Genomic DNA, 140,685 nt, shown 5'->3' with positions numbered 1-140,685 from the left:
TTTAGTAGAGACGGGGTTTCACCGTGTTAGCCGGGATGGTCTCGATCTCCTGACCTCGTGATCCGCCCGTCTCGGCCTCCCAAAGTGCTGGGATTACAGGCTTGAGCCACCGCGCCCGGCCAGAATGACTTTAAAACGGAAATGACAACATGGAGCTCTCAGGAAGAATGAGACACCTGTAGGTCGGCCGTGTCTGTTCTCCGCCCGCTGTGAGAAGGCTGTGATTGGTCTGTCTGTGCTTTCCCTGAGAGTCCCTGTTTCCCTCTGAACTTTCTCTCCTGCCCTTCCTGGTTTCCGCACTAAAGAGGAACAGGAAATGAAAGCAATAAAAGTGGGAAAAGAAAAGCACCTTTTTCTTTAAATTAGGTTGTGCTCTGATGTTTAGCCCCTTTGTGAATTCTTTTTTCTTTTTGAGACAGAGTCTTACTCTGTGACCCAGGTTGGAATGATCATGGCTCACTGTAGCCTCAACCTCCCGGGCTCAAGTAATTCTTCCATCCAAGCCTCCTGAGTAGTTAGGGCTACAGGCAGTGCCACGATACCTGGCTAATTTTATTTTTGTAGAGACAGGGTCTCACTATGTTCCCCAGGCTGATCTCAAACTCCTGGGCTCAAGCAATCCTCCCACTTCAGCCTCCCAGTGCTGGGATTACAGGCGTGGGCCACCATGTCGGGCCTGTGAATTGGTCTTGATTTGGGTTCTTTGAGAGCAGCCAACAGGCTGTGCTGTGTGTGCTGTGTAGAATTCCTGTAGCAAGGCTTAAGAAGCAGGAGAACTAGCTCTTGTAAGTTCCTGGTTCTGGCCACTCCTCTTCATTCCAGAGCTGAGGGGTCCAACTGACCCTCTCTCCACTACCCTTGACTTCTCACTCCTGGAAATTCACCAGTCTACAGGTGCTCTGCAGAAGTGAGAGGACCTTTGGAAGAGCAGACGGTGGTTGTGGAAAGCTGGTGACCCTGAAGTCCACTTACACTGGAGATGGCTCTGTGTGTGTCATCCCCTTAGTGCTAGACTCAAGCTAATCCTTTGGGGGAATGTTTGAGGTGGACCAGGGGCCCTCATTTTTTTCTCTTTTATGCTAGGTTAGGACTCCTAGGACGTAGTGGTAACTCATCATTATCACCATCACACAGCAGCTGGAACCAGCAGCCTCACCAGGCCTTTCTCCTTTAGTAATGACAAACACAGCGCGCAGTTTGGACCACTTAATCCTGTTCTGCAGATGGGGACTCTGAGACATAAAGAGGTAAAGATCATGCAGGTGACAAAGCTAGCTGAAGATTAGTATTATGAGATATGAGAATAGTAACTGAAGGGTTGATTTGTAAATGTGAAAAACTGGAAATCAGCCTTGATTTCCAACAACAGGGTATTGATGTGTAATACAACCACACAGTGGGGTATTGTACAGCGATTAAGAATGGTGCAGCAGTATTTGTTGACATGGGAACATTTTTCACAGTATGCTTTAAAAAAGATAGATACATGCTTATTAATAATATAGGTACAGGGACTCAAGTCAAAGTGGGGATATATTCTAAACTCCAGCGACCAGTTTCCTAAACCATGTAGTTTTTGCTATAGAAAACATCTCGTTGTGGATCTGTTTGTAAAACTCAGTAAATTACCTTATTTCATATGCCATTTATTTCTTCTTTATGAAAATGGTGTCATTCATCTTTATTAACATAGTTGAAATTCGTAAACTTTCTGTGTGAATCATTTAATCAAGGAAAATATGTTGCAGGGGATAGATTTTATATAAATGAGAATGAAAGAAATATTTCATTAAAATATGTATACATTGCCCAGTATATCTTAAGGATAAATCATATATATAATATTATTGTATTTTTGTAAGACAAAACAAATGTAAGACCTCAAAAATATTCTTAGAAGAAAAAAATACATGTATGCATAGAAAAATGTCTAGAAGGATAAATGCTAAAATGTTAATCCTGGACCTCTGCAAGATGGGGCTATGGGTGATTTTTTACCCCTTCCTTTATTGTTCATATGTATTTTCTAATTTTTTCAATAACATTCATGTATTACTTATTTTAAAAAGACAGGGGATGAGTGTTTAAAGTGATGGATATGGTAATTACCCTGACTTGATCATGATACAATGTATATACGCACTGAAACATCACACTGTGCCCCAAAACATGTATGGTTATTATGTATTAGTTATAAATAAAATATTAATAAGAAATAAAAAGATAAGGGGGGTACTGGGCTGGGAGTAAGGAAATTCTGCATTCTGACAGCAGCTCTGCCTCTAACTGACTGTGTGATCCTGAGCAAGTCCTTTCCTTTCTGATTTTGGAGACTTCATCTGTAATATGAGGGGATGTTAGCAGACAGGAAGTTCCACGAGAGCTGGGACCATGTCTATTTTGTTCTGGCAGTGTCTGTAGCACAGGCTATGCTCTGTGTATACTACATTAATGAGTGTGTGCATGAGTGAATGGAGTTAGCAGCTGTGATGGGTGGGAGAGTTTTGGAGATATGGCCTGTTGCAGTGGTCCTCCAATGTGTTCCAGAGGCAGAAGCCTGGGAGGTTGTAAGGCTTTTTCTGGATGCTTTGGAAAAATCATGGGGTAGAGCTTCGCATTTGACTCATCTGCATGAGATGGGAGTAGGCTTAGTGTTGAACAGCGTTGAGTTCGGTACCTAGTGCTGCTCTTTGCCGGCGGTAAAATCTTGAGAAAATTTTGTATTTTTTTCTCTAAGCTTGTCTCCTCATCTGTAAAGTGAGAGTTATTACTAATACCTAACTCAGAGGGTTGCTCTGAGCACTCGAACAATCTCTTTAGAAATTAGCTAAAATGGCCGGGCGCGGTGGCTCAAGCCTGTAATCCCAGCACTTTGGGAGGCCGAGACGGGCGGATCACGAGGTCAGGAGATCGAGACCATCCTGGCTAACACGGTGAAACCCCGTCTCTACTAAAAATACAAAAACTAGCCGGGCGAGGTGGCGGGCGCCTGTAGTCCCAGCTACTCGGGAGGCTGAGGCAGGAGAACGGCGTAAACCCGGGAGGCGGAGCTTGCAGTGAGCTGAGATCCGGCCACTGCACTCCAGCCTGGGCGACAGAGCTAGACTCCGCCTCAAAAAAAATAAAAATAAAAATAAAAAAATAAAAAGAAATTAGCTAAAAATGGCAGACTGAATCCCAGCCACCTTTTCCTATCCCAAACCCTTAGAAATACCAGAAAAGATAAACACATATGATCCAAAAATGTTCTAGGAGATAAGAAGGGGCCTCGGTGGATTTAAAGGTGTGAGGAATTCTTGAAAGAAGAAAATTGGTGGGGTTGAAAGGAAGAAACCACTGCCCAAAATATGTATAGGGAGACCTGCTGTCATAGGCGGTTTTGAAGGGACTTCAAGCTTGAAGATGGTGAATGGGGTGGTGGGGACTGACAGGTCATGGGTCAGGATGTTGCAGTAAGAACCACAAGCTAGTCAGCTACCTCCTCCTCCCACCACACCTTTCCGGCTTAGTCAAACAGCAGGCAGCAGGGATCTCTGTCTCCCTCATGCCAGTTCAGGTGCCCAGCCTAGGGAGGCAAGGCAACACTCTGGACAAATAGACCTCCGACGCGGGCACGCCACGTCCACCAGCTTGTCTCCCACCCACGGTCATCTTTCCCACACTGTGGCTGGAGGCATCATCCATAGACTGGGTAACGAAGAACCTCAAACACAAGACGAGGACACGCCAGAGCCGCTGAACACTGAGGAGAGCACTGCCATGACCGGGTCGCAGAGCACAGGAAACGAACTGACACCCAGAGAAACAGCAGGCAGAGCACACGGACGAAGCACGGTTAATCTCAGGGAGCTGTGCGAGGAAACCATGTGAGGCCTTAGAAATAAAAAACGGGACGCTCAAAAGGATACTCAAAAAGCGGCTTTTGGCGCATGATCAGACTGGACATAGGTCAATAATAGCATATTAGGTGAACTGGAAAATCAAATTGAGGACTTCATCTAGAATGCTCTGCAGAAAGAAGAGATAGAAAACAGAAAATAAAAGTAAAGATATGTGAAGAATAGATTCAGAAATGTTAAGACCTTTTAAACAGAAGCTCCAGAAAGAGGGACTAGAGAGGTTGGATGTGGGGAACGCTAAGATTAATAGAGAAGGAAATTTCTCAAGTCTGCAAAAGGCAAAAGTCCTCCTCCTGAAGGGGCCCACTTCATGACAAGCAGAACAGAAAATGATAGACCGGCTGGGCTGAAACTTAGAACATGAAGGATGGAGAAAAGGAAAACAGATTACTCATAAGAGAAAGCAGACTAATATTAGATTTAGCTACAATACTGTGTGTTAGAAGATCTTCAGAGACCCAGGGAAAATATTTTTAGAGATCTAAGGGACACATGTTTGAATCAGCTAAAGCTATCATTCAGGTGTGAAGGTAAAATACGCAGATGCAATTTCAGACATCCACAGATGAGAAAATGAGTCACCTTCCATCTTACCTGTAGGAGGATGCACTTCAACACAATGAAAATAAATCCCACTTTGGGAGGCTGAGACGGGCGGATCACGAGGTCAGGAGATCGAGACCATCCTGGCGAACACGGTGAAACCCCGTCTCTACTAAAAAAAAAAAATACAAAAACTAGCCGGGCGAGGCGGCGGGCGCCTGTAGTCCCAACTACTCGGGAGGCTGAGGCAGGAGAATGGCGGGAACCCGGGAGGCGGAGCTTGCAGTGAGCTGAGATCCGGCCACTGCACTCCAGTCCGGGCGACAGAGCGAGACTCCGCCTCAAAAAAAAAAAAAAAAAAAAAAAAAAAAAAAAAAAAGAAAATAAATCCAAGAGAAAGCTACAGATTCAAGAAGCAGTGGTGAGTAAAGGAATTAGTAGAATTTGCTGCTAAGTCTAAATAAGTAATAATGGAACTGGAACTAAAAGTTCAAATGGTATTAACATTACAGGTGGGGAGGAGAAGGAGAGGATGGAAGTCCAAGTGGGCCAAGGTTTGTACTTTGCTGAGCATAATGACAAGGGGCACTATACTCACATAGGCTATGAAGGGAAAATGAAATAATGGTCAGATGTTGGAGTTAAAATTTAAAGGTAAGCACTTAATCAGAAATTAAATGAAGAAGAGCCAATTGATAAAAAAGGAAAACTGTGGGGAAAAATAGAAAGCATGGTACATATATTAATATAAAACAATATGGCAGAAACAAGCTTTGACATGTCAGTAATCACAATAAATGGGAATGGTTTGAATTATCCCATGAAAAACAACAAATCAGGAAGAAAAGAAATCCCTAAAATGCAGCTACATGTTATTTCTGAGATACAAAGAAAAAAATGACAGAAAAACTGAAAACGAAAGGATGGAAAAAACATACATCAAATATATGCTAACAAAAAAGGTAACAAGTCTAATAATGTCATAAAAATGGATTCAAGGCAAAACAAAATTAAAAGGAAAAAAGAAAGTATTTCATAATGATATAACAATTATGAACTTTTATTCAGCTAACAACCTTACATCAAAGTATTGGGAGAAAAGCGCACCATGCTGTTTTGTTTACTATAGCCTTATAGTATAGTTTGAAGTCAGGTAGCATACTGCCCCCAGCTTTGTTCTTTTTGCTTAGGATTGTCTTGGCTATATGGGCTCTTTTTTGGTTTCAGATGAACTCACAGGAAACTGGTCACAGTGCCTACTCCCAGAGAAAGAATCTGGGTGATTGGGGGATGAGAAGAAAAGACTGTTTTTCTACTCTATGCCCATTGGTACCTCTTAAAATAGATATTGCTTTGACTCAAAAAGGACACAAAATGCATAGGTACTGGAAAGGAAGAGAACTGTTTTGTTAGCAGATGGTACAACCTTCTCCCTGGATAACCCAAAAACATTATTTGGCAAATGATTAAAATTAATGAAGGAATTTAGCATGCTGGCCAGGTTACAATAGCAACAAGCTAACGTAGGCCTTTCCTATGTTCCAGCAACAATCAAGTTGAAAATGCCACCACCACCGCCACAGTACACTATTAGGGATTTATTTTCTTGAGTAGGCTGCTCTTTCAAAATGAAACTTTCCAGAAAAGCCGTCTTGAATCTCCTGATGCCTCAGCTTGAACGTCTGTCTCTGGAGTGGCCAGGGCAGATGGGAGAGCCCAGCCCAGGGTGGAACCAGGGAGGAGGGAAGGGGTCCAGAGCGGATACAGCCAGGGGCTGTGGAGACCTTGGTTCTGCCTTGAGTCTCCCTCGCCCCGGAAGAGTTGCTGTTTTAGGCAGGACTAAGACCCAGAGTGGGTGGTCTGGGAGGCCCCCGGAGGACAGTCAAGAGGGCATGCAGCCACAGTCATGGGACCCTGCTGTCGGGCAGTGGGAAAGGTGGCTGTGGCCAGCCGTCCCTCCAGACCTCGGCCTGCCCGAAGTGCATGACTGAGCGCAGGGCAGAGTCCGAGGAAGGGCGGGTGCATCCCAGCAGAAGGGCTAATGCCTAAGCCAGTGGCTGTCAATCTCTGGTGCCCCCAGGGCCACTATGGGGTGGGGGGTGGAGGTGGGGGTGGGATGTCTGCTTAAAAGGCCAGTGGGCAGCCCCAGAAGCTGACAGTGAGAAAGGCAGAGCAGAAAGATGTGCAAACCCCCGGGATTGTGCCCCCCACCCCGCCGCCCCCACCCCCACCCCCACCCCTGGCGTCCTGTTGCTGTGAGGCCGAATGCCCTAGTGCTTGAAGTCCATTTGGGCGAGGGTTCATGACAGGATGTTCTCAAAGGTGTTCCTCCTCACTGGCTGGTGCTGCAGCCTAACTGGGCTCAGCCTGCCTGCTGGGTGAGTGGTGGTGACCAGTGACCTGTGTCCCGCCCTGAACTTGGAAGAGAGCCATCTGTGAGTGCGACTGAGGAGATGTGCCCAGCACTGCCAGGTGGGCCTCTGTCCTGTGGCCGGCAGGGCAGGCCATGCCCACACCCCCACGCGTGCTGAGTGGCTCTCTGGGAGGTGGCCTCTAGGAATGGGTTGCCCCCAAGAAAGCTGATGTGACAGACACGCCATGAGTGGCAGGCTCAGTCCACAGACACGGTCCTTGTCACACCCTGCCATCTAGGTGGATGTGAGGAATGGAGCTGAAGGAAGTGTGTGAAGAAACCCTGAGAGGGAGTGTCAGGACCTGGACGTAGCTCCAGGACAAGGGCCGTGGAGTTTGGCCAGCCATTACCCTTTGCACTGAGTTGATGTCACTCAGAACTTCCGAGCGGTCCTCTGGCTTCCTGTGGCAATGCCCCTGCGGCGAGAGGACGCAGCAGCTGCAGAGAGTGGGACAGGCCCCCGGCAGCAACATTCTCTCTGTCAGTTCATGCGCTGGTGTCTGGCTGGTGCTTGCGTCTGTGAGGAGCCCCCGGGCCTGTCCGCTGGGGCTGATTGACATCAGGGGCCCTGTGAGCTTGCCAGGGTGAGCCCTCCACAGGGCAGGCTGCCCACTCTCAGGCCAGTCCATCCTCTTCTGCTCTCCCAGCACCCCTCTGTGGGCTCGGGCCACGGTGCTGCAGGGGCTCTGAAGGAGGAGGGTGCTTTGGCTCTTGACTACAGGGGCAGGTTCCTCCTCAAACTGCCTCCTGTCTTTCTGCAAGAAAAGCAGCTGCAGCCCAGTTCTGCAGGAGATTATTAGTATGTCAGGGACTTCAAAGGCCGAAGGGAAAATTGCCGCAAGCCCCATGACCAGCCTCCACTGCAAATTAGGCCTTGCTGGTGACCTCGGCACCAGGGACAGGCAGGTCTGAGGCTCTCAAAGGCTGCCCATGATGCTGCCCTGGCTTTCAGACCAGGACTGCTCCAGTGTCTCCCAGGTTCATCCTGGGAGTTAGTCAGGCCATGGGTGAGATCCCTCAGCTCCCCACACCTCATCTACACTGACCAAGCAATGTCCTTCCTGCCCTGTTTCTCTTCCCTCCCCATGGGGGCTAACACCCCTCCTGCACCCCTGGATCTCCTGTTACGTGGCTAAGATGAGATTCCAGCATTAATCTTTGGGCAGACTTCCAAACCTTCCTTCCCTTATGGCCGGAAATGGACACTAGACCTTCCTGTGAGTCCCTTGGTCACCCCAGCCCTGTCTGTTCCATCTTGGGTGTGGAGATGGGGTCAGCAGACTCCAGCTTCCTGCATGGCCCCTTTCAGGTCTTCGCTCTTCCTTCCTCATTCCTCCCCACCCCGTCCTCCTGTACGTGCGTCCCATCCCAGGATGCTTCCTCTCTCCATCTTTCCCCATCTCCCACCCCATGCCCTTCTCTGCTTCTGGATACCGGGGGCCCTCCCATCCCAGCATCAGGGCCCAGCATGGCAGCTGCTCACATGGCCTCTCTGATGTCCACAATTCCCTGACTTCCCACCTTGCACTGGGCACTGGCAGGCACTTGCCTGCCTTATCTCATTTCTTCTGCATTAGTGGTGGGCCTGCTGTGCCCTAGGCGGCGTCTGACAGGGATCGCTGCATGAAGGGTGAGGCCTTCATGATGCTTGGGACTCTCAGGGCGTGGGTTTCAGGGAAGAGGATGAGCAGGCCAACTTGTCAGGACATGGGTCCTGCAGTCCTGCAGCATAGTTAGGGGTTGGTGAGCTGGCTGTAGGATGCTAGGCATTGTCTATAGGTACTTCCTGAGCAGGCAGCTGAAATCTCCCCAGCCCTTCCCATCCTTCTGTCTCTCCCTCCCCTCATCCATCCATACATGAGGCCATATAGCTCAGTGCAGAGTCACAAACCCCTGTTCACAGGGCTACGTGGACACCGTGAGTGAGTGGAGTGGACCAGGAAGAGGGTGAAAGGACCAGGAAGAGGGTGAAAAGTGGCCTTTGATTCTTATCTTTGGTGCTGGAGGTACAATAGGGAGTGGTGAGGACTGGGGCAAACGAGGCAGAAGAGTCTGATGTAAAGGCGTCAGCTGCTACCCAGCTCAGCCAGTTATTCCCAGGAGGAAACATAGGCCCAGTGGGGCCTGATGTCCTAATTTTTCTAGAGAATTCAGAAATGTGAGATTTAATGTTAACTCTTCTGATTGCTAAATGTTGACAACAAATAAAATTTAAAACAGTGAGGAGGCCTTACGTGTGTGAATCAAGTGAAACCTGTGTACGGGCTGAATCGGCCTGGGGTCAGCTTGCAACCTCTGGCATGGGATCCAAACACAGGCATTGCAGTCAGATTTAAACTTGTCTGACAGCGAGTCACTCAACCACTCCAAACCCCAGTGTCCTCCTCTGTAAGATGGGGTGGGATTCACCTCCCCACAGGGCTGGTGTGAAGGTTAGGGCAGATTATGCTTGAAAAGCACTGAGCACACCTAGGGTGCCTGCTCAAGCGCGGGCAGCTGTCATTCTTATCGTCTGTCATGAGTGTCTGCTCTGGCCTGGCGCAGTGACAGGTGTGGCCTGTGAGGACTCTCCCAAGGCAGGGGCAGTCCCTGCAAGCTGGAGGCCTGAGGACGAGGGGGCCTTGCAGTCAGCATCGAGACTTCCCCTTTGCCTCTCCCTCCACCTTCCCGTTCCATCCTGTTTCTAGTCTTCTCTGGTTCCTTTTTCTGAAAGTAAAAAGGGGAAAAGGGTATTTTTAAGAAGCAGAACACAGATTTCTTTCCTTTTTAAAAAATCCTATTTAAAGTCCCAGTTTCCAGAAAAGTCGGCGTAAGTCACTGGCTATACGTAGGGAATAAAAGAAGTCCTCTTAGGAGGGCTCAGGGGCTGGGGGTGGGGGTCCCTTGCACTCAGAAGCCTCTGCCCCTCCAAGTGTGTCTGCTCGGAGGGTGCTTTGGGGGATGAGGCACTGCAGTTGGGGGGCAATTAGGTGAGTGCAGGGCCAGGAGGCCCCTCGATTCCATCTGCACCCATGGCAGACTGTTCCCTTGCTGCTGGAGTTGGCCTCAGTTTCTGTTGTTTGCAACCAGAGGGACTTGTTTGGTTTCAGGGAACAGTGAGTGGCCCACATCCTCACAGACCGAGGAGGGGGTCACTGTGGGTCCCCAGTGGCTCCACTCTGGGTCTGAGCACCTCTGGGTCTCTTCTTGCCTGTTATGGTTTCATGAGGGCTATCGGGCAGGGGTAGGGGCCCTGGGACCTGCTGCACTCCTGCCTGTGTGTGCTGCTCACTCCCACACTCTCTCATTTTCTCTCTCTCTCTGTCTGTCTCTCTGTCTCACAGTCTCTCTCTGTCCATCTCTGTGCCCCAGCACTGTGTTCTCTCACTCCAGGGGTGCCTCCGCTTCTCACCTTCCACTTCAGTGTCCCTTGCCAACCAGCTGTTTTTCTTTGAGCTTCTCATTTAAAGAAGAAAGGAACCTGAGGGAAGAGGTCTGCAGACACGTCTTATCATTTGGGCTGAGCGCCATCATAAATCACGTCTGGTTGCTGGTCTGCTCATGCATCGATTGCCCGAGACAAGAATATTTATTTTACAGAATTGTCTGACGAACACACATTTACTCCTAGCCCCAGTGCATTCACGTCTGTATCCTTAGAGCCAGGTTCACATCAGCGTTCAGTAATCACCTGTTAAGTGGATTTGTTTGTGAGTGGTAGGTGTAAGCATCCATGAAGAGTGTTTTTGCTACAAGAAACAGAAAATCCTTTTGCTAGAGGCCTAGTCATAGAACAGGAGCGCCCAGTCAGGGAACTGGCTACACTGGTCCGTCAAGCCCTGATGTCCATGTGGCCTTGTCTGCAGGCCTTTGCTCTTGCTGGTTGCCTCATGATTACAAAAGACCTGCTGCAGCTCCAGACATTGTATTTGTGTTCAAGGCAGCAGGGAGGGGGAAGAGAAGGTGCCAGCTGCATATTTCCCTTTAATCAAGCAAAGCAGGCCAGGTGTGATGGCTCATACTTGTAATCCCAGCACTTTGGGAGGCCAAGGTGGGAGAATCACTTGAGGCTAGGAGTTCAAGACCAGTCTGGACAGCTTAGTGAGCCCCTCCCCACCATCTCTACAAAAAATAAAAACATTAGCTGGGTGTGGTGGCATGCACCTGTGGTCTCAGCTACTTAGGAGGCTGAGGTAGGAGGATTGCTGGAGCCTGGGAGGTTGAGGCTGCAGTGAGCCATGATCGTGCCACTACGGTGCAGCCTGGGTCACAGGGTAAGACCCTGCCTCTAAAAAAAAAAAAGAAAGAAAGAAAGAAAAGAAAAAACAAACCTTTCCCAATCCTGGAAGGTTTTCACTCAAGTCTCATTTCCCAGAGCTGTGTCAAATGTTCACTCCGTTGCAGGAGAAGCTAGCAAAGCAAGTCTCTACCTTTCCCAGGCTCTTTAGGGGAGGTGGCAAGGGACAGGGACTGAAATCCTCACTTTTCTCCCTGCAGTCTGCCTTAGGTTCTCCTGCCCTCCTCTTTCTGATGGGACTGTGCGGCAGAGGCATTTCGGGGGCTTATCAGGAACGTGCCTAGAGTACAGGACACAAAAGAGGAGAGCCAAGTGCAGAATCTGGGCCTGGGGCAGGAGGTTGGTGTTATTGGAAGTGTGACCCTCAGCTAGTTCCCTCCCTGGACCTTGACTTTTGTCTCCGTACCGAGCTGTTGGATGCGGTGGTGTCTGAGAGCCCCTGCAGATCTTATGGTCTGGCTTCGCGAGGTCCTGTGTGGAGGCCAGAGGGAAAGAACAGAGTGAAGGACAAAGAGAAAAAAGACGCATGTATCTGAGGATATATGCGTCAATAGAGATATATTTGTAGGCAGCGGGAACCGAAATGTTAGATTGAAGCATCTCCCGTGCTGGGTCAACCAGATGGAAGTGAGCAGGCTATGGTTACGCGTGTGGCCCGAGCAGCAGCACGCAGCACCCTTGGTGTGGCTTTCAGGCTCAGAATGGCTGTAGCAGCCATGGCTGGACCAGGGTGTTAAGGGGCACAGGGCAGCATGGGCAAGCCCTTCACTCTGTCTTGGGAACGCGTCGGGACATCGGGGCTACTTCCTCTCTGTCTTTTCTTTCTAGGGAGGCACTGATTTATTATTAGCCCTGAATCAGAACATCTGTTCTTTACTGAGCTTGTCTGTGTTTTCTGCTCTTTCTCAATTTGGACATGTATTATTCAAAATTGAAAAAAAAAAAAAGACCCCACACTCAACAGAAGATATATATGTAAAATAAATCAAATCTTAACCTCATCCTACGTCTAAATACCACTCACCTTCAGGTCACTTGCAGTTGCTAGTTGACTCACAAAAGCCAAGTTTGGGCCTGTGGTAATATTTGTCATCTTTTAGAGGAAAAACTTACCACTTACTCCAAATGTGGAAGTGTGGGCTTAAATTATATTTTAAAAATAGCTTGTTAAAATATTATTATTTTTAATTTGTGAGAATGATACAGGCTCATTATAAAGCACTCATTTATAAAAATATTAAAAAACTAAATTTGTAAATTGTTAAAAACTAACTTTGTACATTTTCTTGCTATTCAGGAAAGAAGACTCTAGAACAGACTTCACTGTGACATGTTTACTTGAAACTATGGCCTAAATGGTTTTGATTATTATGTCTTTTAAATGTATACAAATGTAAAATTAAGCACAAACTTCTTATGCTGATAGCTCTTATAATACCATAAAACCAAAGCAAATTTAGAAATCATATGTAAACAATTATACAAAACCAATAAAATACAAAATAACAACATGAATTTAACATGAGGACTGATCATGTTTTAATGAAAATGAACAATTTATAATATCACTAGCAGGCATAAGGCTTTCTTTTATTTTATTGTTTTGTTTTTGTCTTTGTTCAGCAGGTTTAGTATTCTGACGTATTCGAAGGTCAAAAAAACGAAAAGCAAGTCTTAAACTTCACTCGATAGTTTTAGTCCTCCAAGTAATATCAGTGTTGTCATTTTGAAACTATTTGATGCATGTTGCAGGTGAAAGTAAATAAGTAAAAATACTAACCGAAACTAAGATTTTTCAGCTTGAGGGAAAAGAGATATGAGGATACAATTAAAAAAAAGTTAAAGGGGAAGAAACTCTATAATAGTAGAGCTGAATTGGAAATATTAACATGGTTTTTTAAATGTCAATTTTCTGCAAACTACCTGGACCGGGTGACTCATAAACAACAGATATTTACTTCTTACAGTTCTGGAGGCTGGGAAGTCCAAGATCGAGGCACCAGCAGGTTTGGTGTCTGGTGAGGGCCTGCTTTCTTGTTCCTAGATGGCCGTTTTCTCTCTGTGCCTTCACAGATGGCAGAAGGCAGAAGGAAGCCCTCTGGGGTCTCTTTTGTATGGGCAGTGATCCGATGACCTAATCACCTCCTAAAGACTCCATCTACAAATCCTGTCCATGGGGGAATAGAATTCCAACATATGAATTTTGTCAGGGGACACAAACATTTAATCTATATCAATGAACCCGAAGTATGTCAGGAAAAAAGGGAACGTTCTGTGCTGGAAAATTTCGTGTGTCACCTTAGACTAGGGTGCCCAGTCGTTTTGTCAAATAGGAGTCTAGATGTTGCCAGGAAGGTGTTTTGTAGATGTGAGTAACAGCTATAATCCATTGGCTTTAAGTCAAGGAGTGTACCCTCGATAGTGTGAGGGGCCTTATCCTATCAGTTGAAGGCCTCAAAGGCAAAAACTGGGGTTTCCTGGAGTAGAAGCCATTCTGCCTGATTGTAGCATAGAAACCCTGCCTGCATGTCCAACCTGCTGGCCTGCCCTACAGATTTCAGACTTGCCTCCCTCCACAAATGCATGAAGCAAGTCCTTAAAAAAACACATATGTGTGTATATATATGTGTATATGTACATGTACCTCACACACACACACCCCCTCACACACCCCTCCTTTGGGTTCTGTTTCTCTAGGGAACCCTCACTAAATCACTTTCAAAGACTAATAGGGACATACCAAAGGGACAAGGGGCCAGCTAGAAGGGATTCCCGCTGGGCAGATTTGAGATAATATGAGCATCAAAAAGAATAAGGACTGAATTGATTGGAAACATAGAATAAATAGAAACCCATGAGTCCATAGCAAGTTTAAAAAGGAAGAGAGAGAAAGAAAGAGGGGAAACCCACCTCGTTTGCCCCCATCGATGACTAGTCTGTCAATTCCTTATTCTGGAAATAAAGAGAAGGAATTAAGCATTTATACTATCTTTTTAGCAAGACTGCTTTTTAGAAAGATGGACAGAATTAGAAAATAACCACTTGGCAAACCCCAGTGAAATAACTGATTTGGAAATCGATCCTCCAGGGATGGGTAAGCCACTAGTTAGAACGTGCTGGGGGTCAGGATACTTGCATGGTGCCAAATGACCATCCCGCAGCTCATCTGCTAATTGCCAGATGAAAATAAACCTTGACGACGGAAGGAGCAGGTTGTCACCAACTCTGCCAAGTGATCAACCCGAGTCTCATTAACAACGGGACCAGCTGACATTAGGCAACTCCTGCTGTGATGCAGTGTGAAGTGTGTCTGCTGGAAAGGATCCAGAGCTGACTTCCAGTTTGCGATGAGTCCAGGGGAGCAAGTTAAACCAAAGGCCAAGGAAAGAACATTCAGAATATGGAACATTCTTTAAGAAAACTAACCTGGTTTCCACAAACAGGTAATATCATACCATCTCAAAAGCTGGTGGGGTCTGTTCAAAACAGCCTAAAATACCCTAGCAACAAATCCAATGTGTGAACCTTAATTGAATCCTGTTTTTAACACCTTTAAAGACACCAGTGTGACAACTGGTAAAGTTAAATTAAATTTAGTGTGGATTAGATATTAGATAATAGACATATTATTGTTAAATTTCTAAGGCATGATAATGGCAGTGTGTTTATGTAGAAATTCTTAGATGATGCACACTGAAATCTTTATTTATGTATTTATGTATTTATTTTGAAACGGAGTCTCCCTTTGTTGCCCAGGCTGGAGTGCAATGGTGCAATCTTGGCTCACTGCCACCTTCACCACCCAGGTTCAAGCGATTCTCCTGCCTCAGCCTCCTGTGTAGCTGGGATTACAGGCACACGCCACCCTATCTGGCTAATTTTTGTATTTTTTAGCAGAGGTGGGATTTTGCAATGTTGGCCAGGCAAGTTTTGATCTCCTGACCTCAGGTGATCCACTGGCCTGGGCCTCCCAAAGTGCTGGGATGACAGATGTGAGCTACTACGCCCAGCCCACACTGAAATCTTTAGGAGTGAAGTGTCACCTGCAATGAACTTTCAAATGGTTCGTATATCTATTGATAATAAATATATAATTTTTCAACACAGATATGTGTGACAACGTGGTCACAACTGTTGCATGGAGGTCATGGGTGTATGAGTGTTTGTTGTGTTATTTTTCCCATTTATTTAGTTTCAGATTTTCCATTAGGAAAAGTTGGAAAAAAACCGGTAAAACCCATAAAATAAAAATAACAACATAAATTGAATGTGATGAAGGATATTGCTTTATTATCCTCTTTGCAGAGGTACAGGCTGTTGTTCTGTTTTAGTTTACAGGTTTAGCTGGCATGCCCGTAGAACTTGGTGTCAGGAGAAGACTCAGTTCTCCAACTACTTTACCCAAACTATTGTGAAGCTTTTTTTATGGGGCATTATGAAGTTGTTCGGCCTTCTCCTGACTTGATGCCAACTTTGACATTATGAAATCTGTCCTGTTCTCTTATATTTACCTCGAGACACAGAATTCTAGTTGGTGCCAGTACGATCTCAAACAGAAACTGAAATTCCACGCAGATGTGGCCAACAAGACCTTGCTGTCACGTGGTCAGGCAGGTAATCCAGGGCGCCTGCACCAATCATCTACTTTGCCTCCACACCATCAGCAGGGTGGTCAGAGTGCTGTGTCTGCTTTAATACTCACTTTCCCAAATCTCGTTGTTGCTAAGCATGGTGCGTGACCCAGGTCTGGCCAACAGGATGAAAGCAAAAGTCACTCATTGGATGAGGCTTCTGGATATCTGTACAAGGGACACCCTTGGGGGGCTGTCGCTTTGGCTCTTTACTTTTTGCCCCTCCCCTTCTCCCTAATTAATGCAGGAGGCACAGCAGCTGTCCTGCAGCTGTGAGGACAAATCTCCCACAAACTGTTATCAGAGAGACTGAGTTGGAAAACGGAAGGAACCTCTGTCCTTGGTGGCACCCTTGCACAATCGCATCTGCCCAAGGCTACCTTTCTGCAGACTTATCATTATGTGGGAAAAATAAACTTGTGAGTGTGTAATCCAGTGTTCATTGACTTAACTTACAAAAAAGATATTCTCAAATGATTCACTCAGAAAATACTGATGTTAAATGTTTAGATGACTATATATGGCATGAATATGGATGCAAAAATTCTTAACAAAAATATTAGCAAATAGGATTCAGCAATATATACAACGGTTGTACATGATGACCAAGTGGGATTTATTCCAGCAAGGCTGGTTTAATATTCAATCATACGATCCTATCAACTGATCTAGAAAAAGCACTCGGCAAAATTCAACACTCGTTTATGATGATAACTCTCAGAAAACCAGAAATTTAGGAGAACTTCCTCAAGTTGATAAAGAACATCTGCAAGGAACCTACAGCTAATATACTTGGTGAAAGACTGGTGCTTTCTCCTTAACATTGGGAACCAGGCAAGGATGCCCACTCTTACCACTGCTATTCAACATAGTACTGGAGGCTCTAGCCGGGGCAGTAAGTCAAGAAAAGGAAATTAAAGGCATACAGAGAAGAAAGGTAGAAATAAAACTATTCCTATCTGTAAATGACTTGATTACCTAATAGACAGTTCTAATGAAAGTAGTCAAAGAAGATCTAAATAAATGGAAGATATGTAGGGTTCATGGGTTGAAAGCTTCAACACTGAAAAGACATCAGTTCTGCCCAGACTGATATACAATGCAATTCCTATCAAAATCCCAGCTGGAAATTTTGTAAATATGGACAGGATTATCCTAAAATTCATATGGAAAGGCAAAGGGCCTGGAACAGTTATTCCATTTAACCAACCCAAACTATTCTGACACCAGTGAGGTATACTGCAGGACAATTCTGGCAGAAGCTATCCAGAGTTAGCACAGACCTCACAAATTAAAGGGCATGGACCTCAACAAGACTGCTTTCTTCCAGACACCAGCCACGGTGGGGTTCCCAGAACACCTGCACTTCTGACCAACTGGCTACAAACCTGGGGATTTCCCATGACCCTCTCAGATTCAAGAATTCACTAAAATGGCACTCAGAACTCAGGAAAACACTGTATTTATGATTACCATTTTTTAAATAAGGGATACAAATCAGGAAAAGCCACATGAAGAGATACATGCGGAGAGGCCTGAGAGGTCCTGGGTGTGGAGCTTCTGTGTCCTCTCCGTGTGGAGTCAAGACGCATCATCCTCCTGGTACACCGATGTGTTAACCAATCTGGAGGCTCCACCAAGCTGCTGTGTCCAGACATTTTTTGGAAGTTTCATCACACAGACATGACTGATTGAACATGGATCATCTGACTGAATGCACTCTCCAGCCCCCTCCTTTCTGTGGAGATTGGGCTGGCTCAAAGCCTGGACCCTCTAACCACATGGTTGGCCTTTCTGGTGACTAGCCCTATCCTGAATCCTTTCATCTGTCTTCATAAACCCAGGTGGGATCCAAGGTGCTTGTGAATAACAGACATTCCCATTCCTTGGAAAATTCTGAGGAGTTAGTCTCCTTCCCAGGAACCAAGGACAAAAGCCAATCAAATTCTTTATTATACAATAGCTAGAGCAACTTCAGAAAGGAGGAATAAATTGGGGAAACCTCTTTACCTGCTTTCATATAGGTAGAGTAATTAGCTCTACATGGGATCAGCAAAGGAACAGACACATAGCTAAAGGAACAACATAGAGAACCACTCCCAAAAAAGAGAATCCAGAAAGAGCCCCTCAGAAGTGTTGCCATCTGATTTTTGACAAAGGTGCAAAGGTTATCAATGGAAGGATGATAGTCATTTCAATGAATGGTACTGGAGCAATTGGGTATTGAGAGGCAAAAAAGTAAACCTTGCTCTAAACTTCACATCTATTGCAAAAGCTGACTCAAAATGGATCATAGATTAAATGTAAGTCATAAAACTAGAAATCTTTTAGAAGGCAATATACAGAAAAATCTTTTGAACCTAAGGCTTGGTGAAGAGTTCTTAAATATGACACCAAAAGTGTAATCCTTGAAAGAAAAAAAATGGATCAATTGAATTTCATCAAAATTAAAAAATTTTGCTCTTCAAAAGACCCTCTTAGATGGATGAAAAGACAAGCTACGGACTATGAGAAAATATTTGCAAACCACATATCCTACAAAGGACTATTATCTAGAATACATAAAGAGCTCTCAAAACTCAACAGTGAAAAAAAGAAGCAGTCCAATTAGAAATTAGGCAGAAGCCATAAAGAGACATTTCACTGAAGAGGAGATACAGATGGCAAACAAGCACATGAAAATATGTTCAGCATCATTAGCCATTAGGAAAATGCAAATTAAGACCAGGATGAGATATCACTATATGCTTACTAGAACAGCTAAAATGGAAAACAGTGACAACACTAAATCACCAAATGCTGGTGAGGATACAGAGAAACTAGATCTCCCATACTTTGCTCGTGGAAATGGAGAATGGTGCAGCCAGTCTGGAAAAAGAGTTTAACAATTTCGTAGAAAACTAAACATATACTTGTGATATGATCTGGCAGTTGTACTCCAGAGAAATGAAAACATCTTTGTTTACACAAAGATGTGTACACCATTATTCAAAGTAGTTTTACTTGCAATAGTCAAAAACTGTAATCAATGTACATGTTTCCCAATAGGTGAATGGTTAAACTGTGATCCATTCACCTACACCATGGACTACTACTCAGCAGTGCTGAAGAATGAACTACTAGTAGATACAACAGCCTGGAGCTTGGATGGCTCTCAAAGGTGTGGTTTTCAGTGAAACCACATACTCTATGATTCCATTATACAACATTCCTTTTTTTTGAGACAGGGTCTTGCCCTGTTGCCCAGGCTGAAGTGCAGTGGCGTGATCATAGCTTACTATAACCTTGGGATCAAGGCATTCTCCAACCTCAGCTCCCCAAGTAACTGAGACTATCAGTGTATGCCACCATACTTGGCTAATTTTTAATTTTTTTTTTTTTGTAGAGGTGAGAGCCTCACTATGTTGCTCAGGCTGGTCTTGAACTCCTGGGCTCAAGTGATTCTCCTGCCTTGGCTTCCCAAAGTATTGGGATTACAGGCATGAGCCACTGCTCTTGGCCGTACAACATGCTTTTTTTTTGAGACGGAGTGTTGCCCTGTCACCCAGGCTGGAGTGCAGTGGTATAATCTTGGCTCACTGAAACCTCTGCCTCCCAGGTTCAAGCAATTCTCTTGCCTCAGTCTCCCGAGCAGCTGGGATTACAGGCATGTGCCACCATGCTCGGCTAATTTTTGTCTTTTTAGTAGAGATGGGGTTTCACCATGTTGGCCAGGCTGGTCTAGAACTCCTGACCTCAGGCGATCCGCCCAACTTAGCCTCCCAAAGTGCTGGGATTGCAGGTGTGAGCCACCATGCCCAGCCCATATAACATTCTTGAAATGACAAAATCTTAGAAATGGAAAACAGGTGAGTGGTTGCCAGGTGAAGGGTGGTAGGGGAGGATGACTGAGGGGTAGCACCAGTCACCTTGGGAGGTGGTATTTCCATGGTGGCAGTGGTTACCGTTGTGGCAGGCCAGGTCTCACTAATGCAAGCCTCCGTAACAACTGATTCAGTACTGAGTGGTTAAGTTAAACATTAAAAGCCAGTGCCCTTATGCAAAGGCTGGAATGTAACAAAGAGCCCACAAAGAGTTTTGCCTAGGCCTTTCCTGGGCCTTAACACATGACAAAATAATGAAGGAATTCTTAACATTTAGGATTAAATATGTTTTATTGTGGGTCTGAAGAAACTCCCCAGGCCTCCACAAACAAGCTTATTGACAGTCTGAGGGAACTCCCCAAACCTCTGTGATTTAGCACGAGACAAGATAAGGGTAATCACCCCAGCACCTGGACTCATTTAGAGGAAGTAAATTTACTGAGGCTCCAGAGGAAGGTCTTCAGGACTCAGACCTTAGTTATACATTAAAAGAAGTTAGTCACTTATACCTTTAGATGAATGCACACTTACACATAGACATACAGCTTAGAAGGTAGGCTGGGCACAGTGGCTCATGCCTGTAATCCCAGCATTTTCGGAGGCCGAGGTGGGTAGATCATCTGAGGTCAAGAGTTCAAGACTAGCCTGGCCAACATGGTGAAACCCTGTCTGTACTAAAAGTACAAAATTAGCCAGATGTGGTGGTGGGCGCCTGTAATCCCAGCTACTCAGGAGGCTGAGGCAGGAGAATCACTTGAACCTGGGAGGCAGAGGTTGCAGTAAGCTGAGATCGCGCCACTGCACTCCAGCCTGGATGACAAGAGAGAGACTCCCTCTCAAAAAAAAAAAAAAAAAAAAAAAAAAAAAAAAAAAAAAAGAAGAAGGTATATAAGTTCTGGAAAATTTTGTAATTTTGTGTTGGTCTAGCGATAATTTCCAGGCCTTCTCCCTGTACCCACTTGCAGAAATAAAAACTCTCTTTCTCCCGAGTTCATCTGCATCTCGTTATTGGGCCATGAGAAATAGCAGCCCAACCTTCAGTATGGTCCGGGAACTCTATGAGCTACACATTTGATAAAATGACCAAGACCTATACACATATATTGCAGCAATGCCAAATCCCTAGGTTTTATGTGTTACTGTAGCTATGCAAGGCATCACCGTTGGGGGACACGGGGTGAAGGGTACACAGGGTCTCTGTACACTATCTTGCAACTTTCTCTGAATTTGTCATTATTTCAAAATAAAAAGTAAAAAAAAAAAAAAAATGCAAAATAAAGACTTCTTGGCCGGGCACGGTGGCTCATGCCTGTTATCCCAGCACTTTGGGAAGCTGAGGTGGGTGGATCACCTGAGGTCAGGAGTTCGAGACCAATCTGGCCAACATGGTGAAACCCTGTCTCTACTAAACACACAAAAATTAGCCAGGCGTGGTGGCGCCGCACCTGTAGTCCCAACTACTCGGGAGGCTGAGGCAGAAGAATCACTTGAACCTGGGAGGCAGAGGTTGCAGTGAGTCTAGATCGTGCCACAGCACTCCAGCCTGGGCAACAGAGCAAGATTCTGTCTCAAAAAATAAATAAATGAAATAAAGACTTATTCAGAAAAAAAAAAAAAAAGATAATAGAGCATGTGGGCCTTCCTGTGCATCTCCATCTGCCTCCAGGGCCCGCTGTCTGGTTGCTGCTGAGGGTGCACTGGGGAAATGAGCAGCACCCTCCCCAGAGAAGGGCTTCATCCAGTCGGAGAAGGTGCAAGCAGCACAACCTTCCTTCCCCCCTCCCTCCAGCTCTCCTCCTCTGCTTCTCCCATGATGCACATTTGAGTGCACACGCACCAGATGGAGATCAGTGAAAAATAAGGCGGCACCTCCTTGTTGGGAGAGACAGGGGCTAATAGGGTGGAACAAGTGCTGTGAGACCTCATGACAGTAGTGCTGGCCCAGCTGGTGAACCTGAAAGGCTTCCAGGATGGCAAGGATCTTGAACTGGGTCAAGAAAGATGAGCGGGAACCAGTGAGGCAAAGTGCAGCTTGTGCCAACACCTGCAGGTGAGGGCTGGCAGGCAAGAATGTGCAGGGAGAGGGAGGGGCAGAGATAGGAGGGAGCTGGGCTGAGGATGGGGTTGGGGGTGGGCGTGTGGGAGGAAGGGCTGTGTACTAATCTAAGATGTTAGGAATTTATCTTAAAATCTCCTTGGGGAGGCAGTGAAGAGCCGGAGAGTTGCATGATCAGATGGACATTTTAGAAAACCCTCCTCTGGGCAGAGGAAAGGGTGGGTTGGAGGGGGAAGGCCAGGGTCCAAGCAAGAGAGCAATGCAGGCAGGAGGTGGGGAGGCCTGAAGGAGGGCAGGCTACAGGCATAAGCAGAGCTCAGGAAGGTTGTCTTGGAGGGCAGTGTAGACACATGCAGCTCTAATGGTGAGTGCATTACAGAGCACCGTGGGAGTTAAGTGCCCCAGCCAGGCCTCCTCCAAGAATCCTGGAACCCAGCTCCCTCCAGGTTGCCAAAATGACCCCACCTGGACCCTGGGGCAGGGTGGGCCTAGGCCTGGGCTGCCTCATAGCTCTCCAAGATGCTCCGCCAAGAGCAGGCTCACTGCTTGGGAATGCCTTAGTTCCTGCAGATGGCCTGCATGAGGGCCAGCCTTTTAGAATGGTAAGTCACAGTGTTGGCTGCAGGGACCTCCCCACCCTGAGGCAGATTCGGCTGCAGTGAGTGAGGCCCCGGAGAGGTCTCACACAAGGCAGTTGCTTTCCTCCGAAGATGCTAAGTTTATGTGCCAATTTTAGATGTCTACCCTTGCTCAGGGTGCTCTCCTACTTGTAGGAATTTTGGCAACAGGCAGCACTTTATTCTGTTAATGATGATCATCTGTCTCCTTCCAGACTGTGGGCTGTATGTGGGCAGGGACTTAATGGATTCTCTTTTGTGTATGTCCCCAGTGTCCAGGCTTGCTTAGGGCTCAGCGAATGCTGACTGGGGAGATTTTACTGCCTAGGAGGCAGAATTCACATCAAACAGCTGTTTCTGCATTTAGAGGCAGCCTGCACTAGGTCCTAACTAGACTGCAAAAAACACCTTCATCTTTGAGTTTACAGTGGGGTTGGCATAAATGATCATATGTAAATATAGCTATACACAGAATAGCATTTGGAATGCTAGCCAACAAGTGGTCTCCCCTCTGCGTTTCCTGTTACCTCTACCCTCCTTGTTCAAGCCAATGAGCTCTCTGACTTCATGACCTCGACGAATGGATCAAAATCTTGGCTTTTGACTTCTAAAAGACCGGCCCTCTTTATAAACCAGCAGACTGGGGGGCAATGCCTGATGAGTTATCCCAGAGGAAGATTTCCTCCTGCATGGCCAAAACAGCATCCTCAGGGCAAGATCTTGAAGAATCAGAGAGGAAGTGAGAAACTTGGATATTTCTAGGTTCCCAGGAGAGACCCTAGACCCAAGACCAATCCCCAGGGATGGGGAGAGGGTGACAGAAATCCCAGCCAGGATGAGGAGAATCTGAGTGCAGAGAAGACCTTGCCTGGAGCTGCCCCCAGCAGTCCTCCAGAAGGCAGGAGAAACATCTGGCCCAGTCTGGGCAGTAGGCTTCAGGAAGCCTCAGCGTGTTGTCCCCGACCCCCACCTGGAAGGAGAAGCAAAATGACTCCTTATGTCTGTCTGTCCACCTACCTGAGACATCTACCAGATTTGAGCATCCTAAGGCCTGAGGGATGTAGACTGTTTCCCCATGCCCCGAAACAGACCTGGGGTTCAGCTGTAGAGGTGACACTTGAGCTTCAGGCAGGGCCTAGGAGGGAAGGAGCAGCCCAACAGGCCATGCATGGAATATCGGCTGGGGGACAGACAGGAGGACCAGCGCTTTCTAAGAATGGAGGCAGGGGACAGAAGTGACCTAGGGTGAAAGAAGGACTTGAAAGAGAAGAGTCGAGGAAGTCAAGTGTTTCTTGCACAGCCAGGATTGTGGGTGGAGAGGCACATATTTTCAGGCATTTTTTTATTTAAGGCAGCATTGTTGTGTTGGGGGACAGAACCCATTGAATTGAGCATTGTCAGATGTTTACTTAGAATGAACAAAAACAGTGATTATGTTCTGTGTCCTCCTCTGTAAAATCTAAAATGCGAGAAACATGATTTCACTGCAAGAGTGACGTGGACCACCTGCACCCTGGTGAATGTTCATCTCTGTCTGTCCTGCCACGCTGCCACCCGAGGTCCCGCCAGTCAGGCTCACTGGGTCCTGCGCTTCCTCCCGTGCCCAGAACACGGTAATGAGGTGGTGGGTAGATAGAAGCCAGCTTTGGAAGCAATACAGGTCAGCAGGGAAAAAGTTAGTTGAATATGTCCAGTGACTTATAAAACCCCTGAGGTCATCCCCATGCCAAATGTCAGTAACAGAGAGAGACAAGGTGATAGGGCAGGACATAAACAAAAAGACAGATAAGTAGGTGACTTTGGACGATGAATCCCCAGCTCAGGGTGGGCTCCACCCTCCTGGTGTTGAGCCCCTTCCCTGAGGTTGGGTGGACCACGCCCATACATTTGTTGGGTGCCTGATCTGCGGCCAGTCTCAGGGAGGGCACCCGGGGTCAGAGCTAAGCAGACCCAGCCCTGCCCCCAGGAGCCACAGTTGGAGGCCGTGGTTCTGAGCATCACATCTACCCAAGGGCAGCCCACATTCTGTACAAGCTGTCACTTCTCAACACGGCCTCTGAGCAGGAAGAGGTTTCATAACCTCCTCCCCCAACTCTGATCCTCACCAGGCAAAGGGAATCCCAGTGGATATACCCTCGTTCACTGCCAGAGTTAAGAATTGGGTCCCAGGGCACCTTCCCCCACTACTGCAGATTGACTGTTTTGGAGGGGTGCTGGGTGTGTGAGAAAGGCAAGCACAGGACTCCGGGGGAGGATAGGCGAGGGCCACTTAGCCCCACTGAGATGAGTCAAAGAGCTCTCCCTGGAGGAGGTGACACCTGCATGTGTCTGTAAAGGTGAGGCGGGTTACCAAGTTGCCTGGGGAGGAGAGTTGGGGAAGTCAGATATGTATACCCATGTGTTTAGGAAGGACGCACGCAAAGCCTCATAGGTGTTGGGGGCTGTCTGGGCAAGACTGAGGTGGCCATGCCGGCTCTGGAGTTGGGGAGCCCCCTCCATCCAGGTATTTATTTGTGGTCACAGGGACTCTCATGGGGTAAAACAGCAGCTGGGCCCACAATCAGATTTCAGATATGCATGATTAACTGGGGTAGGAGATGGCACAGGAGGAAAAAAGAAAAGCAAAAATTCATCACGACCAAAGGAGGACCCTGGTTTAAGGAACAGTGGCTTTGGGTAGGACTCCAGTTGCTCCCACTCCCACCAGCGTTGGGTGTTGTCAGCCTTTTAAATTTAACCATTTTTGTGAGTGTATGGCATTAACTCATTGAGGTTTCAATTTGTACTTCCCTAAAGACTCCTAAGTCAAGCATGTTCTCCCATGCTTACTGCCGTTTGCATATCTGCTATGGTGAACGGTCTTTTTGAATCATTTGTCTTTTAAAAAAAAATAGATTGTTTTCCTTATTGAGTTATGACAATTCTTAATTTGTTCTTGGATACAAGTTCTTCGTTAGATATCTGTACCATGAAAAGTTTTATCTGAGTGGATTACCTCTTCATTTTCATAATGGTGTCTTTGGAAGAGCAGGCTTTAAAAATTTTTCAAGTTTTAATGGTAGCTTAATATTCAAAATACAATTGGCCCTTGGTCAGTGCGGCGGTTGGGGGCACTGACCCCTCATACAGCTGAAAATCTGTGCACGACTTTTGGCCCCCAGAAAACGTAACTACTAACAGCCTATTGTTCATCAGAAGCCTTACTGATAACATAAACAGTGGATTAATACACATTCTGTATATGTATTATACACTGTATTCTTACACTAGAGTCAGCTAGAGGAAAGAGAGTGTTATTAAGAAAATGGTAAGGAACAGAACATATATTTACTATTCATTAAGTGGGCATGGATCATCATAAAGGTCTTCATCATCTTCACGTAGAGTAGGCTGAGGTGGAGTGGTAGAGGCGGAGGGAAATTCACGTTATGTGGATCCATGCAGGTCAAACTCATGTTACTTAAGGATCAACTGTACAGATAAACCAAATTTTAAAATTAGCAAATTTAACAATCCATGCTTGGACATTTAGATTGTGTCCAACTTTTCACTATTTGACTCATTGTGAAGACATCACTGCACTAGTGACTATATTCTAAGGATAGAATCTCAGAGCCATATGTTTGTAAGGCTTTGGTTAAACACCTGAAATTGCCCTCCTAAAGGACACCTAGTAACTTGCAAATGAAGCCCAGTTTCAAGGAACCGGTCATTCATCTTAGTAGCCTCATAGCTTGTCGGTGTGTTGATAAAAAAACGAGACTTTAGAAATGCTTAAACACGTAGGTGTGCAATCTTATCTCAGCACCCTGTTTAGAAAGCCATTTTTAAATAGATAATTAGGATAAATTTCCAGTGAGTGTTTCCAAAGTCTGGAATCTTCTACAGGAACTAAGCAGTGATTTATTAAAGAAGAAGTGCTAGGCAAAGGGCTGTTTGCTTTTCTGCACCTTTATTTGACCACCTGAAGAACCAACAGAGGTCTGCCCACTGTGTCTCACCAGCAATGCGGGCACATACTAGATTAACTAAGGGACTGGGTGTCATAACAGCAACTATGCTTCACCAAGCTCAATCAGCCCTTACCAGGGACTGCCTGGTATCCCTAATCCTCATTGGCAGCCTTTCCTGGTGAGTATGATGGCCCCACTTAAAAGAAGCACGTAGTGACTGGCCCAGGGTCATAGGACTCATACCGATGGAGCCGGGGCCTCTGGCCTAAAGCCTGTGTTGTCATCGTCAGCATCTCAGTCTACTACCTTTTAGCCACTGCATAGACCACGCAGGGGTTAAGGTTTAAAGACATGCAGAACAAACACAAGCAAGCTGATTATTATTATTATCATTATTATTATTATTATTATTTTTGAGATGGAGTCTTGCTCCGTCTCCCAGGCTAGAATGTCATGGTGCAATCTCGGCTCACTACAACCTCTGCCTTCCAGGTTTAAGTGATTCTACTGCCTCAACCACCCAAATAGCTAGGATTACAGGTGCGCACCACCACACCCAGCTAATTTTTGTATTTTTAGTAGAGACCGGGTTTCACCATGTTGGCCAGGCTGGTCTTGAACTCCTGATCTCAGGTGATCCGCCGTCCTCGGCCTCCCAGAGTACTGGGGATTACAGGCTTGAGCAACCGCGCCCGGCTAAGCTGATCATCTTGAAAAAGGTTCTGCTCTTGGAGACTTCACTTGCTGGTGGCAAAAGGAAGTAACTCATTGCTGGAGGCCTTGCTAATATCCCGGAGTTAGTTGGGGGTCCACTCACTGGCTCACTCCACAGATCTCTCCTACACGGCCTGGTGACATTGGATCTAAATATCTGGGTCCCTTAGAAGCCCAGGGACAGCGCTTTCCAGATGGTTCTGTGGGGAGTTGTCTTTTTGTCTCTGCAATGATCGCCTCAAGGAAAGCTGGACGGGCCGGGGAGGCTGCATAGGCCTCAGTGTTCCGTGCCAACCTGAGCACAGTGTACCATGTCCTCAGCCTCTTTGCCAGCCTTCATTCTGAACTCCTACCTCTTAACCCAGCTACTCATACATCCATTTGCCCAGGACAGGTCTGGCTTACACCTGCTACCCAGGTGTAATTAATTTTTTTTCCCCTTTCACTCAAAATTGTCCCAGTTTGGACACTCCATATTAATACAGATGGGTCAGGTGCAGGCAGTCAGGAGAGACTAGCTTGATGATACCTATAGCATAACAAATGAGTTAGAGTTGGCTCTCTGAAGGTCTTTATTTTTTATTTTATTTTTAGTTTTTGAGATAGAGTCTCGCTCTGCCACTGGGGCTGGAGTGCAGTGGTGCGATCTCAGCTCACTGCAACCTCCACCTCCCAGGTTCAAGTGATTCTCCTGCCTCAGCCTCCCAAGTAGCTGGGACTACAGGTGTGCACCACTATGCCTGGCTAATTTTTTCGTATTTTTTTTTTTTAGTAGAGACGGAGTTTCACCATGATGTTTGGCCAGGATGGTCTCCATCTCTTGATCTTGTGACGCGCCCGCCTCAGCCTCCCAAAGTGCTGGGATTACAGGCATGAGCCACCATGCCTGGCAAAGGTCTTTATTAAGATAATGGTATATTGGCCGGGCGTGGCAGCTCACGCCTATAATTCCAGCACTCTGGGATGCCAAGGCGAGCAGATCACCTGTGGTTAGGAATTCAAGACAAACCTGGTCAACATGGTAAAACCCCATCTCCACTAAAAATATAAAAATTAGCCGGACATGGTGGTGGGAGCCTGTAATCCCAGCTGCTCGGGAGGCTGAGGTGGGAGAATCATTTGAACCTGGGAGGCAGAGGTTGTAGTGAACTGGGTTAGCGTTACTGCACTGCAGCCTGGGTGACAGAGTAAGACTCCATCTTGAACAAAACAAAACAACAACAACAAAAAGATAATAGTATATTAGTCACGATTCTTGATTGCAAGTGGCCTCAAATTGGCTTTAGCAAGAAAAAAATGTCTTGGTTCCTATGGCTGATAGTTGGTGTTCGGAGTGGACAGGATTAGGGCATCACTGGGACCAGGTTCTCAAGAAGTGTCATTAATTCTCTTTCTCTCTATCCCTGTCTCTCCATCTCTTCACTCGTCTTGACCTCAACTTCTAGGCAGGTCTTCCGTGTGGTTGGGCAAGCTGGCGTCTGGTAGCTCTAGACTCACATCCTTCCAACTCCACGAGTCCAGCAGAAAGGGGAACTTCTGGGTCCCACAAGTATAGAGCATCCCAGGAAAGCTCTTCTTGGGCTCTTCCCAAGACAGCCCAAACTTCACATGGTCATCCCCGAGCCTGGGCTCTGTGCATATCACAGTGTAAGAGACAAGGCTCATCAAATCACACCCATTGAGGAAGGAGTTCCAAAGGCAAGCAGGACAATGAGCAGGACACACCACAATTAGAGCATCTGCTACCCACTATAGATAGCCATCGTCTGCAGAGTCACTTCTGATACTCCAGGGGCTGTAAATATAGTGTTCGTTATTTCCACAATAACCTAAAGAGGATAATTTACCCCCACATTATAGATGAGGGTTGAACAGCTCAAGTAACAACATACCCAAGGATGGAAAAGTGGTAAATGGAGTAGCTGATTACTTTTCTTTTTTTTGAGAGACACGGCCTGGCTCTGACACTAATGCTGGAGTGCAGTGGTGCAATCTTGGCTCACTGCAGCTTCTTGGGCTCAAGCAATTCTCACACCTCAGCCTCTCAAATAGCTGGGACTACAGGTGCACACCACCACGCCCAGCTGATTTTTTAATGTTTTAGTAGAGACAGGGTTTCATCATGTTGCCCAGGCTGGTCTTGAACTCATGAGCTCAAGCAATCTGCCTGCCTCAGCCTCCCAAAATGCTGGGATTATAGACATGAGCCACTGCACCCAGCCGAGGAGCTGATTTCTGAACCCAGGTCTATCTGTGCTTTCCAAAATATCATGGAACTTGAGAGTGATAGCATTTTACATGTGAGAAAAGTGGAGGACAATTTTAGTCAGGGAGCCCTTCCCGAACACCACATCACACTTACGCTGCCCTGAAATAATTGGTGCTGCCTTAGAATCTTCTGCATCCTGAGCAAGACAGCCCCCTCCCTGTCTCTGTAGGAGGTGAAGTCTTCTGACCCAGGAGGGAGGTACAAAGCTGGTCTGTTCCAGACACCACAGATGATCAAGTGCTAACTGATCTCAGTATAGGACCTACCAGCTGAGTGCCTTCAGGTAAGCCCACTTTCTCCAAGTTTCTATCTATAAAAGGGCAGCAAAAGTTCTATCAAATGCAGGATTTTTATGATAGCCAAGATAGTGTAAACAAAAATTGCTTTGTAAAATAGAGTGATGATGAGGATAGTAATATTGCTAGCTCAGAGTCTCTTAATCAATTCTTGAGCTGGAGAAGAAAATGGGGCAGGTGATCTTTTCTCTCCAAGGGATAGGAGGACTGTCCTTTGCTTGCCTCTGTTCTTCATGGTTTAAAAAAAAATCATTCCCCAAACGAATGAGATATTACACACCTACTAGAATGGACAAAATCCGGAACACCAAATGCTGGCAAGGAGTTGGATGGAGCAACAGGAACCCTCATTCATTGCTGGTGAGAATACAAAATGGTCCAGCTACTTTGAAAGACAATTTGACAGTTCCTTACAGAACTAAACACACTCTCAACCATACGATTCAGCCATCATGCTTCTTGATATTTACCCAAAGGAGTCAAATACTTATGTCCACACAAAAACCTGCACATGGATGTTTATAGCAGCTTTATTCATAATGGCCCGAACTCAGAAGCAACCAAGATGTTCTGCAGTAGGTGAGTGGGTAAATAAAGTGTGGTGCATCCAGAAAATGGAACGTTACTCAGCGCCAAAGGAAATGATCAAGCCATGAAGAGACATGGAGGAAACTTAGATGCATATTGCTAAGTGAAAGAAGCCAGTCTGAAAAAGGCTACAAACTGTATGGTTCCAATGATATGGCATTCTAGAAAAGGCTAAACTATGGAGACAGGAAAAAGATCAGTGGTTGCCAGGGGTTGTGGGGTGGAGGGAGGGATGAACAGGCAAAGTACAGAGGATTCTTAGGGCAGTGAAACTATTCTACATGATACTATAATAGTAGACACGTACCATTGTACACTTGCCCAGACCCATAGAACATACAAGCCAAGAGTGAGTTGTCATATCAACTATGAACTGTGGAGGATGATGATGCATCAACAGAGGTGCCTCAGTTGCAACAAATGTCCCACTGTGCTGGGGATGTTGATGGTGAGGGGGACTGTGCATGTGTTGGGCAAAGGTTATGGAAAATCTCTGTACCTTCTGCTCACTTTTGCTGTGAACCTAAAAGTGTTCTAAAAGCCTGGCCAACATGGTGAAACCTCATCTCCACTAAAAATACAAAAATTAGCTGGGTGTGGTGGCGGGCGCCTGTAATCCCAGCTACTCAGGTGGCTGAGGCAGGAGAATGGCGTGAACCCAGGAGGCGGAGGTTGCAGTGAGCCGCGATCAAGCCATTGCACTCCAGCCTGGGGGACGAGAGCGAGACTTTGTCTCAAAAAAAAATAAAAAAATAAAAAAAAAAATAAATAATAAAGTCTATTTAAAACATACAAGCAAACAAACACAGAAACATGGCTTCTCCAGCTCTTACCATTTAGATGTGCAGCACACACCTTCTGCCTCTGTGCTTTATCTTTCTATTCTGCCACACTGAGGCTTCCCAACTATTGTCCCAGGGGACATTGCCCTCATTTCAATTTGTATTTTTAATAGCACTTCTTTCTGATGACAAAAAGAGTACATGTACAAAGTTTAGAAAAGAAAAAGAAGCAGGAGAAAAAAAACCTACCCGGAATTGCTCCATCCGGAGATACCAATCACGTTTTGGATAGTGGCTGGCACGATACTGTTTATATTATTTAATAAACTGTATTATCCTGTTAACATCACATTTCCTATGATGAAAAATTTCAAGAACATATTCTTTTGGTAAACATTTCATACATGGCCATACCATAGTTTAGTTAATCATTTGGCATTCGGGTGGTAATATTTAGATGTGTTCATTTTTGCATTGTTATAAACAATATGATGAACATCTGTGTGGTGAAAGCTTTGCCAAATTTTTGAATTATATCATAGACTTGGAATTATAGGGTGGAAGAATATAGATTTTTGGTTATTCTTATTCTATTACAAGACTGCTTTCTAGACATTCTGTTATCTGTTTACACTCTCAGAAGTAGAATGCGGGAGTTTCTGTTTCTATGGTTTTATTAAGTAACATAATTTTAAAAATAATTTGTTGAGGCCGGGCGCAGTGGCTCAAGCCTGTAATCCCAGCACTTTGGGAGGCCGAGACGGGCGGATCACGAGGTCAGGAGATCGAGACCATCCTGGCTGACACGGTGAAACCTCGTCTTTACTAAAAAAACACAGAAAACTAGCCGGGCGTGGCGGCGGGCGCCTGTAGTCCCAGCTACTCGGGAGGCTGAGGCAGAATGGCGTAAACCCGGGAGGCGGAGCTTGCAGTGAGCTGAGATCCGGCCACTGCACTCCAGCCTCGGCGACAGAGTGAGACTCCGTCTCAAAAAAAAAAAAAAATAATAATAATAATTTGTTGATTTGATGAAAGTGAAATCAGAAATGGTATTTCATTGATTTAATGAACCTTTCTTTTTTTCCTGGTAAGTCTGATCTTTGAAAACCTATTTATTAATTATTTGAATATCCAATTTTATAAATTGTCCATTATATATTGGGGTCTTAATGTTTTTCTTACAAGTTTGTAAGAGTTCTATTTTATTGTCAAAAATTTTTTCCCTAGTTTCTTACAGTTTAATTTTTATGGCAAACGTATTTTCATAATGGGAATAACCCTTTCCCTGGTAATTAAAATAACGGGCTCTCATGGTAAAAAAAAAAGAAAAAAACACACTATAGAAAATTATACAGAAAAAAGTAAAAAGCTTCTACATTCTACCCCTTGAACTTGTACTAACATTTTTAGATCATTTCTTCCCAAACTTTTATCCCATGTTTTTATGGTATTTTTTGAAGTTCAAGAATTTTAATTTTTATGTACCTCAAAGCAAGTATTTTAAAATTTCAATATATTCTCCACTGCTTTTGTGCTTAGAAATGTCTTTCTAATCTAGCGATCTCATAAAGAACCACTTCTAAAAAAACAGAGCTGTGATTTTTTTTTTTTTTTTCGGAGACAGAGTTTTGCTTTTGTTGCCCAGGCTGGAGTGTGACGGCACAATTTTGGCTCACTGCAACCTCTGCCTCCTGGGTTCAAGCGATTCTCCTGCCTCAGCCTTCCAAGTAGCTGGGATTACAGGCATGCGCCACAATGCCTGGCTAATTTTGTATTTTTAGTAGAGATGGGGTTTCTCCGTGTTGGTTAGGCTGGTCTCAAACTCCCAACCTCAAGTGATCCGCCTGCCTTGGCCTTCCAAAGTGCTGGGATTACCGGCAAGGCATTATGTCATATTATAGAATATTTAGGAAATTAAGGAGGAAAGAAGTCAGCCTTAATGCCTGGACCCTAACACATCTACTTCCTCTCTACATTGTTCTTTCAAGACATTGATCATGAGCTTTTAATTTATTTTAATGTGGTTGCAAGTACAATTTCCTATCTTTTCCTCTCCTTCATAATTATGCCCTAAGCATTATTTTCTTGTTGCTACATAGTCTCGGTAACGGTTGTTTTAAATGATTTCCTAATGGCCCCTCCTGTGGCTGTGCTGTCACAGGTGACCCCATCCCACTGATGAACACTTCTGTTGCTTCCAATTTTTCTGTCAAGCGATATTTTGAAACACCAGAGTCCAGTGAAGCAGAAGTTCCCACTGTTCCCTGGGGCTGACTGTAATACAATTTGACTGTGCTCATTTCCTCCTTTCCTCAGAGGAGTGTTGGAAGAAATCGCTTTTACAGAATGGTTAGAAAAACGACCAACAGAAAATGAGGAGGAAGGAGATCATGAGCTGAAAGCATGTTGAGCTTTTAGGAGGAAGCTGCTTTAGAAGCCCAGACTGTGTAGGTTTTGCTTTTGTGACTCACGAATCGGGCATGAGTTTATAATAATTTTGACAGATGCTTTTCACTCATGCAGCGCTTGGTGCTTTTGAGGGTTTTGGCTCAGGAAGTCTCGATGCAGAATCTCTGCTTATCATTTGCTGTCTGTGTGACCTACATCAGCGGCGCCTCAGTCTGTCTTCCTGCAGAATAGGAATACAGTCAGCCCTCTATATCTGCGGGTTGGGCATCCATGGATCCAACCCACTGTGGATTGAAAATATTTGGAAAAATACAATAAAAAGTAAGAATACAACAATAAAATAACATAAATAAAAAACAAGACCGGGTGCGGTGGCTCACACCTGTAATCACAACACTTTGGGAGGCCGAGGCCGGTGGATCACAAGATCAGGAGATGGGGACCATCTTGGCCAACATGGTGAAACCCCGTCTCTAATAAAAAGACAAAAATTAGCTGAGCGTGGTGGTGCGTGCCTGTAGTCCCAGCTACTTGGAAGACTGAGGCAGGAGAATCACTTGAACCCGGGAGGGGGAGGTTGCAGTGAGCCCAGATAGAACCACTGCACTCCAGCCAGGCCACAGAGAGGGACTCCATCTCAAAACAAACAAACAAACAAAAAAGCGTGAACAACTATTTACATAACATTTAAATTGTATTAGCCACTACAAGAATCTAGAGACAATTTAAGGTATTTTGGAGGATTTGTGTAGGCTATATGCAGATAGTGTGTCAAGTCATATGAGGGACTTGAGCATCCCTGGATTTGAGCATCCACGGATGTGCCAGAACCAGTCCCCTGGGGATACCGAGGTATATCATGATAATAGGCCCGGAGGAGGACAGATGAACATACTGGGCCATGGGGCAGCACTGAGCTGTGGTGGAAGAACCCCGAGTAGCCAGAGAAAGAGCAGGAGGGCCTTCCAGGGAAGAGGGAATGGCCTGTGTGAACCCAGGCTGAACTTCTCATTCGTGGGACTCGGTTTTCCATTTGTACAAAGTGCTTGGTTTTTCCTGTTTCTCCAGGAAGCCTCTCAGGGACCTCCGACCCTGGCCAGCTCTGCTCCTCTGACCGCTGGGGGTCCTGCAGGCCCTAGCCTTGGCTCCTGTATGTGCACCAGGCACGTCTAGGCCTCTTCAGCGTGACCAATCTCTCTGCTCAACACAACCAACAGTTCTTGAGAAATTTCCAGGGGCAGCAAAGTGCTGTAGCCCCTGACACGTTTTAGGGCTGAATGGGAGGTGGGTATCAGCAGACTCAACACGTATTTATTAACTTAAAAGAAGTGTCATTGGTCTACTGGCAAAGCTGGCTAGCAATAACCTTATCTTCTCCAGGAACAATGATCATTAATCATTCCTTCCTGCTGGGCGTAGGAGACGTATCGTGGTGGAGCAACTGGGTGGTAGAGGCAGAGATCTCGTTCCCTGATCCCGGCGCCTTAGTTGTAAAGTGGGAACAGTAATAGCACCTACCTCTAAGGCCACGGAGACCGAATGAAATAACGCCTGTCAAGTCCCTTAGTACACAGTAAGCGCTGGGTAATGCTAGGATGTTGTTATTATAATAAATTTTTAGCGAACGGGAAGACCGAGCACCGGTTGGTACTGGGCTAGGCGCCGGACGCAAAGATGTAGAGATGTCCCAGAGGCGCCTAGGGGATCCGGGCGAAAACCCGAGCAGCTAAGGCCGGGAGGAGGCGGAGCGTCGAGCACCGGGCGGGCGGTGAGCCCCTGGAAAGGGAGGGGGCTCCGGGCGCGCTCTCCTAGCAGCCGCGGCTCCTCTGTTCAGGGCCGCACCTCCTTGGCCGCACTTTCTCTTTGATTTCGAAAGCACTCCTCTCCTCCACCTAGTCTCCTTTCCTGGGTTGCGGGGAAGACCGAGACGCCAGGCCCGCGGATTAGTCCCCGCCCCGGGGCGGTGTCGCTGGAGCGTCAGGGGAGTCCCGCTCGCTGCAGCCCCAGCGCCGCGCGCGCCCCTCCCTCCTCGCGGACCTGGCGGTGCCGGCGCCCGGAGTGGCCCTTTAAAAAGGCAGCTTCTTGTCCGGAGGGGGCGGGCGGGGGGCGCCGACCGCGGCCCGAGGCCCGGCCCCTCCCCTCTCCCTCCTTCTGTCCCCGCGTCGCTCGCTGGCTCGCTGGCTCGCTCGCCTGCCCGGCGCACGCTCCGCCTCCGTCAGTTGGCTCCGCTGTCGGGTGCGCGGCGTGGAGCGGCAGCTGGTCTGGACGCGCGGCCGGGGCTGGGGGCTGGGAGCGCGGCGCGCAAGATCTCCCCGCGCAAGATCGGCCCCTGCCACCGGGCGAGGCCTGCGCCGCGATGGCAGAGATGGGCAGTAAAGGGGTGACGGCGGGAAAGATCGCCAGCAATGTGCAGAAGAAGCTCACCCGCGCGCAGGAGAAGGTGAGCGAGCCGGAGCCCCAGCCGCCGCGCAGTCCCGGTCACCTGTCCCTCTACCCTCCAACCCTGGGGCCTGGTCCTCCGCCGGGATCTGACGCTGTCACCAACAGAGGAGCGCTTTCGAGGGGCTTCGGGGTCCCCAGGTTGCGTCCCCCGGCGCTCTGGGTGTCCTCTTCGGTTTGCGTCCTGTCTCCCCACACCCGGCCGGGGCAGAACAGGGCCTCGCTTTGCACCTTCGTGGCTCGGCTGCACAGCAGTGGCCGGCCCTGCTCCAGGATCTTCTCAGGCGCGCGCTCCAGGCTAACCCGCTCTTTGGAGGCCAAGGGCCGGGAGGCTGGGAGGCCAGGTGGTGACCCCCCGCTCTCCAGGCCCATGCAGGCAACCCAGGCGGGGCCGGCGCTCGGGGCGAGAGGGAGTATGTCTCTTCACCCCCGGGACCACTGTTCCCCCGGACTCCCAAGGCTGCTTCTGGAACCGGCACCCGCAGTTCCCTCTTTCCCACTGCTTCTCCACTTTCGTTCTCCGCGGGCCGAAGGAGGGATGGGGTTTCCTTTCCCGAGAGGTGCCTGCGGCCTGGAAGCTCCCGCCCAGCCTGGCCCCACCGGGAGCCCGGGGCTGTGCACTCTGCAAGGAGGTGCCCTCGCCCCAGCAGGGGCTTAGCGTTTCCGGCGGCCGGGGAGCGGGTGGGGGCACTGGCTTTGGGAGCCCACCGCCGGGTGGGGAGCTGGCCTAGAGGAGGGGCGTGGAAGGCGCCACAGGAAACCCGACCCCTCCTCGCGGAGAGCTGGAGTGGGGGATGGAGCCGGGGCCTCCCAGGGAGCCCAGAGCGTGCAGGAAATGCAGGGATTGAGAGGTGGGGGTCGGCACCCGGTCAGCTGTCTATCGTAAGCCACCTCTGGTTTATGGAATTGGATCACGCCAGCTGCTGACGCCACTTCCCCTGCCGACTCCGACTCCGAAATCTGAGATTGCAGAATCTGGGTTTCTGCCAGGGTGGCCCCCCAGTGCCCTGCGGCCAGGCCTGCCACCTCTCCCACCCGCCGCGCGACCGCAGCTACCGGGTGGAGGCGCAGGGACAGGCCGGCCTTCCCCTGCCAGGCCTGGTGGCTGTTTATAAACAATGACTTTTGCTTCTGAGACCCGCGGGCTCCCTAAGGATGCAACCACGTGATTGCTGGGGGAAGGGGGAGAGGGGGGCGCCTAGAGCTTCCCCATACCTCCCTCAGAGTCCTACTGCTCATCCCTGTGTTTCCTGGCTAAGGAGGTGGGTGGGTGTTCATTGAAGGAAGGGCCCTCAGCTAAGCTCCAGATTTGCCCAGACCCAGCTCCCCCACCCCCCACCCCAGGGGAGGAGGAGGAGGAGGAGGAAGAGGAGGAGGAGGAGGAGGAGGAGGGATTAAAGCCCCAGGAATAGCTGGCTGGGGGCTGGGAAGACTTCAGGTTGTGGGAGGGGGGAGTGGTGGCAGCACAGATGCAGCCACCCCTGCTCCTGGCTGCCATGACTGGATAATCCATCTGGGTGCCTGGAGCAGGCAGACCTGGGCCAGAGCCCGCTTCCTTCCCTAAAGGGCCAGGGAGATGAATGGGAAGCTTGGTTAGCTGAGATGCGTTCCCTGCCCCCATCCCACTGGTGTCCCACTCCTTCCTGGCTCCCCGAGGCTCTTGGTGTGTCCCCTTTGCCCTGGTTGTCTTTTCTCTGCAGCGGCATCTTTGATGTCATTCTCAGGGCAGTAGGCATGGGCTGTGTCCCCTCCAAGGAGGTGGTGATGTATCACTGAGCCCCTGAGCCACCATCTCTCTCGCTTGAGCCCCTGTTCTGTGGCCACGGGCAGTTGGCTGACAGTTGGTCAGCTATGCATGCTGGTCTTGGCCAACAGCTGAACTTGCCCATGCCGGGCTTCCTGGGACTGGAGTTGTTTAGTGTTCCAGCTGCTCTCTGCCTGCTGGAGACTAGTTAGGGACCCTCCCCCATCAGAAACCAAGGCAGTGCAAGCATCACGACAGGCATCCCGGCCAGGTCTCTGAAAGTAGCCTTCCCCTCTCTTTGGGATGCAGGCCCTGCTCCCAGGAAGCCCCATGCCTCAACCCACAGCAGCCTCTGCTGTGTGCCTTCCTGGAGAGTCTGTGCCATCGCGGGAGGGTCATCCTCAGTGTCTTCGCATGGTGATCAGTGCGGCATCTAACTCCCACTGTCAATGGAACTGGAATCCTAGTCTCTTACAGGCAGCCCCACCACTACACCTACCTTGCCTTAGTGAAATCAGTGGGTCATGGGGCAATTCCTTTCCCTGTGGCCACAGGAAGGCGTTTCCTGAGCAAGGATGGCCGGAGCTGTGCTGGGAGGCCGGGCGAGTCCTGGCGTCCTGGTATAGGAAGAAGGCCGGTGTCTTTCATCCATCCTTCTCCCCCAGCCTTCCCACATCCACTTCCAGCCCAAACATCCAGACTGTGAGGGTGACAGTGTGGTCAAGGGCAGCCTGCACTCTTGTACCCTGGGCCCTAGGGTCCCCAAGCCAGCTCTTTTTTGACTGTTGTTACCTGTTGACCCTCTGCCTACACCACTGGTCTGGCTGCTCCCTGAGGGCAGGGCAGGGTAGGGCACACATCCAGGTGTGTGCATTGAGGATGTTAACTGGCCCCAGTCGGTGCTTAGTGAACGTTTTTGAACAAGGGATTTGGGCCTGACGCAGGCTGATGGTGGATTGATTTGTGTTGTTTGTTCTCTGTCGTCACTCATTCATCAAATCCTGTCTGGACACAGGCCTGGTGCCTCGTCCTGGGCTGAGCCCCTGATGCTGTCTCAGGCAGGGTGCATGTGGCTCTGGCCTGCCTGGAGCTTTTTCTTGAAGGTCCCATGGCCTGCGGCCTTGCTGTGAGGAGGGCATGAGAATAAATTGGAAGGGTTGCCCGGACCTGCCAGCATGGCACCATTGCTCCTGGCCCCCCGGCCACTGCCCCCGGAATTCCTGGGGTGCACTGTGTGTGCTGGGATCTCGAGCCTGTGGGCACCGTGAGGTCATCTTCCCATTGCGTTTGGCTTGTCGAACCCTCTATAAATGATTGTGTCCATTTTTGGGCCTCAGAAGAGTGGCTAGGCAAAGCCAATGTAGGGTGGAGCCTGGGTCAGATGACGGTGAGGATTAGAGGTTGGCAGGCTGGGCCCCTCAGGGGATGGGGCGGCTGCGGAGAAGGACAGCTGAGGGGGTGGGGATCTGGCCTGCTGGCCCCTGAAGGCGCATGGCTTGGGAGTCCTCATGGAGCGGGCCTGCCGGAGCCGGGCCTTGCTCTGGCCGCGCTGGGCTGACAGTGAGCACAGGAGGAAGGCTCTGGCAGGGTGGGAGTGTGCATGCTGTCCCTCCCTCCCTGCAGGCCCTGAGCTTGCTGGAGGGGTGCAGACTGGACAGTGGGGAGGGCCAGATGGGAGGAGGGAGGGCCCAGGGTTGTCAGCGCACAGCACAGCGCTGACAAGATGAGAAGAGGCTCACTAAAGGAAGGTGCAGTGGCGATTCCTACAGCCTTGATGCATGGCCACGGATTGCACTATGCTCAGCCGCGTGGTTAAGGTCTCCTCACGCAGTAGCCACCTTAGCCTCCTCCGGAGGAGCCAGGCCTGTACACCAAGCCTTATCTTTGCAGCAACCTTAGAAGCAGCAATGCTACACCTGAGAGTGGGTGCATGGTCCCTGTAACAGAAAGGACAATGGGGACAAAGGCAGGCCCAGCCACCTGCCCAAGTCACCCAGGCCCCCCGTGAAGGCACTGGGAGCCCACCCAGAAACCCTGGTCTCCCCAGGCCAAGTCCCCTTGGCCACTGACTTTGCAGGGGTCCCACCCCCTTCCCAGGCCCTAGCACAAAGCTGTCCCCCTCTACCCACATTCCCATCTCTGTCCATCTTGGGGCCCATCGCTGTCCTTCTGTCCTTGAATGTCTGAGGTTCTTCCCTGCCAGCTGCTGTCTTGTCTTTTCTCTGTCTCTATCTGTACCTCCCTGCTCCAGGCCTCTTCCCAATGAACTTGCTCAGGCCCTTTCAGTATCTCTCCAGTCTCAGCTTCCCCTGGACCTGCATTACTTATGTAGATGGTTCATCTCACCCTGCAGGGAAGGCTTCTGAGCTGGGCATCTTCTGTGGGTGGGCCAGGGTGTGTGGGGGCTCTTGGGTATTCGGTAAAGGCGTTTGGGCGTGGGAGGTTGGAAGCATGGCTTCTAGACTTCCCCAATCTCCCAGGGGCCCTGGATGGCCTGAGTACAGCCTTCTGGCTCATGCAGGGACCAAGTCGGGCACAGGCTACTTGTCCAGGAAGACAGAGAAAGGGAGCTCGGTAGGCTGCATGGGGCATGGGGAAGGAGAAGGCATTCCAGGAGGCGCAGGCATGGTCCAAGGTGTGGAGAAAGGGGTGAGGGCATTGAGGATGCCAGCTCTCTGAAGAGAAGGGGTGCCTGGGTGGCAGATGCCCTCCAGATTTCATGAAGTTGTGAAGGCCAGGAAGCTCTGTGGATCCCAAGGATTCTTGGGGAAGCTGAGGTTTGAACTCTCTGCCCCTTCTTCAAGATCACCACATCGGGGCTCCCTTCTCACTGGCCTCTGACCAGGTCCTTGCCCCTGAACTCAGCATCCAGCCCAGCTGGTCCCTGACAAGCTGTGTGACTGTCCCTGAGGTTCTAGAATCCCTGAGTCCTACCCTTGGAGGTAGGCCCTCTGTCCTCATATCTCTATAAGGAACAGCAGAGCGTGCATGGGCTCTAGGCTTCCCTGACGTGCTGCGGACCCTTCCTGAGCCCTGTTTCTTCATGTATCAAATAGGGGATAAGAATGGTTCCTCTTCACACATGTGTTGTGGAAAGTAAAGCCCCAGGCAGGTGCTTGGGGCATAGCAAGTGCTTGTTGAATGCCAGCTCTGTGGCAGAGCAGCACCTTGAGTCCACATGAGGCCCCCTCTCCCTGCATGGCCCGACTTCCCAGCCCCTGTCCCCAGAGTGTCCATTACAGGCCTCTATGGACAGCTAATCCCTCCTGAGCCTGGAGCTGATCAGGCTTATGATGCTCACAGACCTGGGGCAGTGAGTGTGGACGTGCACGCGTGTGTGTGGGTGGTGTGTACAGGGGTGGAGGGTTTGGGCTTGGGAATCAGAGAGCGTTAGAGTGAATCTTGACTACTCCCACCATAAACTGTAAGTTGTTTTTCCTGTCTCTGGGCTTAACTTTTCACCATTGGCGTATGATGAAGTTTGTGTATTCATTCCTGTATTCATGCAACAAATATTGAGCACCACCATATACTGGGCACTGTTCTAGGGAGTGGGGACCCAGGGGTCAACAGAACCAAGCCCCTGCCCTCCTGGAGCTGACATTCTCACCAAGGGAGATGGTGAAGAAACCACCAAGTATGGTGGCAGGTGCGTAGAGGGGCGGTGAGGCAGGGACTCACCTGCCTCAGGACTTTCTGCATGTGTCCCGTGTGGGAAGCCTGTGCTGGGCTGAGGATTCAGGTGTGGACGTGACTGTGGGCGCTCATGCAGCAGGAAGATCGGGTGGAGAGAGGCAGGTGGGCAGCTCCCGTCTCAGGTGAGGGGCACCCGCGGGAGGACGGCTTCCTGTTGGATGCCACCTTGGTTTGTTGTGTTTTCCTAAAGCTGCCTCTTTGGCAAGCCTCCTTTTAGGATTAAGAGTGCAGATGTGCAGCCTCGCTGGGTGTTTGTGCAGGGCAGGTGGGCAGGGGCTCCTGCCCAGGATGGAGGATGGGGGAGGCAGGAGGGGCTGCTAAAGGAGAGGAGGAGGGCGTCAAAGATGGCCTTTGCTGCAGAGGGCCACTTGGAAGATTCTCATGCCAGGCGACAACTGTGGGTGCGGTAGAAAGCATGCAGGCTCTAGACAGCTGCGTTTGAGTCTTTCCCTACACATTCCTACCCTTGGGCAAGTCTCACTGAATTATTGGAATCCCAGTTTCCTCATCTGAAACAGGGGTCATGATGTCCGCCACTGGGACTGTGGTGAAAATGAAATGGAAGGTGGAGCTCCAGGTTCTCTCCTGTGGAGACCACTGGAGGGACTCAGCCTACTGCTGTTTTTGTGCTGTGGAAGAGGCCTAGCACCCGAGCCTCTGAGAGGCCACCACCTCCTAAAGAGGCCGCAGGATTGTGAACCTGCCAAGGGCTGACAGGGGTCAGGGTTGGGGAGCCGAGGAGAGAAAGGCCGGCTCTTTCTGCCCCAGGGAAGCCTTGGTCAAATATTAACTTAAACATAATGGCATTGTTTCCTGCGTACCGGCTGCATGCCATCATCACTTTGGACAGGTGAGAGTGTTATCCGTCCCATCCCCAAAGGAAGAAACTGAGGCTGGAGTGGTTGTGTGACTCTCCGTCGGGGCTTCCTCCTCCCTTGTGGTCAGTAGGATCAGTAGCGGAGTCTGGCCTGGGGCAAGGCCTTGGAGACAAGCAAATGAGATGGAGGCGTCCAGCGGGCTCCCTGCATAAAGCCCTAATGGTGAAGGGGTGTCATTGTGACGGACTTTGGTCCCCAAGACCATCCCCTATTTAACAAGATTTGGGGCCCCTGTCAGCCCCCCAGCTCCACCTGGGGTCTAGGCTTACACTTTGGAGTGTGTGGCAGACTCTGGGGTGATGGGCACATCTGGGCTTTCTAGGTACAAGTCCAGAGATGGGGGTTCATGCACGCAAATGAGGACAGGACCCTGCGCTGTGCGCTTTTTCCCACTTAGTAAAATCTGTCTCCAGTTTATTCCAGTCTAAAAGAACACCCTTGGCTGGGCGCGGTGGCTCATGCCTGTAATCCCAGCACTTTGGGAGGCCAAGATGGGTGGATCCCCTGAGGTCAGCAGTTCTAGACCAGCGCTGGCCAACATGGTGAAACCCCGTCTCTACTAAAAATACAAAACAAAAATTAGCCGGGTGTGGTGGCGGCGCTTGTAATCCCAGCTACTCAGGAGACTGAGGCAGTAGAATCGCTTGAACCCACGAGGCAGAGGTTGCAATGAGCCGAGACTGTGCTGCTGCACTCCAACCTGGATAACAGAGCGAGACTCCGTCTCAAAAAAAAAAAAAAAAGAAAAAAAAGGCTGGGTGCGGTGGCTCGTGCCTATAATCCCAGCACTTTGGGAGGTTGAGGTGGGCGGATCACAAGGTCAACGGATCGAGACCATCCTGGCCAACATGGTGAACCCCCGTCTCTACTAAAAATACAAAAATTAGCTGGGTGTAGTGGCCTGTGCCTGTAGTCCCAGCTACTTGGGAGGTTGAGGCAGGAGAATTGCTTGAACCTGGGAGGCGGAGGTTGCAGTGAGCCGAGACTGCGCCCACCACTGCACTCTAGCCTGGTGACAGAGTGAGACTCTGTTGCCAAAAATAAATAAATAAATAAATAAAAATAAAGCTTACATCCCTCTAATTTTGTTTCTGTTATTGCTACAGTATTTCTTTAATGAGATGTTGGTCATACTCGTTGTTTTTTAATGTTCCTGGAGAGGAAAGAACTATGCTGCTGACACTGCCCCCCCCCCACCACACACACACACGCACACACACACACACACACACACACACGCACCCTGGAAAGATTTCCTGGGGGAAATCCCATGCTCTGGGCACTTTGCTTTGCTTCCTGACCCAGGCAGGCCCATGTGTTACTGGCTCCTGTGGTCACCAAGGCATCTTATCCCCTCAACTCGGCTCTCAGTAGGTGCATACTTGTTGCACGTGTGGCTGCATGGATTCTTCAGGCAGTGGGGAGACAGCACTGATGGCTGGCAGAAGTCCTGGAGGCTCCCTGGGTTTGAGGGTGCAGGGTGGGAGCGGGAGGGATGCTGTGTCTGCAGGATTTAGGTTGGGGCTAGGCTAGTGGGTGCAGATCCCACCCCGCCCGGGAGGGACCCAGGATCACTTCTCATCACACTCTCCTGTGGTAAAGCAGCCGTGGTCAGCTGCTCAGCGCTGTGGTGGGGCCTAACCCGAGCCAGTGGCTATAGCACTTGGTGCCCAGGAATGGGGCTCTTGTGATTGGCCCGGGTCCGGCCGAGGAGTCCTGCCTGATTTTAGGCCAGATGCCAAATAGGGCTTGGCCTCGGTCCTCTGCAGGGGGCTGTGCTATAAGAGAAAGCTTTCAGGTGACAGCAGTACTGGGCAGTGCTGACTGGGGGTGCAGTGTGATTTGCTGGACCCAGACGTCACTGTGAGAGCTGCTGCCCTTGGACATATTTTGCTGGCTTTTTGCAAAGCCTCTTCCGTCTGCTTTCTGGGCCTGCACCTTCAGCCCCAGTCATGACCCAGATCCCAAGGGCAACAGCAGGTGGGGTGGGATTGGGGTCACAGGAACAGCATGGGGCGTGGGGGTGGGGCGGTTGGGCCTTGGAGCCTAGGGGCACAGTGGCCTTCGGGCACTGAGGACTGTCCTGTGGTGCCCCTGGGAGAGGGCATTTATGACCCCATACTGTGCCCAGCCCCTACTGCTGCCTCCAACCTGCAGACATCTCCCCTCTGCAGTGTGAGGGCCACAGTGTGGGGTGCCCGGCCTGGATTGTTACGAGGAGTGAGTGGGCGGCTGCAGCAACCACCACAGGACTGGGTTGGGGGCGGGGGAAGGATTTATCACTACCGGGGTCCATGGAGCTCAGGCCTTCCGTTCCCTGCAGGCCTCCCCATCCTCAGAGACCCTGGGGCATCCCCGCTGGCTCCTGAAATGTGGTCCTTGTTTTGTGGGTCAACTTCTTACTCTGAATGAAGTCCCCCGAGGAGCCTCAGATCGCTTGGGTAGAGGCTGCGATGGCTTTGGATTTATATTCTTCGTCATTCTGTTGTCTGTGGCCTGCCCACCGCGGGTCCCTGCTCTCAGGAGCTCCCAGCCTTGCACACAGCACCCATCCCAGGACTGTGGGTTGGAGAGGGCACTGGAGCCTGAGGGGCTTTCCATCAGGCCTTGGCAATCAGGGAAGGCTCCTCGGAGGAGGTGGAACCTGAGCCAAGTTCGGAGGGCAAAGGAGGCAGGTGGTGACGTGGGGAGAGATGCTCGGATGGCAGTGGGAGCAGTGCTTGTCAGGGCCCATTCAGGGCCTGAGTCTGAGAAGATGGGCAGAGGCTGGGCCTGGGCTATAGTCTGGGGCCCCTGGGAGAGGCAGGCTCTGCCCCGGGCTCTTCAGCTTCCCTCCTCACGTGTTGCCTGAACTGTTCTTCTGTCTCCTAGTCTGGCCTCAGCAAAGGACTGTGTCTTAATTGTCCTGGGTTGCGGGTGAGGGGATGAGCCTGGAGTCTCCAGAAGGAGTGGCCTGAGCCAGATTAGAATCCAGCTGTGCCCAGGGTCTGGGGCAGGGCTTGGGCCTGGATTCCACCCCTGTTAGGGCTGGGGACACAGGGGCCAGGTGACACCTGTCGCTGGAAGGGCAGGTAGAAAACATCCTGTACCTGCCTTGTCTCATGCGTGCCTGCTTCTCCACCTGCTGCATAGCCCAGGGTGACACCGGGAGGGATGACGCTGCTGGGCCTGGAGGGCTGACGCTGCTGGGCCTGGAGGGCTGGCGGCTGGGAGGTCCATCAGTGGATCCACTCACCTTTTTAGGGCATCCCTGTATGCACGGCCCTGTGTGGCCAGGCCATTGACTGGGATGGCCATGGGGGTCCTTTTGCTTCCAGAGCTGGGTCAGAGCTGGGAAGGGGCCTTAGAGGAGTGGTCCTGCCAGCTGCGGGGAGCCCTGGCTCCAGGATAGACCCCCAAGTGGGGAGTGGGCACAGTAACATGAATGACGCCGCAGTCTCTGTTATGTGGATGGAGATGGGGGCAGTGACTGGCAGCGAGGGGTTTCCACCAGGCCCGTGGCTGGAGAAGCTTTGTTGGAACCGCAGGGCTGGCAGGAGTGGGTGCCAGGAGAGCCTTTGCCAGCCCAGCCCTTTTTTCCAACAGCTGCTGCTACTTTCTTTGGACCTTTGCTCAGCTCGCCGTCTCCCTGGGGCTGCGGCCAAGATGACTTGAGTCCAGGGCAAGCTGGGGCCCTTCTGGCACAGAGAGGCCTGGGGTCTTTGGCCTCCTATCCATCTGGCCTGTGGCAGCTCCCCTTTTTTCTCTGACCTGAAGTGGCCTGAGCTGTCAATTATGTGTCAGGGGCCAGATGCAGGTAATGAGGTGGATGGAGCTCGGAGCTGGACCCTGGAACCACGGGCAGATGGGCAAAGGGAGGGGAGACGCTGAATGAGAGAAAGGGGAAGAGGAAAGTTAGGATGTAGGGAGGAAGGAATTCATCCCCTTGGGTCTGCTCCCCTGCTGTGTGGTGCTGGGCAAGTCACTTGCCCACAGCTTGGTGGGGGGTCTGGGAGGAGGTGTGGGGGAAGCAGACAGCTCTGCCCTTCCTGGTGGGTGATGCAAATGCTCTTTCCCGGGAAGCATCTCATGACAGCCCACAGGTGTCGTTCTGGCTTTTGTGTTTTGACCTTGTTGTCTGTGCTTATGACAGGTGTCTTGTAAGTGAACTTCAGTGAGCTTCCCCTCCATTCTCTCCCCACCACCTGCAGAGGCTGAAAAAGCTAAATCGGGAGCGGATGGTCTCACCTCTCCAGGACGGAAGTCAGCTCTCCTTTGACTAGAGCCTGATGGAATGGGGAGGAGAGGGCAAAAGATTGCAGGTGGGGCCGAGGTTGGAGGGGGCCCGATGAGGGGCACGGAGCTGGGGTGGAGGTGAGGGTCTGCCATCATTTATGCATTCACTCACTCACTCACTCACTCACTGGAGGAACCTGCTGTGTAGGGGAAGACCACAGGCTCCAGGTGGGCCACTGAGCCTCAGTGTACCCACCTGGGAACCGGGAAGTGGGAGACTCCTCTCTCAGCAAAACAAGGTGAACTCCCGACTCCTGTAAGTGAGAATGGCAGCAGCTGGGTTCCTGCTGGGTCCGGCTGGGTCTGGAAGGTTCGGGGGGCAGAGCCACTGTACCTCTGTTGCATTATGTAGTTTACTAAGAACCGTCACACCCGCCACTTTACATTTGTTTCTCTCTGTGCCCTGTGAGGTAGGTGGGACCAAACTACGACCCCATCTGGCAGGTGAGAACAGAGGCTGGAGAGTGGGGAGTGGGCGCAGTACTCTGGGATTCCCTCCCTCCCGGTGCCTCAGACTTGGCTCCAAGTTGGCCGTTCCCAGGCACTGCCACCCCCATCCCCGAGTCCAGGGAGTGGGAAGGAGGTGGTAAGAGGAGCTTGGAAGGGACTGTTAAGGTGCAGATGTCTTCGTTGTCTTCAAATGCAAGTCAGTGTGGGGGCTGCCTTTGTTGGGGAACACCTGGCCTATGCTTGGGGGTGGAGTGGGGCTCCTGGGTGACTCCAGGAGGCTGGCACACCAGAGGGAAGGTGAACCCACAGAGCCGGGCCCCTCACTTTGGGATTCCCACACTCCCCGGATCTACCAGTGACCCCCGCCAGGGAGGCGTGGTGCAGGGGACCTGGGTTCCCGCAGGAATCCAGGGACCTGGGAGGATCAGATTTGAATGAAGCTGGCCTGACTGTGCTCCTGAGACGCCCATGAAGAAAGAGTTGCAGGGATCCTGGGGGATGTTAGTGGCTTGGGAGGGGACCCCAGGACGAGGAATGAGCTGACTCTTGTTCTAAACTGAGAAACAGAATCCACAATTAATTGGAAGCATTTGCTGAACCTGGGACAGGACCCAAATATTGTTCTTTTTCTGAAATATGAACCAAGCCAGGAGTTTATTTATTTGTGTCCCCCTCTCCCTGCAAGGACTCAGTGAAGCAGCCTGTCCTGGAAGGCAGCCTGGCTGAGCTAGAATGTCACCGCCTTCCCCAAGTTGACCCGTCGTCCACCCTGTCCTCCTGGTCTGGTGAACCACGGGCCTGGAGGAGGCCCCATTTGAGTGGGTCCTTTCCTGAGGGCACTGGGGGCAACACCCCTGGGTGGGCAGGGTCTGTTGATCCTGGGCTGGTCTGGCCTGGGGCCGACTTCAGAAGCCTCCCTGAGGAATGGGTGTGGGCTGCAGGGCTGGGCCAGGGGAGCTGAGTCAGCACTGTGGGAGCCCTGCTCACAGCAAGGACAGAACCTGATGCCAGCGTCTGGCTTTGTGCCACTGCACTTGCGGGTCACCCTGCCTGCTGCACTTCGAGAGACTAGGGAGGCCTCCCCCACAGTCTGCAGTCAGCTCAGCGCCGTTCCAGTACTCAGACTGTGTGCCTGAGCCATGCAGGGAGAGAGGGACCTGGAGCTCCCATGTTGCACTGGCCTCCTGGCTAGCAGGCAGCGGGAGCACCCAGGTTCCTGCTCCTGCTCTCCCTACTCATCTCCTTTTGACTTCCATAAAATGGGCTAACAGCCCTGCCTGCTGGACTCAATCCTGAAGGGGGAGGCTGGACCTATTGTGCCTGTGTTCCTGGCTTCTGGCACATAGTAGGCACACAGTGCCAAGTAAATTGGCGTGTGACGCTTCGGAGGATAAAAGCCTTTGTATAAGGCTTTGCAAAGCACCTTACACAATGCAGCAAGGTGGAAAGAATATGACTTTCAAGTCTCAGAGCCCCGGGTTCAAATCCCAGCTCTACTCTTCCTAAGTGCTTTGACGTTGGACAAGTCACTCCCCCTCCAAGTTTCAGTGTCCTCTTTTGTGAGGTGGGATAATATCCTGCGTGGGAGGGTTGTCATGAGGATTAAACGGGAGAACAGGTGTCTCCATTTCACACACGAGGACCCTGAAGATCGGGGTGCCGGCTCGTGGACTAGCCCTGCTCCAGGATGGGGAGCAGAGCCTTAGGCCAGTGGGGGGTGTCCAGCTGCACCCATGCCCTCTGGGATACACCCATGTGTATCCTCTAGGGCCGTCCCATCTGAGGCTAGGCCTGGGCCCCTCAGCACTGGAGGAGTCCAGGGAGTCCAGGCCTAGCTCAGGATCCAGATGGTAGGGCTTGAGGCCTTGGGAAGGAAGGAAGGGGAGGGGATAGTTTAGAGAGAGCGGCAGGGGCGGAAACGTGTGATATCTTTTTCACCTATCGTAAGGGCTACAGCTGACACCACTATAACGAAAGACAGGTTCCCAAGTGAAAAGCATCACATTTCCTTAATCAACATTTTACATGACACAGGGGCCTTCAACAGTGAAGATCAAGGACCCAGAGAGAACTGTCGGTTTTCAGGCATAAGTTGGTGAGGAATGGACAGCCGTGTAGACGTGAGATGGGACAAAGGGTGTGACCTCATGGTGACAGTCCGAGGGGCACCCAGCAAGGCCTGTCGGCTCGGCTTCTTTCCAGCCTCTCTGTGTTGTGCCCTTCTCCCACATAGAGTGCAGGATCCCTGTGGAATGAGGGTGTTCAGGGGTGAAGGGAGTGGGAGAGTGAACTTTCTGGGTTTCATGGCTGGCTTTGGGGAAAAGGGGTTTGGTCTTTATGCTTCACCTTGGGAAAGAAAAATTCCAGTTTTGATGACTCACCTGGGCAGGGAAAAGGAGGGGGGAGAGACAGAAGGGCAGAAGAAGGTCACGGAGAGCTTGCCTCTGAGGCCTTTCGCATGCCCTTTGTTCAGAGTCTGTGGCGAGCCACCGCACCACACTATGGGGTGCTGTGTCCTGAGCCCCGACAGAGCCTTGTGGGGGCCAGGCCCCAGGTGATACTGTAACCCCCCACTTCCCCTTTAGCCCTCCCACCCTGACCCCTCTCTATGTGGACAGCCCTAGCGTGGGGTTGGCCGGGGGCTGACCTCGCATCTGTGGGCGGCCCCCAGGCTGCACCCCACTCCTTTGGCTCCCTCCTGGGATTTTTTTTTCTTTTTTTTTTAAAGGGATTGGCCCCTGTATCTGTGTGCTCAGACCCTTACTGTTGAACTGTGCTGCTGTTGGTGGAGAACGCCCTGGGGAGGAGGGGACAGTGCAGGAGGAGCTCCTCTTCCCTGCGGGCACAGGGAGTGCAGGCGTGGGCTGTGGCTTCTGGGACCTCTGTCCTCTCTCCTGCATGGGGTCCCTGCCTCCCCTTCCCAAGCGCACTGCAGTGTGTTGGAGGAGGCCTGGATGTGTTAGTGAGGGGACCTGGGCACACTCTGGGGACCTTTCTCAATGATGACTGAGACTGCAGGGCGCATCGTCTGGAAGGGTGGTGACCTGCCCGGGGCTGCGGGTCAGTGGGAGGCCCTTGCTGCCCCCTGCAGCATGCCCCTGAGCTGGTGGTGCCAGGAACTGCGGGCAGGTGTTCAGGCCTTCAGTGAGCAGCGCTGCCTCCCACACGGGGCGGCCTGCTGAGCAGCTGTCAGCCCCTCTGGGCCCCGTTGCTACTGTTACCTCCCTCTAAGGTCAGTGGGACCTGGATTATGCCCAGAGAGGGTTGGCACCTGCTGAAGTCACACAGCCCATTAGGGTGGGGCTGGGTCATGTCCACTTCTGTACCACTGTGCGCTGACATCCTGCATCGGGTGGGGAGGGCACAGTGCCTTTGTCCCCCACATCCATGTCCCTCTAGCCCTTCACATTTATCTCATTTCGCTCCTTCTTACCACACAGCACAGGATGGGCAGGGTTAGGGGGAGGAAGCCTGGAGCCTCTCTGTTCCCTGAATGTTCATTCCACCTGCCAGGGCCTGAGGCAGGGCCAGGGGCAGGGACAGGGGGTAGGGCAGAGGCAGGGGTGTGGTGGAGGGTGGCATGGGAATAGGGGTCAGGCGGAGAGCTGGGCCAAGGGCCTGGGGAAGGGGCAAGGCTGGGGGCAGGGCTAAAGGCAGGGGCCATAGGGTAGGGCAGGGGTAGCCACGTGACTCCCTCCACATGTTCTTGTTCCCTCTGGCTCCCCGTTCCATTCCCCCCACCCACCAGCCCCTATTCTTTTGTAGTTTTTCTGAGACGGGATCTTGCTCTGTCACCCAGGCTGAGTGTAACGGCACAATCATAGCTTGCTGCAGCCTCCAACTCCTAGGCTCAAGCGATTCTCCTGCTTCAGCCTCCTAGGTATCTGGGACCACAGGTGCATGCCACCACACCTGGCTAATTAAAAAAAAAATTCTTTTTTGTAGAAATGGGGTTTCCTTATGTTGCCCAGGTTGGTCTTGAACTCCTGGCCTCAATCAGTCCGCCTACCTTGGCCTCCCAAAGTGCTGGGATTATAGATAGGCATGAACCACCACGCCCGATCAGCCAGCCCTTATTCTTGATCTGATTACCTGTTGATAAAACACCTCGTCCCCTTCTGGTTCCTTCCCAACTTTCCTCCAGCCTTGGCTTCCTACTTCTGGGGCCAAATACAGTGGAAACAGCCTTGGACTTGAAGTAGGTCCATCCTCCTCTTCTCTGGGACTCAGAACCTGCCAGCCTTGGCTTTTGTTTTTGCATCTGCAAAGAGGGGGAACCCCTGTGGCTGAGAACAGCACCCACACTTGTGTGGAGCGGCAGGGCGTGCTGGACAGGCCAGGCTGAGGCAGGGAAGCCCCTAGAACAGCACTGAGCAGAGGAAGGCCTGAGAGTGCCCTGGGGCTGGGGTGAGGGCAGCCCTCCTCAGTACTATGTTGCATGGGGTGCCTGTTGGCGCCTCCGTGGGCACTTCTGGGTGGGCGCTATCTAAAGCTGACTCCGGGCATTCACTCCTTTGAATAGCAGGAATGACAACAGTGCTGTCTGAAGTAATACCTAAGATGTGGTTGAGATAAACACATATCTCCCGTAGGTGCCATTGACTAGTTCCAGTGTCATAGATGTAGAAACCGAGGACTTTGATTAAGGAATGAATAGCCTGGTTACATGTTTAGGTTGAGCTTCTCAGACAGAAACAGACATGTGAGAACCTGAAGGCGTCCAGAAGAATAAGTCAGCCCCTGTTCCTGGAGTGGAGTCGGGGAAGGCTGCCTGGAGGAGGTGATGTGAAGGGCCAGCATAGTCTGGCATTGCTAGGGAGGCAGAGTTTCCTAATGAAGACTATGGGGGTGTGTGGTGACCCGTGGTCAGTTGCCCTCCCACCCAGCTCAGACCTTCACTTGGCCCCAAGGCGGGTGGGTGCTGGCCAGACCTTCCCCCTCCCCTGCCCTGGTTGCTGGGAGCTGTCACCGCCCCCCACCCACAGCTGTGTCCTGGCTGGGGCTGGGCTGGTGCTCTGCTCCTCCCCAGCACAGGCTGTTCCCCGACTGAGCTCAGGAAGCAGGTGATGAGGGTGGGAGGCGGGTGGGCTGGAGAAGCAGATTCCACCCTGTGTTTATGGCCAGCGTCCTGGAGCTGCGCTGAGAATAGCACCCACACTTGTGTGGAGGGACAGGTGGGCAGAGGGCTGGGGCCAAGGGTGGGGTGCGTGCCTGTGGAGACAGGCTGTCCTCAGCGAGCCCCACCCAGTACAACTGAAGTGGTGGAGGGTCGCCCTGTGTCACTGATGCCCCATGGCCATGCCCTTGCTGCCGGCCTGCGGGGGTGGCACTGGGATGTGGAGTAGTGGCAAGGCCCATCAGGGCTCCTCATGTGGCCACAGAGCGGGTTGCACCAGGCTGGCCTTGCTGGGATGGCCACGATCTTCAGCTGTTCGGTTGATTTCCATGGGCCCTTTTATTGGTTTACCCTTTTCCCAAAGGGGCCCAGGGTAATGGGGTGGCTTGCAGGGTCCCTGCAGAGCTGCAGGCAAGGAGGCTGCAGAGGGGAGCTTGATTGGAGAGAGGAAGGGAGGTGGTTGGTATGTGCTGTTCCAAGGAACTGGCCATGCTGCAGTGGACTGTGAGCCACAGGAGCAGGTGCACCGGGCGGCAGGTGTGGGGAAGGCTTGTGTGGGCTGGAGGTGGGGGGAGTAGGGCATTGGGGGCTAGGGTGGGAAGACTGCAGGAACTTTCAGCCCTGGGTGGGGGGACGGGGGGATCTGGTGCCAGTGGCTCTGCAGGGCCCTCGTACCTACATGATCATACTTCACCCTTGAACACCCTTGAGGGAGTTCTTGGCTCTGACTAAGTGATGAGACCCAGTAGGTCAGGGAGTTGAGCTTACCTGCCCGGGGCTGCACAGCCCGGGCCTGCTCCCTGCACCTCCTGCCTCAGCAGCGTCTCCTACCAGAAGGGGTCCCTGGCCAGCTGCCCAGACTAAACGCCTTGAGCTGGTCATCCAGCGTGGGCAGTGGGAGGGATTGAGGGGCAGGTGGGTGGGGCCGGAGTGTGATAGAAACCTGACAGTGGGGTGTGTCCAGTTCACCCCAGGGTTCCTGGCCATTGTGTACCCACCTTCCTCTGGACATCTCTGGGCACTGCAAACTCACTGTGACCCCCAGCTGTTACCCCAACACATGTCCCCATCTGGGGTGATGACCGCCCCTTTCCTCTAGTAGCTCAGGTCACAGAGTGTCCTTGCCTCCCACCTGGGTCAGTGCAGTCAGCTTCTGAACAGGCGCCCTGCCCACTGTGCTCCTGAAATCTGCACATGCGGCAGCCTGGGAGCTTTGCCGGCTGCAAAATCAAGGCTTGGCTCAGAGCTTTCCAGGGTTCCACGTTCCATGCTGGGTTTTAAGGGCCAGAGTCTTCCAGGGGCCTCTGTAGTCCTGGCGGCCGAGGCCGCATATGCAGCGGTTAAAGCTCCTCACCGCTGGACCCAGGCCCGGGGTTGGGATCCTGGGTCTGGCTTCATGGCCCTGGGAAGTCGTTAAGGCCGTGCCTTAGCTTCCTCACCTGCAAAGTGAGCATATAATAGTATTTCCTTCATGAGGTTATGCAGGGGTCCACCATGAGGCTATGGAATCATGCCGAAGGGCTCAGCATGAAGCCTGGCACCTGGTGCTTCAGGGCCTCCTGGTCCTCCCTGCCCCCTGCCACTCTCAGCCACGCCAGCTTTGCTGTCCTGTGGCATCCCCTCCGTCCATCTCAGGGCCTTTGCACTTACTGCGTCCTCTGCCCGGTGAGCTCTACCTTCTTCCTTCTTCCTTTCCGGCCTGGTGTCTCGCTCCTTCCTCAGGTCTCTGCTCAGCTGTCACTTACCCGAGTTCCCTCCTAAGAGCAGCCACCCTCTTCCCTCGCCCCCAGCCCTTCAGTGCTCTGCTGCATTTTTTATTTTTTTAAGAGATAGGGTCTTGCTCTGTCGTCCTGGCTGGAGTGCAGTGGTGTGGTCCTGGATCACTGCATTTTTTGAACTCCTGAACTCAAGCCATCCTCCTGCCCTAGCCTCCCCAGTAGCTAGGACTATAGATGCACACCATCACACTCAGCTAATTAAAAACTATTTTTGGTAGGGGTGGGATCTCACTATGTTGCCCAGGCTGATCTGGAACTCCTGACCTTAGGCGATCTGCCCTCCTCAGCCTCCCAAAGTGCTGGGATTACAGACGTGAACCACCACACCCACCCGCCTCTGCTGCATTTTTGTTCGGAGGCTCACAGCACCTTTCCACATTGCCTTCCTCCTAGAGTGTTGGCTCCTCCAGGGCAGAGACCTTGCCTGGCTCCCCATAGAGCAGGGCCAGGCACACGGCCACCAGGGCACGTTGCTGAGTCTCCAAATGCCTGTTGTGAGGTTCGAGTGCAGAAGGGGAAGCCGCCTTCATCTTTGGGTGGGAGTTGGCAGGGGAGACCCTGGTTCTGCGCCTGTCCTGCTCTCAAGGAACTGAGTTGTGAGAAGATCCCTCTTGCGTCTGGCCAGCTCACCCACAGTGTGACCACCGCAGCCACCAGCCTCCATAGCCGAGAGGCCACGTCCCAGCTCCGGGGTGGGACTCTTCACAGTGGAGGGGCTGGTGGCTGGGTGGGGAAGAAGCTGGAGGGGGAGGCCTGGGCGCTCGATGGTAGTCTGGGTGGGCCTAACCCTTCTAGAAACTCCTCTGTTTGCTGGTGGACACCTGGTTCTGCTGATGGCTAAGAATGGACTCAGCTTGGCGTTTGGTCCCGAGGGGACGGGAGCCAGTCATGATTCAGGGGGTCCTCCAGCCCTCCTGAGTGGAAGGTGGTGGGGTGGCTGATAAAAGCCATGGGCTTGGGACCGGTGGGCTGCGTGCGGATTCTAGCTCATTGCTTACTGACACGGGAGTCTCAGTTTCCTCACTGTGAAACGCCTCCCTCCGCTTGTGGGATTTTGAGCACACGTGGTCTTTGGATGAGCGGTTCCTGCTCTGCCATCTGTCCTGCACTGCCCTTGGCTGGTCCAGCCCCACTGGTCACTCTGAGTGTGCTCACCCCAGCCCCCTCCCGACCTGACTCTGGCCCCTGCTGCCTCCACTCATGCTGTGTGCTCTGCTCTGGGCTCCCCAGGCCACCGCAGCCCACCCTGGCTTCCTCTGGGGTCCACATGGCACCATCCTGGCTGCAGGCCATCGGCTTATCGATAGAACCAGCTGGAATTTCAGGCACCCTGGGAGGGATGAGAGAGAGGACGGGGAGGGGGCCTTCCTGGCCTGGAGTCAACTGGACACTACTCTGGGGCGAGAGCCTTCCCTTCCAGCTGCAGAGATGAGTGTGGAGGAGGAGGCCTGCCACTTCCCCTCCCCTCCCCGTGGTTCTCAGGGGCAGGTCTGGGCTGTGGCTGTCATGCAGAAAGCACTTCCAGGGGCCAGCCGGGCTGGGAGGTTCTCTGGGTGTTCGTTTTTGACCAGCGAGGCATTGTTGTAGGGCTGACGTAATTGGTCAAGTTTTTATTGTCAGTTAAGGATGTAAAAGAGAAAACCCAACACCACTTTTTGCTCTCACCAGTATTTCACAATGGAAAGGGAAAAGTCACCAAAAAGAGGAAGGAGATGATCATTTTAGACTGACAGCCTCCCGAGAGAGGCCAGACAGCTTCCTCAGTCAGCCGTTCTGAGCAGGCCACCACAGAAAAGTGTGATGAGTCTTTGTGGACTGGTGTCAGGGGACAGAGCATGGGGGCTTGTCAAAAAGGTGGATCGCCACATCGGGGCGAGGCCAGGGGCTTCCTGACTTGTGAAAAAGATGGATCACTGGCTGGGTGCGGTGGCTCATGCCCGTAATCCCAGCACTTTGGGAGGTCGAGGTGGGCGGATCACGAGGTTAGGAGTTCGAAAACAGCCTGGCCAGCATGGTGAAACCCCCATCTCTACTAAAAATACAAAAATTAGCCAGACGTGGTGACGTGCACCTGTCGTCCCAGCTACTCTGGAGGCTGAGGCAGGAGAATCGCTTGAATCCGGGAGGCGGAGGTTGTGGTGAGCCGAGATGGCACCACTGCACTCCAGCCTGGGCAACAGAGCAAGACTCTGTCTGAAAAAAAAAAGATGGATCAACATGTTGGGGCAAGGCCAGGCCTTCCTGGGAGGAATGTCTTCCCGGTTTTGTATTTCATAGCGAAAATCTTTGTCAGCTTTGCATTCTAATCCACAAGCTGTCTATGTTTGTTATGTCACAAAAGTGTTTTCTTTACCAGTTCGATCTTTGGATCAAAGCAAGATGGAATGTGAATAGTCTTCAGCAAGCTCCAGACACACCACCTGCTCCCCCCCAGTGTCTGTGTGCCCCCGTTTGGGAGTCAAAAGTTGAGTCTGGGGTTTGGAATTGATCAGGTGTGGCATCCTGGCTCTACTGTTCATTAGCTGAGTGACCGCCCTGACCCTCGGTTTCTTCATCTATAAAATGGGACCAAGAGTCGCCACCTCAGGGTGGCCTAGGGATATGAGCCCAACGGGGAGGGAGTTCAAAGGTGGTGGGCCCCCCAAGGTGAATCCTTGGAGGAGAGATTACCTGGTGGTCACGCTTTGCTCTGCGAGCTTTGTGGAGCTTACCTGGAGGGGCACATGTGGGGCCCTCAACTGGGCTCCGTAGGGAAGGAATGGGGAAGGGTCCTCTCTGGAGTGAGAACTGAGCTGGCAGCATCTCCCTCAAGGGAAGGCAAGTTGACAGACGCCTGTCCCCAGAGCCAGCCCCTCCTGCCACCACCTCATATGCAGCCCGGGGGACATGGAGGCCCCAGGTACGGGGGCACAGAGGAGCCAGGGAAGGGGGCTGAGGCCTGGCTCAGGTCCCCCGTTCGGAGCAGCCCTGAGAGTGTGAGCTGAGGGGGAGGACCCCGTTCCCCCAGAGGTGCTGGGCCCTTCCTGATGGGGCTGCGTCTTGCCGCCCTGGGCTCGCACTTCTTTCCCCATCTCTGGTTTTCTTTCCAGCTCCTTCCTCATTACGGGCTCTCCCCGGCCTCCCTCTGCCTCTTGCTTGTCTCTGTGGCTTCTTCGTGGTTCCCCCACCTTCCTACTGTGCCCAGGAGCGACTGGAGGGCCGTGAACAGGTGGCTGTGCCAGGGAGGGTGTGCGTGAGCGTGTGTGGGCGTCATCTCACGCTGGGGCGCCTGCTGCGTGTACACGGCCGAGCTTGCTCTGCTGTGTGGGGCCCTGAGGGCCGGGGAGCATTCTGGCCTCCTGATGGAATGCACTTATCTATAACGTCGTGCCTTTGAGAAGTTGGAAGGCATAGCCTGAAGGGTGGCTAGCCACTCAGAAGTGTGCTGTGTGTTCTGGGCTTGCTTCCTGGGACTCCCTTCCTAGTGTCCCTGGGCTCTGCTCCTAGCAGGAACCTGGGCCACTTCTCCCCTTTGCAGGCACAGCTGGGGCTGCTGCAAGGGGCCCAGCTGCCTGTAGCTTTCTCAGAGAGTCTGGGACCCTCATTCTAGCCCTTCTGTCCTTGGCTGCAGGTCTGGGTGCCCTTCCCTCCCAGCCTGACGGTGCAGCAGCAGCTCTGGTGGGGGGCGGGTGGGGAGAGCCCATAATCATCACCACCAGAGGCCTCAATCGTCACCATCAGAGTGCTAGCTTCTGGGTTAAGCACTGCTGCTCTGAAGTGGCAGAGCTGCCGACACCTCTGTACATGTGACTTCACTGGGTGCTGAGGAGGGAGAGCATTTCCCTGGGCTGGATGAGACTAGGAAGCTGCCCCTTGTGTAATCACCAGCCTGGGGCAGGTGCCACAGCCCACAGGCAGTGTGGCCTCCGAAGGAACACTGCGGTGGACTCAGAGGGCAGCTGCTACGCCATGGGTCTGTCTCCTTTCCCACTTCTTGAAGCAGACAGACGTGAGTGATGATGCTTGTTCACCGCCACCACAAAGCCACAGAATCTGAGCTCTGCTGCTTAGCTCCAGAGCCAAATCCTTTAGTGCCTCAGCCTTTCCTTTCTTATCTCTAAAGCAGGGGTAATAATCTGCGGCTCTGAGCAAGATGGAAAGCTGAAATGCCTAAGAGCAATTAGCATGCCTCTCCACTAAAGGAAATCGGGGCTCCTTGGAGTAATGGCTGATTCCAGGGCTGGGGCAGGGACAGTGCAGGCTGAGCCTGGAGCATCTGCTAGTGCCAGAAAGGAAGGAAGCGCCCGCAGACGAATGAGGACGTGTCCGAAACCTCCCACTGGTTGCACTTGGGATGTATGAGCATTAGAATGAATAATGAACGCAAAACGAAGGACTCACGATATCCTCACCGCCCTCCTCGCAAAGGCAAGACTAGAGGAAGCTCGTCTTTGTGGAATGCCGGGTCACGTGGAGGAGATTGGGTAACAGCGGGTTCCAGCCAAGATGATATTGCAGTGCTTCTCAGACTTCACTGCGCATACGGTGCACCAGAGGGACTTGTTAAAGGGAACACTCTGGTTCAGCAGGTCTGCAGTTTTCTCTCTCCCCCAGGCTCATGGAAGACTGTGATGCACCTGCCCACAGACCTCACACTGAACAGCAAAGCATGATGGATCGTAAAGGCAGTGTGCAAAAAGTTCAACAACTTTTTGCCTTGCCACAGTGACCGTGATTGCCCTGCAGATGACTAAGAGAAAAGTGACCTTTCTTTCCAAGAGACCTGGCAAATACGACTCAGACCCAGCGGTGGAGCTTAACACAGCTGTAGTGCGGTCGGAAGGCTCAGCCTCCCTCTGCAGGACTCTCGCGAAAGCAGCGTTCAACCTGAACTTCCTCACAAGGAAACAATCAGGTGGATCCAGAGTGTGGGGCATTCTCTAGGCGATGGGTTTGCACTCTTAAAAAGACACCAGTATCGCGAAAGAAAAAATAAAAAAGGATAACATCGATAAATAGGCATACGGGGAATATTGTGGACTAAAGGAACAAGAGACCTGATAATCAGAAGCAATATGTGAGCCACAGTTGGATCCTAGACCCAGGCACAAAGAGCATTTGGGGGACACTCAAGGATATTTGAATGTGGACCGTGTGTTAGATGGCATTTTAAGATACATATTGGACGTACTGGGGTGCTCATGGTATCATGGGCATTTCAGAGCATGTTCTTGTTCTTAGGAAATCTGTTGGAGTATTTAGGGGTGAAGTATTCTGGAGTGAAGGTCATCCCAGTGACCCTTCCGCTGCTTACCTTCTGTTGGCTGGGCAAATATACAAATGCAGGAACTGTTTATATAGAGAGAAAAGTGACTGGGCGCGGTGGCTCGTACCTGCAATCCCAGCACTTTGTGGGGGCTGAGGTGGGAGGATCACTTGAGGCTAGGAGTTCGAGACTAGCCTGGGCAACATAGTGAGGTCCTGTCTCTACAAAAATTGAAAATACTAGCTAGGCGCAGTGGCCTGTAGTCCCAGCTACTTGGGACGCTGAGATGGGTGGATCGTTTAAACCCAGGAAGTCTAGGCTGCTGTGAGTCGTGATTGAGCCACGTACTCTAGCTTGGGCAACATAGCAAGAAAACAGAAAAGCAAAAAAAAAAAAAAAAAAAAAGGGAAAGAAAGAAAAAAGCAAATGAATGTGGCCGAGTGGTAACAGTTGATTGGTGAATCTGGGTGAAGGGTAGATGACAGTCCCTATAGTATCCTCTCCACATTCTTTGAGGTTTATACTTTGCAAATAAGGAGGTGGGAGGTTCACATGAGATATGGAGGTGAGTGGTGGGCTGAGAACCTCTTTTCCTCCCTCTGCTCTCTCGCTGGGGCTGTTGCGGCCTCCTGCATGGTACCTAGATTGTTGGAGGCCACCGAGACCCTCCAGCTGGAGGTGTGGAGCAGGCTTAGGCGGCTCCACTGTCAGAGTGGGGATGGGGAGGTGTGAGCAGAGCCGGGAGAGGGGGTCCTGTGCGTCTGGATGCAGGGGCAGCTCGCATTTGAGAGATGGGCTTGGAGGAGGGTTATGTGCTGGGGAACTAGGTGACTATGGGGTCTGTAGGACTGTCCTCAGGCTGGCTCCCTCTGCCCCTGGGAGTTTAATACTCCCCTTGTACCCCTTTCACCACTGCCACCCCAGCCTGATGTGCCAGACAGCAGGCAGCCTCTCGGGGCAGGAGAGGGGAGGTGGAGGGCCTTGTATGCCTTCCCCTGCCTGGGTGCCCACCATGGCCTGCCCATACCAACCCTGGTCTCGGTGCAGACTTGTCCTGCGATGTCCCTGGCATCTCCAGCTGAGTCCCCGCAAGACCTCAGAGCTTGTGACAAGGGAAGCTTTCAGCTGACCATCCTGCCCTCTGTATCCCCTGCAGGGGCCCCTGGAGCACCAGGGCAGAAAGACCCCCAAGACCAGCCCTGTGTCATCAGCCACAGCTCCCCAGCTTGGCTGACGGGAGCTGTGTGTGGGAGAGGGTGGAGGAGGAGGGGCGAGGAGAGATTGACAGAGGGACAGCCCCCAGGAGTCAGGGAGCGATCCTGGACCTAGAGGTGGGGGGCGGGGGTTGGGAGAAGTATCGCCTTTGTCCTGTTCTAGGGGCCCTCCCTTTTGCCTCTTGGGGTGTCTCCCTTGGGACTGGGCCCAGGGAAAGCCTGGCCGGGTGTCTGACAGTGGCCTTCCCCCTGCCCACCCTCCTGTCCTCTGTGTCTGCCTGCCTGGGGAGCCTCGGTGTGAGAACGCCAGGGCAGGAGGGTGTGCATCCTGTCCCTGTGGCCCGTAACCGCAGGCTCTGCTGGGAGGAAGGGGCAAGACGGGGCTCACTTCTCAGCCCGCCCTTCCTGTGCAGGCGAGTGGGGAGGAGATGATGCGGAAGGTGAGGGCCTTATGCATTTTCTGGGGTCTCAGCAGCTGGGTGGTGGGTGCCTGGGAGGGAGATTTGCTGGATGAGGCCCCCCTTCCATGTGTGTGGCTGGGGTGGGGTGTTGGGAACTCTGCAGCCACTGAGATGCCTCCAGCCGCAGCAGGGACGAGGGGTGCCGCTGGCTGGTGGAGGAGCCCCTAGCTTGCTGCCTGGCCCTGGCCAGGACCAGAGTGACTGGGAATGCGGCCCTCACCCCTCCTCCCTTGGGCTTTCCTCCTGGGCCCCTGGAGGTCCTTCTCATGGCCCAGGGAAGTGCTTATCCCTGCCCTGGCTATGCCATTCAGACTGTGGGTGTGCGTCCCACAAGTGCCGGGGTCCCACTGGTCTCTGGGGCCGATGGAGGGATCAGAGACCCCAGGAGGGGCTGCTGGGGCCCAGCTGGGTGAGCCCGAAGACCCGGCCTTCCTCACTGTGGCGGCTGGAACTCCCGGCCCCTCCTGCCTGGATGGTGTCAGGCTGTGTCCTGATTTGTTTGTGCTCACCTGCCATCTGTCACATGGAGATGAGGACACTTCCCTTCTGAGGAGGCGGCCCTGGTGACTTGAAGTGCGTGCATGGTGGGTGGGTGCTGTACGTGGTGAGCTGCTCCTGGCTCAAACAAGACAGGCCTGGGCGCCCTTCCTCCCTCTGGGTTCGGTGGCCGTGCACTGGCTGTGCCCCATGACTCACGCTGTGGGTCAGGGCCTTGCCTGCCACGCAGGGGCTGTTGGAGGGTGGCAGGACTCCCTGTACCCACAGGGAGTGGCTGATGCCAGGGCCTTCTGCCCTCTCACTGGGCCATGAAAAAGGCCTTGGCGGATGGCTGGGGAGGGGCCCCTGCCCGCCGGACGCTCCCACTGAGCCCTTGTGGGCCCTGGCGCCAGAGGCACGGTGCCAACTCAGTGAACCTCCCAGCCTTTCTAGGGAGGAGCCTTGGGCTGGTTGCCTTCCACAGCCGAGGCTCAGCGAGGCTGAACCCTGTGGATGTTTGCAGGAGGAGGTTCTGGAGCTGGCCACGGGGCTACACTTTGTCATTCCTGCCAGCTGCCCCCCTCCCTGCCCTGCCCTGGGGTGTCCCCTCCAAGGCACTTTAGCTCCACTCACATCTGGCCTTGGGTTGAGGACGTGGTGAGAGGAAGCTTTGATAGGAGGTGACTGGGCGTGGCACTGATAAGGCTGCTGGGGCTGTCGGCTCTGTGACGGCCTCTGCTTCCTGGGCCTCTGTGTGTCCCGTCCCCTGCCAAGTTATCACAGGCTCCCCTTTGTTTATCCCAGAGCGAGTGTGCCTGGTAAGGGTGTGATGAGTGTAGGTGGAACGGACTAAGGTGCCCTCCCCCAGTAACCCTGGACAGAGTGCAAATCCTGGCCTGTGCCGCCAGGCCCTCCTCACCCAACTCCTGCTCATCCTTCAAAACCCAGCACAACTGTCCTGCCCAGCTTTCCTGAGTCACTGCTGGGCCAGCCCCACCTGGACACCTGGAGTCCCCTGTGTCCCTCAGTGGTCTGCCTGTGAGCTCAACACAGGGGAGGCCCCACTAACCATGTGTGGAACGGATGGGGTGGGAGATCTGTGTCCCAAGCCTCATGGCCTTGTCCCAGCTCCTGTTCTGGGGCAGGGGGTACCCAGCTTGTTTTTCCCTGTGGTAGCCACACCAGGAGCTCCTGGAGGATGGGGACCCCAGGCCACATCCCTCATGGATGAAATGGGGGTATGTGCAGTGAGGATGGCATGTGGTCGAGGCCAGCCTCGCCCATCAGTCTTTCCTGGGCCTCGGCCATGCTGTGGCCTTGTTGTTCCTCCCATTTCCAAGGTAGGGACACTGGAGCACAGAGAGCTTCAGCAGCCTGAGGTCCTGCAGAGTGGGGAGACCGGCTCAGCCTCAGGCTTCTGTGCTGTCACGCCCTCCACCCTTCAGGGCTGAGGGCTTTCTGTACATTACCCTTCCATTTTGCCTGGGAGGAGCCTGAGACTGAGAGGCAGGGTGTTTTGTTTAGGGTCGTGTCTCTGCCCTTAAAGCCCACAGCTCAGATGAGCAGCAGCCACCGAGAATACCTTGTGTCTGTCCTGTGCTTAGCCCTGTGTGGGTGTCAGAGACACAGAGATGACTGGAAGACTGTCCCTGACCTCAAGCTCTTCCTTCGGGGTAAGGGAGCGAGGTGCACGGGCACATCACGTAGCAGTGAGGAGGCTCCCAGGCTCTGAGTGGTACAGAGTGTTTTGAGGGAAGGAGAGATCAGGGACAGTTCACACTGATGTCACCGAAGTAAGGTTTTGAAGGATGCACAGGAGTTTGCCACGTGCAGATAGATTGTGCGCATCTGTGACTTCTGTCTCGCATCTTGGGATGCCATCAGCCTGGACCCGGTGTGAGGGCTGGTGGTGTCAGTCAGGCCCATCCCCCAGCTGTGTGCAGGCCTTTTAAGAATTTGCCATCTCTTGAATATCATGGGCCAGGTACGGCTCTGCACTTTATAGACATGATCTTTGTGATCCTTGATGAGGGTGCCAGTGTTCACTTCATTTTTTAGATTGAGGCTCAGAGAGTAGCTGTCCCTTTTCCCAAGGGTCTTCTCACTGATGGCTGGAGTCTCACCTGGGCTGGAAAATCTCCCGGTTCTCCAGCTGTCTGTGCAGAGCACACAGCAGTGTTTGGGAACTGGGTCGAGAGTGTGTCTGTCTCTGTACACCTTGGGAGCCCTGGGGGCCAGTGTGGGTGGAGTAGACTGGGGACGTTTGCTGGCTGAGTGTGTCGGTCTTCCTGGGGAGAGGGAGAGCAGGGCGTGGAGGGGGTGTCCTGCCTGGTGCTCCTGCTTTGGGAGCTGGCCAGTCCCTGCCCTGTTTCTGAGAGCTTCTGGCTCTCTCTGGTGGTTCTGGTAGACATCTGGGAGTTCTTTTCCATCGGGTGGTCTACTCCTCTCTTTCGAGGGGGGGTGCTGTGGGGCGGGCACCTGAGCAGAGGGGCTGAGTCGCCCACCCAAGCTCTGCGCTGAGCCGGGCGAGGCACCTCCCCAGCCCAGCCCACTTTCTGGAGCGTCTCTTCTGGATGTGGCTGCCAGGGAGGGGCAGCAGTGGGGAGCCTGTGAGTCGTGCGGTGTCCATTTTCTTGCTCATGTGGGTTTTGTTTTGGTTTTTCTCTCATCCCAGCGTTAGCCCTTGGCATCCAACTGCACTTGCCCGATGGGCTGTGTCCTGACCGCTGTAAAACAGCATCATCGGTGGCTGCCTCCCGGTGCCCACCTGCCCCCTGCTGCCACTCTCACCTTCTCACACCATCCTCTGTGACCTCTTGTCACCTTGCGCAATTCAAAACTCCCCAGTAAGATGCTCCATCTCTGTGGTCTCCTTACCTTTGCTGCAACCTCTCCCCTCTGTCTGAGCTGCCACCCACTCCGGGCAGTCCCACTGACTGCCCAGGCTAGATGAGATCTCCACCGCAGGGTCCCACAGTCTTAAGTGTTCTCTCATGTCAAGACAGAGACCCACATCTCATTCCTCTCTGCTGCACCAGCCAAGGTGCCCAAGGCCAGGCACAGAGCAGGTGCTTGGTGAGAGATGGCCAAGAGCAGCTGGCCTTGCCAAGGCTCCTGGACCGGGCGGGGGAGGTACAGCAGGGCAGCATGGGCCTTGAAAGGGTCAGCAGGGTGGGAAGGGTCCTGGCTCTGTCCTGGTACCAGGCATCCCTGGGTCCAGGACCCTGGCCTGGGCCCTGGGCAGGCAAAGCTGGTGTGCCTGGCAGCATGGGCTGGCTCTGGGTCTTGGAAGGGAGGGTATGTCTGCAGACCTGCTGGCCTTGGCAGCTGCTGGGCTGGCCTCTTGCTCCTGGGGCTCCCCTCTGCTCCTGAGCCCACCTTTTTCTCCCTTCGCTTTCCACTCACACCCCCTACCCCCGTTTCCTTCTCGTTCTTGTGAGACCTTGCCCACTGCCTGGGAGAGGACCCTGCCGAGACATCAGCGTTGGCCTTCTGCTGCCATGATGGAGATGCCTCCCGGGCTGCGAACGGGTGTGTCCCGCCGCCGTCCTGGTCTTCCTCTCTGCTCTCCTGCAGACACATCTGGCACGCCTCATCCCTTTTCTGTGCCTCAGCTCTTTGTTGTTTTCTTCTCCTGCTCTTTCCTACCATGTCCCCGTCACCACTCTTTGCCTCTGTATTTTGTCTCCTTGCTCTCACCTCTCTCTCCGTCGTGTGGAGCTCTGGGGTTGGAGGAGCAGGGCCCAGAGAGGGAAGTCTGGGAGAGCGTGGTGGTCAGCAGATGCTCCCAGGGTCCTGGGCCAGCGCCCTCCTTTCCTAGAGCTTTGCCCTCTCCTGGTGCGGCTCCCCTTCTCTGCCCTTGCCCACCTATCCTTCATCTCTTTCACCTCCCCTCCCCCTCCCGACACAGCTGAAGGAGGAGGACAGCTGCCACTCATCATGGGGGGTTGTGGAAGGTCCACCTCTGAGACTCTTGGTTGGGAGCAGAGCTAGTGGCTGTGAGCTCATGTGTGTGCCCTTGTGTATTGTGTGTGTGGGGTGTGCAGAGCAGAGTGCCCGGGGCAGGTCACATCTAAAAACCCAGTCAGATTGGAAGCAGACTCTGCGTGCCCCCCGGCAGTTCCTGGCCACCCCTCGCTGACCTCCTTGTTCCAGGATGGATCCTGCTGGTTCAGGGCCTGCTCTGCTGTTGCCTGTGGCATTCATGGGCCTTGGACCCAGGGAATAGAGTCATGTAGAGAAGTGGGGCTGCCCCTGCTTGGCCCCGCCCCTGCTTGCCTCACTTTTCAGCTGCCAGGGTGGGGGCGGAGCACCCAGGGGTACAGTGTGAGATCGGCAAGGAGGGTGCCCGATCCTTCCTGCTGTCTTTGAAGCCTCCCTCCTCCTGGCTGTGGTTACTACGCCAAGCCTGTCCTGAGCTCCATTTTTGGCCTGTTGTCAAGCCCTGGGTAGAGGGTGGGGAGGCCCGAAGACCTGGTGGACCCAGCCATGCCCTGGGGGATTGCAGCCCTGGGTGGGGACCCTGGGCTGGGTAACGGTGGCTAGAGGCTTCCCAGACCCCGGTCTGTGCTGTTGGTGACTGAGCATTCTTGGTTTGGCCACTCTCCTTTCCAAGGTAACACTCTCCCCTTCTCTCTTGGCTTCGGCAGGTTCTCCAGAAGCTGGGGAAGGCAGATGAGACCAAGGATGAGCAGTTTGAGCAGTGCGTCCAGAATTTCAACAAGCAGCTGGTGAGTGTGGGTGGCCCTTGGCCTTAGGGAGTTTGTGAAAATTTGGCTGCCAGGTGGAAAATGGTACAAGCTGAATTTGTGGAGTACGAGAGCTTGGAGGAGGATAATCAGTTGTGCTGACAAGATCATGTAAGACTTCCTGGAGAAGGCAGCCCTGGCAATGCATGCTGGGAAAGAAGAGGGTTGGGGTATGTATGCTTTAGGTCCTTGGTAGGAGGCATAGAAAGGGTAGTTGGGGGAGGGGGAGGGTGCGATGGGAGCAGGCAATAGATTGTGGCCAGACTCGGGGAAACTTTGCACGTCAGGGGCAAGTGGGAGCTATTGAAGCTTCTTGCCAGGAGAGTGGCATCTGCAGCGGTTAGCGTGGGAGCAGAGCAGGCTGGATTTGATTTGGGCATCTGCTGAGCATGGTGTGTGCCTGGCTCTGTGGCAGGCTGAAGGCTGGGCTGTTGGGAGGCGTCCACAGCCATCTCCAATTGGCCCGGGAGCATTCTGAGAGAGGGCTGAGAGCAGCTGGGAGGGCTGGGGAGCAGCTGGGAGGGCCGGGGAGCAGCTGGGAGGGCCTGGGAGCATTCTGGGAGTGGGCCAGGGAGCATTCTGGGAGAGGACTGGGAGCATTCTGGGAGATGGCCGGGAGTAGCTGGGAGGGCTGGGAGCAGCTGGGAGAGGGCCGGAACATTTTGGGAGAGGGCTGGGGAGCATCTGGGAGAGCTGGGAGCATTCTGGGACAGGACTGGGAGCAACTGGGAGTGCTGGGAGCATTCTGGGAGAGGGCGGGAGAGCAACTGGGAGGGCCAGGAGCATTCTGGGAGAGGACCGGGAGCAGCTGGGAGGGCTGGGAGCATTTTGGGAGAGGGCTGGGGAGCAGCTGGAAGGGCTGGGGAACATTTTGGGAGAGGGCCGGGGAGCAGCTGGGAGGGCCAGGAGCATTCTGGGAGACGGCTGGGGAGCATTCTGGGAGAGGGCGGGAGAGCAGCTGGGAAGGCCAGGAACATTCTGGGAGAGGACCAGGAGCAGCTGGGAGGGCTGGGAGCATTTTGGGAGAGGGCCGGGGAGCAGCTGGGAGGGCCACAGGCATTCTGGGAGAGGACTGGGAACAGTGGGGAGAGGCCCCAGGGCCAAGTCGGCCTTGGCTTGCCAGAGGGGCTCAGCCTGACAGGCTTCCCTGGACAGGGACTGGGGAGCCACCTTGGCTGCTTGTCCTTTAGGCCAGTTATGGGAGGAGTTTCAAGGCCCAGGTAGACCCTGTGGCAGGGATATCTACTGCCTCTGTGACCCTGGACAATTCCTTCCCAGGGCCCCTTGGGCCTTAGTTTCCTCACCTGCAAAATAGCGGCTTGAACAAGAAACATGGTCTTCGGTTCTGATTCCATCTCTGGGAAGTCCCACAGCATGTCCCTGCTCAGCTGGCTTCATTGGGTTGTGGGTTGCTCTGAAGGCCCTTTAGGAGTTGCTGTGGCCATGGGCCAGGAACTGCTGTGTTTGACAGACATCTTTGCAATCCTTGAAATGGGGGCTGATATTCTCCTCATTTTGCAGATGAGGCACTTGAGTTTCAGAGAGGTTACACACATCTTCCAAGGCTATGTAGCTGGTGTGTAGCTCTGTGGCCTTTGGCTCACTCTTGAGTTTCCTCTCCGGAGCTGATCCCTTGTCCTGAGGGCAGCTGGCTAGGCTGGGGAGACAGGTTAGGGGTGGAGTTGGTGGGGCCCCTTAGAACAGGCTGAGCTGGCCGGGCACTGTGGCTCATGCCTGTAATCCCAGCACTTTGGGAGTCCGAGGTGGGCAGATCATGAGGTCAGGAGTTCGAGACCAGCCTGGCCAATATGGTGCCTCTACTAAAAATACAAAATTAGCCAGGCGTGGTGGCATGCGCCTGTAGTCCTAGCTACTTAGGAGGCTGGGGCAGAAGAATCTCTTGAGCCTGGGAGGCAGAGGTTGCAGTGGGCCGAAATCATGCCACTGGACTCCAGCCTGGGCTACAGAGCGAGCCTCCAGTCTCAATACAAACAAACAAACAAAAAATAGGCTGAGCTTTGACAGAGTGAGGGAAGCACAGTTGGGAGCTGAGGCTCTGTGTGGCCTGGCCCGAGGGCTGAAAGCACAGTGTTGCTGTGTCCACTGTCCCTCAGAGTCACCCTCTCTGGGTCTCTGACTCTGGGCAAGCAGTCACTCACTGCTCCTTGGACAGAGGGGTTAGACAGAGAGGCCAGGGCTAAAGATAGCCAGTGCTTCAGGCTGCCAGGTGGCTGCTGGGCTGTGGGTGTGGAGCAGTCCTGAGATGGGCCTCTGTCTGCCCTCAGGCTCGGGTTTGGTGAGGTGGCTGGCTTTTCAGGGGCCAGGGCTGGCAGTTGGGGTGGGGGTTTTAAGGTCGTGTTCAAGGCCGGGGCTAAGGCAGCCAGCCAGTTCTGGATTTGATTGGTGTGTGGGGATGGCAGGGGGTGGGGGTGGGGGTGGGGACCAGGAAGGAGTGGGGCGAAGGTCACTGTTGTTGGGGGAGTGAATTCAGGAGGCTGCAGTGGGCTTGGGGGCCCTGGGAAAGGAGAGACAGAATGGGGCGTGGGAAGACTGGAGGCAGAGCTTTTCTTTGCCCCTTATTCTGTGAGCCCCAAGCCTAGTGGGCCCAGTGCTAGGAGGGACAAAGATGGCAGGTGATTCAGTCTTTAAAGAAGCGAAAACTCCCACCACTTCCTATGGCAGTGGGGGGCCCTAGGAGAGGGTGTAGATCACCCTGCTGTCACCTGCTCTCACAAGGACCCAGGTGCACAGCCCCTCCTGGGCCCACCAGGCGCTGGTCACAGGAGCACCCCTGCCTTCTGCCGCTGCTCTGAGAGCCCATGGGGCCTGCTTTCCCCTCCCCCAGAGTACCGCACAGCCAGCACAGGCGCTTCTGGAAGCCAGCCTGGGTCTCCAGGGCATCCCAGCTCCTCTTCCTAGGGGCCGTCTGTAGCTTTCCAGGCCGTAGGGCTGTCATTGCTGTTTGTCTGTCACTGAGGTGGAGCAAGTCTGATTCCTTCTTGTCCCCGGGGCCTCCCCAAGGTTTTGCTTGAAATGGGCATCCCTGGCTATCGCGTGAAGGTCGTCCCCTGAATTGATGGCCGAGGGGTGAGAGTCAGAGCTGGAGCCAGAGGGGTCCATGTAGGAGGGCCGTCCCCGCCCCTAGACCCGCTGGGAACACAGGGACTTGGGTGCTCAGGCCACCCGTGGGGACTGATCTCCAGGAAGGCCCAGAGAGGGCTTGGGGATGCTGGCTGAGCCCAGCCCCACTGGAGCTGCTCCAGGCCCTTCCTGACTCCCCTAAGTCCTGTAGCTGGGACACGGGCCGAGGTGGGCAGTGGCTCCCAAATCTTATCTTCCCCCAGCTGGGCTCTGTGAACTCTGGGACCTCCAGAGAATTCTTTCTCAGATCCCTGTTTAGGGGCTGAGGGAGCCGGTTTGGAAGCAAACACACACTGCTCTGTACTGGCCTGGGCGCTGCTCTGCAGGGGCAGCTGGCTGGGGCCTCAGTCGGGGGAGGGCTGTGTCTACCCTGGGGACTGAGGAGGAGCTTAGGAAGCCAGCTGCAGTGGGCACAGGGAGGCAGTGCTCCAGCTGGCCCCTCGCACATCTGCGTGCCACGTGCCGGCGCACAGCCCAGCGTTGTTTGGGAAACACAAGGAGCCCTGGTACAGCCTGAAGGCCAAGGCCGGGGGAGCACAACGACCCACCCCATGGGGACTCCTGTGGTGGAGGGGTGGGTGGGGGGGAGCTGAGAGGTGTGGCCGGGACGGTGGAGGCTTGGCAGGGAGAGAAGCTGGATCTGGAAGATTTGGTGACATCAGGGGACACAATAGCATCCCGTCATGAACACACTAATCCTCGTCTCAACCAACAAAGCCTTTCATTGTGAAGACTTAGGGTGGCTGTGTCAGGAGTGAGGAGGACCCTTCCTCATTCCTCGGTCCCACAGGGTCTCTCCATCCGACCCCCAAGTGGAATTGCGGGGAGGTCTCCATGTCCATGGAGTGGTCTTCTGTTTCTTCACTCTGTCTCACATCAGCGGGCCTTGAACTGGGATGTTTGTAAAGATGATGATTAGCCAGTGTTTTACACCCTGGCTAAAGATTACACCTTTAATCTACAGGGAATTAAAGGAATTTTAGAGATTTTTTTTTTTTTTTTCACATGTCCTCTCTTTAAATTATATATCCTGTGTGCTGCTCTGAAGCTCTCCCTGTGGATGTCTCTACTGTCACACAGAAGCATTCATCATAGTGGGCAGATCTGCGGGTTCTCAGGGCCGCATCACTACCCATTACCCACAAAACACGCCGCGGGCTGCGTGCCCAGGCTTGGAGGGTCTCGTGGGCTCTCCCAGTCTCTGTGTGACTGGGCCGGTCGCTGACCCTCTGTCCGCTTCTGTGCTGCCAGGTGAGGCAGTGGTGTTGAGAAGACCACCTGGAAGGTGCTGGTCCCCAAGGCACCAGGGCAGGAAGAGCGGCCCCAGCTAAGGACAGGGAAAGACCTGCAGTGGGGAGACAGAAGAGGGTTTGAGGGTGCTGGGGGTGAGCCTGCGGAGGTGGCCAGGTCCCTGCTGGCCTTCACCTGGAGACTGACCTGAACCGATGGGACCCACCTTCCGGCTCTTGTGCAAGTGTGAAGCTGGCCAGACTGGCGCTCTGCAGGCATGCTGGGTCTCCTGGGACCATGGCCAGCTGCCCCTCCTCCAGGGCAGGAGGTGTCCAGAACATGGGTGTCCCTGAGGCTTGGGCTGGCAGCAGGCAGAGGAGGCCAGGGGGGTGCCCTTCCACTATGAAGGTCAGCCTCAGCCACTGTTGCTCTCCCAAGCCCCGTCTCTGCCTCGCGTTCCTGTCCTTAGCATGAAGGCCCATCTCCTGAGGCCTTCCTTCAAGCTCCAGAGCCTGGCCTGTCTCACTGGATCTGAGGAGTGCCAGGCAGGGATCATTCACCTTCCAATGAAAGACGAGGAGAATGAGGTTCAGAGAGGCTCGCTAGCTTACTTAGGGCTGCGTGGCTAGTAAAGGACACAGCTGGGTCTGCATGGCCTCAAAGCCCATGTGCAGCCCACTCTTTGCACATGGCTTCTGGAAACTTCCACAGCTCACTGAGCACAGTCTCAGACCTCAGGGCTGGCATCGCCTGTTGTTCAACCCTCCTGGAACCTGGAGTTCTCCACTCAGCTTTCCTGGCTCTGGTTTTGATGTCCCAGAGGGAATTGAGGCCTGGCCCATGCTTCTACCCTCTCTGCTGGCCTTGCTGTCTCAGGAAGCCCCTGGAGGCTACTCTCCCAGCTCAGGAGCTTCACCACCCAGCCCACTGCCCCCTCAGCCTTTTCCCTCTACATCCTATGTCCCTGCTCTCAGCCAGGCCAGTGAGTCCTGGCCATGAGCCCTGCCTTCTGCCGCCCTACTCTGATGCCGTCTCTTCCTTAGGTCTTCTGTCCTTGCACAGGCTCACACCGGGCCCTCTTTTCCTAGTATGAGGCAGTGGGAGCTCTCTGTCCTTGGGCACCACCTGAGCTTGTGGAGCAGGGGTCCTGGAGGTCACACCTGCCTTGTCCATACTCCTGTGCTCGTTGCTTACTTGTCGGCAGGTGTCTGAGGGCAGGTCTGTGAGTGCTGCTGCTGCTGCATACTGGTGCTGTGCTGTATGTGTGTCATTCAGCCGTAACCCCAGCATGTCATCCCGGAGGGGGGCTCTTTGTCTTCCTGCCTTCCTTCCCAGGCTGAGAATGGCATCTGGAAGAGGGCAGGTGCCCACAAACATGGGCAAGGGTGCCTATGGACAGAGGGCTTCTGAGGCAGGAGTGGTGACCGTAGCTGCTGTCCTGTTGGGAGGTCAGCTGATCCGTGGCTGCTGTCAGGAGAGCAGCCTGGTTCATTCATGTGAGGAGGGTAGGAAGGAGAGGGGTCAGGGACTGGGTGTGCCATCAGTCCCTGACCTCATCCTTGACCTTCTCCTTGCAGACTGAGGGCACCCGGCTGCAGAAGGATCTCCGGACCTACCTGGCCTCTGTCAAAGGTAGGAGGCAGGCAGGGCGCCCCTGGCCCATGTAGAGCTGGTGGGTACAGAGCTGGGGAGGGTGGGACAAGGGCTATCAGTGGGAGGCCCACATACTTCCTTTCTGTCCCACAGCCATGCACGAGGCTTCCAAGAAGCTGAATGAGTGTCTGCAGGAAGTGTATGAGCCCGACTGGCCCGGCAGGGATGAGGCAAACAAGATCGCAGAGGTGAGCATGGGACAGGCGTCCCTGCCCTTCTCAGAGGGCCCTCTGGTCTCAGCTCCTGTCCCACTCTGCTGTGCCCTCTGGGGCAAGCCTCTCTGGTTCTCAGGCATTCGCGTGCTGTGTGCCCTGGGGCAAGCTGCCTTCCCTCTCTGAGGGCCTTTCTCCTGACTCGCCCTCACACCAAGGTGGGCAGATGGTGGGTCGTGGCTGTCCTTATTTGTGTGTTATGGCTCACGACTCACAAAGCCTCCCTGGCTGACCCCAGTCCTCCATGTGTCTGATCCTCACAGTCACCCCAATAGGGCAGGAACTTTTACCCCATCTTACAGATGGGGAAACTGAGGCTCTGAGAAGCCACCGAGCTGTGAAGAGATGGGGCTGGGGCTGGTCCCTGCGAGGGGAGCACTGGGACGGGTGTGGCCCAGCACCCCTGGTGGCACTGTGGTGCTCTTGCCTGTCTCAGAACAATGACCTGCTGTGGATGGATTACCACCAGAAGCTGGTGGACCAGGCGCTGCTGACCATGGACACGTACCTGGGCCAGTTCCCTGACATCAAGGTGAGAGGCCCACTTGCTGGGACCTTCCTGTCCCTTTGGGTCTCAGGGCTATGGGAGGAAGCCTCACAGCACGTGTGTGTGTGTGTGTGTGTGTGTGTGTGTGTGTCTGTGGAGTGGCTGGCTGTATGATTGTGGAAGGTGTTGAAGGGTGAGTAGGGCCTAGGCGTGTGTGTGCCTGCAGGTCCCCTGTGTTTATACCATGTGTGCTTGGAAGGGTATGTGTGCATGTCACCTGTTGTCTGGGTCTACATGTGTGGGTGTGTTTGTGTGGTTGTGTGCATTCACAAAGCCTGCTGTCTCTGCTGGGCCTGGGTGAGTGCTAGGAGCTGGCAGTGTCTCTGGTCTCCACCGAGGTGAGACCACATGGTGATGTGCACATGGCAGCCTGGGTTGACCATTGGGTTGGACGAGATCCCCTTGGCGGGCAGGATGGGGGTGTCATGCTCATGCTGGCCTCAGGGGCCCCCGGTGCAGATGCCTCAAGCTCCCCGAGTCTGATTGTTGGTGGCTCTGGAGATGAGAAGCCAGGGGCCAGGCCAAGGAAAAGACTTGGCTGACATGTCACCAGCTGGTGGACACGGACACATGGGCTCATGTTCAAGGAAATGGTTTCACACAGTGGGGCTGGGCTGCCGGGAGGGGGCGAGCTCTGTCACCAGGAGGGTTCCAGCAACAAGGGCTCAAGGGTTCCTGTGGAGCTGGGGTCTCCTGCCCGCCCTGCGGGTCCATCCAGGGTCCATGGGACCTGGAGCCTCAGCAGGGGTGCCAGGCCTCGCTCAGCACCCTCCTCTGTCTGCGCTAGTCACGCATCGCCAAACGAGGGCGCAAGCTGGTGGACTACGACAGTGCCCGGCACCACTACGAGTCCCTTCAAACTGCTAAAAAGAAGGATGAAGCCAAAATCGCCAAGGTAAGGGCTGGAGGCCGGTCGGGGCCGCGCCTGCAGGAGGCTGAGAGAGGGCGAGTGTCTAGGATCCCAAGGGTGGAGCCTTCCTCCTGCCTGGCCCCAGGTGGCTGAGCTGGGGGTGGGGACGCTGCTGGGCCCAGGCCGGTGAGTGAGAGGCCCCGGTGGGTGCCTGGTTGAGGTCCACTGTAGGCCCATTCCTGCCCCCACCCCTGTGCCACCCCGGCCCCTCAGCCCTGATCCAGGCCACCAGCCAGCCTGAGGATGGGCCTCTTGGGTTTCCCTGGAACGGCGCCGCCCTGCCTGGCGGGCCGGGTGGAATTCATCACGCGATCCCAGGCGACCTGTCCCTGGCTGGAGCGAGCCAGTAGGTGCAGAACTGGCCCCACTCATCCTGTGATGCGGGGCTGGGGCGGCCCCCTCCTCTGGGCAGGGCCTTGCTTGCTGGGTCCCCTGTGCTGCTAACCACAAGCACCTTTTGCCTCTGCAGTTGGAGTTCACCCCCTCTCCTTGACCCCTCGGGCTCCCCCTAATTCTGTCGGCCTCAAGGGCCCATATCTGCCTGGGGCGGCCCCTGCGCGTGGGGCGTGTGGACGTGCATTTAATCTGTGTGTCTCTGTTTCTCTCTCCCTATCTCCCTGGTCTCTCCACCTTCCTTTGCCTTGACCTCCCCACCCCAGCCTGTCTCGCTGCTTGAGAAAGCCGCCCCCCAGTGGTGCCAAGGCAAACTGCAGGCTCATCTCGTAGCTCAAACTAACCTGCTCCGAAATCAGGTGACACTGGCTTCTAACCTTGCACGTGCTGGCGCCTTCCGGTCTGTCGTCCTGTCCTCTTGCCCTGCGGCGGAATGCAGGGCTGGTGTCTGAGCCCGGCCGGGGCCGGGTTTTTCAAAGGCCTTCCCTGGGAGAGCTCCTGCTTCAGAGGAGACCTGAAGTCAAATATAGGGGTCAAAGGAACTGGCTGAGGGGCTCTGTGTGACCTGGGTTGGGGCATAGGTGTGCCCACTCCGTGTCTGCGTCTGTGGTCATTCCTGGAGACTCCTCTGAAATCCTAGTGGCCCAGGAATGCCTTTGAGCCATTTGTCCTCTGTGAGGGCTCCTTTGGGGAGGGAGGTGACATCTTCAGGCCCCTGTACTGCCATGCCTGTCCTTCAAGCCTCGTGACAACTCCGAGATCATCTTGAATTTACTGAGCAGACCAAGCTGCCCAGAGAGGCACATCACAGCTTCCTCCCAGGGCCCCACAGCCAACGGTTAGGGGCAGGGTTGGGGCTCTCCTGACTGAAACCCCTGCATCCTTTTCCTGGGACTTGCGGTCCCCGTGGTGACTCTTGAGGAGTTACTGGGAGGACCCTCCAGTCTGGCTGGGATGCTGAGACCTGGAGGGGAAGTATGGGTCCTCGGCCTTTGGGGATTCATGGAGGGCAAGTGACCAGCACCGCAGTGTTCCTGGGGGGCTTCCTGGAGGAGGCTCTTTTTACAAAACTCCTGGGCCATCTCACCATCCTGGCCATAGAGCTATGGTCTTCTCAGCCCCCTGTCCTCCGAATGGGTCACAGTGTGGCCAGGGACCTCTGGATGCAGTGCCCTAAGAGAGGTGGGTTTTCTCTCCTGTGAAACTGAGGCGCATTTCGGGTCCGTGTAGTCACAGCCTGGATGCGGCCCTCACCCTTCTTCACATTCCCGAGGGGCCAGCGATAGGGGCCCGGTCCAGGAGGTGGGGTTTCTCTCTGGGCAGCTGCCCCATTTTTTCCGAGCTGCCTGTTGATTTCATCATTTTCATGGAGTGCCTGCGACGTGGAGCGCTCTGGGTGGGCTTGGCATGGCTTGCTGTCCAATTTCTTTTTCTTTTTCTGAACGGGTCTCGCTCTGTTCCCCTGGCTGGAATGCGGTGGTGCGATCATGACTTACTGCAGCCTTGATTTCCCCAACTCAAGCAATCCTCCTGCCTTAGTCTCCTGAGTAGCTGGGACCACAGGTACACATCACCGTGCCTGGCTAAATCTTTAAGTTTTTTGTAGAGACTGTGCCTCATTATGTTGCCCAGGCTGGTCTTGAACTCCCGGGGCTGAGCGATCCACCTGCCTCGGCCTCCCAAAGTGGTGGGATTACAGACATGAGCCACTGCTCCTGGCCTGGCTGTCCAATTTCTCACCTGATCTGCTGCCTGATTTCTTTTAGGCCAGCGCTGACTTTGGAGGCACTGAGTGCTGACAGCCTCATCCTGAGATCAGGGTGCCCATGGAGAGCCAGGGGCTGGGGGTGACGCCTAGGGGCCTTCAGTAGGCCTGAGACTTCATCTGCCTCTGGAGGTGGAGGAGGAACCAGGGGCTGGAGTGGGTGTGCCCTGCCAGTCCGTTTAGCACTTGGGCTAGAAGGGAAATGGGACTACTGACTGAGGGCTGGGGTTTCTGAATAATTTTCCCTGAAACAGGTGAAACGTTTTTTTTTGTGGATGGGAGAAATCCTTAGGAGGCTATGGGGCCTGCCCAGTGCTTTTGGGCTCCTGGGACAGGTGTGGTTGGGACTCTGGAGGGAGGGCCTGCCCCCACGCCCACCCTGGGGTGGCAGCGAGAGGGTGAGGCAGGCGATCACATCTTTGGGTGCTGGGCTGTGAATGTTTCACAGTTTGGCCAAACTGGCTGTCTCAATTGGGTTCCATCTTTATTTGAGCACATCCTCCTTGTCCCCACCCCACTCATACCTGGCTGGAGGCTGGACAGCCTTTGGAGTGACCTGTGGGCAGCTGGCTGGCTGTGAGATGGGACAGCTGGGACTCCGGGGCTGCCCTGCGGGGGGACTTGACTTTGGGGAGACAGTGCATCCTCTCTAGGCTGTACCAGGGGAGCTGACCGGCTCCATGAGGACCCTGGGCCAGTTCTGAGTTGCTCTCCACACCTGCCCTAGCATCCTGAATGCTGTCCTCGGGACCCCGGACCCACGTGACTCTTAGCTTCAGTGGACCTGGGGTGGGGGCACTCTCTCCTCATGGCAGACATGGCAGACAGCCCTCACCTTACTCCCTGCCCCTTCCACATGCTTCCGAAAGAGCCAGAATATGAGGAATGCCAACCAAAGGGAATACAAGACACAGGTGCTGACTTCAGGAACTCAAACGGAACTGTCCGGGCTCTGGCTTTCCGTGGCGTTGCTGAGCTGTGAGAGCGTGGCTGGGGGCAGATGTGCCCCCAGACAAGCTGCAGTGCTGTCTTCACTGCTGTCCCCATCGTTGCCATCTGGGCAGTTGTGGGGGTGGTGGCTGCATCCTCATGGAGAGGGGGTCCTAGTGGGTAGAGAAACCGGGCGGTTCAGGCAGGTTCATGTGGAATGTGGGACTTTAGACCCACTCTTGGCAGTTGAGGGCGGGGAGTATGTGTGATGGTGCTCAGCTCACAACAGTACCCCTAGGAGTCACTCATTTTATGAGTTCCATAGAACCGTGGTTGGCAGCCCCCCTTCCAGGTACTGGGATGCCCAGAGGAGTAGGGCAGAGATGGCCCAGCCATAGCCTGGAGAGGGAGGAGGGACAGTATTCCTCACCCCACCCTGGTGTGGGTTGCCCAGGGTCCCTGGATCTAAGAGGCATGCATGTTTGAATAGACATTCTCCCCATCCCCCAAATCTGCCTTTAAATTTTTATTGGATTCTAAACAGTCAGGCAAGGAGCCCACACCCACTCTAGCGAGTAGCTGGAGGTCACTTGTCAGAAGCCATGGTGGCCCCTCCTCCAGTCCCAACCCAAGTCCCTGGGGCTAGGGGCTGACCTGGGCTAGTCCTGCTGCCTGAGACTGGATGGGACAGCTGGCTAGGCTTGGGGCAATCGTGTGCTTTGTGGTTAAGTGGCCTTCCGGCCATCTGGCTGCCTTGCCAGAAGGCAGCCCAGCCCAGGCCCCAGCCCAGGCCCCAGCCCCGGCCTGAGAACGTGAGGCTGCTGGCGGGAGTTTTCCCTAGGCGGGGCCTGACACGTTCCTGGGCTGTGACTCACACCCTGAATCTCTGAGTCACTCTCCCCGGCAGTGTCCTCCTGCAGTGAGCCAGCAGAGCCCCTTCCCCAGGCGGGCGGGTGGGCTGGGCACCAAGCGGGGTCTGTGACTCACCTGCCGCCTGCAGTCCCTTCCCCAGCACTCTGTGACCTTGCGATGGGGCCTGAGCGCCACCGCCTGGTGGGTGTGAGCGGCCTGGAGGGTGCAGGGCCTGCCCTGGGGAAGGTGTGGGCCAGGAGTAGGACCAGGCACCGCCCAGCCGCCTGGCTGCCTCCTCCCTGGCCCTGCACCCTCCTCTAGGGTCCCCCTGACATTTCTAGAGGTGCCTGAGTGGCTGCCTCTGGTCTCCCTCTGGTGGAGACAGGTCCCAGGAGAGAGAGGGCTTTGTGGGAAGGACTGTCCCCGGGAGGTGAAGTGAAGGATGGTGGCTGGGGCTGCCAGGAGCTGGCCCTCAGAAACGGGGAGGGAGCACTCAGGGGCAGGGGCGGTGGGGGACAGCGACAGATGCTGCCTTGAGAGCCAGAAGGCAGCGGCAGGACTGGCGCCTAGCCTGAGGGGGTTCATGTGGAAGTGGGCGGGGTCCCCACTTGGCTGGGTCTGGGGTCTGCCTCTGTGCATGTCCTGTGTCCAGCTGGCCAAGCCCTGGACTTGCCCCTCTTGTGCCCTACTCGCCGCTCACTGCCCTCCCAGCCACCTGGGCCTCTCTTTGGCAACGGCTGCTCAGCCCTCCCTTTTGCAGATGTCCTCAGGGTCCTGGAGGGCTGCAGGGGGAGGTCGCCAGTGTGGGTGTCCACATCCAGTTCAGCCTCTGTCTTGCCCAGAGCCCTGGTCCTGGTGCACTGGCCAGGAGGGGTGGGCAGGAGGTGGGTGGCTTGGCCATGGGGCTGGGCTGGCTGGGACAGACACCCAGCAGGAATGACCCGTGCTGCTCTCCAGGCCGAGGAGGAGCTCATCAAAGCCCAGAAGGTGTTTGAGGAGATGAATGTGGATCTGCAGGAGGAGCTGCCCTCCCTGTGGAACAGGTGAGGCCCGGCGCGGTGCCCAGCCTGTGTGCTGCGGTGCCTGGGCCCTCTCGGGTTTGTGTCTCTGATGCGCATGTGTGGTTGTTCGTGGGTGAGCGTGTTTCTGAGTTGCTGCCTTGACCTGCCTGTTCACCTGGCCCCCATCCTTCTGCCCGTCTGTAGCCGCGTAGGTTTCTATGTCAACACGTTCCAGAGCATCGCGGGCCTAGAGGAAAACTTCCACAAGGAGATGAGCAAGGTAGGCCCTGGGGACTCCTCTGAGGGGCCATGCTCCACCCTGGCCAAGGGTCAGAGTCAGAGTTGTGGGAGGGGCGGCCTGAGCTCCTCCTTCCCTGGCAGGTTCAGCACACACTAGTGACCACAGCGCGCCCTCCATGCCCTGTGGAACAGCCCCTTTCAGGAGTGCCTGGGCCCAGGGAGTGCAGCAGGGCATGCCGGGGAGGCTGTGAGCGTTTTCTGGGTCCCGGCCTGGGCAGACCACCTGAGAATGTAGACCAGGCCCTCTCAAACTGTGAATGTGTTCTCTAGCAACCTTGGCCCAGGGAGTGCAGTGTTAGACAATGGTGGCAGTTTCTCCATTTGTAGGAAAAAAATTACCAGCATTTTCTCAATTTTAATTTTATTCCCATGTTTTTGAGACATTTAAATAGGCCTGTTTCGTCTGCACGAATCCACTGTGCGACAGGGTCTGGACTGATGAGCCTACCTTTCTCTGTTGTGTTATTTTCATTTTAACCTATCTGGCAACTAAAACGCGAAGGTGTTGAACTTTGCAGTTGGAGAGACCCAGGGCTGGCACCCCCGCCCCCAGTGGTGGGTCTGACTTTGTGTCTCGGGCCCAGAGGGATGAAGTGATGATGGTGGAGTCCAGGCCCAGGGTCGGAGGAGGAGAAGCAGCTTGGGGCCTCTCCTGACTTACACCCCTGAGTATGGTTTCTTGCCTTTTAGACTTTCTCTTTCCTTCTTACCTTTTCCCCTTTCCCTTTGAAAATTTGAGACAACTTATGAAAAGTTTAAAAAACAGAGAGAGGTGTTTTAGAGAAGGAACGTTTATATAAAATTGGTCTGTAAAAATATATGCCACAGGGCATAGTTGTTTATAAATAGGATGAAAATTCGGCTCTGAGCTCCCTAGTGGCCAAATCAAAGAGAGGAATATTCTCAGTAATGAGAATCACCATGTGTGAGGAATAAACCTTCTCTCGTGCCTGTGCTTTCAGTGAAATATCCAGCAGTTGTAGTGTGGTCTGAAAGCATCTTGGCAAAATGACCTTAACAATTAAGATCAACAGTCCGCCAAAACAATTTTTAAGAGAAAAATGTAAAAATAGTTCATGCTGTATGTGGCATTTTAGGAGATCCCTATAAGTAGGAGGGGAAAAGATAGCTTCCAGAGACAACAGGCATTAGTGATGTAGCCCACTGGCCCCATTTTGTTGCCGCTTGGTTTTTCTAGGTTTGGTGTGCTGGTTCCTTGCTCTCACAGATGGGGAAAGAGGAGCTTGTTCCTGGCCAGGGGCCGGGGTGGTGGTCAGAAGCAGAGGTGTTTGGGGAAGGTGGGGCTGTTTGGTGGCCCTGGAGGCCCCCCACCTCCTCACTGTCTCTCCCACAGCTCAACCAGAACCTCAATGACGTGCTGGTTAGCCTGGAGAAGCAGCACGGGAGCAACACCTTCACGATCAAGACCCAGCCCAGGTGCGTGCGGGGAAAGCCCTGGCAACCCTGACTGTGTGCACGGCAGGGGCAGGGCTCCTTCCTGTGACCCTGCTGGGGCCCTCCCTGGCCCCCTGTGAGTTTGGCCTTGGAGGTCTAGGGACCTTCCTGTCGCGGCCTCTCTGTGCTCAGGGAAGCCGGTGAGGGCAGGTCTCTGTCTCGAATGTCCCTGTCCCTCTGGCTGTGTTCGTTGAGGAAGGAGCACTCTGGGGAGTCCACGGGTCCCTGAGCCGGCGGACCCCCTCGTTGTGGAGCAGGAGCATCTGGGGTTGGGGTGGGCAGCCTGCTCAGCTTTGGGGACTGGGGGGTGTGAGCAGCCCCATGACTCGGGCGTGCAGTCCTCTCAGAGCAGGGAGGTAGCACTGCCCTTCCCTCTCCTGCTCCTGGAAAAGCTCACGTCCCTGGATGGCAGCATTCTGCTCACCCGCACGGGCGTCCTCTTCCTGTCCTCAGCCTGGGAAGCCCAGCTGCAAGGAGATCTCTGTTTCCTGAGGGGGAACCATGGGGGAGGAGGGAAACGCCTTGCTCTCCTGGCTGTGGATCAGAGGAAACAGCGAGCCTGGGACTTCCCCTCCCTTCTGGCCACGTCTGTGTGTGTGTGTGAGGGGGACTGTGTGCGACAGGTGTGAGTGTGTGCATACACATACGCACATCACAGCAGAGCGCAGAGAGCACCGATGAACTCTGTAAAACAGGGTGACTGTCTGCTTCCTGGGGTATTGCCTGGGATGATGAGGGTATTGGGTGGTGGTGGTTGCCCCCTCCTTCCCTGAACATAAAATAGTTGTGGCTGAGAGAGAGGCCGTGGTGACCTGAGGCTGGGAGTGGGGAGGTTAGGCGGGAGGCGTTGTGGTGGTTGGGGGGGGTGTGGGGCGGTTGTGGAATAAAGGCCAAAATGTGAATCCAAGGTCGGGCAGGGAGGGGCAGCTGCCTGGCCTGTAGGCACAGGTGGGAACACTGGGATGGGTCAGCAGGGGGTAAGCGTGGCCGTCCTGGCCAGAACCATGGCTCCCCTCAGGAAGGAGGTGGAGGGAAGAGAGAGGGGCAGTGGAGGCCCAGGAGTCTCCCTTCCAGCAGAGTGGCCTCTTGTGCATTCTGTGCTGGTCTGTTGGCCTTTTCTGGCACTCTGGGCACACCTGGAGCTCCTGGGGACTGGGACCACAGGCAGGGTGACTCTCCCCTGCCCCGAGCTTCCTGCCCCTCACCAGGCCCTGTTAGCGTCACCCGGGGCACCTGGCCACAGCAGGGGGCTGCCAGGGCACCCTGGGATAGCAGGCCCAGGCCCTCTGCAAGGCCTCTGGCACTTAGGAGAGGCTTTTGCCCCTTTGTCCTCTGAGCAGAGGGGTTGGCCAAGAGGGAAGGGGATGGGCCAGTTCTGCCCCTGGCCTTTCTCCAGAATGAAGGCCTCCACCTCCCATCCGTCCCCACAGAAAGAAAAGTAAACTGTTTTCGCGGCTGCGCAGAAAGAAGAACAGGTACCAGCAGTGAGTGCTGCGGAGGGGCGCAGAGGTCCGCGCCCTGGCCGGCCCTGTGCATGCGCCTTGCGCCCTGCTCCCAGACGCCACTAACCCGTAACCTGGCTCTGTGTGCAGTGCTGCCGGGCAGGGCTGTCGTGTGTGTGTGTGTGTGTGTGTGTGTGTGTGTGTGTGTATGTGTGTGTTGGGTGGGAAGGCGGAGGTGGTGCGGGGCGAGGCGCAGCTGGCTGGATTTAGCACGTTCCTCTGGGCGCCCCTCACTTGTCTAGCTCTGGGTGGTGCCCGGGCCACCAGCGCACTTACCAATGGCAGACGCGGCTGGGAAGGAGACCTGGGGAGGGCCAGGGAGGTGACACTGCGGCACGGTGGGGTTTTTTGTTTCTTAAAAAATTCTATGTGTATGCTATATACTTACATATATGCTTTAAGGATAATACATGCCCATAAAACACAGATTCCAAAAGGAAAGATGGTATCAGCGACATCTCTTAGGCTGTTCCACGGTTTGCCCTCAGGTGACTCGGTCACTGGTTCCTGCTGGATGCTTCTAGATCTGCACTGTCCAGCACAGAAGCCAGTTACCCCATGGGGCTATCAAGCACTTGAAACTGGCCAGTGTGACTGGACAGTGGAACTTTTCATTTAAATTACACATAAATTTCATTGATTTGAGTTTGCATTGCCACCTGTGGCTAGTGGCAACCGTATTGGGCAGCACCTTTCTAGGCCTCTCTGTGCAGGTTCTGGTAGAGAATTTTCTCCCTGCACCCTCGTCCCTGTGCGGGGTGCACAGCATCACACCACCTCCCCCTCGGGTTCTGGCACTCAATGCCATGGCTCAGGACCTGTCCCCTCCATCGCCAGCTGCCCACTCCTCTGTGATGAGGACGCCTCTCTTAGTTTGTCCAGGCCCTGCTTTTGGCCTCCAATGGTCTAGAGGACAGGAGAGCCAAGGTCTGGAGATATGTACCAGGGTTCTGTGATGGACAGGCAGGGAGGGCAGCCAGGTGGCCTGGGGGCAGCAGGCTGGGGAGCAGCCCCCAGAACAGAGGGGCTGCTGCCTGTGGTGTGGGAGACTCACTGTGCCTCTAGGATGTCTGGCTTCCTCCTGCTGTGGATCTTGGGCTGTCAGCATGGGCCCTGGTGGACCCCATGGAGCCTGTGGTGGTGTTGGTCTGGCCTCTGCGACAGATGGTTCCAAGGTGCCTGCCTGCACTCCTGGGGACCATAGACCTCCAGCCTGGAGTCCCGCCTTGGGCTGTTCCTGTCTCTGAGGCAGGCTCCCCACTTCCAGCCCCCCAAGCCCAGGTCCCTTGGCTCCCCCCAACCCTCCCGCTCTCTCTCTCTCTCTCTCTCTCACACACACACACACACACACACACACACACACACGGCTTCACACCTCCATATGCACACACCTCTTCACACAGATGTCAATACATTTGCCCCTCTGTCTCCTGTGCCTCAGCCCCCCAACACTGGGCTCCCTTTCTTGTCCTGCCCCCACAGTGACAACGCGCCTGCAAAAGGGAACAAGAGCCCTTCACCTCCAGATGGCTCCCCTGCCGCCACCCCTGAGATCAGAGTCAACCACGAGCCAGAGCCAGCCGGCGGGGCCACGCCCGGAGCCACCCTCCCCAAGTCCCCATCTCAGGTAGGAGTGATGTGTTGGTGGCAGGTCCGCTGCCCTCCCTCCTTCTCCTCTGGCTTTGCTGTTGTCCCCCATCCTCCCACTCCTCTGTCCCCTTTCTGGCCTGGGCAGCTATGGACCCGATGCTTTGCCCAGTGGGGGTTGGGTCTGGACCTGGGTCTCCTTCCCCTCATCCAGCCTGGCGTGCTTCCGGGAGGCATCCGTGACTGCTCGCCCCTCCCCAGGGCCCACCCCTACTGCAGTGCCCTCCCCTTCCCTCTCCCTGGTCTTTTGGCTGCTTGACTCTTTCTCCATCTTCTTTTCCTCCCTAGCAGAGGCTCTGGGCGCTCAGCCCACAGTGCATCCAGATCTCCGGAGCGGGCTGCCTGCCCCTCTTCCTGGCCTCTCTGTCTTAAAGGGGCCGGAGGGAGGAGCCCAGCCAGGTGGCCATGCAGGGCCTTTAAAGGGACAGAGAGAGGAAGGGCTCAGTGGAGAGTGTGGGGTGGCTAAGGGGGCAGGTCCTGGGCTTCTGGACTGTCCCTGTCTCCACCCCATCTGCCCCCAGAGGGCCCTCCAGGTATCTGCAGGGCCCTAGGCGCTGGCCGACCAGGTGGGGGTGTTCTCATAGCCAGGCCTCCTGCACCTCCCAGTTTTCTGCCGCCACCCTGCTCTGCTGCTGACTACGATAGCAGGGCTAAGGACATGGTGGGAGCCTGCACCGAACAGCACTTCCCCTGACCTGGACATGGTGCCAGTGCCTTCTGGGTTTTCATTCACTGAGTCCCTACAAACCCCCTGTGAAGCAGACACTGTCATCACCCGACCCATGAGGAACCCAGCCTCATGGGTGCGTGACCTGCCTGAGGTCCCCCACCTGGTGGGCAGGGGTGTGGCCTCTGCCCCATCCTGGTGCCACGCTGGCTTCCTCTGGGACACACTAGTCTGAGCTGGGCTCCCTGTGGGCAGCCCTATGCCCTGGGAGGTGGAGAGAGGTGCCTGCAGGAAGGGCAAGGTGAGCAGAGCGAGGCTGGAGCCCGGCTGTCTCTCAGCCATTGTTTCCTTCCCCGGTCTTCTCGCCAGGCGGGTGGAAGCCAGACCCGCCCACAGTTGGCCAGCAGCAGCCCGGGGCCTCTCTCCCTCTTCTTCGCTCTCCCTGTCTCCTCTCCCCTCACCTCTCTCTTATCTCTCCACACAGCGTTTCTGGACCTCCTGCCTCAGTGTCCCTCTCGGGGGTGGCCTGCGGTCTTGGTGTCTATGTCGGGGGGCTGGGAGGGCAGTGACTCTTCATTTGCTGCGCCCTGCTCAGTGGCCTGGGTGGGGCTGTGGCCTGGGGTGTGACTAACCGTGTCTTTGTCTCTGTCTGTCTCCCCCAAACCCCGTGCTCTGCTGTGCCTTCCCACGCGGCTCCCCACCCGCCGCCGACCCACAGCTCCGGAAAGGCCCACCAGTCCCTCCGCCTCCCAAACACACCCCGTCCAAGGAAGTCAAGCAGGAGCAGATCCTCAGCCTGTTTGAGGACACGTTTGTCCCTGAGATCAGCGTGACCACCCCCTCCCAGGTCAGCCGCGGCCGCCGCGGCCCAGCTCTCCTCTCTTCCTGCCCTCTCAGGGCGTGCATGGCCTTCATCCTCTATGCTTCTGTCTCAAGAGCCAAGAATCTGGCCAGAGAGACTATCAGTTTCCCTCCTCACCCTTCCTTCCCTCCGTCCATCATCCTCCATCATCATCACCCATCTCTGAGCATGTACCAAGGCTGGATGCAGGGCCACAGAGGGGAAAGGTGCCCACCCCTCCCGGCACAGCAGTCACGTCAGCAGTACCCTTGCGGTGCAGTGGGTGCTATGGCAGAGGGGACTGGGGAGTGTGGAGGACCTGTGGCGTCAGGGAAGGCTTCCAGGTGCAGGGAGAGTTGGGAGGCTCTGGAGTGGCTGAAGCACCTGGACTTCAGCTTCCACAGCTGCTGTCAGTCACTTGAGTGCGGGGGCAGCGGCCAGGCTTCAGAGCACAGCTGCTGTGTGCACACTCCCTGAGAGGTGTGCAATGCCCAGATGCAGCAGGGAGCCACCCAGGGTGGCTTGGGTCTCTCCCAATGGACCCTTGGCTCAGCTGTGGAGGTGCCTCTGGGGAGCCGGGCCCACTGCCCCAGGTCTCACGTCCTTCCTGGTGGGGGCCGGGCGGGAGTGTCTTGCTGGAAGCACCACTCGCCAGTGCTGGAGTGGGCTGATGAGTTGTCAGATTTGCCCAGGGGTGGCCAGCCTTCCCTGCACTCCCCCAGAGCTGACTGCCTCCTCAAGGCCAGCCGTCCAGGCCTTGGCCTCCCTCCTGTGGGTGAGCCTCCTCTTCGGCCTCCCTCCTGTGGGTGAGCCAGGGCCCTTCCCACATGGGGAGCCTCACCTGTAGGGGAGGCTGTCCAGTCCAGGCTGTGGGGCCTCTAGCAAACCCCTTCACACAGCTCAGATGCCTAGTGGGGATAGGTTGGAGGGTGTGAGTGTGGGGAGTGGCTGCTGGGAACTGCGAACAGTGGTTGCTGCTTGGAAGGGCTGGGAATGGCGGGCCTCAAGCCTCTGTGCAAAGACTAGGGCTAGAACTAAGGAGCTTTAGATCCAAGGCTGCAGGTGTCTGGGTGAGTGACGCAGGGGTCAGGGACCTGGCAGGCTTGGGAGCCCCTCTCTGTGGGATGGTGGCAGAGGGCGATGTAGGAAGAGCAGTGTGGGGTCAGGGCTGAGGACCTCCAGGGCTGCTTGCTGCTGGCCTCCACCCTGGGGATGCCCAGTGTGTGTGCAGGTGAGGGAGATGGGATGGCATGGACACTGGCAAATACTGAGCGGGGAGTGGTGCCAGCCACTCCCATTAGGCCTATATCCCATTAGGCCCCCATTCTGCATCATGCCCCCATTTAACAGGTGAGGAAAGGAACCTAGGGCATGTGCCGCAGGCCCACGCCAGAACAAGGTGTGCCAGGCCAGGAGGTGGCCCAGAGACCACCCGCACCCAGGTTCTGAGCAGGCCTGTCCCTCTATGCCATACCTGCCTCCCTGGCCACTGCGTGTGCCATCTCCAGGCAACTGGTCTTCCTGGTCTGGGGTGGGGGAGCCATGACCTTTGGGTGGGGCATGGGGCAGGAGTGGGCTTGCCCTTGTCCATGACGCTGGTGCCCACGGGCTTCCCAACTGTGGAGTGGTGAATAGCCTGTGTCCCTGCATGGAGGGACAGTCCCGGGCCCGCATGGGGAGGTGCCACCTGCCAGGGCAGGACAGCGAAGGGATGGTCAGCTCTCTGGCGGGTGACCCTCCCCTCGGCACACGATGGGTATTGCTGCCTGGGTTGGCTGACTTCTCTGAGACAGGAGGGAGGGGTGTTGCTGGGGCAGGGTGGGGGCCACTGGGGAGAGATGCTGGCCGCCTACTGGTTGGAGGCACCTAGGAGCTGTGCACAGGCGTCCACATGGCTCTTTCTTCAGAGACGGCCGGTTATGGGACAGAGCAATGGCCTTCCCACCCTGGCTTCCCCAGACAGGGCTGGACCTAAAGGAAGGTCAGCTGATGGGATGGGCCCAGGGCAGGGCTTGGGGCCTGGGGCCTGGGGCCCCTGGTTCCAAGAAGTGAGTCTATTTGGCCTGGGCTCTCTGACACCTCGGCGTGGCCATGTGGACTGCTCCACGCCTTGTCCCCTGAGCTGCGGGACAGCTGGGTGTTCTTAGGACTGAGGGCCTTGGGCCTCTCCCAACGGGCCCTCAGCTCAGCTGTGGAAGTGCCTCTGGGGAGCCCGGCCCACAGCCCCAGGTCTCACGTCCTTCATGGTGGAGGCTGCGTGGAAGGGCACCCCTGTCCGTGCCCAGTGCCTGTAAGAGTGTGTGGAGCCAGGAAGCTGCTGGCCTGGACTGTGGGGCTGGGGCTTTTCCAGCACTGCCTGAGGGCCCCGGAGGGGAGCACCCTGGCCACATCCCTCTCCTTTTAAACCTGAGCAAAGTTCTCTCTGGCCCCCAAAGGGAAGCCCCAGGTACAAGATGGAGACTGGAGCCGAGCCACTCCCCGCTCCTCAGAAGGCAGCTTGTGCCCTGGGCATGGGCATGGGCGTGGCTGTGGGCATGGGCGCTGTCCAGGGCTCACTGGAGTCATTGTTCCTGCCCGTGCCAGGGGCTCTAAGGAAGCCCCTTCCTCCCATGCTAGTCTGGCCCAGCTTATGAGGAGGCTCGTCACAGTGTGGCCAGAGCCACTGTGTCCCATCCCTGGGGCCATGCCTGTCACATGCCTATTCCTGGGCTCACTGGAAGGGGATCTTGGGGGGTGGCTGCTGGGGAGGGGTCAAGGGCCTCCAGTTTTAACCCAGGTGCCCCAGGTGGTTCTGAAGCCCCTGAATGTTGAAGACCCCCACTTGGAAGCTTGGCCTCTTGGGCTTTGTGGGCTGGCTCCACCCTTTCCTCCGTCCCTGGAGCTGGCTGGTGGCGGTGTTGCCACAGAGTGACCTGCCTGTCTGGGGTTGAAGAAAAGCCAGTGGAAAGTCTCTGCCTTTGGAGCTTTCCCAGTCGGGAGCACTGACGGTGGCTGTGGCCTGGTGCCACTCTTGCCACTGGGGAGTAGCCGCATGAGCTACTCTTGGGCAGGGAGCGGAGAGGAGGTGCAGGCATGGGGCGGGCGGGGGGTCGGGGGTGCCAGCCTGTGGATGGAGGTGGGAGAGACCTGGGACCTGGCGCTGGCCCTGCGGGGTGGTGGCCACGGGTAGGCCTATGACTGGGAGTTTGAGGCAGGCACTGGGGTCGTCCTCCTGGTGTGGGCGGGAGCCTGTGCGGGGGCGTGTGGCTTTGGGCAATGTTCCTGGGTGTGAGGTGGATGGGCTGGTGCCTGGGCTGTGTGCCAGCGTGTGTGCATGTATGTGCGCTTGCTCTGTGCATGTGTGTCGCATGTGTGTCGCATGTGTGTGTGTGTGTGTGTGTCCATGCGTGTGCCTGCACCTGCAGTGTCTGCCTGGGGTGAGGCCTCCCAGCTTAACACTAACTGCTTCCTCCTCTGCTGCTGCTGCCAAGTTTGAGGCCCCAGGGCCTTTCTCGGAGCAGGCCAGTCTGCTGGACCTGGACTTTGACCCCCTCCCGCCCGTGACGAGCCCCGTGAAGGCACCCACGCCCTCTGGTCAGGTTGGTTGTGCCCACCATTGCCATGGGCCCACCAGCCTCCAGGTGCCCAACCCTGGGCTCATGTTGCCCATTGTCATGTGACCCCATCTAGGCCTGGGTCACTGCCCTTCCCCTGGCACCCCAGCCTTCGGCCCTCATCACCTCCTGGTTGTAGGGCAGGGAACAGCCCCTTATCAGCTGGGAGAACTCAGTAGGAGGTCACTGAACACTACCCAGCAACTCTGTGCTCATCTTGCACCCTGGCCTGGGGTCTTGAAGTTCCCTGAGAGGTGTCAGGAGCTCAGTCACCTGCAAACCTTGGAGTCTAGCTGGCTCTGAGCCACTCCTGCACCTGCTGGGCTGGAGGGCCTGGGGCGAGCGGGGGTAGTGTCCCTGGGGACTGCTTGCCACCCTGTCTCTAACCTCTGTGCTAACTGTCCTTCTCGCCCTCACTGCTGCGCTCAGTCAATTCCATGGGATCTCTGGGAGGTAAGCTGTGCATCTGCTCTGTGTCCAGCCCCTGTGGGAGCCACTCTTCCATATGTGTCCGGGCCCACGTGCCTTGGCCTCCTCCTAGCCTGTTCACAGGTGCACGCACCCCACACACACCCCACACGCAGCACACACAGGCATGTGCTCAAGCACAGGGAGCTGGTGAGGCCGTCCATCTCCAGCCATTCTGCTGCTGCTCCCTCTGGCAGGCCCTTGGGAAAGGGGATCCTCAGTTTAGCTTGAGACAGGGGTCTCCTGAAACCTGGTCTTGTTTTCATAGCCTGTGAGTGTTTGCCTCCGGACAGAAGCGGGCCGGGGACCCAGGACGGACGAGTGTCCTCAGGGTGTGGGGCAGGAGGGCCTCGGGTGGAAGGTTCTTGCCCTCTCTGAGCTTTCAGGCAGTGGGGAGCTATTTGGGAGGAGGGGAGAGGGGAGGAATGGATGGTTTGAGAGAGTGAGGGAAGACAGGGTGTGGCTGGGGGCCTTCTGAGAGCAAGGCCTGTAGGCAGGTGCAAGGCCAGCTCACACAGGACCCGTGTCACTGTCACCTGATAGCTCAGGACACAGAGGCTCAGGGAGGGCTTGGTACTTGCCCAAGAACTGGTCGTGGTAGAGCCAGAATTCCAACAGGGTTTCCTGGGCTCTGTCCCTGAGACCCCCTGATAAAGGCAGAGACATTGGGAGGGGCAGGCGGGTGTGCAGGTGCCCTTGGGGCACCCGCTGGCAGCCCCGGCTCCTGGGAGCTTGGAGGCTCCATGGCAGGATCTCCCTGTGGAGGAGGCTAGAAAAAGCCAGCCTGGTGTGGGCTGCAGGGCCATTTTGACAAGTGGGTTTTGGTAGGTGCCACGCTTGGGCAGCAGATACCCTGCCTGTCCCTTTGGCAGTGATAAGAGAGAGGATGTGGGAGGTGGGTGGCCGGCCGGGCTCTGCTGGTACCTACCCTGCCCCACCAACCCCAGCCACTGGTGACATCTTCTCTCGTCTTGTGATCCTGCCCATTGTCCTTCCACCCCGGCCTCCCCTCCCCCTCCCTGTTCTCTCCTCGTGGCCTGTTACCAGCCCACAGAGAGTCCAGCCGGCAGCCTGCCTTCCGGGGAGCCCAGCGCTGCCGAGGGCACCTTTGCTGTGTCCTGGCCCAGCCAGACGGCCGAGCCGGGGCCTGCCCAAGTAAGTGCCCACCTCCAGCCCCTGTCTGGCTTGTCCCCAGTCTCTGGGGGTGCAGCATGGAAGGAGAGCCCCGAGGAGGGGTTGCAGGAGGGACCAGGCCACCATGGATGTGAGGGTGAGGACAGTGTCCTGAGCTAGGCTGCCCCAGCATGGGCTTGTCACCAAGGCTGCCAGGGGTGAGTGAGCACAGCTGGGCACATCAGCCCCTCCTGCTCACCCACCCCAGCCCAGCCTCCCAGACCAGCCTCCCAGCGCAGCCTCCCAGACCAGCCTCCCAGCGCAGCCTCCCAGCTCAGGCCTCCCAGAGTAGGAGGAGGAGCGTTTAGAGCACCTACTGGTTTATGCCAGGCACTTTCCAGAATCTTCTCATTTAATCCTCATCATCACCTTGCCAACCAGACACCTCCTCCTTTGACAGATGAGGAGATGGGGGACTAGAAGGGTTGAGTCACTTGGTTCCAGCACTCAGAAGTGGCCAAGTCTGAGTGTTGGCCCAGGTCAGCCCAGCTCTGGGGCCCCTGCGGGGCCTGCCGTGGTGCCCGTGCTGTGCCACACCCTTCTTGGGTTTGGGCTGCACACAGGCTGCACCGCACTGCCTGTGCTTGGTTGTGCTCAGGCTGGGACAGATGTGTGCTGCTGTCCCCTGCCATGGACCGTCTATAGGTTCAGAAAGCTCCTGCCACCTGCCAGGCCAAGCAGGGTGGGCGGGTGGTGGCTGTGGTTGGGTGAGGTCTTGGTGCCGAGAGGGCAGGGCCTGTGAGGCGGGGTTGGGGGTGGCACTCCGGGGCTTGCACTGGGCGTCTTCACAGCATGCCACTCACATCCCTGGGTGTGCCAGCGCCTACTCTTCAGCTGCTTCCCGGGCCCAGGCCTGACCTGTCCAGCAGGGGCTCCCTGGATTCTTCGAGGCACTGGGCGGCTCTAGACCCTGCTGCCAGCCAGGCGATGCCGCCAGCCCTCTCACTTGGGTGCTGCCCTCCTGTGGCCTGTTTCCTGTGTTCCTGATTGTGTCTTATCGTGTGTCTGACCCCGAGCCGGCATTTATGTTGCAGCCAGCAGAGGCCTCGGAGGTGGCGGGTGGGACCCAACCTGCGGCTGGAGCCCAGGAGCCAGGGGAGACGGCGGCAAGTGAAGCAACCTCCGTAAGACAGCAGGGACAAGTCCCTGCCTTTTCCTCCCTGCCGCCCGCCTGCCTGCCCAGGGCTCCCCTGTGGCCCCTGCTGCTGCTGCTGGTCCAGGCCTGGCTCCCGTTGAGGAAGCTGGAGGCGGGCTGGTCTGGCACCAGGCACAGACACCTTTCTCCCCTCCCCGCCCCTCTTCTCGGTGGCCCTGGCTGTCCCTGGACCACCTCCCTGCCCACCTGACTCGTACCTCTGCCACCAGAGCTCTCTTCCTGCTGTCGTGGTGGAGACCTTCCCAGCAACTGTGAATGGCACCGTGGAGGGCGGCAGTGGGGCCGGGCGCCTGGACCTGCCCCCAGGTTTCATGTTCAAGGTGAGCCCAGAGCCTCTGACTACTGCAGTCTCTCAGTGCTCTGGTGGGCAGGTGAAGACCCTGAGCCTCAGGAGGCTCTGTGGTTTGCCCAAAGTCGTGCGGGCGCTACTAGGTCACTCCCAGCTGGCGAGGTGGCATCTGAGCCCCATCCCGTCCTGCTGCTTTTGAGCACTCCGGGTCTCCATATCGCCACCTGCACCTCCCATTCGTGAGGCCCTTGCTCTGTGCAGGGCTGGAGGTGGGATGGAAGGTCTGACTCGACGTCCGCATCCTCCGCAGGTACAGGCCCAGCACGACTACACGGCCACCGACACAGACGAGCTGCAGCTCAAGGCTGGCGACGTGGTGCTGGTGATCCCCTTCCAGAACCCTGAAGAGCAGGTGAGGGCTGGGCGGGGCCACCAGAGCTCAAGGGCACCGCAGGCAACCTGGCTTCAGCTGGCACCGCCGTGGCGGGGACAGGCCAGCAGGGGGCAGCAGAGGCTCGCGAGCACCAGGCCTCCCACGCCGACTGCTCCTCCCAGCCCTCCATGTCTGGCCTTTTCCTCTCCTCTCCCTTTCCTCCGCCCCTCTCCTGTTAGGCCTCTCTGTCCCTGTCACCATACCGCCTTCTTCCTGTAGGCTCTGCTTTCTTCTCCCCACGTCCCGCTTTGCTCAGGCGCTCTCAGCTCTGCCTCTGTCTCTCCCCTTCTCTCCTGGTGGTCGTGCCTGAGGCCTGCCTTCCTCCCGAGGCACGATGCTTGACTCCTCCTGCCCCGCCCACAAGGTGCCCACCCCGCGGTGGCTGGAGCACTGGTTGGGCTCATGAAGCCCCGTATGCCGTCCCTCGAGGTGGGCCCTGCCCTGTCCACGCAGGGCCATGGGTCTCCCAGCTGTGTCCCCAGCTGAGGCATCACCCAAGATGCCTTCCAGACCCTTCTCCTCCTGCTGTGGCTTCGTGTTAATCTCCTGGAAGTGAGGGCTCCTGCTGAGCCTGGGCAGGTGCTCAGTGTGTCCTTTCTGGGTCTGGAATCCTCCTGGATCTGGGTCAGTTTCCCCACCCAGGGGGCCGTGGACTCTTGGCAGGAGCCTCCCTGCTGTGTAGAACCAGCTTTGCTTATGCGGGGGTCGGTGGTGCATGTGGGCATCTGGCTCCCTCCATGGCTCAGCCCTGAGCACCTCGGGCTGTGCACAGAGGGCCTGGCCGGCCTCTTCCTGCTTCCAGAGAACACGTTTAGCCATCAGCGCATCTGTATGAATGGGTTGTCAGAGCGGCTAAGGGTGATAGGTGGGTCTGGCTGGGTCTTGGATGAGGCCGACCCTACTGGGAGTCCTGGGCTGGGATGCAATGGTACCAGGTACTTACTGAGGTCTGGGGCAGGAGGCCCGAGGGATGAGGACCTCCTGGGCCTGGCACTGATTCCGCTGTTTCTCCTACGCCCCCAGATCTTCACGGACCTCCCAGTGGGCCAGCCCTGGCTGGGTAGGATTTCAAGCCGACTCCTACCCGGAGCCCACAGTGGGAGTTGCCCTGGGGTGCTGGAAGGGGCTCAGATAGGGCACGAATAAGGTCTGTGACGAGGTTGACAATGACAGAGGGAAATAACAAAGAGCCAGGTAGGCCCCAGGCACAGCCCAGCTGCAGGGGCAGCCTCGGACCAGCCACTGTCAGGAGTGGATGGCCACGCAGCTGCCTGCCACCCGCCTGGGGCCCGGGGCCTGTTAGCACTCCTGGAGAAGGCCGTGCGGGAGTCAGAATTGAAGCAAAGGGCAAGTCGAAATTGGAGGGACTGGTGGGATGGCCCTGAGTACCTCTAGAACTTATAACTTGTCACTCCCAAAACACTCTGGGGTGGTTTGAAAAGCCTGGAAGCTTGGAAGGGCTGATGTGCTCTGCATGCTCCCAGGGCTGGGGAGCCTCTTGACCAGTATTGAAGGAGTTGTTTAGACAGTCACACCAGAGAGCAGTGGGACTCACCAAAACCAGCCACTGCAGACGACAGGCCAGCTCCTGTGGTGCCTGTTGGCAGGAGCCTAAGCCAGCAGCATCAGGGAGTGCTGCCTGGAGGAGGTGTTCTCAAGGTGGGCTTGGCAGGCTAAGGGGCCAAGAACAGCAGGAGGAGGGGCCGTCTTCCCAGTAGGTTGGAGTGGGATGCGTGCCCTGTGGGTTGGAGCCCCTTGCTCATCCCTGTGTGACCCGGTGCTCTGCCCCTCAGGATGAAGGCTGGCTCATGGGCGTGAAGGAGAGCGACTGGAACCAGCACAAGGAGCTGGAGAAGTGCCGTGGGGTCTTCCCCGAGAACTTCACGGAGAGGGTCCCGTGACGGCGGGGCCTGGGCAGCCTCTGGGCTTGTGAAGAACACCTCCTCCCGAAAAATGTGTGGTTCTTTTTTTTTGTTTTGTTTTTGTTTTTAATCTTTTGAAGAGCAAAGGGAAATCAAGAGGAGACGCCCAGGCAGAGGGGCGTTCTCCCAAAGATTAGGTCGTTTTCCAAAGAGCCGCGTCCTGGCAAGTCCGGCGGAACTCACCAGTGTTCCTGAAGCTGCTGTGTCCCCTAGTTGAGTTCCTGGCGCCCCTGCCCGTGCCCGCATGTGTGCCTGGCCGCAGGGCGGGGCTGGGGGCTGCCGAGCCACCATGCTTGCCTGAAGCTTCGGCCGTGCCACCCGGGCAAGGGTCCTCTTTTCCTGGCAGCTGCTGTGGGTGGGGCCCAGACACCAGCGTAGCCTGGCCCTGCCCCGCAGATGGTCTGTGTGCTGTTTGAAAATAAATCTTAGTGTTCAAAACAAAATGAAACCAAAAAAATGATAAAAACACTCGGAAAACGCTTGTGTATTTGTTCTCCCTCTTCTTGTCCATGAGTGCGGATGGAGCCGTATTATCTGTGGCTTTCTTATCAAGATGGCTTCAGCCCCTGGCCCCTGGGATTTTTAGGAGTGGTCAGCTGGAGGTCAGGGACTGCGGGCTTGGGTGAGGGGATTTGGTGAGCCATCTGTGCCGGAGAAGTCCATTGAATGCTGTCCTAAGTGACCTTTTTAATTTAATTTAATTTGTTTAGGACAGAGTTTTGCTCTTGTCGCCCAGGCTGGAGTGCAATGGCGAGACCTCGGCTCACTGCAACCTTTCGCTCCTGGGTTCAAGCAATTCTCCTGCCTCAGTCTCCTGAGTAGCTGGGATTATAGGTGTGAGCCACCACACTGGGCTAATTTTGTATTTTTAGTAGAGATGGGGTTTCACCATGTTGGCCAGGCTGGTCTCGAACTCCTGATCTCAGGTGATCCACCTGCCTCGGACTCCCAAAGTGCTGGGATTACAAGTGTGAGCCACCATGCCGGGTGACCTTATTTCTAATAAACGCGTGAGAACCTGTGGGTCAGATACCAGGACTCCCTTTCACAGATGAGGAAGCTGAGGCCCACGGAGGTCCAGTTACTGGCAGGTGAGTGGTGGCACTGGGCTGTGGGTCTGAGCACTTGACCCCAGACCAAGGGCAATGCTTGTGTCTGGTGGGACTGGAAGGGCCTGGGTTGGGGGCAGGCATGCTGGCCTGGCTTGTCCCTCATCTCATGACCCCTGCCGACCCCGCCCTGGGCACTTCAGTTCCATCGGCAGACTCTGACAGGTCTGAGCAGCCGAGACAAACAGCAGTGGAGCACCAGCTTCCCAGGAGCTGCAGGGGCTGTGCCCATGGACCCAGGGAGCAGCCTGCACTCCCAGGTGGAAGGAGCTCATGGCTCCTTTTAATACTAGTTACAGCCAGTGAGTGAGGTAACTGTCACAGTCTGAGCTTTATTCCAGGGTAAAGCCCCTGGGCTTTGCTTTAGGTGGCAGGATTGTCATTGCTGTGGCCCTGCCTGGTCCTGTGGGGGGCAGATAGTGTTGGCTTTGCCATCCATGGCTTCCAGGAGCAGTGGAAGTCACAGCAGCTGGGACAGAGTCCCGTTCTGGTTGCCCCTGCTTGGAGAGCTCCCACCCTTCCTACCTGCCTTCACTGCCTCCTTCGTCGCTTCCTCCCTGGCAGCCTCATTTCCCTGCCCAAGGTCCACTGCTCACTGTGGGTGGAGCCGGCTTGGAGCCCAGCCCACTTCCGAGCTTGGGTGCACGTGCCCTGGGCTTTGTGAGGTGTGTAGCCACAGTGCCCTCACGGGGAGTCGTTGCTTTTATTTCAACCTGAAAATTAAAAAACAAAACAAAATAAAAACAAACCTCATCTAAAACACATTCTCCAGGAGACAGCATTTAGATTACGTTTTATGACAATATAAGATTCCAAGAAATGTCCCATGGCAGCTTTCAGCTTTACCCCCAGCCCTCGCCACTGGGGTCAGGAGCAGCCCTGCTCTGTACCACATGGTCAGGGCCTGCAGGGAGCTTCTTGCCAGAGGGAGCAGGGCCAGGATCGGGGATGGGGAGCCTGTGGCTCCAGAGGGAGGGAGGCCAGGTGTGAGGTTCCCATGGGGAGGGGCAGCGGCCCAAAGTCTGAACTGAGATGTGTGTCTGGGAGCCAGGGTGTCACTAGGTTCATGGCAGTGCAAGGGGCATTCAGAGCCAGGCAGCATGAACAACAGGCCAGTGAGCTGAAGCGCTGGGCAGAGCAGAAGGCCCAGGCCAGGATGGGTTGGAGGAAATAGCAACAGGCAGAGTGAAGGTGAGCCACGGTGGAGGCCGGGAGAGGTGCGGGCTGCTCTCCGTGCCTGGCAGCTGGACATGTAATGTCCCGGAGGGCTTGGCAGTCTGGCTTGATTTGGGCTGACATGTGGCCATGGAGGCCCAGACCCTGGGCAGGGCTCCTGACTCTCAGAGCAGGCAGGCCAGGGCTGTGGCTTCCGGGACTCATCTGAGGCCTTGCAGACCCCACACCCTGGGAGGCCCGAGCATGAGTTTGGGAAGAGTTCCACCGCGGGCAGCCCTCTGTGTGGCTCCCCACCAGCCTCCTGGAGCCAGCGCCTGGTGGGTGCGACAGTGGGGGTTTGGAGCCAGGACTGGAGAGTGAGGTCTAGGAAGGCCACCCCTTGTGTGGGGGCGTGGGGTGGGCTGCAGCACCCCAGGTGCCTGAGGGAGGGCCCTGCATGGAGGCATTCTCATGGCTTCCTGGAAGGTGTGGGCCACTTTTGAAACCCCATGGAAATCTTTAGAAAATCAATTTACTTATTTATTACTCTATATTACAAACTCGTTTGCTGGCAGGAGCAGGATTTTGAGTTATGGAACTTGGAAGCTAAAATGATCACACACACACCTTATCAGTGCAACTGGCCTGGAGGCCTCAGGCCCCGTACCAGCTCCAATGTCAGAGTCTCTCAGAAGCGTCCGGACCAGTGTAGGCAGTGACCCTGCTCCCCACCCTCCTGCCAGTTCCCCGGCTTCCACCGCGGCCTGAACACTGGCCTTGCTGCTGGCCCGGCCTCTCGGCCCTTGTCCTTGATTGGATATGGTCATCGTGTTGGTGTTGCTTCTCTCAGTTTTGCTGGCCTGAAGATCCTTGGCCCTGCCTCTGGGAATTTAAGTGCCCATACCCCTGGCCTCAGTCACCCCAACACCAGGTGGCATACAGGGATGTCATGAGGGTGGCCAAACACTGGGTCCCTCTGCTCAGCTGCCATGGCTGGTGCGCTGGGTGTTGGGTGGCTGTGGCTCAGGCCCTCCGAGATGCTCTGGGCCCCCTTGGCCTCTGGGCAGCAGCTTCATCTTGGGGCTGAGTAGTTCCAAGTTTGATACCTGCACACTTCCTTCTGAGAAGCACCCTGGAAATTATTATTTTTTTGCATCATTGAACCCTGAGCCAGTTGCTGTGGCCTGGGGTGGCACTTGTAGATTGGCTCAAGACAAACAGGGTCTGGAGCTGGAGTTGGGCTGAACTGGGTGAGGGAGGGGTGAACACCTGAATGAAAATTGGGGTGAGGCTTCTGAGGAGAAGGGGAGACAGACAGATTCTAGGAGCTCAGATCTGGGAATGTGCACTCCATGGTGGCTTCCAGAAAGGGCCCTGAGGCTAGGGAACTTTCCTGTATGGGAACTGCGAGGAGATGTGTGAACGTGTGTGTGTGTGTGTGTGTGAATGTGAATGTAAATGTGTGTGGATGAGTGTGAATGTGTGAATGTGTTCGTGACTATAAATGTAATTGTGTAACTGAATGAGTGTGAATGTGTGAATGTGTTAGTGTAAATGTGTGAGTGAATAGATGAATGTGAACATGTGAGTGTATATGAGTATAAATGTGTGAATATATGTGTGTAAATGTGGGAGTGTGTGTGAATGGGCAAATGTGTGTGTGTGTGAATGTGTGTATGTGAGTAAATGTGTGAATGTGTGAGTGTGAAGGTGTGTGAATGGGTTAGATAATGTGAGAGTGAATGTGCGTGAATGGTGAGTGTGAATGTGTGTGTGTGCTTGAGAATAGGTGTGAATGTGCATGTGAACATGTGTGAATGTGTGTGAAGGTATGGGTGTGAGTGTGAATGTGTGTGAATGTGTGAGTGAATGTGTGCAAATGTGAGTGTGAAGGTGTGGGTGTGTGACTGTGTGCATGTGAGTGAAGGTGTGGGTGTGAGTGTGAATGTGTGTGAATGTGAGTGTGAATGTGTGAGTGTGGATGTGAGTGTGTGTGTGGATGTGTGAAAGTGTGTGGATGTGAGTGTGAAAGTGTGTCGATGTGAGTGTGAAAGTGTGGGTGTGAGTGAATGTGTGTGAAGGTGTGGGTGTGAGTGTGAATGTGTGTGAATGTGTGAGTGTGAAGGTCTGGGTGTGAATGTGTGAATGGTTCAGAGAATGTGTGAATGTGCATGTGAATGGTGTGAATGTGTGCGTGTGTGTGCATGAGAACAGGTGTGAATGTGTGTGTGAATGTGTGAGTGTGATGGTGTGGGTGTGAGTGTGAATGTGTGTGAATGTGTGTGAAGGTGTGGGTGTGAGTGAATGTGTAAATGAGTGTGAATGTGTGTGAATGTGTGAAGGCGTGGGTTGTGAATGTGTGTGAATGTATGGGTGTGAAGGTGTGGATGTGAATGTGTGAATGGGTCAGAGGAATATGAGTGTGAATGTGTGTGAATGTCTGAGTGTGAAGGTGTGGTGTGAGTGTGAATGTGTGTGAGTGTGAATGTGTGTAAATGTGTGAGTGTGAAGGTGTGGGTGTGAGTGTGAATGTGTGTGAATGAGTGTGAATGTGTGTAAATGTGTGAGTGTGAAGGTGTGGGTGTGTGTGAATGTGTGTGAAAGTGTGAGTGTGAAGGTCTGGGTATGAATGTGTGAATGGGTCAGAGAATGTGTGAATGTGCATGTGAATGGTGTGAATGTGCTAGTGTGTGTTCATGAGAGTAGGTGTGAATGTGCTTGTGAATGTGGATGTTTGTGAATGTGTGTGAATGTGTGAGTGTGAAGATGTGGGTGTGAGTGTGAATGTGTGTGAATGTGTGTGAAGGTGTGGGTGTGAGTGAATGTGTGTAAATGAGTGTGAATGTGTGTGAATGTGTGAAGGCGTGGGTGTGTGAATGTGTGTGAATGTATGAGTGTGAAGGTGTGGAGGTGAACGTGTGAATGGGTCAGAGGAATATGAGTGTGAATGTGTGTGAATGTCTGAGTGTGAAGGTGTGGGTGAGTGTGAATGTGTGTGAATGTGTGAGTGAATGTGTAAATGAGTGTGATGTGTGTGAATGTGAGTGTGAAGGTGTGGTGTGAGTGTGAATGTGTGTAAATGTGTGAGTGTGAAGGTGTGGGTGTGAGTGTGAATGTGTGTGAATGAGTGTGAATGTGTGTAAATGTGTGAGCGTGAAGGTGTGGGTGTGAGTGTGAATGTGTGAAAGTGTGAGTGTGAAGGTGTGGGTGTGAGTGTGAATGTGTGTGAAAGTGTGAGTGTGAAGGTCTGGGTATGAATGTGTGAATGGGTCAGAGAATGTGTGAATGTGCATGTGAATGGTGTGAATGTGCTAGTGTGTGTGCATGAGAGTAGGTGTGAATGTGTGTGTGAATGTGGATGTTTGTGAATGTGTGTGAATGTGTGAGTGTGAAGATGTGGGTGTGAGTGTGAATGTGTGAGTGTGAATGTGCGTGAATGTGTGAGTGTGAAGGTGTGGGTGTGATTGTGAATGAGTGTGAATGTGTGTGGATGTGTGTGAAGGTGTGGGTGTGAGTGTGAATGTGTGTGGATGTGTGAATGTGAAGGTGTGGGTGTGAATGTGTGAATGGGTCAGAGAATATGAGTGTGAATGTGCATGTGAATGTTGTGAATGTGTGTGTGCATGAGAGTAGGTGTGAATGTGCGTGTGAATGTGCAAGTATGTGTGTGGATGTGTGAGTGTGAATGTGTGTGGATGTGTGAGTGCAAAGGTGTGGAGTGTGAATGTGTGAATGAGTGTGAATGTGTGAATGTGTTAGTGTGAAGTGTGGGTGCATGAATGTGTGTGAGTGTGAAGGTGTGGGTGTGGATGTGTGAATGGGTCAGAGAATGTGAGTGTGAATGTGTGTGAATGGTGAGGTGAATGTGTGTGCGAGTGTGCACGCATGTGAATAGGTGTGAATGTGCGTGTGAATGTGCAAGTGTGAATGTGTGTGGATGTGTGAGTGTGAAGGTGTGGGTGTGAGTGTGAATGTGTGTGAATGAGTGTGAATGTGTGAGTGTGAAGGTGTGGGTGTGTGAACTGTGAATAGTGAGGTGAATGTGTGTGTGCATGAGAATAGGTGTGAATGTGCATGTGAATGTGTGAGTGAATGTGTGTGGATGTGTGAGTGTGAAAGTGTGGGTGTGAATGTGTGAATGGGTCAGAGAATGTGAGTGTGAATGTGTGTGAATGGTGAGGTGAATGTGTGTGCGAGTGTGCGTGCATGTGAATAGGTGTGAATGTGTGAGTGTGAATATGTGTGAAATGGTGAGTGTAAATGTGAGTGTGAATGGGTCAGTGAGTGCGAGTGTGTGTCTGTGTGTAAACGTATGTGAATGGCTGTGAGTGCGAATGTGTGCACAAGTGTATGTGCGAATGTGTGCACGTGTGAATGGCTGAGTGAATGGCGAGTGTGCATGGGAATGGGTGAGTGTGAATGGGCGAGTGCACGTGGGACTTTTCTGAGACCCTTGCTTTATCCAGGCTATGGCTGGCCTGGGGCAGTGTGAGGGCGGAATGCAGTCGGGCAGCTTTGCTCCTTCGTGTGCCAGGGGAATGCTCACCCGACGACCTGCTGCTCCTGGTCTCAGAAGCTCCTCCGCTGGAGACAGGGTAGAGGGATGAGCCCCTCCTCGGCTGGGCTGGTCGGAGGCTTGTGCGCTGGGGATGTGCTGCATCTACAGCTCCAGTGTCCTGAATGGTCATTCAGTCACTCCTGTATCCATTCACTGGCCGTTTCCCAGGCAGGCACTGAGTTACAGAGAAGATTAAAATGCATTGCTCGGTGGACTCCGGACTGCTAGACGAGAGAGGCGGGAGGCGGCAGGGCTGAAAAGCTCCCCATTGGGTTCAACGCTCACGACTTGGGCGATGGGATCAACCATACCCCAAACCTCAGCATCACGCAATACACCCGGGTAACAAACCTGCACGTGCCTCCGATTCTAAAAGAAAAGTTGAAAAAGAGAAAATAAAATAATAAAATGTGATTCCTACCCCTGAGACGCGCACAGCCTGGGGGAGGCAGAGCAGCAGTGGCCACAGCCGTGCGTCTGGGTGGTGCATCTGAGGTTACCCGGACAGAAGTGGAGCGGCCACCCAGCTTCGCACAGGGTAGGTGCCCCGGTTGAGGGGCTGGCACCTGGGAGGCCGCCTTGGGCAGGGGCAGCCAGTTGAACAGGCAAGTGGACACCAGGTTGGTTGAGCTGGGGAGGCCTGGAGCTCAGGGCAGAGAGGGGCTGGGAAGACGTGAAGGTGCTGGGAGAGCTTACAGAGGAGGTGGAAGGAGGGCCGGGGTGTCTGGTGACCACCACAATTAAGAGGAAGGAAGCCGGCCAGGCGCGGTGGCTCATCCCTGTAATCCCAACACTTTCTGAGGCTGAGGTGGGGGGATCACCTGAGGTCAGGAGTTCCAGACCAGCCTGGCTAACATGTCTCTACTTTAAAAAAAAAAAAAAACAACCAAAAAATCCTCAAAAATTAGCAGGGTGTGGTGGTGCATGCCTGTAATCCCAGCTGTTTGGGAGGCTGAGGCAGGAGTACTGCTTGAATCTGGGAGGCAGAGGTTGCAGTGAGACAAGATCAAGCCACTGCACTCCAGCCTGGGTAACAGAACGAGACTCCATCTCAAAAAAAAAAAAAAAAAAAAAGTAAGGGGGAAGGCTGTAATCCTAGCACTTCGGGAGGCAGAGGTGGTGGATCACCTGATGTCGGGCATTTGGACCAGCCTGACCAACATGCTGAAATCCTGTCTCTACTAAAAATACAAAAATTAGCTGGGCATGGTGGCAGGCTCCTGTAATCCCAGCTACTCAGGAGCCGAGAATCTCTTGAACTGGGGAGGCAGAGGTTGCAGTGAGCTGAGATCCTGTCATTGTACTCCAGCCTGAGCAACAGAGCGAAATTCCGTCTCAAAAAAAAAAAAAAAAAAAAAAGAGGAGGGAAGCAGAAGGTTTCACAGGCACTGCCAAGGAGCTGCTCAGTGCCATCCTTAGGAAGAGCTCCCTCCTCAAGAAGCAGCTGTGGTGGATGGGCCGAGAAGGCTGGGAGATTCAGGACAGTGGCCTTGCCCACCTGCTCTCAGGCCCTGGGGATCCACAGAGGGGCCGCCATGGGCTGCCAGGAAACACAGGTGGGCTGCTGCCACCGGTGCTCCTCACCCTGATTATGCAGAAGAGCAAATCACTGAGGAGAGGCCCTTCTTAACTTAATTAAAAAGGATAATTAACAACAGGTGAGGAAGCCACCTTCCTGACAGCCCCAGATGACACCGAGGATCGGCTGCCCACTGGAGGGAGAAGGGCAAAGGCGTGTTCCTCTTTTCCTAGACAGCCAGGGCCAGTGCACGGGGCAGAGGGCCCTCCAGGCTTGTCATGGAGAGGCTTTGAATCCCAGGCTGGGTAGAGACTTAAAGGCCCCTGTCAATCAGCCCGGGGTGTTTATCTCATGTCCCTGCCCTGTGTGACCTGCAGGGGGTGGCCGGAGAGGGGGCACAACTCTTCCTTGAAGGAAAGGATAGGCTGGCGGTGGGCCAAGGTTGGTACACAGATGCCATTCAGAGCTAAGGCGGCAGGCTTTTGTCTCCCAAAAGCTGGTGCATCTCCACCTACTTGCAAGTTGCCAGGTCTAGAGGACATGCACTTTCCATGGAGCAGAGTCACAGATGGCTTGGAAGCTCCTGGGGCCATCCTTCATTAGGAACTGAGGACCCGAATCTGTGGCTCAGGGCAGTGTTCTCACCTCCAGGTATCCAGCTGTCCATCTTCCCTCATGCCCGTGGACACCTGGAACTTGAAGTGCCCCTAAGCTGACTTGTCAAGTGTGGGCTGTCCTCGGACTCATTCCACACCCTCCTCTTGGAGCAGATGCTGCTAGCTGCACACCCAATACTCATCCCCTCCGCCTGCCCAGCTGAATTCTGCTTTTGTTCAGGGTGCCAATGCAATCCACTAAAGTCAGTCATTTTCCCAGCCTTCCTCACAGCTGTGGGTGGCCTTATAACATAGTCCTGGCCAACAAGATGGGAGAGGGCATCCCTTTGCAAAGGAAACATCAAAGCCTTGCTAAGAAAAAGGCCTTCGGGCCAGGTGCAGTGGGTCACGCCTGTAATCCCAGCACTTTGGGAGGCTGAGGCAGGTAGATCACTTGAGGCCAGGAGTTCAAAACCAGCCTGGCCAACATGGGGAAACCCCATCTCCACTAAAAATACAGAAATTAGCTGGGCATGGTGGTGCGCACCTGTAATCTCAGCTACTTGGGAGGCTGAGGCAGGAGAATCACTTGAACCTGGGAGGCGGAGGTTGCAGTGAGCTGAGATCGCACCACCGCACTCCAGCCTGGGAGACAGAGCGAGACTCCGTCCTGCCCCACCGCCCCCCCGCCAAAAATAAAAGGAAAAAAAAGAAAAGAAAAAGGCCTTTGCCTCCTTCTCCTGCCTGGAATGAGAGCCAGAGGTGCAGCAGCCATCTTAGCACCCTGAGGCCACACTCAGGAGGATGAAGAGCCACTCACTGAGGATGGCAGAGCGAGAAGGTGGGGGACGGCTTTGCAGAGAGTGTGCAGTCCAACCCCATGGCTCTCCGTCTGGCTTGTTTTTGTGTAAAACAAATAAAGGCATCCCATCTGTGGGGGTTTTGTGGCTTGAAGCCTCCCTGATTGCTGCTGTGTCCTGCCAGAATCCTTAGATTTGGTCTCTTACAGAGTTCTGCATTGGTTTCTCCCTCCGCTCTGGCCTCTCCTAGTTCAGGCCTGGTCAGGCCTGCAGCCTCTACGGTGTCTTCCTCTAGGCCAGTCTCTGGAGGACACCGTGGCTGTTGGGGTGGTTTTCCTGAACCTCCTTTCTGGCCTCATCGCCCCGTGTTTAAACCCTCCAATAGTCTCCATTGCTCATGCGAGCCCAGATTCCATAACCAGTTCTGGCCCCTGACCAGCTCTTCAGCCCCATCTTCCATTACCCCCCATCTGAATGGCCTGTCCTGGTGACACAGATGAGCTTCAGGTCTGCTTCCCAGTGTCTGCCTTTCCTCCGCCATGCTGTGGTCCTGCATCTTGGAGGTGCCCTCCCCCTCTCAGCTGAATCCCCCTCCCTTCCAGGGTGCACGGGCCCAGTCCAAGAGGGGCCTGCCTCCTCCAGGTGCACTGGTTTGTCCGCCTGTCAGTCGCGGCACTGGTTGCACTGCGTGTACCTGCAGTTGAGTCGCCCACTTCTCTGACCCCGCCTGGACACTGCCTCCTGTGCAGCTCTGTGGCCCAGGCCAGGGTCCAGGCTCAGCGTGTGGATGACATGCTCAGCCTTGCTCTGCTCAGGTCCCTGCCACGTGGTCACCTGCTGCTCACTGCAGAAGCCACAGGGCACTGTTTACTAATAACTAGAGGAAATGAGTCATAATCCCCTCACCCCAACCCAGCAATCTTTTTCATTTTTGCCTTTGTGGACTGAAGCTTTTAAAAACCAGGAGCAGGCTCTGGCGTTTCTCCTGGCCACATCTCACCTGGTTAGAGTTCACCCGGCAGTTGGGCGTTGTTGGCTCTCTGCACGCTCTGAGTCGGCCATGGCAGCCTGCATCCTAATGTGGTTCAAGCCTGTCATCCAGACTGAGCCCAGGTGGGTGGACAGATGGAGGGACAGGCAAACCCACTATGTAACCTCCAGGAGCCTACTTGCAGACCACAAACCCAGCTTCTCCATCTTTTTTTTTTTTTTTTTTTTGAGATGGAGCCTTGCTCTGTTGCCCAGGCTGGAGTGCAGTGGCACAATCTCGGCTTACTGCAAGCTCCGCCTCCTGGGTTCATGCAATTCTCCTGTCTCAGCCTCCCAGGTAGGTGGGACTACAGGTGCCCGCCACCACATCTGGCTAATTTTTATATTTTTAGTATAGATGGGGTTTCACCATATTGGCCAGACTGGTCTTGAACTCCTGACATTGTGATCTGCCCACCTTGGCCTCCCAGAGTGCTGGGATTATAGGTGTGAACCACTGTGCTTGGCCTCTTTTTTTTTTTTTTTTGAGAGGGAGTCTCACTCTGTTGCCCAGGCTGGAGTGCAGTGGTGGGATCCAAGCTCACTGCAACCTCTGCCTCCTGGGTTCAAGCGATTCTCCTGCCTCAGCCTTCCAAGTAGCTAGGATTGCAGGCACATGCCACTATGCCCTGCTAATTTTTGTATTTTTAGTAGAGATGGGGTCTCACCATGTTGGCCACGCTGGTCTAGAACTCCTGACCTCAAGTAATCTGCCTGCCTCGGCCTCCCAAAGCGCTGGGATTATAGGCATGAGCCACCGCACTCAGCCCAGCTTCCCCATCTTTAAGTGAGGAGTTTGGATGAACATGATGCACTGTAATAAAATCATTAAATTCCACTAACAGAGCCCTGGGGCACACCACCATGGACTCTTGCCCTTCACGATCTTAGATATTCTCTTTCAGAATGTTGATTTTTTCAACTTTTATCCTTTTTTTTTTTTTTTTAATTTCAGATAGGGTCTTGCTCTGTTGCTTAGGCTGGAGTGCAGTGGTGTGGTCATAGCTCACTGCGGCCTCAGCCTCCAGGGCTCATGTGATCTTCCCTACTCTGCCTCCTAAGTAGCTGGGACTACAGGTGCACACCACCACACCCAGCTAATCTAATGTCTCCTTGATGTCCTGCAATCTGCTAATCTTTCTCTGTTTTGTTCACAAGCATTTTATGAGAGACCATGAGGTCCCACAGCAGGGATCTCATGTTTTAAGATGTGTGTCCATAGTTTTTTGAGCCAACAGAAAGCACCCACACAAATGCATAAGCAGTGTGCCGTGTGCGTGTCCTTATTCTAACAAAGGCTGTGGCTGTGCAGAGAATTCCAGAATTTCCTCGCCGGGATACATCTTCAGGCTAGCAGCAGTGTTGTTCAGATACATTCCATGCTAATGGGGTAAGGTCTTCTGTCAGGGAATTTGATGTTTGTGTAATAATAAGAAAATTTCTGTTCGAAAAGTTGCCTACAGGTTGAAGTTGGAATGGATCGGAGTAGAAAGAAGCAAAACATTCCTCTGATGGAATCACAAGGTCATTTATTGGAAAAAAATGACCTTAGAGAGCGTGATTGGTTCTGAAAGCGAATCCACCCTCCCCATGGGCTGGGTGGAAGAAGCCAAAGAGGTGATTTGTTCTGTCTGAAAAAGGAATGACAATTTTGCCCTGCCTGTCGGGGACAGATGAGGGAGGTGGGTGGAGGACCTCCAAAAAGGGGTGGAGTAGGAAGAGCACGAGGAGAGTGTGGAGGGAGAGAGGGGCCAGAGGAGATGGCCTTTTGCCAGGCCTGAAGATGGGCCAAGCCTCGAGAAATCTCAGGCAGCAAACAGCGGGTGAAATCTCTCAGGCAGCAAACAGCAAACAGTAGGAGCCACAGCTCCTACTCAGTTGTAAGTTACTTCTAGTTCTATGCTAGGCTGAACATCCCACCTTTAACCCTATCCCCTGAGTGTGTCTGCGTTCCTTCAAAGGGCTCCAGGAGCTGGCTGAGTTCCACCCTAGGTCTGACCCAGAGCCAAGAGGAGAATTGCTACAGGAGAGGAGAAGGTTTGACCCAGCAAAGGGAGAAATGCCACCTTCCCCAGCCCTGCCTGGAAAAGATCCTAGGAGGGAGAGGGGCAGGATTTGAAGTCCTCACAATATATAGGAAGGTACCTTGAGCGGTTTTATTTGGGAGCAAAGAAGAGGATGATCCCAGAAGATACAAGGGCACAGAGCTGATGGAAAGGCAGGTATTTGGGTTGCATCCAGGAGCTTGGAGGCAGATGTTGAGTTGTCAAGAGCTGGGCTCTCCAGCTGGAAGCATCTAGCCTTTACGGTGAGACATTGCTTTGGGCTGCAGTTTTTCGACCTATAAGATGGTGGCCATAATACTTAACTCACAGGGTTGTTGTGTGAAGTAAGAAGTATTACAGGACAATTTTCAAAAAAGGTAAATTCATTCGGCAGGGCACAGTGGCTCACACCTGTCATCCCAGCACTCTGGGAGGCTGAGGTGGCTGGATCACTGGAGGCCAGGAGTTTGAGACCAGCCTGGCCTACATGGCAAAACCCCATCTTTACTAAAAATACAAAAATTAGCTGGGCGTGGTGGTGTGCATCTGTAGTCCCAGCTACTCGGGAGACCGAGGCACGAGAATGACTGGAACCCGGGAGGCGGAGGTTGCAGTGAGCCGAGATTGTGCCACTATACTCCAGCCTGGCTGACAGAGTGAGACTGTGTCTTAAAAAAAAATTGTACATACACATATACTTATATATACACACACATCTCATACAAAGAGAAAAGCTACACATTTTATTTAACTAACGAGGAAGCAGTAAGATGTTACAGGCAGTTTAAATCAGAACTGGATTTACAGTTTCATATTCTCTACTGGACAAGATGCATGTGCATTGCTTTGGCCCGGAATTATGTGCATAGCTAGGAAGCTAGGAACAGGAAACTTCTGCATCTTCAGAAGCCCCGCACAAGCTGATGCTGTGTCTGCAGAACTGCAGAGCAGCCCTGCCCAGACAATGGAAGGCATGTGTCCCCACGGAATCAGACAAGCCCTGAGGGTCCCTAGCCAGTGCCCAGAATCCATCAAAGGGACACTGAGTTTTTTGCTCCTTTAAAGCCTATCACAACTGAACAATCTTCATCTCCCTGCCCCAGGATCACAGCAGTCTCCAAAAATGATTCTCAATCAAAAGACAGTGGGTCTCAGTTTGGCCTATTTACATAGGTGTGGTGAGAATGTTCTAGACTTTCCAGAACTCCTTGGGTTAGCTTTCTTATTTTTTTAGATACAGTCTCGCTCTGTCACCCAGGCTGGCGTGCAATGGTGTGATCTCGGCTCACTGCAACCTCTGCCTCCCGGGTTCAAGTGATTCTCCTGCTTCAGCCACCCGAGTAGCTGGGATTACAGGCATGTCCCACCATGCCCAGCCAATTTTTGTATTTTTAGTAGAGATGGGGTTTCCCCAGATTGGCCAGGCTGGTCTTGAACTCCTGGCTTCAAGTGATCTGCCCGCCTCGGCCTCCCAAAGTGTTGGGATTATAGGCATGAGCCACCACACTTGGCCCATAGCTTTAAAATCTAGAGTGTTGTGCAGCATTGAGAAACTGCCATGGCCCTGGAATTCACTTCTGTCTGTCTGCATAGAAAATCTTAGCTGGGATTTATAAAAGCCTCTTTTTTCTGCTAGGAAACCTAGTTCAAGGAACTGTCTCCACCAGATCTCATCTATGTACCTGTAACTTTGGATGGTTTCCTCTCTTCTCAAAGTTCCCTACATCGGTTGATGCTCCTGGAGTGCAGGAAACTGCCCTCCCTACCACCTGTGAGGCTGGGACTCAAGGGCCTGGCATGTTCTCCTGCAATAGCTTTGTGGCATCAATTCTGTATATAAAGTGGCTTACCCCACCTGATTAAATGAGAATCGCTTCTAAGTATGACAAACCCAAAATAACCCTTATTGCATAATGCTATTTTATCCCAGCAAAAGAAGAAAAGTTCTCCATTGAATTTATGAAAATAACTTTATTTCCATGAAAAGTTAAGACTAAGTCATTTTTTCGAATTCTGGAGGGTTAGTGAAAATTAGAAACTATTTAAAAAATGATTCTTTTCAATGGACAAAAGCAAAGTCTATTAAATTGTAGGTTAAGAAGGAAGAGAAGGAGCTTCCTCACAGATCTAGAAATGAAAGAACACCAAAGCAACATCAGCAATATTCCAAAAATAACATAACAAAATTGCCTCATTCAATCCTAAGTCATAATTCCTGTTCTCTCAATCCCAGTCAAGACAGAACTTTTAGGGAGCTCCTGCTCTGAGCCTAGAGGCCTAAAAGTCATGACTCCATCTGATGGATGATCTGAAGGCGGCCTAAGTGAGGTCCGCTCAGGAGCCTGTCCCCGCGAGGCGATTCACTGTAGCATTCTCAGCTCAGAGCCCCCACATGTCCTTTTGAGCCTCCAAGGCTGCCCCTTGTGGAAGATGCAGCCACTCGCCAGTGGCTTACAGCAGAGTCCCAGGTGCACATCAGAGTAAATACAAAACTACTGGTAGTCGACTGTTGGTTAATTTATTACAGCAACCAATAAAACAAAACTGCAGGAAAGTAAGATTCTCTATTGGGAAATAAGTATTTCATGAGCGTTTTGATCAGTGTCTCACTAAAGGTAAAGCATACAATGGATGGTGACGAGGGCACTGGCAAACCTTCAGGGCCTTCCTAAGAAGTGTGCAGTGTCTGAAATATTTATACCAATGACAGTTTACTGATACAAACTTAACCTAGGGAGGCTGAGCATCTCTTTGGATGCTGATGAAAGAATAACAAACATAATTAATCTGGCCTCTCTGGCTCTTGCTTCATAAGGTGAAAGTACAAACCTTTGTGAATTTCCAGGGACCCTCTGAGAAGTTCTGAAGAATATTTTAGTTCAAGATAAAAAGTTTTCTTTTACTCTTTCTATCTTTAGGATCTGATCTCTGCGAGGAATAATCAAAAGAGTTGTCAGAGAAGATGCAGGCACTTGACTCCGAGTGTATCATGGGTGCTCAAGAATTAATTCTTGCTTACTCTTTTAGTAATGCAAACAAATGTAAAAGTAAACAGAAGGTGACATGGGTTTAAAGAATCATCTCTTTCACAAGTGAGTTTTTGTATTTGTTTCATTTTTAAATACTCAAGGACTGAATAAAATCAGCATAAAGCACAGACATTTTTCTGGCAAGACACACACATTATTGGTGTCAGGCAGACCACAAGGAAGGTGAAGAACAGCCTTCGTGCTGCAGGTCAGCGGTCCCCAGCCTTTTTGGCACCAGGAACTGCTTTCATGGAAGACAATTTTTCCACGGACCGGTGTGGGGGGATGGTTTCTGGATGATTCAGGCGCATTACATTTACTATACACTTTATTTCTATTATTAGCACATTGTAACATATAATAAAATAATTATACAACTCACCATAATATAGAATCAGTGGAGACCTGAGCTTGTTTTCCTGCCACTAGATGGTCCCATCTAGGGGTGACGGGAGACGGTGACAGGTCATCAGGCATTAGATTCTCATAAGGAGCATGTGACCTAGATCCCTCACTTGTGAGTTCACAATAAAGCTCATGCTCCTGAGAGAATTAATGCCACGGTGACAGAAGGCAGAGCTCAGGCAGTACTGTGAGTGACAGGGAATGGCTGTAACCACCGCTTACCTCCTGCTATGTGGCCCGGTCCCTAACAGACCATGGACTGTTGCCGGCCCATAGCCTGGAGATCGGGGACCCTTGCTGTAGATGAAGGCAGTGACCAGTAAGCTAAGGCGGCAAGCCCATCAAAAGTGAGGAAACTTTGCTAAGATCTAAGATACTTCATGTCTCCTTTCAGACTCAGGTATTATAAACCAAGGCAAATAAAATTCACTTCTTTAGACCTTCATTCACTGCGTTCATTCATATTCCGGAACAAAACTACTTTTTTACTGCGTGACAAAACAAAAGCACACACAGAGAGCTTTATTTCTTTGTCACTATCGCTTCGTGTATCAACCACCTATATGAAAGATAATTTTCATCCAAAGTAACCAACTTCTATTTCACAGGAAAAGCTGAGGAGGTGGCAGAAAATTGACAGCTGCCCTATGCGAGCATTTCTGCAGGTGAGCAGAGCGCAGGAGCGCACAGCCAGGTGCTTCCACATCCACACGGTTACTCCTTCAAGTGGCAAACATGAATACATCTGTCAACACAACTCAAAAGATCCAGGCTTTCTGTAGAATATACAAATAAGAAGCAAAAGTGGATAAGCCTAAAACTATGCTTAGCAATCCATGCTTTAGTGTTATATCTTACTTAGTTTACCTAGGTATCTGATGATTATCTATTAATTAACTCTATTCAGTGTCAGGTTCTGAGTTATCTAAAGATTCCAGGTTCTAAGTTATCTGAAGATCTTGGAAATTTATTTAATTGGAGAAATTATAAGGTAACAGGTGTGTCTAAATAGTGATTCAATACCAATATTCAGTTTTCATAATAGTGACATTGTATTAGACTAATGTTATCTTTTTGATAAACTATTTAAGAAGGCCAGATTATTCTCTTCATGAGAGATTCAACCAAATACACAATTGAATTATACTTAACACGTAAATCAAAGACAAGACCTATCTGTATTTTAAAAACCAAAATTACTAAGCTAGTTTGACTTGCCACAGATTTACCTTAGTTACGGGAACTTGGATTTATAAAATGTATGTAAGGTAGCAGTTTCTGTATGAAGGATATTTTAAAAAGCCTAACACATTGAAAGCACTAGAAGCTAGAAATACAAGACATATAAGATACATAAATGCCTCTTTTCCTATAAACTAATAAGAACAGAGCTCCTCTGATTTAAGAGACATAACAAATTCATTAATTTATTTCACACTCACATATCGAGGGATCAAGGCTTTTCTCAGCTGTAGACTTGCAGACACATGGATCACAGATCACAGGCACACGGAGAGATTTTGGCTTTGGCCCTGCAACTTCAGCCAAAGGCCAGAAGTAAGCAACATACCCTCTTACCAATCCCAGTTCTCAAAGAGCCGTGCTTTGCAGCGGGCACTAAATTTCTAACTGACTGGAGCTCAAAACAAACAGACAAGAAAGGACCAACAAACTGGATTTCCTGTTGTCTCTCACTAGAAAGGAACTAGATCTATGTCATCCATCTACAGAGATGACTAAAAGGTCAGACCAAAAACCAAATTCTCAATCGCTGTTGTCAGGAATAGGGGATAACTTACAGTCAGGAATAAACCAGAAATAAAACCACAAACACAATTCTGTAAAGATTAGAAAAATGAAACTAGAGGAACAGAGAGTGAGTAAAACAGAAGTTCTGTGGCTGCCTGGAAGTCACCCTGGGAAGTGAGGGAGGACAAAGCTGAGGCTCTGGTGGCATCGGAAGTGCCCTTTGACAGCTCATCTGGCTCTGGCCGGTGAATCCACTGTGTATCTCACAGGACCAGTAAAACTGCTAGAGGGTCATTTCCAAAACGGTAGAATCATGACCCCGCTATAAATACAGAATGTATACATGTCAAATATTTTGTTTAACTAGTAATTAACAAGAGAGCCCGTTCAAATATTTATCTTCTCCATTGGATAAAACCCATTTGCATTGCTGTGAACACCTTTTGCGTTACCATAGACAGAAAACATCTGTATCACCCTCAGCCCTCCACAAGTTAGTTTCTGTCTCTACAGTGTTGCCAACTGGCCCAACTAAACAGTCAAAGTTGTGCAGCCACATAGAATCAGACAATTCCTGGAAGGTCCACTAGACAACAGCCAAAATTCCGTGGAAAGGATCCCTGCCATCTTTCTTCTCCATTACAAAGTCTTTTTCCTGGGACAAGGATGTTAGAAGTGCATCGGTCACCGAGCAGAGGCCAGTAACTAGGAAGGAGTGGCAGCTGCTTAACAATTTTTTTCAGACAGGCAGGTGCCATGGCTCTGGAGTGTTGTCCAGAGTGGGCTGAATCCCTCCCTGGCTCCTCCGAGTTGACCTCTTTCTTCCTGGGGAAAGAGACTAGAAGTGTTGGTGAGAGTGGGGTCAGAGAGGGGTGATAGTGGAGGGGGACATCGCCTGAGGACACAGGCTTGCGGTTTCCTGTAGGAATGTACACTTGGTTTTCCTATTTCCCCAGTTTTTCTGTGAGGTTGCCTGGAATGTTCACAAATACAATGTTATCTTGAACGTGTCGGGGGAGTTGGCACAGAATTAAATACTACAATGATTTTTTAAAATGAATATGCTTTTTTTCTTTCTGCAGAAGTGATTTTAAAAGTTCTCAACAACCAAAACAGCACAGGCAGTGACAATCAAGCTCCACCGCTGACCAATGAGAAGCAATGTGAGCTGTGACCACACTCACTCAAGTCGGCTCGTATATTTCCTTCCTGTAAATTTCAGCTTGCTCCTTCCAGGAAAACCAGAAAATGCCCCAAGCGAAGACAGCCTTGGTTAATACGTCCTCTGTGTTCTTTGCAGTCTATTTATCTATATTTTACTATATATTTTAAAATATGGATTAACACTTACCTGCTAGTTTGCAGTTAAAATTAAGTATGGTGAATATCATTTAATTGCACGTCTGAAACCCCTCTCTTCAGACTGATCATCTTCTATGCGCTGTGTGGATTTCTCATCTCCTGTTGTCCACTCTTGCGCTGTTTCCAGTTTTAACTATTACAAACATCACATCTGTAACTTATTATCTGTTTACGTCTTTACTTATTTCCTCAGGATAAATTTTCCAAAATGGAATTGCTGGAACAAAGGGCATGCATTTTAAAAATGTAACCATTTTATTTCAGAACACTTTTAGATCTGTAGGAAAATTATGAAGATGGTATGGGAGCAGTCCCATATAACCTGCATCCAGTTTCTTCTCTTATTTACATTTTATATTAGTAGGGTTCATTTGTTACAATTAATGAGCCTACACGGATACATTATTTATTTATTTATTTGACACCAGGTCTCGCTCTGTTGCCCAGGCTGGAGGGCAGTGGTGCGATCTTGGCTCACTGCAATCTCTGCATCCTTGGCTCAAGTGGTTCTCCCACCTCAGCTCCTGAGTGGCTGGGACTACAGGCCTGTGTCACCATGTCTGGCTAATTTTTATATTTTTTATAGACATGGGGTTTCACCATATTGTCCAGGCCAGTCTTGAACTCCTGGGCCCAAGCAATTGGCCTGCCTTGGCCTCCCAAAGTGCTGGAATTACAGGCGTGAGCCACTGCACTGGGCCCTGATACATTATCATTAACTGAAATCCATACTTTATTCAGATTTCCTTAGTTTTTCCCTAATGCCCTTTTTCTGTCCCAGGACCCCATCCAGGATCCCACACTACGCTTAGTCATCACTTTTCCTTAGCTTCTCTGGGCTGTGACAGATTCTCAGACTTTCCTTGCTTTTGATGACCTTGACAGTGTTGAAGGGTCAGTTCATTTTATAGAATGTTCCTCACATGGGATTTGTTTGGTGTTTTTTCTCATGGTTAGATTGGGGTTTTGTGTTTTGGGACTGAAGACCACTGAGGCAAAGTGACATTTTCTTCCCTTTTCTTCCCTCCTATCAAGGGTGCATAGTGTCAACATGGCTTTTTACTGTTGGTGTTGACTTTGGTCACCTGGTTGAGACAGTGTTTAGTTTTTCCCTCTCTACCCCTTTCCACCCTGTGCTCTCTGGAAGGAAGTCACTACACACACCCACACTTATGGGGTGGGAACTTACGTTCCGTCTTCTTGAGGGAGAGGTATTACGCAGACTTTTTGGAATGCATCTGTGTGATGTTTCTCTGTTATCTCTCATTTATTTATGTATTCAATTGTTCATTTATATCTGAATGGACCCAGGGTTATTGATCTTATACTCTGGGTTATAAATCAGTGCTATTTTGTTGCTTAAATTGTTCCAGCTTTCACAATGGGAGTTCTTTCAATTGACTCTTTTGTCCCGTGCCAGGGCCCCATCATTGTGGGATATTGTGGGAGGTATATACACATATTATATATCAATATCATATATATATCATATTTGTACTTTTTTACTTTCTGGCACTAGAAGATGCTCCAGGAAATATATTTCTTGCCTCAGTTCTAGATCTAGCCATTTCTCCAAGGAGCCCAGAGTACATCTTTTTAAAGGTTTTTGATACACGCTGCCAAATTATCCATCAAAAAGCTTACAGAAAGTGAAGAAGCCAGCCAGCAATGTGTGAATGCTTATTTCTCATTACACCGCAATGATCTAAAAATAGTATTTTGTCACTTCTTTGATTCCTTTAATAATTAGTGACTCTCTTTAATTTTTTAAGTTTATTAGTGATTTATAATTTGATAAATTGCTTTTTCAGGTTCTTAGCCCATCTTTCTCTTAGAGTGTTCACTTGTATCTTAATATTTTCATAAGAACTCCATATCTAGAATGTATATTAACTTGTGATTATCACATAAAATACAAATATTTGTCCTAGTATCTTATTTGCCTTTTGAAATTATAGATTTTCATTCTACTATAAAGACACATGCACATGTATGTTTATTGCACAACTATTCACAATAGCAAAGCCTTGGAACCAACCCAAATGCCCATCAACGATGGACTAGATAAAGAAAATATGGCACATATACACCATGAAATACTATGCAGCCATAAAAAAGGATGAGTTTGGCCGGGCGCGGTGGCTCAAGCCTGTAATCCCAGCACTTTGGGAGGCCGAGACGGGCGGATCACGAGGTCAGGAGATTGAGACCATCCTGGCTAACATGGTGAAACCCCGTCTCTACTAAAAAAATACAAAAAACTAGGCGGGCGAGGTGGTGGGTGGCTGTAGTCCCAGCTACTCGGGAGGCTGAGGCAGGAGAATGGCGTAAACCCGGGAGGCAGAGCTTGCAGTGAGCTGAGATCCGGCCACTGCACTCCAGCCTGGGCGACAGAGCGAGACTCCGTCTCAAAAAAAAAAAAAAAAAAAAAAAAGGATGAGTTCATGTCCTTTGCCGGGACATGGATGAAGCTGGAAGACATCATTCTCAGGAAACTAACACAGGAACAGAAAACCAACACCGCATGTTGTCACTCATAAATGGGATTTGAACAATGAGAACACACGGACACAGGGAGAGGACATCACACACTGGGGCCTGTCAGGGGGTGGGAGGCAGGTGAGGGATAGCATTTGGACAAATACCTAATGCATGTGGGACTTAAAACCTAGATGACGGGTTGATAGGTGCAGCAAACCACTATGGCACATGTATACCTACATAACAAACCTGCACGTTCTGCACATGTTTCCCAGAACTTAAAGTAAAATTAAAAAAAAAAGAAATGACAGATTTTTAAATTTAAAAAAAAATTATTAAAAAAGACTTTTAATATGGGATATTTAAAACATGCACAAAAGAGGATAATGTGATGAAGAACCTCGTGTACATATTTCCCAATTTCAATAATTATAAACATTCTGTCATCTTTACTTGAGCTAACTCTTCTCTCACATTATTATTTTTTTAAACTGGAATCTTTCCAAGTAAATCCCAGACAGTATGCCATTTTGCTTGTAAATACCACAGTATGTATCTTTAATTAACTAGAACATTTTAAAAACAAGACCACCACACATTATCACAGCTATCAACATTAAATTAATTTCTTAATATCATCTAGAACACAATTAATGTTCAAATTCTCAAAAAGATCTTTCAGAGTTATTTTGTCTCAATCAAGATACAAACAAGACCCAAACATTGTTTGGTATATCTTAGATATCCTTTGTTCTTTTTGCTTTATTCTTTATTATTTGTAGATGCCACTGGTTCACTGGAGAAACTGGTTCATTGGATCTGTAGAATGGCCCTTATCCTGGATTTTGCTGATTGCAGCCTAGAGGGCTTTTAATACTTATTCTGCTGTCCCTCATATTTCCTATAAATTGGTGATTAGATCCAGATACTTGATTAGATTTAGGTTCACTTTTTAAGGCAAGAACCCTTCATAGGTGGCACTGTCACTTTCTGGTGGGTCCCATCAGTGAGACTCATCATATTTGTTCTACTTTTAGTGATGATAAGATTGATCAGTAGGTTCAAGTGTGGGTCCACCTGTCCCCCCATTGCAAACTTCTTCATCAAATTTACCTAATGATTGGGTGTGGTGGTGTGCACCTGTAGTCCCAGCTACTCGGGAGGTTGAGGTAGGAGGATCCCTTGAGCCCAGGAGTCCTGGGCCAGCCTGGGTAACACAGTGGGACCCTGTCTCTTAAAAAAAGTTTTACCTTATCAACTCTTTGGCCCGTCTAAAATGTAATTTTAAAGAGGAGGACAGAATGAATGCTTGATTTTTGTCACTTCACCAATTTTTAGAGTAATGTGTTAATGTCCTAACAAATTCCAGTGATGACCAAAGAGTTTTAGAAATGTTATTATAACTCAAGGAGTTTTATATATTTGTTATGCTTTATTCCATTTCAATCACTTGACTTTTTGGTGCTCAAATGATCCCATCTTAGGGCAGTGGGAGCCCTCTCAAATTGACTCGTGTGTGTGTGTGTGTGTGTGTGTGTGTGTGTGTAGTGTGTGTATGTCTGTGTGTGTGTTTATATATATGCATTCAAAAATGTATATGGAAATGCAAAGGGCCAAGCCGAGCCACATTTTAAAAGAATAAGGTGGGAGAATTGAATCACGACACATCCAGATCTATTTTAAAGCTATAGTAACTAAGCAGCATGTTTTTGAGCATAGAAATATAGATGACTGACTCAAAATATAGGCTTTTGATACAGACCCGCACATTAAGAGACCTTTGGTTTATGATCTTGTAAATTAGAAGCTTCTCAATAAATTGACAATTAGAAACCCATGGGAAAAAACTGGAATCCCAACTCATGTCATAATCTCTTCCAGATGTATTAAAGGCTTTAATATGGAAGGTAAAGATAAAGATTTTAGGGAAAAAGCAGAATATCTTTGGTATCTTTTAATATCTTTGATATTCTGTGTTTTGGCTATCTTTTAATAGTGAAATATTTCTTAAACAAGAAAGATAAAAAGTAGCATTAACTCTAGAGGGGGAAAATAAGATAATTGAGGTATTTTAAAAGTAGTATTGAGAGACCTGAGACCAGTGCCATCTGCACACTCTGTTTTCAGTTCGTGACTGGGCAAATAAACGCACTGAAAACTCAACTTTTAGAAACTTTTAGGTCAGTTCGACAGTGTATTTTCCTTCCCTTCCTGCCTGCCTGCCTGCCTGCCTGCCTCAATGTATTTTATGTCTGCTTAATCTACTGATTAAAAAAATCGAGCTTAGCCTGGGGGTGGTGGCTCAAGCTGTAATCCCAGCACTTTGGGAGACTGAGGCAGGCGGATCACTTGAGGCCAGGAGTTCGAGACCAGCCTGGCCAACATGGTGAAACCTGGTCTCTACTAAAAATACAAAAGTTAACCCGGCATGGTGGTGCATGCCTGTAGTCCCAGCTACTCAGGAGGCTGAGGCAGGCGAATCACTTGAACCCGGGAGGCAGAGGTTGCAGTGAGCTGAGATCACACCACTGCTCTCCAGCCTGGACGACAGAGTGACTCTGTAAAAAAAAAAAAAAAAAAAAAAAGCGGGGGAGGGTGGGCTTAGATTGCGAATGCCATTAATTTTTTTCAACAATTTAATGTTTGAGCATTTCAGTGTGCCATTGATTGAAATAAAACAAACAGACAAACCAAAATTGGTCCACCGTCACAGATAAATTAAGACATACTGACATGGACAACATGAAGTTCAAGAAATCAAAGAATTGAGAAATGCTACTAATGAAAAAGCAACATAGATGTGAAAATTGCAACACATTAATTGTCAAGAGAATAGAAGAATCAGTTCAAACAAATTAGAAAATGGGCAAAAACAGCGCACAGATACTTTACATAAGGATTTCCAATACCCTATCAGTGCTATCTTCCGGGAAATGAGCATGAAGCCACAGGAAGCTGCATCGTCAGCCGGTCAGCAAGAGTTAAAGACATCTCGCAATCCTGAAAGTAAGCAAGTATGCTGACCACGCTCTCTCAAGAACGCGCTGATTGGAGAGTGTGCCACTCAAGACCTCTAAAATCCACTCAAGCCCCGGGCAGCGTCCACCCACGCTAAACCTTCGCGCGCCTCTAGCAGCAATGCACGCCCAGTCCTGAGCACCAATAAGGATGCTCACGCAGGACCCGGATGGCGAGGCGGGGACCTTCGTAGCGGCGCCACTAGCGGCGGCTGCACAGTGAGAACAAGCAAACGCCCCCCACCGGCAGGTGGACGAAAAATGGGGTGCGTTGGCGCTGCGGAGGAGTCACTGCCGTGAGGATGGCCCGGACACCGCTTCCCGCACCCGTGGGCGCAGCTCGCCAGTGGGGCGCACCTGGGTCCCCTCCGGCTTCCGCAGGATATCTGCAGGGCGACTCCCTCCAGATTCCACAAACGTCCTGCTGGGGGAGCTCTTCCCATGCAAAAGGCCCGCCCCTGCCTCCCATGTCGTGGAGTAGAGACAGGGTCCCTGAAAGGGCCTTGGGGTGGGAGGTCACCGAATAAGGCAGGGTCTGGCGTGGGTCCCAGGCCCAGGGGTCCCGAGGCCCTGGGGCAGCTGGGTAGCCCTGCTGGCCGCCCTGTGCAGGGACTCTCTCTCTGTGCAGGTGTGGTCGGAGCTAGAGGCAGCGGGTTCTGCTGCCGCGAAGATTCCCAAGGGCTGGTTGGGGAGGGGCTGCACAACCCCGGACCCCGAGGAAGTACAGGACCCGCAAAGGCAGGGCGTCGGATCATGGGCCACGAGCATCCCGGGGTCCCGGCTGCTGGCTTGGCTGCCCTGGTCGTCGCTGCGGTTATTTGCCGTTGCTACCGCAGAGCAAGCGGCCCTGGTTCTTGAACCACACCTACACTTGATGCTCCTGCAAGTTGAGTCTGACAGCCAGGGTCCCCGCTCCTCGTGGGCTTTTACCTGCTCTTCTCAGAGCCTGTCTCCAGCTCCGGCTGCTGTCCCTTACTGTAGACTGTGCTTCCTGCCGCCGCCTCCTGGGAGAGCGTGGGACGATGGGGAATAACTAGGTTCTGGCATCCTCACTCCTGTCTCTGCACACAGGGCTCTGCCCACAAGCTCTGGGATTTAAATCGCACCCTCCATGCTGTGCTCATTGAGGCCCACCCTGCTTTTATTGGGACCCTCCCTGCAGTCCCCACTCCCTCCTCCCCACGAGTCTTGCCGTCATCGGTTAATCCCTTCATTATTGACCAGCTGCTGCAGGCGGGCCCCGTGCGGTCCTGTACCCCTTTAACGTGACCTCATTAGTCTTTGATTTCTCCGTCACTTTCTGGTACAATAAGAGACTTGCATCCAGTCTCATTTTGTACATTTTTTGCCCTAGACTTAGAATCAGCCAATTTCATTGTTAAATGTTATCTAGAGAGTTCAGCCGTGTAAGCGTGCTCATTGTTACTGGGTTTTCATTGCTTCTGGGTCTTTTCAGTGGACAGAACTAGAAAACACGTATTTTTTAAAGAGTAAAACGCAATGTGAGTTCATACTGCAATTTCCAATTCACTTTTAAGATTACAAGATTTTTACTTAAACTTCCTCGATTTTATGCTATGTCATTTTTATGCTGAAAATTATGGTTCCTAATGATGGAAACACAGTAATTTAATTAAAATATCAATACTAATATATGGCTACTGAATGCCGTTTATGATTTCTTTCCTTTTTCTTTTCCTTTTTTTATTGTCCGTAGCATCTCTCTCACTTGGGATGTATAGTCAAAACGCTGTGTTTTAAAGCCACTTTAAGTAATTGTTTCCTTTATGTGGTTACGCCACTCACTTTATATGCAGGAAGGCTCATTCATTTGTTGACTTTAATTTTTAAAAATCACATAAAACATTTATAGTTCCTCCCAAACTCTCTATTTATCCAGTTACAGTCACAGAAATCTTGCTTCTATAACTTCCCGTTCACCCTGTTTCTTTTTCCTCCCAATAGATAACCATTAAAACAGTTTGGTTTGGGGTTTATCTGCCCATGGTTCCTTTTGATAATATCAGTTAGTGTCTATCTATCCACTGTGAACTGAATTTCCCCAAAACTGTATTTCCCCAAAATTCATATGTTGGAGTGCTAAGCCCCAGTCCCAGTGTGATGGTATTAGGAGGTGGGGCCTTCAGGAGGTGATTGGGGTTAGATGAGGTCATGAGGTGGGCCCCTCATGTTGGGATTAGTGTCCTTACAAGAAGAGAAACCAGAGAGCCTACTTACTGTCTCTCTTCACCTGCGACAGCGCAGTGAGAAGGCAGCTGTCTGCAAGCCAGGGAGAGAATCCACCGGCAGCTTGATCTTGGACTTTCAGCTTCCTGCACGGTGAGAAGTAAATTCCTGTTGTTTAAGTCACCCAGTGTATGGTGTTTTGTTGTGGTAGTCCCAGCTGACTAATGCTTTACAATCTAGCTACCTGTCATCTACTTCCCCATCACTTACCTAAAAATTACCATATTATAAATATTACTCTGTTTCTTCTTCCTTTATTTATTTTTCCCCGTATCAGTATACAAAGACACTTCTCATTCCTAATTGCAGCTGCTCCATATTCCATTGTGTGGCCGAAGGATAGTTTATTTAATCAGTCAGTCTGTGTACTGTTTTAAACCTTTATCGAGACTATTTTTCTTACCATTGAGTCATTTAAATAATTTTTAAAATGAAGAACTCAAGTAAATAATAAGAAAATCCTCCCACAGTTTATTTTTTAAAATTTAACTTTTTTTTTTTTATCAGAAGTCCTTAAATGAGGCATTTAAAAAAATTCTGACAGCCCACAGTTACGAGCATGCAGGAGACAACCACAGATGCCATCAGATGAGAAAGCCCCCTGCGGGCTCTTCATGTATGACCCCAGGCCCTCTCAAGCCCCTCACTGCTGTGCAGAGTGTTCCCTGGCCACCAGTTATATGCCCTGCAGTGCACTGATAATCTCACATGGTGCAAATATACTGCCGAGCCAAATTAGAGTCTTTTTTTTTTTTTTTGAGATGGAGTCTTGCTCTGTCACCCCAGCTGGAGTGCAGTGGCGCTATCTTGGCTCACTGCCAGCTCTGCCTCCCGGGTTCATGCCATTCTCCCACAATTATTTTTAGTAGAGACGGGGTTTCACCATGTTAACCAGGACGGTCTCGATCTCTGGACCTAGTGATCCACCTGACTCGGCCTCTCAAAGTGCTGGGATTACAGGTGTGAGCCACTGCACCCAGCCCAAATTAGGATCTTGTAGAAGGTGCAAAGTTTCTGAAGCAGTTAAATGTGACTTTGGTGAAATTCTCTGTGCAATAGGCACATCAGAATGGAACAATTTGGGCCAGGTACTGTGGCTTATGCCTGTAATCCCAGCACTTTGGGAGGCCGGGGTGGGAGGATCACTTGAGGTCAGGAGTTTGAGACCAGCCTGGCCAACATGGCAAAACCCTATCTCTACTAAAAATACAAAAATTAGCCTGGTATGGTGGTGTGTGCCTGTAGTCTCAGCTACTCAGGAGGGTGAGGCAGGAGAATTGCTTGAACCCGGAGATGGAGGTTGCAGTGAGCCGAGATCATGCCACTGCACTCCAGCCTGCGTGACAGAGTGAGACTCTATCTCAACTAAAAAAAAAAAAGAACAATTTGAATATCAAAACCATGAGACCTGGGATAGGGTATGAGTGCACTGGACAAATTGAACATGAAGCCAGGAACATTTGGTCACACTCAATACTGTCTGCACATACTTTGTAGAAAAAATCATATCTTGACTCCCTGTTCATTCTAAGAGTTAAATTTAATCAACTCATGAGCTCTAACTTGGAGTTGAAAGGAAATCCAGAGTAGAGGAACAAATTAAATGACATCGTGAAGAAAGAATCAGACAAAATCCAGAAAGTGGGGCACTCTACGTAACAACTGGCCTGATGTCTTCACCAGGTCAATGTTATGTAGTACCCTACGTAGTAGCCCCTAGGCCAGGGGAATGTTCCAGATCAGCACAGTCCGTAGAATTTTTTCTGTGGCTACAGAAATACTCTATCATGTAAGTGCTACCAGTAAGCACTGGAAGTGTGGCTATGAGTCTGAGGAGCTGCATTTTAAATGCTATTTATTTATTATTTATTGATTATCAATGACTTTAGACGGTGGCATGTGGGAAGCGTCTACCATATTGGGAAGTTGATTATGTACATTAAAAAGGCTTAGGGGCCGGGCGCGGTGGCTCAAGCCTGTAATCCCAGCACTTTGGGAGGCCGAGACGAGCGGATCACGAGGTCAGGAGATCGAGACCATCCTGGCTAACACGGTGAAACCCCGTCTCTACTAAAAATACAAAAACTAGCCGGGCGAGGTGGCGGGCGCCTGTAGTCCCAGCTACTCGGGAGGCTGAGGCAGGAGAATGGCGGAAACCCGGGAGGCGGAGCTTGCAGTGAGCTGAAATCTGGCCACTGCACTCCAGTCCGGGCGACAGAGCGAGACTCCGCCTCAAAAAAAAAAAAAAAAAAAAAGGCTTAGGCTGGGCGTGGTGGCTCAAGCTTGTAATTTCAGCACCTTGAGAGGCCAAGACGGGTGGATCACCTGAGGTCAGGAGTTCAAGACCAGCCCGGCCAACATGGCGAAACCCCATCTCTACTAAAATATAAAAATTAGCTGGGCATGGTGGCTGGCGCCTGTAATCCCAGCTACTAGGAAGGCTGAGGCAGGAGAATCATTTGAACCTGGGAGGCGGAGTTGCAGTAAGCCGAGATCATGCACTGCACTCTAGCCTGGGCAACAAGAGCGTGACTCCGTCCGGAAAAAAATTGCCTAGAAGTCATAGCAACTCCATGCAATGAGTGGTTCTTGATTGGTTCTATGTTTGAACAAACCAACTATATGACGTTTTGGGGACTAACTGGGGGAAATTTAAATGTGATTTGAGTATTAGATGATATTAGGGATTTTTTTTGTTGATTCTCTTATGTGTGATAATGGCTCTGTGTTTATGTAGGTAAATGTCATTTTTTTTTAAATGATTCATATTGAAAAGTCATAATACCTGTAATTTACCTTAAAATACTTTAGCCAAAAGAAGTAAATGGAGAAAAATATTAACAACTATGAAATCTAGGTTCATTCTCTTTCTGTTCTGCTTGAAGTTTTTCATAATAAAAAGGAAGATCCCCAAACAGAAGTAAAGGATCATTATAATTATAAACCAGGTTTTATTGAACATAAGATGAAATGTATTCATAATTTTTTATTTTATTTTTCAAAATAAAGTCTAAATATAAGCTTTTCTCCACTGTTGCCTATGGATTACAGTTCCTGCTTTAAAACAGATTTACCTTTAGTGGACTATTTTTTTGGTGCCAACATCTTTGGGTAACAAGGACCCTGTATTCCTGGGTAAAGTGCTTACAAGCTTTACAGCAAAGAATTCTAAAACAATTCCCTTTGCAAATGAGAGCAAAAACATTCCTTTTGAAAGCAGAGCCAAGGCCAAAGATGTAAATTTGAGCGTTTCATATTTCACCGCAGACTGGCCGTGCTGGCCCATTTCCCTGGCGATCACTTGTGCGGCCCATTTCCCCGGCGACTCACTTGTGCCATCTCCCTTCATAGACGCCGGATTCTACTGTGTCACTAACAGGCCTCCTGGACTTCCTGTCTCTCAGATGGCGATAACCCTGGTCTCCCAGGAGATAGTAAGGATTAAATGAACTGGTGTTGTCAACCCACAGCAGCCTCAGGCTGGGTCCTGAGTAGCCACTGATGGAGGTGCTCCATTGCAGAGAGATGCTGGGTGTATCACACCTCCAGACTTCCTTGGCTTTCAGGTTCACTGTGCAGGCCCTTTGAAAACAAAAGCCACTGGAGGAATTTCCAAGAGAAGATTAACTAGGGGTGAACAAGTCTGGACAGCCGCGATGGGGGTAAGGTGGTGGCAGTACAACTGTGAAACCCAATTGGTCTGAGCACAGAGAAGGGATAGAGTATTCGAAGATATTATTTTGTTGGGTAAATCCTTTAACTTCCAAGTGATATTGCAGTTCCCTGGGTCGGCTGTATTTTGTGCAAAGAAATGAGCCAAGCTTTATCCTCCTCAATGCTCCCAACCTCTGCTGAAGGCCATAGCCTTGAATGAACCTGCACCTAGAGCTGTTTTAAAATGCAGTGACCATGTTTATTCGATGACTCACCATTTCTTTTAATCTCCAGCCCAGACTCCTCCTCTGAGCTTTAAACCTCAGTATACAGCTGCTTACACAGCTACTAACATGAATTTTGCAAAGGCGCCTCCAATCTGGCCCACTATCCAACACAAAATGCAAGACTTGAGGTCCCCTGACACTTGCTCCTCCTTAAATGAAAGGCATCATTTCCATGCAGAAGCCTAAGGCATTCTTTTTTATTTGAAATTGAGTTTCGCTCTTGTTACCCAGGCTGGAGTGCAATGGCACAGTCTCGACTCACTGAAACCTCCTCCCGGGTTCAAGCAATTCTCCTGCCTCAGCCTCCTAAGCAGCTGGGATTACAGGCATGCACCACCACGCCTGGCTAATTTTTGTATTTTTAGTAGAGACGGGATTGCTCCACGTTGGTCAAGCTGGTCTTGAACTCCCGACCTCAGGTGATCTGCTTGCCTTGGCCTCCCAAAGTGCTGGAATTACAGGTGTGAGCCACTGGACCGGCTGCCTAAGGCATTCTGATCCCCTTCTTCCTTCTCTTCCCTCCCAGAGCCAATCTTAACTAAATCTGGTCAGTTTCTCCTCTATTGCCAGAATGCACACACTCTTGTTCCATTTTTACTCTCGCCATCTTCCAAACACTTGGCTCTTCATATATCACCCCTCTACTTAACCATTTCTTCAACAGCTGTCCATTGCTGTTGGGATACTCAACAGGACCAAAACCTTACGTGATCTGATCCTTGCCCACCTCTCCTGCCTTATCTTGTCTCATTCTCTGCTCTGACTCTAGTTCAATAGTGGAAAATGGACTTGGCCAGAAAGGGAATTATTTAGCACCAGCCTGTGGGACACAGACTTCAGTAGAAGAGAAAGTTTTTTCTGGTTTCTTATCACCAAATCTCCACCTGAAAGCAGAAGGACACCATTAATATCACTGGGTTTTGACACCCTGAGCTGGCTCCTTTAGCTGCCAGTTACCTCCCTTTTCTGGTTTGCAAAGCTCCCGCCTGTATGTGCGGTTGGTGCCTTAGGGTGGATGTGTGGGTTGACTGGGTCGAGAGTGTGACCTGGTTTGAAGCCTACTGGCTTTCCATTGTTCCTTGAACCTGGATAGCAGTTGCATGGCCTGGTAGATCAATCTTTAAATCCTGGCTCTTCCATTTAGTAGTTTTAAACCTTGGGCAGGATTGGAACCTCTCTGCCTCTCAATTTCTGCATCTATAAAATAGACACAATCTTACGTGTTCTGCCTGCCCCCAGGGGATTGCTCTGGGGCTCCAAAAACTCATTCAGCCATCATGTATGGTGATCACACAGGTTACTGTTCAAACTGGGCCAGTTTTGAGACTGTCAGGGTATGCACTTCATAATTACACAGAAAGTCACCCTCTGTAGGGAACGTCCTCCTCTGTAGGGAGGATCATCTTCCTCTACACCTTGGCCTTTGCTTACAGGTCATCAGCTGGGTGGAGGTGAGCAGGGTTGCCATGCATCCCGAAGATGTCAAATGTGCTTGTAAAGGAATATGTGCTTTTGGTCCTCACGGAGATTATTTGGACTCCTCAGATAATCCAAGATAAATAGTGAATTGGTTTTTAGAAGCTACTAAATTACACACTTTAGTACTGCTGAGATGGAACAATCTCCCTCTCCCTTTTAGGGGCCTACCAACCCACAAGCATGGAAATAAACAAAATCCTGAAGTTCCTTTAAGAGAAATTACAGGCATCTAGGTAGACCCAGAGGTAACTGAGTAACTTGTTAAACAACATAGTAGCTTCAGAATAATAGCCAAGGACTTAAACTCCAGAGATGTTTGTTTTCCCCATAGGAACTAAAGATAATGTCTTAACATATGTCCCCGAGTTGCCTTTCAGAACCTTGGACCCCCCGGACCCCCACAGAATGGATCAGCTGGCATAGAGACTGCAGATGAAGGAGAAATAAACTACAGTTCAATGACTGTCCTTTGTTCTAAGTTTCTTCGTGAAAGTCACTCTCCCTAGCAAGTTAACATTTTTCTACTGACTCCCTAGTTTTTTTTTTTTTTTAATTTACTTTAAGTTCTGGGATACATGTGGAGAATGTGCAGGTTTGTTACATAGGTATGCATGTGCCATGGTGGTTTGCTGCACCAATCAATCTGTCATCTAGGTTTTAAGCCCCACATGCATTAGGTATTTGTCCTAATGCTCTCCCACCCTTTGCCCCATAACCCCCCAACAGGCCCTGGTGTGTGATGTTCCCCTTGTCTTTATAGTAGCACGTGTCTTTATAGTAGAATGATTTATAATCCTTTGGGTATTGCTGCTGAACCCCTCATTTTTAAACAAAGCTTCTCTTACTTAACTAATTGCAAATCAGATCTTTGAATCCACCCATGACCTGTGAGCCCCCATTCAGATGTCCCTCGTTTTAAGCTGAACCCCAATGTGTAACCTCTGTGTACTGATTTAGGATTTTGTCTGTAGCTTCTGTTTTCCTGAAACTTACCCCTGCCTTTAAAAACCCTGGCCTGCGAGCCATCCAGGAGGCCGGATCTTGAGCAGTTAGCTGCCTGGTTCTCTTTGCTTAGCGCTCCGCAGGGAACACTCTCCGTTCTACCACGGCAGAAAGCTTGGAGTGGGTATCTGGTTTTATTGTGCAGAGAGAGTGACCTCCAGTTTGGTCACTGCCACTGTGTCTGGCAGATAGAAATATTAGTATTTCTTTGAAGGGAAGCCTTCAAAGGGGGTGAGATGGGGTAAGAAACTTCCAGTAGAAACCAAAAACCTGCTAGACAAGTTCTAAAAGAGTTCTTAATATTCTCCACTTCTTTCTGCCTTTGTCCTTCAGTTTTCCTCGGTTTCTTTTTCTGTCTTTGTCTCTCTCCCTGGTCTCATCTTCTGTCTTAATAACCTCAGGTGCAGGGCGGTTTGTCATGCCTCTTGCAGTGGGACAGCAGGAAATGGCTTGGTGGGACTCCCCCTCCGTCTGAGGGTGAACCATTCACTACTGTGGCTCTGTGACCAGGCTGGATAGAGTGAGTTGAGTGAGGCACTCTCCTGGGGACAAACATTTTAAAGGCACCAAAAATACTCAGTAGTCCATATTTTAACGCAATATGAAAAAAATAGTTAATATGAAATTTCCATGGTGAGCAAAATATCAAAAATTTAAATAAGGACAGGATCAGTGCCAGTGATACTGCAACCTGAGGGAAAAGGAAAAATCTGTAATATCAATTCTGTCTTTACTTAGGATTTTGATATTTTGTTTATCATGGGTTTTTTGGCGGATTAAATCTGCCACAAGGGCGCTGTGAGCTGAGCCTCCGTGGGAACTGCCATCCCGCAAGGGCACGATGTGCTTCCACAAAAGGCTGGGCCCAAGAAAGACCCATCTATTGCAGGCTACAAGGTGCAGGGGTAGAGTGCTGCCCAGATGGAATTCCCATGGGGCCGCGGAGGGGAGAAGGCTGACCCTGAGGATGAGGGTCAGAGAGGAGGGTGGGCACGGCCCGTCTTCCAGGCAGGGAGCGCTGCTGGACGCCCACGTGGTGTCCCCGAGACTCGTTTAGGGCCGCGTGGGAGGAGAGGCTGCAGCCCACGCGTGAAGATACTGGGGCGTCCCTTTGCGCACGTGGACAGTGGTGGTCTCCAGGTGCTCCGGTTGTGGCCGCTTCCGAAGCACCTGCCAAGCCCCCTGTGGCTCCGGGCATCTGGAGAGCCACGGCCCAGAAGGAGCCTACCGTTGGGGAGCGTGGGCCTGGGGACACACACCTGTAGCCCCCTCTGGGGCTAGAGACCAGAGCTGTCCTCTCGCACCCGCACCCGCACCCGCACGCTCTCCCTCAGCAAACCCTACGCAGGCACGTCCGCAGGGCTGAGGCCGGCAGCGAATTCCATCTGTCTCTAGGGTCTCTTCTCCCAGGCCTTTCCCTCTGGAGCCCTCTGGGAGGGGGCGGGGTCAGAGTTCTCAGGACCAAGCAGCTGCTGTGGTTTCCACTGGGGCCTGCTCTCCTTGTACCGCTCCCTCTGCCTCCCACCTAGGCCTGTTCTCTAAGGCTGCTCCCGCGGGGCCCTCTTGTCCAGCCCCACTCTGTGCTGAAGGGGGCTCAGGCAGCCCCTGTCATGTCTGTGGCCCTACCCAACACTCTGCCCTGGAGGGTCTTCAGAACCCCTTTGTTGGCGCAGAGGAGCCCATGCTTACCTCCGCTCACCCAGGATCCCCTTGTCTCCGGAGGCCACCCCACAGACCACTCACTCTTATCCCTCCCCCCAGACCCCCACACGTGGAGGCACAGGAGAGTCCCAGACCATTCCGGCCATGCCATGGAGCACAGTGCTGCTGTGCCCACTTGGGTGGAGGGGTTTTATTGGGAGGTGATCCCAAAGGAAGTGGGAGAGAAATGGGGCAGTGGGTAACAGGAAAGGAGGCAAGAACAATATAAGGTAGACTTTGAGGTCACCACTGTGGGTAATGGGGACACTTCCAAGGATTGTTCCCTGAAAGGCAAGGCGCCTTCTACCAGGTCCCATCCACCACTGTTTGGGGTGGGCCCCAGGAGGCATCAAGGACTTGGAGAAGGTGCACAGACTCACAGCTGCTCCTGCTCATTCCTTAGGTCTCAGAGCCTCCTCCACCTGGCCCAGACCTGGAGTGCCCGCTCAGCACTTGGAGCTTCCTCATCCTGGGTTGTTTCTACACCTGAGCACCTGTGACAGGATCACAGGTCTTCCCTCTCCTTCCTCTTGTCTCCACCGTAGTTCATGGTCTGGCACACGGATTGGCCCACACCAGGCCTGCAGTAACTGCTTTTCAGATGAAAGTGTTAACTCACAGAGGACAAACACTTCTGTTCTCTTTTGCCAACTCTTATTAGTCAGTAGTGGCTACTTTGAGGAATGTGTTAGGTGAGATTCTGAAGCCGAATTCAGCCTCGGCAGGGAAGAGTGTCTCTTATGGAGGGCTGTGGTGGTGACAGCAGCACTCATGTCCCCACTGACATTTCTGAAAGTTAGACTTTCTGTAAAGGGAGGCAGTTTTGTGGACACTAGAATATCTGAGGATTTGTCTAAGGAATCAGCGCAGTCTAGTGGACATGCTTGGACATATTCGGACATGGTAGGTTTTTGTGACAAAGGGAAGAAGCCCCTTACCATGGTGATTGCCTGTGAGATTCTAGAAACCCTGCTAGGTATTTGACATGTTTTCTCAGTTAATCTCCATAGCATCCCCAGAAGTTCATGTTATTTCCGTTTTTCTTGATGACTAAGTTGAGACTCAGAGATGTTGAGTAAGATGTTACCCAAGATCACACAGTTATGAAGCTGATGTTCTCATCACAGCACTATTCCTTGCAGACAAACCTCTGCAAGCACAAGCTTGAGACCAGTCAGCAGTCTGGGGAGCATACATGGAGGGTTTACTCTATCACACCCAATGACATAAACATGGGCAGAGAGACCCGAACACTGCAAGTGCTGAGAGAAAAGATAATTCAGGCTGAGCTGGTGATCAGAGAAGGCTTCCTGGAGGAAGCAGAGCATGAGGAGAGCCTAGAAAGGAGAAAAATGGTTGGCATTTGGGTAGCAAGAAAGTAGGGGATGGACATATTGGGAGGGGCACAGCCCTGGTCAGAGGAAGATAGACCTGGGAATCAGACCGGCATGTAGCTGACCAGTGTGGATGGCCTGCAGGTTGGTGGAGTAGCTGAGCTTTAAAGCACAGATGGTTGGGGACCTACAGAACTGAATTTGGTAGTGAGACAGAGCTGGAGCAGTCATGGAGGCAGTGTGACAGCTGCAGGGTTTAGAGGCATTCATCAGGGAGTACCACCTGCAGAGATGGGGTGAAAGGACAGGAGCCTCAGCAAGGGCTCTTGTGAAGGGTGTGTGGGCTGGGATGTGTTTTCACCCTCACATACCTGCCCACCTTCGTAAGCCCTCCTACGTAAGGGAGCTGTGACCTTACACAGGCCAGGTGGACTCTTCTAAAGGCTGATGCTTCCTGAACTGCAAAGAGGGAAGTTACTTTCAGCTCCCTGCATTCATTGTTAACTGAGAAGGATGCTAACCAAGGCTGCTGTTGACATCAGATGATAGTCAATAAGTCCCATGAGGGAGCCTGAACTGTGGCCAGCAGGGGAAGTCACCAGCCTGTGGGGGCTCCACAGTGAGCCCAACCTACCACTTTAATTTCGTACTTCTGTAGAGTGATTTCTTGAAGACTTCTTAAGGACTGCCTAAGCCCCTAGTCACAGAAGGTGTTTCAGCTGCCAGTGGCCAAAATCCCAACTTGAGCAGCTTTTCAGGAGCAGGGGATTGATTTGCCTGGGTGTTAGGCTCAGTTTCCCAGTTCCCATGTCTATTCTGTGTGAGCCTCTTCGCTCTGTTTTCTTCTATCCATGCTGGGAGTCACTTTCAGGCTGGAAGCATGTGTCAATATTGGTGTCTATGACTCACAATGTCCAGAAGAAGAGAAGCGATTCCATCCATTCCATCCATCCATCCATCCATTCATCCATCCATCCATCCATCCATCCATCCATCCATATACTCACCTCTCCATCCATCCTCTCTCCTATCCATCCATCCACTCACCTATTCATCCATCCACTCATCTATCTATCCACTCACTTATCTAACCATCAATCCATCCATCCATCTACTCACTTATTCATCCATCTACTCTCCTATACATTCATCTACTCACCTATCCATCCATTCATCTACTCACCTATCCATCCATCCATCCATCCATCGATCCATCCTTCCATCCATCCATTCACCTCTCCATCCATCCATCCACTCGCTTATCCATCTGTCCACTCACTTCCTCATCCATCCATCCATCCACCCACCCATCCACTCATCAAGTCATCCATCTACCCATCCATCCATCCATCCATCCATCCATCCATCCATCCTTCCTTCCATCCATCCTTCCATCCATCCATTCACCTCTCCATCCATCCATCCACTCACTTATCCATCTGTCCACTCACTTACTCATCCATCCATCCATCCACCCACCCATCCACTCATCAAGTCATCCATCTATCCATCCATCCATCCATCCATCCATCCATCCATCCATCCATTCACCCACCCATCCATCTATCCATCCAATATTTTCTGTGTGCCTACTGTGCATCTGAGACTGTTCTAGGTGTCAGGGTTAAGTCAGTGAGCAAAGTAAGCGCAGATGCCTTCCCCATGAAGCCTGAATTCTAGCAGCGGAGGTAGACAGTCAGTGGTAACCATAATGAGTCTGTCTATTATGAAATGCTAGAAAGTGATTAAGTACTGCCAAGAAAAAGAGGGTGCAAGATCCAAAGCGGTAATCAGGGTGGGCTGGTTGGAAAGTTATCTGGAGGAGGAGCTCCCAGAGAAAGCAGCAGGGCAGAGACCCAGAGGGAACAGCAAGGGGGCCATGAGGCTGCCATGGATCTCAGTGTATGTGTGTGTGTGTGTGTGTGTGTGTGGAGTGTATGTGTGTGTGTGTTGTTGGCAGGAGATGTTGGGAGAGGTGATGACCAAGAGGTGTGGTCAAGCTTCGGCCTGCCTGGAACCAAGGCTGGACATGGTCAGGTGACAAGAGGTCCTCCCAGCTGTGGGGCCCTGTTACTCCTCCTTCCTCTGCCTCTCTGTTTCTTTTCTCTGTCTCTGTCTCTTTCTTTGTCTCTGTCTGCATCTCTCTGTTTCTCTCTCTGTCTCCATCTTTCTTGTAGGGTAGGCAAACTTTAACCTCTAGCCTTTTAGGGTTTTCCAGCTGGTCCTGAGAATTAAATTGGTGTAAGACAGATCCACAGGAGAAAGACATACAAATTTATTCAATATGAATTTTATGTGGCGTAGAAGCCCTCATAAGAAAATGAAGATGCAAAGACGCAGTTAGAGGTGAGCGCTTATGTTGGAATTAGACAGAGAGTGGTAAGCTATGAAAATGTGACCAGGCAAAGGCTTGGGGAATGGGAGATCATTGGTGGAGAATTGGCTGGGAGGATGAGGGTTAGTCTAGCAAGGTATGTTTTCTGCAGATTTCCCTCAGCCTCAATTTCCTATCCCTGAAGATAAGAATGATGTAGTGACATTTTCACACAGGAATTTTATGCTTTTAAGAAGCAGAAGGGAGGCCAGAGTGATGTTCTTGCATCTGCTGTTTTTCAAGTGTCATTGGCACCAGTAAACTGAATTCTTTTGCTACGTTGTATCCTCACACAGAGAGACTTTCCAATCAGAAAAGGCAATCAGGCTTTATTCTCTGGCCAGGGCAAGGAGAAGGTGTGCACCTGTGCTCAGTGCACCTTCTAGAAAGTGTGGGGTTTTAAGGACTGGGTGTGAGGTAGCAGAGGAATGGCAGCATGTGCAGGGTGGTACTCCAGACATGCAGGTGCAATTCTCAAATGTGCATCTTCATACAACTCATGTACACACAATGGTGGAGATATTGTTTTAGGGAAGAAAATGTTGTCATAAAACTTTACCATAATAATATGGCAATGATGTGAAGGCAACTAGGGGTCACCTGTTCCTGTTTGTGTGATTTTCAGGAGTTCTTATCTTCCTTTAATATCTGGTCCGGGATGAAGAAGCTCTGGCACTATCCTGGCCATTTGGTTTCTTTAAGTAGCTGTGCCTACAGATAATGGGACTAAAGAAAACAATAAGAAAAAGAACTTTCCCTGTTATTTCATTACGGCTGTCCTGGTATCACTTTTTTTTTTTTTTGGCAGAGTTTTGCTCTTGTCGCCCAGGCTAGAGTACAGTGACGCAATCTCGGCTCACTGCAGCTTCTGTCTCCCAGGTTCAAGCAATTCTCCTGCCTCAGCCTCCAGAGTAGCTGGGACTGCAGGCATGTGCCACTACACCTGGCTAATTTTTGTGTTTTTAGTAGAGATGGAATTTCACCATTTTGGTCAGGCTAGCCTTGAACTGCCAACCTCGTGATTCGCCCACCTTGGCCTCCCAAAGTGCTGGAATTACAGGCATGAGCCACCGTGATATCACCTTTAACTCAAAACAGTCAATATGCTGTAGCAACATATTTTGGGGTGGCATGTTCTTTTTTTGGAGGGGGTCTTTCTCTGTTGTCCAGGTTGGAGTGCAGTGGTACGACCACGGCTCACTGCAACCTCAACCTCCTGGCTCCAGCGATCCTTTTGCCTCAGCCTTCCGAGTAGCTGGGACCACAGACACACACCACCACGCCTGGCTAATTTGTGATGGCATGTTCCTAACTCCTTCACTCTCTTTGCTTCTCCACCTCTCTGCTACTGTCTCTCTGCCACTCTGTTTCTCTGTCTCTTTGTGTCTCTGTTTCTGTCTCTTAGTTTCTCCCTGTCTCTTTCTCTCTTATCCATCTCTCTCAGTCTCTCTGTCTCTCAGTCTGTCTCTGTCTCTCAGTCTCTCTGTCTCTCAGTCTCTCTGTCTTTCAGTCTCTCTCTTTCTCTCTCGGTATGCATCTCTCTCAATCTCTCTTTCTCTCTCTCTCTGTCTCTCTGTCTCCCACAAGCACACACTGGCCTTCTCTGCTCCTCCACACACATGGGGACACGTGGCTGCCCAGCCCAGATACAGCTTACTTCCTAGGACATGTTTAGCAGAACTAGAATAGAGCAGTCAAGCTGGGTAGACCAATGTTTAGCAGTGAGAAGAACTCGGGAAACATGCTGCTTGAATTTTGACCCCCGAGTCTAGCACTTACTAGCTGTACAGCTTTGTACACGTTACCTATTAACAACTTCTCTGACCAAGTAGTGAGAACAATAGCACTTCCCTCACAGGGGTTTGTGATGATAAATTATGACAGTAATTTTAAAGAGAATCCGGCAGTGGTAAGTACTCTGATGATGTTCACAAATCTTATTCTTATAGACACCAAAAGAGAAACCCTGGATCACTAAAAAAGAAAAGGAAAACATCAGTTTAAAATCTTGTCATTGTTGTTGCCATCTCTGAATTCCAGTGTCAGTTTCTGAGAATCAGAGTCTGAGTGGCTCAGGTTATACTGGACTGTATGTTTGGTATATTTGGTCCAATTGGCTGAACAAAAGCCAGCACTGGAGAGCCACTATGGCCCATCCACGAGCATGAGGGTGGAGTTGGGAGACAGGCGGACCTCTGGAAAGGCAGGGATGGGTTGAACAGCAACCCAAAGATAGCTCTGAGATCCAGGGTCACCAATCATCCCAGTTTGCCTGGGACTGAGGGGTCTCCCTGGAAATGAGACTTTCAGTGCCAAAATAAAGAAGGCCTGGGAACCTGGGAAGGTTGGTCACGCCAAAAGTCAAAACTGATTTTGATGACTTCCAGATGGGGTCAGCGTGCCCGGCAAAATGCGTGTTGATGAAATCCCTTTTGAAATCCTTGGAGGAGGGTGAAAAGGTAGATGAGGCCATTTTGCAAGTCTTTTGCAATATGTCCTAAGCTGCTCCCACTTAGGGAGGTTTGAGTCCACCATCCCTCTTCCCTGCCACTCCCCAACCCTGACCTTGCTAGCTGCTGACATTGGTTAGCTTTTCCAATACTTCTGTAACTGGCAAAAGGGTCTGGCTGCTCACCGCTTGTAAAAAGGAGCCAATGTAACAAGAGTGAGGTGTGAAAAAAGAGAGTGAGTTTTATTATTCATGCTAGCAAGGGGAGGAGTGAGTGAAATTCTTTCCAAAAATGTTCGCTCTTCAGTTTGTGGAGGGAATGCAGTGGTTTTTAAAGAGAGGGTTTGGAATGAGAGGCGGAGGCAGTGGGGGTCGGGGCTAGGAGGTGCCAGCTGGCATGATCCACTTCTGTGGTCTTGAATTATTGTTTTATCTGGTGAAGGGGCTGGCGCCATCGTGGCTGGGGGTGTCTGGTCCATATCAGGATCTGGCCGCTGAAGCTTCAACAGGAATGTATGACCAGATAAGTGAGTATGGTGTGCATTTAACAAGCATCTAGGTAAATAAATGCACATAAGATAGAGGAGCATAGAATGGGAAAGAAAGGGAGTGGTGGTTCACAGCACATTCCCAGGCTGTATTTCAAGATGAAAGATAAGGTATATGTACTTTGTCTCGAAGTTATATCTTGAGACTAGGGGAGGGGAGGAGGAAAGGGAAAAGGGAAAAGTTTTAAAACATGGTTTGAGGCTTACACTTGCAGTAAACCGAGCTGCTCGGTTACACTTGCAGTGTGTCAGCTATCTCCCAATGCCAGCACCATGACTAAGAAGGTCTTTCCCACCTCCTAAAACTTCTCCTTCCACTGACCTGCCACAGCACATGAAACTCAATTATTTTCTTCTTTGGTTTAATGCACTCAAGACTGAATTAAGATTCAAGTGTTTTATGGAAGGCAGAGTGCATTAAGCTGTTATGGCTCATTAGGGTCTTAGCCTGGATAACTTCATTGGATTAGTCAGTCCCTGAGCAGTGCTACAGTCTGGGGCACAGAAGACTGATGCTTGGAAGGGAGAGGGGAAAATGGCAGCAAGCGGCTGACCCAGCCAGAAGATCAGAGCCCTAGCAGTGCCAAGGCAGGAGTGGGTAGGGCAGCCCCAGTGCAGAGAAGGCAGGGGGAGGAGGCAAGCACTGGCTTCTCCAGTCAGCTGTCCAGTCTGTGCTCAACTGGAAGTGCTTACTTCTCCCCTACCCAGGGGAAACTGGTTGAGAACTTGGACAACTTTTTAAAGAGTTAGGAGAAAAGGATGGGGCTGAGAATGGCCTGGACTTGGGGCCTGGTGTGGAACATCCCAAATGCATCTCTAAGGAAAACTGGCTTTCAGGAGTTGCTTCTTTTCTGAGCACGGTTTTTTTTTTGTATCCATATATGGTGTGCAGGGGACAGTGGGACATGAAGAGAGGAGTTATTCACCAACTCCCTCACTTGCCCACTGATGGAACTATTCTTAAGCAAAATGATGCTTTAAAAGTAAGCTTATAAGATTGAGCAAGAGAAAAGGAGAGATGACTCAAATTACTGAAATCAGAAATGAAAGTGGGAACATTACTACCCATTTTACAGAAATAAAAAGGATTATAAGAGAGTACTATGAACAACTGTACGCCAACAAATTGGATAATCTAGATGAAATGAACAAATTTCTAGAAACACAAAACCTACCAAGGCTGAGTCACAAAGAAATAAAAAATCTGAAAAGACCTGTAACTAGCAAGAAGGTTGAATCAGCAATCAAAAATCTCCTGATAAAAGTTGTGGATCTGATGGCTTCACTGCTAACTCTACCCAGCATTTAATAAACTAATGTCTATTATTCTCAAACTTTCCCAACAAATTGAAGAGGAAGGAATACTTTCTAACTCATTTTGTGAGGCCAACATTGCCCAGGTACCAAAGCCAGACAAAGCTATGAACATTGATGTAAAAATCTTACTAGAAAACTGAATTTGGCAGCATATTAAAAGGATTATACACTATGACCAAATGTGATTCATATCCGGAATGCAAGGATGGTTCAACCTGTGAAAACTGATCAATATAAAACATGACATTAATGCAACAAAGGGAAAAAATGACATGGTCATCTCAGTTCATGCTGAAGCAGCATTTGACAGAAATGAACACTTATTAAAAAAAGAAGCAACACTCTAGGAATAGAAAGAAACCATCTCAACATAATAAAAACCATGTATGAAAACTGAGGCAACACCATGCTCAGTAGTAAAAAGCTGAAAACTTCTCCCAAGATAAGGAACAAGGCAAGAATGCCCACTTTTGCCACTTTTTTCAAAGTATTACTGGAAGTGCTAGCTAAACAATTAGGCAAGACTAAGAAATAAAAGGCATTCCAAATCAGAAAGAAAGAAGTACAGTGATCTGTGTTCACAGATGATCTGATCATATATCTAGAAAGCCCTAAAGTTCCACAAAACACTGTGAGAACTAACAAGTGAATTCAGCAAAGTAGCAGGATACAAAATCAATAAGCAAAAATCATTTGCATTTCTGCACACTCACAATGAACAATCTGAAAAGGAAATTAAGAAAAGATCCTATATACAATATTATCAAAAGTATAAAATAGTTAGGAATTAACTTATCCAAGGATGTGAAAGACTTGTACAATGAAAACTACAAAATATTGCTGGAATAAATCAGACAAAAATAAATAGAAAGGCATCCCATGTTTGTGGATTGGAAGACTTAATATTGTTAAGATGTCAATACTACCCAAAGTGATCTACAAATTCAGTGCAATCCCCATAAAAATCCCAACAAACTTTTTGCAGAAATAGCAAAATATATCCTGAACTTCATATGGAATCTCAAGAAAAACCAAATAGCTAAAACTATCTTGAAAAAGAAGCAGAACATTGGGCTCACACTTCTTGATTTCAAAATTTACTAAAAGCTACAGTAACTAGAACTGTAGTACTGGATAAAGATAGGCATAGATCAATGAAGCAGAATAGAGAGGTCAGGAATAAATCCTTGCATAAATGGTCAAATTAGTTTCTACAAGTGTGCCAAAACCATTTAATAGGTAGTGGACAATCTTTTCAACAAATGGTGCTGGGAAAACTGGATGTCCACATGCAAAAGAATGAAGTTGGACCCTTATCTAACCCCATATACAAAAGTTAACTTGAAATAGATCAAAGAGCTAAATATAAGAGCTATAACTATGAAACTCTTAGGAGAAAACATACGGCAAAAGCTTAATGAAATTGGATTTAGCAACAATTTCTTGGATATAACACTAAGACATAGGCAATAATAATAAAAACAGACAAATTGGATCTCATAAAAATTTTGAAAATTTGTGCATCAAAAGACACAATCAACAGACTAAAAAGACAATGCATAGAATGATAGAAAATATTTATAAATCATGTATCTAATAAAGGATTAATATTTAGAACATCTAGAGGACTATTAAAACCTCACAACAACCTCAAAAAAACCCAGTTCAAAAATGGGCAAGAATTTTGTTATGAAAGAACTGAATCTGCTGGCACTGTGGTCTTGGACTTCCCAGAATTGTGAGAAATAAATATTTGTTTTTTAAGCCACTCAGTCTGTGATATTTTTGTTACAGCAGCCCAGCAGCTAAGACCGACTTGAATAGACATTTCTCCAAGGAAGATACACAAATGGCCAATAAACACATGAAAAGATGCTAAACATCACTGATTGTTAGGGAAATGCAAGTTAAAACCACAAGAAGATACCACCTCACACCCAGTAGGATGGCTACTTCGTATCTATCTATCTATCTATCTATCTATGTATCTGATCATCTATTATCTCACCAGATAATAACAAGTATTAGAGAAGATGTGGAGAAATTGGAACCCTTGTGCATTGCTGGTGGTAATGTAAAATGGGGCAGCTGTCATGGGAATCAGGATGGCAGTTCCTCAAAAAACTAAAAACTATAGTAGAGTTGCTGTATGATCCAGCAATTCTGCTTCTGGGTAGATATCCAAAAGAATTGAAAGCAGGGTCTTGAAGAGACATTGTACAGCCATGTTCATAGCAGCGTTACTGACAGTAGCCAAAAGGTGGAAGAAACCACTGAACTGTATACTTAAAAATGGCTAAGACGATACATTTTGTATTATGCAAATTTTGCCATAGTTAAAAATATTAGAAACAAAGAAGAATAACCTGGGATTTGTTATTCAGATTGTTCGAGGGTGTGCCTTAGGCTTTCTAGAACTACAGATTTGTAAGTTTCAGCTTTCTGCAAGAGGTAATACTCAGTGATACATCATTTCTTCCCCTTCTCCTTCCCCTTCCTTCTCTTTGTCCTTCCCTTCTCTCTCTTTTTTTTCTTCTTAAAAATGTAAAGCTAACTATGATTAACCCAGAACTTTATGTAATACAGCCATGAGTCAGAAAATACTTATTTTCAGTCCATGTATCATGACTCCAAAGTCATGGGAAATAAGACATGGTGCTTATGGTGAGAAAACGATTACTATTGATTTACAGCCATTACCATACCAAAGGTGCCATAAATAGTCATCTGGGATGCTCCAGACGAGAGATTTAGGGGTGATCTAGCTTTCCAGTCAGTTGAGGGCTAAGTTCTTCACATCATTAAGAGAGACTTTAAAAAAATTTAAAAATGTTTTTCAAATAGAAATAAAAGTAATTTATTTTTTTTGGATGCTATTGTAAATGATCTTGTACTTTTAATTTTATTTTCCAATTTACTTCTTGCTCCTGTATAGAAAGAAAATTAAATATGTAGATTCAAAAACTTATACAAAATGTTTATAGTCATAGCTTTATTCATAATAACTTCAAACTGGAAATAACTCAAATGTCCTTCAACAGGTGACTGGATATTGGGGAATATCCCTGCAATAAAATGCTACTTAGCAATAAAAAGCTACTGTTTACTGTTTGGACGAATGGAGGCAAGATGGCGCACTTCCAAGTTCTTCATCATCAACTTTTCCCGCCTGTGCGAAAATGCAGCTGGTGCTCGGGAAGGTGCAGATCAACTGGGCATGCGCCAGGTGACGTCACTCCGAAGAGACCAAGATTTACCTGGCCACACCTACAGAACGCCCCCGGACACGCCCGTGCCCCACCTATTGCTCTCCCACTCCTAGAAAAGCTGCTCCCGGCAAGCGTGCCCGGTGGACTTCCTCAGCCCCCCACTCCTGTCGGGACTGCATCAGTAACTCCGCCCGAGAGCTCCACCGGGTGACTCTCTCGCCTCCTTTGCCGGAGGCCGACAGACCTCACCCTCCACACCCTCTTCCCTGAAGCTAGGTGACCAAAAAATAAATTTGCAGTTTTGCTCCTAGCCTTGCCTA

General features: G+C 51.8%; 2 protein-coding genes and 2 long non-coding RNA genes across 27 annotated transcripts; 3 read left to right on the top strand and 1 right to left on the bottom strand.

Annotated features, from left to right (window-relative positions):
- Positions 1-35,224: 35,224 nt before the first annotated feature.
- On the top strand, positions 35,225-94,389 carry BIN1 (bridging integrator 1). 24 transcript variants are annotated; one of them, XM_033231830.1, is made up of 20 exons: positions 35,225-35,749; positions 65,732-65,812; positions 71,779-71,833; positions 71,948-72,042; positions 72,503-72,598; positions 73,401-73,508; positions 74,183-74,275; positions 78,421-78,506; positions 78,669-78,744; positions 80,119-80,201; positions 81,650-81,694; positions 83,204-83,348; positions 84,754-84,882; positions 88,347-88,454; positions 88,899-88,922; positions 89,985-90,092; positions 91,145-91,234; positions 91,476-91,586; positions 91,866-91,967; positions 93,782-94,389. In XM_033231830.1, the coding sequence occupies exons 1-20, from the start codon at positions 35,666-35,668 to the stop codon at positions 93,887-93,889; spliced, it is 1,827 nt and encodes a 608-aa protein (XP_033087721.1). In that variant the 5' UTR covers positions 35,225-35,665; the 3' UTR covers positions 93,890-94,389. The 24 variants fall into 24 exon arrangements, with proteins under 24 accessions (XP_033087721.1, XP_033087722.1, XP_033087724.1 ...); XM_033231831.1 differs by lacking the exon at positions 81,650-81,694; XM_033231833.1 differs by lacking the exons at positions 74,183-74,275; positions 81,650-81,694.
- A 15,967-nt stretch (positions 94,390-110,356) lies between these two features.
- On the top strand, positions 110,357-113,167 carry LOC117095155. Its single transcript, XR_004441837.1, has 3 exons — positions 110,357-110,555; positions 110,764-110,820; positions 112,987-113,167. It is a non-coding gene; the product is annotated as an uncharacterized LOC117095155 (long non-coding RNA).
- Positions 113,168-118,447: 5,280 nt separating this feature from the next.
- LOC117095153 (translation initiation factor IF-2-like) lies at positions 118,448-119,605 on the bottom strand. Its single transcript, XM_033231829.1, has one exon. It carries the CDS (start codon positions 119,517-119,519, stop codon positions 118,920-118,922), a length of 600 nt encoding a protein of 199 aa, XP_033087720.1. The 5' UTR covers positions 119,520-119,605; the 3' UTR covers positions 118,448-118,919.
- Positions 119,606-129,146: 9,541 nt separating this feature from the next.
- LOC117095436 lies at positions 129,147-140,452 on the top strand. Its single transcript, XR_004441984.1, has 5 exons — positions 129,147-129,364; positions 129,538-129,645; positions 132,677-132,814; positions 135,734-135,818; positions 140,198-140,452. It is a non-coding gene; the product is annotated as an uncharacterized LOC117095436 (long non-coding RNA).
- Positions 140,453-140,685: the final 233 nt, after the last annotated feature.

The sequence above is a fragment of the Trachypithecus francoisi genome, unplaced genomic scaffold, assembly GCF_009764315.1.
Source record: "Trachypithecus francoisi isolate TF-2019V2 unplaced genomic scaffold, Tfra_2.0 Lachesis_group13, whole genome shotgun sequence".
NCBI lineage: Eukaryota > Metazoa > Chordata > Mammalia > Primates > Cercopithecidae > Trachypithecus > Trachypithecus francoisi.
Note: the sequence above shows the minus strand (reverse complement) of the source record. Positions and strands in the feature narration are given on the sequence as shown.

Excerpts from the sequence above, each read along its gene's own strand:
- BIN1 (XM_033231830.1), top strand. The coding sequence starts at position 35,666 with ATGGCAGAGATGGGCAGTAAAGGGGTGACGGCGGGAAAGATCGCCAGC. Across the intron at positions 65,813-71,778 it reads AGAATTTCAACAAGCAGCTG|ACTGAGGGCACCCGGCTGCA; the intron begins GTGAGTGTGGGT and ends TTCTCCTTGCAG. Across the intron at positions 81,695-83,203 it reads CTGCGCAGAAAGAAGAACAG|TGACAACGCGCCTGCAAAAG; the intron begins GTACCAGCAGTG and ends CTGCCCCCACAG.
- LOC117095153 (XM_033231829.1), bottom strand. The coding sequence starts at position 119,519 with ATGATCCGACGCCCTGCCTTTGCGGGTCCTGTACTTCCTCGGGGTCCG.